Source organism: Heterodontus francisci, chromosome 10, assembly GCF_036365525.1.
Source record: "Heterodontus francisci isolate sHetFra1 chromosome 10, sHetFra1.hap1, whole genome shotgun sequence".
NCBI classification, from domain to species: domain Eukaryota; kingdom Metazoa; phylum Chordata; class Chondrichthyes; order Heterodontiformes; family Heterodontidae; genus Heterodontus; species Heterodontus francisci.
In genome coordinates this window covers 63,408,584-63,552,762 of record NC_090380.1, presented here as the reverse complement: position 1 = coordinate 63,552,762, position 144,179 = coordinate 63,408,584, and the positions used below count along the sequence as shown (strand labels likewise).

Here is a 144,179-nt window from a genome sequence, read left to right as displayed (position 1 = left end):
CTCCACGAAGGATAGGTGGTACGGCGCCGCCCAACTGCATGGTGCGTTCCGCGGCAATGTGACCAGGCCCATCCTTCGCAACACCGGGGACAGATAGAACCTCAGCACGTAGTGACACTTGGAGTTTGCGTACTGGGGATCTACACATAGCTTGATGCAGCCGCACACGAAGGTGGTCATCAGGATGAGGGCCACGTTGGGTACATTTTTCCCGCCCTTGTCCAGAGATTTGAACATCGTGTCCCTCCGGACCCGGTCCATTTTAGATCCCCAGACGAAGCGGAAAATGGCTCGGGTGACTGCCACGGCGCAGGAGTGGGGTATGGGCCAGACCTGCGCCACGTAGAGCAACAACGTGAGCGCCTCGCACCTGATGACCAGGTTCTTACCCACAATGGAGAGAGATCGCTGCCCCCATATGCCCAACTTTTGTCGTACCTTGGCTACTCGCTCCTCCCATGTTTTGGTGCACGCCCCGGCACTTCCGAACCATATCCCCAGCACCTTCAGGTAATCTGACCTGACGGTGAAGGGGACAAAGGATCGGTCAGCCCAGTTCCCAAAGAACATGGCCTCGCTCTTGCCGTGGTTAACTTTGGCTCCCGAGGCCAGTTCGAACTGGTCGCAGATGCTCATCAGTCTGCGCACGGACAGCGGATCCGAGCAGAAGACGGCGACGTCATCCATGTACAGGGAGGTTTTGACCTGAGTGCCTCCGCTGCCTGGGATTGTCACCCCTCTTATGCTCGCATCCTTCCTAATAGACTCAGCAAAGGGTTCAATACAGCAAACAAACAAGACCGGGGAAAGAGGACAGCCCTGTCTGACTCCAGATTTGATCGGGAAACTTTCAGATTCCCACCCGTTGATTGAGACTGCGCTACTGATGTTTGTGTAGAGCAGTTGGATCCAATTGCAGATTCCCTCCCCAAACCCCATTTTGGAAAGCACGTCCATCATGTAGGTGTGCGATATCCTGTCAAAAGCCTTCTCCTGGTCCAGGCTGATGAGGCAGGTGTCCACCCTCCTGTCCCGTACGTAGGCGATCGTATCCCTGAGTAGCGCGAGGCTATCAGAGATCTTCCTGCCGGGTACAGTACAGGTCTGATCGGGGTGAATCACCAGCTCCAGAGCAGACTTGACTCGACTGGCTATGACTTTGGACAGAATCTTGTAAATCAACATTAAGCAGTGAGATGGGCCGCCAATTTCTGATTTCTACCCTCTCCCCCTTCTGCTTGTAAATGAGGGTGATGATGCCTTTTCTCATGGATTCTGACATGCTACCGGCCAGGAGCATACTCTCGTATACTTCCAGCAGGTCCGGGCCGACCCAGTCCCACAGGGCCGAGTACAACTCGACCGGTAAGCCGTCGCTCCCGGGAGTTTTACTCGCCTCGAAAGACTCGACGGCCTTTGTCAGCTCGTCCAGAGTTAGCGGCTTGTCCAGTCCCTCCCTCCTGCTGTCATCTAAGACCTCTGTGATAGATGACAGGAAGGACTGGGAGGCTCTGCTGTCTGTGGGCTTCGCGTCATACAGCCCAGCATAAAAGGATTTGCTGATCCTTAGTATGTCGGACTGCGAAGACGTTACCGAGCCATCTTCTTCCTTCAGGCTGCTGATAACAGAGCTCTCTCTGTGTACCTTTTGGAAGAAGTAACGCGAGCACGTCTCATCCTGCTCGATGGAGCGGACTCTGGACCGGAAGATGATCTTGGAGGCCTCCTTGGCAAAGAGCGAGGCCTGCTGGCTCTTCACCTCTTGGAGGTCCTCCTTGACCTCGACCCCCATTGACTGCAACCGGAGTAGATTTTGCATAATTTTCTGGAGTCGGGACAGTTCCCTCTGTCTCTCTCTCGCCTTCTGAACACCTTTGTGGATGAAGAACCTCTTGATGTTCTCCTTAATCGCTTCCCACCAGTGAACTGGAGACTCAAAGAGGGGTTTCACGGTCCTCCAACCATTGTAATCCCTTTTGAGTTCCTCAACGTTCTCTGGGGTCAGCAGTGTCGCATTGAGCTTCCACGTCCCTCTGCCAACCACAGAGTTGAGAGATGGCTCTTCAGTTGATTCTTGGTTGCTAGAAGGACCTCAAGGTGCTGCAACCCAAGTTGGGACTACTGTTAGTGACAGCACTGCAAGGAAAAGGTAGCAATAGATATACTTCAATTTTGGCTGAGGGAGCTGAAGAACTACAAGCAAACTTCAAAAAGTGTGAATCTTCTCACCTCATTTCAAGTATAATAGTGCCAGAGCTCCAGGGGCCGATTTTTCATTGCCGTCCATTACTTTTGAGGTGTCTAGTAGTTAAAAATGACAGGGAAGTAACAGTTCCCTAATGCGCCTGTAAGTTGGTACTCAGCATGCCCACTGTAAACAGGTATGAGACTGCTTACATATGTGAATCAGGACCTTTTGCATGTACAAATGGGTAGAGTGTGAATCTTAAACAAGGGATTGCCAGAGATTGCTCCAAATAAAAATGTCCTGACATATTTTTAATGAAGCCTAAACCAGGCAATGGTTGGGCCACTTGCTGAAAGGTCTTGGACGGGTACAGCTTGGCTGACCTCATGCTCATTTTGGGCGCATGTTTAAAAATCAGGACATCAGATTAAAGAAATTTTGAATTAGTGGTAGTGTCACTGTGCTTTTTACTATTACTGAATATATTCTTATTCTTGGTCATACAGTAACAAACTACATCAGCCATGTAAATAAATATTACAAATGTGAATGACAAAGCCATGTATGTTAATAGAACATTAACACACTTCAATCCCATCTACTTTAATCAAATCAATTTCCTCAGGACCAGCCAATGTTAAAACAATTATTTATCCATTACTGATGTTGTAGATGCCCATTACATTTTGGAGATTTGTTCAATGCAATCAACTACTGACAAGGACAGTTAAATGAAGTCATTAATTGTACCTGTCTCCATACTGTTGAGATGCAAATATACATTCTACCAAATTCAATTTTAAAAGCTGCCATCTTGTAAACATTATGCCTGCAGTGACTGCTTTTGTGTAAGCAGAAACTCAAAATTTAATTGTATTACTACAAACTATTGGATAATGTACATTTGCAGCTAGATCACTTATTGTAGTTGTCACAAAGCAACATTTCAAACTTTGAATTCCAAGTACGATTTACTGTTAACATTCTGAGTGTCTACAATATAATACACACCATATGGTTAAGAACTGGAGGTGGGTCTATGAATTTTATCACAGCACTGAATTTGTTTAGTAGCTTGATGTGATGCAGGTTTGGTTATCATCACACCTGAGAAAAAAAACTCTGCATTGGTGTTGTGCACAGGGTTACATCAGCCGGTCACAGCAATAGGATTGGAACATTATTTCTCAAACATCAGCATCAATGATATCCAATGAAAAAATATTGAGCCTTAGTCCACACATTAGCACAGCTTGCTGGTGATCAATATGTCATTATGCCACAATTCTAGGGTATCATTTGAGTGAATGCAAGCTGCTTCCTGGTCAGAAAACATTGAAGAACAGTTTACAAAACTGTGCACATGATCTTAAATATTTCACCAGCACACCAAATGACGCTTTAACTTGCAGTCATTTTATGTGATCATTTCAGCCCACCTATTTTGATATTTGCATAGAAACTGCCATTTTTGCTCTTATTCAAACTGTGGCACATAATGTTGCATGAAACTGATTAATAGTGGTAGAATATGCTGAATGACAGCTAGTATCTATTAGTGATATGTTAATTGGACCATTATAATTTATCTCCTGCCTGTTGATACATTATATAATATTGTCGGGAAACCCTATATGCCAAATGGGAAATATTAATTTAAATCAGTTGGAAACTTACCTTAGACTTTTAACTAGCAACCAAGATGGCCACTGCCATTAACATCTGAAATACCAGGAGATTGGACTGGAGACACAACGTCTAACAAGCCGCCCAGCCAGGACAATGGCTTTCTCTAAGGTGACTGAATTACCTAGAATGGCTTCATTAGCATGACCGTCAAGGCCATCCCCACCCATTGACTTTGAAAGAGCCAATCTCCTCCAAATGTGAATGAACATCCTGGGGCACATAGAACCTTGAACTTCATTAGGAGATTCCAGAAAAACCTCATTAGAAACAAAGGGGATTGAGAAGAACCATGTGACCACCTGTTCATCTCTGAAGAAACAAGTTTTGTTGCACAGACAAGCAGACAGGCAGTAACTGAGTGGACAGAAGCTGAGAAGGCGGCTGCTGCTCCCCTGCCTCTCTCTCCCAAGAAAACATCATCAAGTGAAAACCGTCTGCGACTGGGGGATCCTCCAAGCCTGCAGTCTGCTACAGCCACGACCAGGGGAAGAGAGCCAATGACAAATTCTGCCAAGAATACAGCTTCAGCAGAGGACTACTGGATTTCCAGACTGTATTTAAGTTCCATTTATTCTGGACTTCAATCCAACCACCAAATGGCAGCTTGAAGGGAGGAGGAGGGTAGTGGCAAGGCTACTAGTTTGAACTGTATTGGAGGATGAATAAAGGTAGGAAAGGGAGAAAAGCTCCAGATTAAATGGGGGTGGTTTTGCTGATTTTTCAAGTCATATCATACTCATGTTGCAGGCAGGTGTGGACCCAATTGAAAAGGTAATCTATTTTGTGTGTGCGATTCTCGTATGAATGTGAGGCATATTTTTAAGTTGGGTTAGAGTGTTAAGTATAATAAACTTACCTCTTTCTTGTTTAAACTCAAGAAAACCTGTTTGATTGGTTCTTTCAAGATCACAGTAATGGTGAAAGATAAAACACTCACGAAGGTGGTTAGTACAACCATTGTTTAAAAGGAATAAACCCTGTTGCGGTCAAATAAGAAGGGGCAAGAGGGGAGTCCCACGTGTGCCAACTTGTCATTGGGCCATCACTTCTTCTTTTCAATTAGGTCCACACCCGCCTGCAACATGAGTATCATATGACTTGAAAAAAAATCAGCAAAGCCACCCCCATTTAATCTGGAGCTTTACTCCCTCTGCTACCTTTATTCATCCTCCAATTCAGTTCAAACTAGTAGCCTTGCCACTCCCCTCCTCCTCCCTTCAAGCTGCTATTCTCTTCTTTCCTCCTTCCCCCATGCCTCCCACCCCCATTAATACAGACATTCTCCCTTCCTTCCTTGTCAATTCTGGCGCTCTCTTCCCAGTTGATGGCCATATGCTCCTTCCTCGACCCTACAAAATACTGCTCAAGCCTTTTACCCATAAAACAGATCACGGGCATGTATGCACCAGGATAAAAAGGAGCTTGATTTACTGCATAAAACACCAGCAGCCAATTCATGAATGCCAGTATTCCAGAATGCAAAACACTAATTGGATATATAAAGAGAGTTCCCTATCTTGAACTTTGCCTCCTTGCTTCCAATGCTATCTGGCCTTTCTTTCTCCCATGTGCCAGGCTTTTCTATTTGCATCTCTTTATCCTTTTAAGATCACTCCCTTCCCCTCAGGTCTCTTTATTATGCACAGAAATACTAAACACATGGTAGCTTTCTTTTAATATATATAATAAACATTAGTTCCTGGTTTGCATGGGAACATGACATGAAATATGGGCAATTTCTGTCCTACCTCAGAAAATATAAGAGCTTTGTCCCAGAAGCAATGTTTTGCATGGGATCAGAAAGGGGTTTTGCTGTGCTATTAGAAAATTACTTTGCAAACTACCTTGGAAGCAGTATCTTAAAATTAATTTTATACAATTGTCCAAGGGTCTCTTTGAATCAAATCCCTGTTAGTAGAGTTTCATAAATACAAATATTTATCATATAAATGCTTTTCCTTTAAAAAATGTGCACATTTTTTATACTATTAGGACATAAACTTAGAAGCAAAAATGCCTGATGTTTTCTACAGCGAATTCCTCGTCACACCCTTGAACACATTATGAAGAAAACCCCTTCCAAACATATGCTGCCCATTGCTCATGAAATCATATGTTCATGTCTGCCAAGGTCACACTAAATTAGCCTGAAAGCACACCACAACTGCCCTGAAGGAGCAACATGGGAAATAACACTGTTTAAAACAAAAGCTGCTGGCTCTAACTCTGCAGAACGTACATGCAACTAAAAAACATTGTAGGGGGAAATTATGGACAGGACAGGAAAAAGTAGATAACATGCACAGTGCTTGTAAATTATATATCAATTAGGTTTTTAATGTTGGCCAGGGGCTGCAAGAAATACTGAGTCTGTTACAAACTGTTGCATAGCTCATGAACTGAAGTAACCCGAGCTCAGACATTGGCCTGTGCTGGTAAAAACCAGTTTGAACTAATTAATTTGTGTGAAAGACAAGGGAGAGATCACAGGAATAGAGCCTTATTTGGACACGGTGGGATACCGGGGTCTTTGGGCCTGGGTCAATAAGGAGAAGATACGAACGAGGTGAGCAGGCCTCAACCAACTGGAAAGAGACAGCACAGTTTTGAAGAGATAAGAAAGAGAATAAGTATGGAGAATCTCAGGCATAGAGCCAGCGAGAAACTCCGGAGACCAACCATAGCGGAAGTGGAAGACCCTGCGTGAGCAACGCGGCAACAACATAAAAGAGAGAGAGAACGGAACGCAGGGCCAGCGTCAGCTCTCCCCTTTTTCAGGTATTATCCTTTGTTTTCTGTGACTAGGTCAGGGAAAGGTCAGAGGAACCCAGTGGGTGTGCTTATCGATTCTAGTTAGCTTTGTTATTAACTGTATAACCCAGTTTGAGTTGCATGCTTTTGTCTAACTAAGTGTATAAGCCTTATTCTTACATTGCACAACAATGTGAATAAAGTAAATTGATAGTTAAAGAAAGGACTGAGTTTCCTCCTCTTTGTACTAAGCCATTAACTGCAGCCGGTGGATTAGGTGGAGGGTAGCTCTCCTGTAACCCTGATATCCCAAACACCCAGCCTGAGCCTGAATTAAGAGGACTTAGTCCAACGTGATGGCCAGGATCAAGTGGGTGAAGGGAAAAAAGGGGCCAAGGGGGAGTTGACTCCGCACCACGGTTTATATTAATTGTATTCAGGTAATGGGCATTAACTGGGGATTTACCTGTGCATGTCTATATACGAGCAGGCTGAAACGGTGGTTGTTGGGTTGGAGGTATAAGATAGGTAATGTGCGTCTCTGTAAATAAAAGCTTGTAAGTGTACAGAGACTGAACTCCAATTCTATTCTTCACCACCTGGGATGTCTGAATTGCAACAATGGGCATCAATTTTCTTTCTTGCAATCATTTTTAAATGTTATTTTCTTTTTCTTCTCCCCTCACACCCTAAATATTGTGACTATTGTTGGGTATGGTTCCATGGTCACTAACAGTTCTCCACTACCTCACTAAAGCAACCATTCCCTAAAGGTTGGATACTATTTCCTCTACAGAACTTCCTCCCATTATAAGTACGTCTAATACTTGTCCACACAACTTTGAATTAAACCATTTCCATTTATCCTTATGCTGTATGCAAATGATTCAAATTGCTTATTCAAAAGGCACAGTTAACTGCTCATAATTTGAGTAACTATCATTTGAGATTGATGATGTTTTCATAAGCATCAACTTGGCTTAGTTGATAGCACTCTCACCAATGGTTCAAGGCCCACTCCAAGAAATGAGCACATAATCTATGCAGACACTTTACTGCAGTACTGATTGAGTGCAATGTTGTTGGAGTTCCAGTCCTTCAAATGAGATGTTAAACTGAAACACTGGGTTGGATTTTTTGGGAGGAGGCAAGGCTGGGCTGGGCCAAAAAGGCGTGGGTGGGGGTGGGGGAGTGGTGGAGAAACTCCACCTCAGCGCCTTTTCCAGCCCCTGGAGCGATCTTCCAGTATTTTCAAGCCTAAATGTGCTGTGCTGGGATCCCTGTTCCTTTAAAAGATGGGGAACCAGCCTCGAAGAGCTGTCGGTCAAAGGGCAAACTGCTCAGCAGAATTGGCAGCGTCACTGGGAGCAGTGGCCACTGCTGGTACTGCAAATGCTTGGACCCAGGCCCAGTGCTGGAACCCTGAACCTCATAAGTAAGGCGGGGTTGCCGGGGCCAGCCCGGAAGGCCCCGGGAGAGGGGGGGGGCGGGGGGGGGGGGGGGTATGGGAAGGTGGATGTGAAGTCCTGGGGAAGGGGGCTCCATGGAGTTGTAGGTTTTACTGGCAGGGGTCCTGCATTGGCCACAGATTGCCCACGGAGAACGGACCCCACCCCAAGCCTGCAGGGTGTTGCTTCATTTTAAAAGGCGCCCTCCCCGCATGGTGAAGGCACCCCCTGCCACTGGTTAGATCACAGCAGCAGTGAGAAGAGACCCTTAAGTGGCCATCAATAGGCCACTTAAGGGCCTCAAATGGCCTCTGGGTGGGAAGGCTGTCGCCAGCCTAACCCATCCCCAGCAAAATCTCTTGGCAACGGACCCTCTGCCCCCTGTCATGATTCTATAGCAACCCCCCCCCCCCCACCACCCCCACCTCCACCTCGGGGGGACCCATAAAATCCAGCTCACTGTTTGCCCCAGGGGCATGGATAGGATACCTGGAACTATTTGATGAACAAAGAGGAGGAATTTGGTGGAGTGGGCAAACAGGCATGATATCAGCAATGCTCTGATGACAATGCCCAATGTGTCAGTCAGGGATTTGGAGCCTCAATAACATGTTGACGAGTTGCAGGCACCAAATGGACTTCTGTGGAAAAATTATCAGTCCATACATTCCATATATCTGGCCAGAAGCAGGCCAGATGATTTTTGTGGGATCTGAAAAAGCATTCCTGCTCCACCTAGCCTTGTATAGAAATCTTTCAAAAACACGAAAAACTTGCATTCTGGAGGAGGCCTCCAGTGCTCCCTATAATGACTGCTAGTTAGGCCTTCAAACTAGAGAAATGGGACTGGTATTCACTGTGCATGCTTTGTCCATTTCCCCAGGAGAGCTGCAATTGGGGTCCTACAACAAATACATAACCCTTATTTTTTTACATCTCTAAATAGCCTCCTGCCTATTTTCATTATATATTTAAAGTGTTATGACAGTACTTCCATTTTCTGTTAATTTTTTTTGAAGACTTGGGTTTTAAAACTGTAAAGGATTCCATAGATCCTGGACTTTGACCTTTTTTCTTTAAAAAAAAAGGACTTGATTTGTAAAACAACCTTCACTGGAAGTCACCTGACTTCAGATAAGTACCCAGCGGGGGCTTTTTGACCTGGGGAGGATGTTTACAGAGAAGTGACAGGTCAAGATTTATAGGGGTCAGGAGGCTTGATTCTTGATATATTGTTTTTGGGTTCACTTTGGACTGCGAGTTGGGGTGTGCACAATGTTTTGAAAGTTTATCAATCTGCCAAGGACAGAACCCCAGCTCAACCTTTTCCATCTCTTTGAAAAACTTGTCAACTTTTCCAGAGGCCTACCAGAAACCCCTGTTGCCACATTTCTCCTGGAAAGCCTGCCAAACTGATCTTCAACGTCGCCTGAAAAGAACTGTTCTAGAAAGATCCCAGTGACTGCCATCTATGCGTATTTGGGGATGCAGTAAAAGGGGTAACTGACATCTTTCCATATCTTTTCTTTTCCCTTCAAGAATTAAGTATTTTTGTAACAAAGCTCTAAAGAGAAAATCTCTTTTTGTGTGTCTCTAAGGTAAAAAAGGAACTTTCATATTTCAATCTATGTGTTAATGCTTTGCTTCATTACTGGATAAGCCTTTTTTGGTAATAAACTGATAATTTTGTTTATTAAAGAAACTTGGTTGGTGTATGTTATTCTGGAATAAAGAGGATTGTTGTGCCTAACACGCACTCTACTCAAAGAATCCGCGGAAGCTGATTGGTGAAAGGTATATCAATATTTTATTCACACACTAAATCATCAAGTAAAGCTCTCACTACTTGCACAGTATGCTACCCGTCAAGACACGAGGTGATTAGTCATGGACTTGCGGCTGCTCTTCTGTTCTGAGCCCCTGGCTCAGGGTATCTTCGAGTGTTCTCATACCTTCCTCAGTTTCTGTCAGGGGTTAATTCTTGTTTCTAAGACCCGCCCCTCTTACTCACTCATAGGGGTCTGGTATAATGACATAATGATAATTCCTTATTTGGCTCAGTGAGAACCTGTTCAAAATTTCAGTTTCCCATTGTCTATTATGAGTTTAATCATATCTGGTGCCCATGATGACTCCTGGTTTCTGGGATCCTCCTCAATACCTTTTCTATAATCATATCTACAATTCCTCAGCTATCTGTGTGCTGTGCCCCTTTGTACTCTTCCCGCTTCAACACACTGTTCATTGTTGTGTTACTGGCCCCTTTGTTTTAATTAAGTTCTTATGTGTTTTTGCTATGTGTTTTTATTGGGTCTACAAGGATATGATTGATTGCATCGGTAACTGGGTAAAAATTTAAATAGACGTTGTGACCTGGGGAGAAGTGAAACTAGAAAAGACAGTGCACTCCTCCCACCTCGGTCATAACAAAAGGCATGCCTGAAAGTTGATTCAGGAGGTAGGCAACTGGATGCACAAGGTCCCCATCAGATTCTCAGGTGAGAAACTGGAGGTTGTACAATACTGGTCAAAATATCTGTTGGCATTTAGAGTTCATTGAAAATGCTTATAAGGTAGAACATGTGTTTCCTGTAAAGAATCACTGTTTTATTGTAAAGCAGAGCATTTTATTGTATAGATTATACTGTATTCACACATGTACCTAATCTAGTTTAGAATTTAATTTAAGCATTACAACATCTTTAAGCCGTGTCCTGCAGTTGCCTGTGAGGGATGTTGGATTCTGGATCCGATCAAGTCACTAACTTTCCTCTAAATTCTTGCACTTTATAAAAAAAAGGAACTTTTTAAGCAATTATTGTATTTCTCAGCACAATGAATAATCAATGACATTCTTTAACAAACCTAACTTCAATCATATTACCAGGTCGTTAGTAGCTCTTTAACAGTCATCATTTTTAATTGCAAACATCGCCAAAGGCTAATATCATTAACATAGAACTTATGAATGGCTACATTTATATCAATTAATATAGCTAGTTACTGGTTGCACTGGACATTACAACAATCTCAGTTCCATCCAAGCCAATGGGAAATCTTATGTTCTATTGGCCATTTGAAAACTGTTATGCTTTGGAAAACAAATACAAACTCAATGCTGGAATTCATACAAAACAGAAAATGCCAGAGATGGAGCCAGACAGCTTCTGTGAGAAGAACAGACAAGTTAGCATTTTGATATAACCCTTCAGTGTATTTTTTTTTAGAAAAAACATCCATCTGCCTGTGCCCACCCATCCCCTTTGCTTCTACTGAAATGCTCGTTTATCTTTCAGTTTATAGTTCTGAATATTTTTTCTTTTCCTCTACAGATGCTGAATGACTTGCTGTGCATTTTCATTTCAAAATCTATTGGGGATCAGTCTTAATCTTATATTTCAAAGAGGAACCTTGTTGGATGAAAATTGGTTGCAAAATTTCCTAAAACCCAATGTTGTACAAGCCACCTAATGTACATATAATTGCAGCACTATTTCTGGTTTGATCTTCATTGTAACAAATCTGTAATCAGGAGAGGAGTGTGAAAAATATTAGATGAAATTAACATAATGATGGAGGAAATATTAAGGAGTTTAAACATCTTTGAAAGTGGATAAATCCCCAAGCCCGGATGAAATATATCCTAGGCGGTTAAGGAAAGCAAGAGAAGAAATGGCAGAGGTTCTGAGCATCATTTTCCAATGCACTCTAGCTACAGACGTGGTGCCAGAGGACTGGAGGACAGCTAACGTTGTACCATTGTTTAAAAAAAAAGGGAGAAAGGGGATAAACCAAGTAATTACAGAACAGTCAGCCTAACCTCAGTGGTGGGAAAATTATTGGAATAAAAAATACTGAGGGACAACGGGATAAATCTTCATTTAGAAAGACACAAATTAATCAAAGACAGTCAGCACGGATTTGTTAAGGGACGGTCGTGTCAGACTAACATGATTGAATTTTTTGAGGAGGTAACAAGGAGGGTCAATGAGGGTAGTGCATTTAATGTAGTCCATATGGATTTTAGCAAGGATTTTGATAAGGTCCCACATGATAGATCGGTCACAAAACTAAAAGCTCATGCAATCCAAGGCAAAGTGGCAAATTGGATCCAAAATTGACTCAGATGGGTGTTTTTATGACCAGAAGGGTGTTTCCAGTGGGGTTCTGCAGGGTTCAATACTAGGTCCCTTGCTTTTTGTGGTATATATCAATGATTTGGACTTGAATGTGGAGGGTATGATTAAGAAGTTTGGTAATGATACAAAAATTGGCCATGTGGTTGACAATGAAGAAGAAAGCTGTAGACTGCAGAAAGATATTAATGGACTAGTCAGGCGGGCAGAAGAGTGGCAAATGGAGTTCAACCCGGGGCAGAAGTGTGAGGTAATGCACTTGGGGAAGGCTAACAAGGCCAGGAAATACACAATAAATGGCAAGATACTGAGAAGTGTAGAGGAACAGAGGGACCTTGGAATGCATGTCCACAGACCCCTGAAGGTGGTTGGACAGGTAGATAAAGGTGGTCAAGAAGGCATACGGGATTCTTGCCTTTATTAGCCGAGGCATAGAATACAAGTGCAGGGAGGCTATGCTGGGACTGTATAAAACACTAGTTTGGTAACAGCTGGAATACTGCATGCAGTTCTGATTACTGCACTATAGGAAAGATGTGATTGACCTAGAGAGGGTACAGAGATATACAAAGATGTTGTCTAGACTGGAGAATTCCAGTTATGAAGAAAGATTGGATAGGCTAGGATTGTTTACTTTGGAACAGAGGAAGCCGAGAGGAGTCTTAATTGCAGTTTATAAAATTGAGGCATCTAGATAGAGTGGATAGGAAGGGCCTATTCCCCTTAGTTGAGGAGTCCATAACCAGAGGGCATAGATTTAGACTAAGTGGTAGATGGTTTAGAGGGGAATTTCTTTCATCCACGAGTGGTGGGGACCTGGAACTCACTGCCTGAAAAGGGTGGTAGAGGCAGAAACCCTCAACATTTAAAATGTACTTGGATATGCACTTGAAGTGTCATAACCTACAAGGATATGGACTAACAGCCATAAAGTGGGATTAGGCTGAATGGCTCCTTGTCAGCTGGTGGGAACATGATGGGCCAAATGGCCTCCTCTGTGCTGTAAATTTCTATGATTTTATGTAACACTGTAGAGAGCAGAGTTAATCTGTACTTTTACCACATGGCCACCTGCATAAGGAAAGACACACCCATGACATAACTGAAATTCTTCTCTCAGCTACCTAGAAACATCACAGCCTGCATAGTTGCATCTCTGCTGTTAGCACTTGCTGACAGAAAATCAAACACATCAGTGACGATTTGAGAGTACTGGCAATACAGGAACCTTGGCACAAAGATTCTCAATTTGATGGTTCTACAGTCAAGCAGTTTGGGAGGAGCACATAGCTAATTTATAAACATCTGACTTTAAATGCACAGAAATAAACAGCAGCTTGTGCCAGTTCACTTCAGAAAAAAGTTCAATGTGCTTTTTACAACCTTAGAATGCTGCAAAGCACCTCACAACCAACTAAGTACTTTTTGAAGTGCAGTCACTGTTGTAATTTAGGCAAATTTGCACAGAGCAGGGCAACACAAACTGTAATGAGATAATGGCCAGACAATCTGTTTTAATGATATGGGTTGAGGGATAAATATTGGGCAGGACACATGGGAAAATTCCTCTGCTTCTCTTTAAATAGTGCCATGGGATTGGAGAGGAGAAAACAATTCTGGGCCAACAAAATTTCACCAGCAAAAACAGTGAGGCATCTACTAATACACAACTGCAACAGGTTGCAAAAGGAATTGTATTACTATTTTAAAATTTGTCATTTCATCTTCCCCAGTGGCAAAAGTATAATTATTGTTCTGTGCCATTAACATTTAACTTCAACATTAACAGTGTAATGATATTTAAAATAAATTGTATAACTTTATAGAAACTTTGCAAACTGGCATAAATCAAATTTAATTTAAAAAAAACAGATCCAGCAAAATTGCACAAATGAATACTCTATAGTCGTATTCATTCAAAATACACTCTAGCAAGTGCGGGCTGATGAATGAAAGTCCAAGTAGTATACAACACTATGGAATGTATTGAACACACTAACAAATGTCAGGGGTGGGGCTACCTCAGTGAAAGGGAGGCCCGGGGGTAGGGTGAGGGGCACTCCTGCCCCCCGCCCCTAGAAGAAAACCTAAAATAAAACATTTTCTCAGTCTTATCCAGTCCAGGATCTGGCTCCCTATCTATTTTTCAGATTTGCATGATGGGGGAATCCAACATACCACAGCACCCTTGCTCAGGCCGAAATTGCAGATCAGGTCCTGATGACATTACTGGACCTAATCTTCATATTTAAAATATGACCCTGCTTTCTTCCTGCAGGTGTCCTGCTCAAAAGAGGTGGTTAATGTTAGGATACAGTAGGATAGCAGTGGGATTGGAAGAGGTAAGTGACCTGTTATTTTACATGCTCCCTCCCCACCCCAACTTCCTGCCAGATAGTTAAAATCATGGACTAGAAGTCAGCTTCACCCATGTGATTTGTAAGTGAACTGCAAGTGAAATAATGCAACAAGTGCCAATTAGCTGTCCCCTTTAAATTAGACCAACTGTTCAGAGCTTATTTACTCAGCAAGATGTCTTAATTATATCAAAGAGATAGCAAACACCCAAGAGATTGATTATAAACAGTAGCATAATCAAAATAATGACACAAGAACCAAGGTAGTGAAAAGTTGACTGTAGCACGTAACTACTTCATATATTACAATCTTCTGTAGTAGATTTTATTCTGTTAGTGATGTTCTATTTTGGCATCAGGTGGCAGGACCGTATCTCCAACACAGAAGTCCTCGAGGCGGCCAACATCCCCAGCTTATACACACTACGCTTGAGATGGCTTGGCCATGTGAGCCGCATGGAAGATGGCAGGATCCCCAAAGACACGTTGTACAGCGAGCTCGCCACTGGTATCAGACCCACCGGCCGTCCATGTCTCCGCTTTAAAGACGTCTGCAAACGCGACTAGAAGTCCTATGACATTGATCACAAGTCGTGGGAGTCAGTTGCCAGCGTTCGCCAGAGCTGGCGGGCAGCCATAAAGGTGGGGCTAAAGTGTGGCGAGTCGAAGAGACTTAGCTGTTGGCAGGAAAAAAGACAAAAGCGCAAGGGGAGAGCCAACTGTGTAACAGCCCCGACAAACAAATTTTTCTGCAGCACCTGTGGAAGAGCCTGTCACTCTAGAATTGGCCTTTATAGCCACTCCAGGCACTGCTCCACACACCACTGACCACCTCAAGGCACTTACCCATTGTCTCTCGAGATAAGGAGGCCAAAGAAGATTTTTGACAATAATGCCTACAAATGCAAATGCTACCAGTCAATTTACTTGATAAAATACATGAGTCACAAGAAAAATATCAATGGTAAATTATATATACAAAAAAGAGAAATCATCTGTTGGTGACTGCGGGAAAGTAAATTCTATGTACCTTATTCAATTAATCCACCAACTTCAACTTTGACAGTGATGATGTACTTAAGCTAACACAGACCCAATGAAACAAAATGCAAGTATTTAATATGTTGTGGTTTGCATTTATTAATTAGTGCACCTACACTAAAAAAGTTTAGCCATTTAAAATAGAGCTTAAACTGACAAGCATTGCGTCAAAATGAGCCATGGCTTGGTTGTGATGCCACCATGGTGAGCCATCCTGTCCACATTCATTATTAAGAGAAACATGGCACCTAGGATTTGAGTGAACAGGTCAAGCAACTTTATATCCTTAACCAATTTGATTGAAAGATTGTGAAAACAGCAAGGACTGAGAAGGAAATATAAATTAGACTGGACGAATTCAATGCCAAATCAGGTACGGGGAGGAGAAAAAAAAAAGGGGAGAAAAAAAGGGATCTTCAACAAATAAAACCTGGAGAAAATGAAACTTCACACTTGTAATAGTTAATTTTCAGTGCCAAAGAGGTAGTATGGCAGTAATTAATTCTTATCCCATCATTCAAAAAGGGTGCTTAGACTGAAGTGGACAAGATGTAATATTTGGCAAATTTAGTTAATAGCTACCGTACAAGTACAGCAACTTCACACAGTTCAATCAGTTGCAAATTGTGAGCGAGACAGTGAGATGCCATTTTCATGAAACTAATGGTGGAGCGATGCATCTCAAAAGGCGACTTTTGGATTTTCATGTTTAGCCGTGCATCTACCCTTGTCTGAAGATGCTGTAGCATTTGCACATAAGCAATAGCCTCACTGTTACTTTGAGCAGCAAATTATGGGCCAGTGAATGAAACATTAATCTCTGAAATATTCTGCCATGGCTCAGAAGCACCTTTCCCTCAGAATCAGTTGGTAATGAGTTCAAACCCCAGTCCAGAGCACAGTAATTCACTGACTGGTTGAGGAACAATGCCAATCAGAAATTTTGGTCATTTATCTCACTTCTGGTTGTGTGACCTCACTGTATGCAAATTAGCTGACATTTATTTACATTACAACAGCGACACTTCAAAAGCAAAATGTTGGCTGTTAAGTACTTTGTGAAATTCTGAAAGAGGTGAAACATGCTATATAATTGGAATTTATTTGTTTCTGTTTACCAAGATAATTACTTCTAACTCAGTGTTCTTATGTGGCTTCATTTTACCTGATACAGATTAGGTTAAGTTGTGATAGTCCACATGATTGCTATTACACAGGAGACACTGGGCTAAATTTTAGTCACGCACAGTGGTCCTTGGCGGCGCACTTCCAACTTGGCCTTCCAACACAGAAAAGGCTGCCGAGGAGACCCCGCTATACTTCGCGCGGGGGCTCAGCAGCCGCCCCTGATGTGTAGGGGCAGCCTCAGTGTCCCTGGCAATGGCAGGTGGCGGCACCGCGCAGGCACCATTTTTAAAGGGCTTTCTTCTTCTTTGGCCTCCTTGTCTCGAGAGACAATGGGTAAGTGCCTAGAGGTGGTCAGTGGTTTGTGAAGCAGTGCCTGGAGTGGCTATAAAGGCCAATTCTAGATTGACAGACTCTTCCACAGGTGCTGCAGCTAAAATTGGTTGCTGAGGCGGTTACACAGTTGGCTCTCCCCTTGCGCTTGTCTTTTTTCCTGCCAACTGCTAGGTCTCTTCGACTCGCCACTCTTTAGCCCCGCCTTTATGGCTGCCCACCAGCTCTGGCAATCACTGGCAACTGACTCCCACGACTTGTGATCAATGTCACAGGACTTCATGTCGCATTTGCAGACATCTTTAAAGTGGAGACATGGACGGCCGGTGGGTCTGATACCAGTGACGAGCTCGTTGTACAATGCGTCCTTGGGGATCCTGCCATCTTCCATGCGGCTCTCATGGTCAAGACATCTCAAGCACCGCTGGCTCAGTAGGGTGTATATGCTGCAGATGTTGGCTGCCTTGAGGACTTCTGCATTGGAGATACGGTCCTGCCACCTGATGCCAAGGATTCTGCGGAGGCAGCGAAGATGGAATGAATTGAGACGTCACTCTTGGCTGACATACGTTGTCCAGGCCTCGATGCCGTAGAGCAAGGTACCGAGGACAGGCTTGATACACTTGGACTTTTGTGTTCCGAGCCCTTAGAATTACTGTTAATTTTTAAAAGTCCAGCAGTATTAAATTTTTATTAAAATGTAAGAAAGATGTGGATAGCCCTTCCCCAATGTCCCCCTCCAACCATGGTCATTTCAATGCCCGAAATGACCAACATATGCCTTTTTCCCTACCTGCACTTTACCCCCTAAACTTCTAACATTTGGCCTACAACCCACCATCCCCACATCCAATAAAAACTGATTTCCCCGCTCCTTCCCCACTCCGCCATGAAATTTTTATTACTTCCCCCTCCCCACCAGGTTCTGGCCTCGGAGCTCTGTGCAGAGTTCTGAAGGCATGCGAAGGCCAAACGGAGGCCATAAAATTGGCGTGGGATGGCGGCTAAGTTAATTTGAATATAATTAATGTCAATTTAAATATGCAGATAAAAGGGTCTGCTGCCAAGCAGCAGTGGGGGGGGGGAACCGCACCCAGCTCCCCCCACCACTAGCAATACGCGGCAGGCCCTTCTCGATGTCACGGGTCGAGGCGGGCCTCTCCCTGCAATCTGTTACCGGCCCCTGCACTGTGATGTCGAGGGGCCGGTAAAATTCAGCCCACTATCTCTGGTTTCAAAGAAGGCAGGAAAGAACATGACCTTTTAATATGGAACAAATTCCCTCAAGTAACATTATATTAAAAATTTTAAAGGAAAGTTGATTTTTTGTCACTGTCAGTAAACACTGGGATTTGTGTCATATTGATGAAGCAACAGCTTAGTTGGCAGGTTGGTGGATTAATCCAGCACCAGATACATAAACCCAAGATTGTAATTATTATGAAGGTAAAGGCATTAAAATTTAATCTAACAAGATAAAAGCATACAGCATGCTAATAAAATTGACTGGAGATATCAAGATTGAGAATTATATCACTGGGTTTGCATTTGCAAAGATAAAGTTGATATGATCACATCGTTGTTGTGAAATGCCCAGGAGCAGTTTTTACATAGGTCAACACTAAATGGGTGAACCTGTCTCTTTTCTTTCAGACTGATGTGCTGTCTGTCTCATAGGAACAGGAGTAGACCTGAGCCTGCTGTTCTGCCATTCAATCAGATCATGGCTGATCTGTACCTCAACTCTATTTACCTGCCTTCGATCCATATCCCTTGATACCTTTCACCCAACAAAAAAAAAATCTACCAATCTTGAAACTGTTAATTGATCTAGCATCCACAACCTTTTGAGATATAGTTCCAATTTCACCTACCCTTTGTGTGAAAAAGTGCTTCCTAATTTAACTCCTGAATGATCCTGCTCAAATGTTAAGATTATTCATCCTTTTCTTCTCTCCCCAGTTTTTTTCGTTTTAAAAATAGACAAGTTGCCTCCCATTGGGCTATTTTCTCATTAAAACCAGCATGAGCATGTGGACCGTAGGGGGTTGTTCAGCAATCCTGCAACCCCAGTAAGGAATGTGCACTCATGGTAATTGCAGGAGAGAAATTGGACAATATTAGCACCTTGATTCTCCAATCCACACACTCTGCAAGTGTGGCTCCCTAATGTGAGCATGGGATTGCCTTTGCATTAGATTTTAGGTGATTTAATGATATAAATTAAACTAGCACTGAAGATGAAGCTGTTTGTGTCAGGAAAACAACAACTGCTGCAGCTGGACCATAACATACTCAATCTGAGAAATCCATAGGGAACAACAGCAGTGAAGCTTCACGCTCCATTTATGCTCCATGTAAAATTCTCTCAAGAACCTAAAACTCTCCCCTTTGTATGTAGAAGCCCAAATGCAGAGTTAGCCACCATCTGCTAAGAACATTTTGACTTGCTCATTGGCAAACCAGTAAACATTGTTCCTTCATTACATTCTCAGTAACTACTAGAATCAGTGCCTGGAGACTTTTGTACCTGCTACAACCACATCCTGTTAATTGTTACAACATTTATCCTTTTCTAAAAAGAGCTTTGTGCAGTGATCAGATCTATAGCACATTTTTGGAGTTAGGTCCATGTAAGATTTCTTCTGCTACATGTACATGACAATCCAGTGCAGCACTGACGAGAGCTGCACTGTCGGAGGCGCTGTCTTTTGGATGAGCTGTTGAACCAAGACCCTGTCTGCAGTCAAGTGGATATAAAAGATCCCATGGTACTCTTTCGTAGAAAAGTAGGGGAGTGATCGTCTGTATCCCGGCCAATATCTATCCCTCAATCAACAAAAACAGATTATCTGGTCATTATTGCACTGCTGTTTGTGGGAGTTTGCTGTGTGCAAATTGCCTGCTGTGTTTCCTACATTACAATAGCAAATGCACTTCAAAGAGTACTTCATTGGCCGTGAAGTACTTTGGGACATCCAGTGGTCCTGAAAACCGCTATATAAATGCAAATCTTTTTCTTTTTGTTGTTGCACATAATGGAGGCGTTTAGATTTTTTAAAAAACTGCAAGTGCTGCAAATCTGAAATAAAATGCTGAAAAGACTTTGTTGATCCATCAACACTTGGAAAGAGAAAAGACCATGGGTTTGCTCCAAGGTTCTACACCCAAAAAGCATTAACCTGACTTTTCTTTTTACAGATGTTAGTGAACTTACTGTATATTTACACCTTTTTTCTGTCTTTATTCCCTACATATGTTAGTTTAACCATTTAGCCTTAAACCTCAATTCACTGCGAATAGCATTTTTAATGAAAACAACATTGAAGCAGAATAACAGCTGAATCATCCATGCGGCTTATATAGACAGATCGAGAAAATCCCGAACAGCAATATGAAAAACTATAGCAGGAAACTCACTAAGCACCAGCAGCTAGAGCGGCATAAACTCACCACTGATAAAGCATCAATATTCCCCCATCGTAGGCAACAGTAAGGTTTCTGGTTAAAGTTCCTTTAGCGACTTTTGAATTTTGTTTTGTGATTTATTATTTAGCGGTATTAGTTGGTATCAAGCAACTAAGTAAACAAATAATCACGTCCAAATAGCCTTAAAAGGACTCAACTGAAACGGACAATGTCGAAATGTCACAGGATGCTGGAGCATCTCCTCTGTCCTCCAGTAGACGGACTCACTAACTGCCCAGGAAACGCTACTGCGATGTGTACAAAATTCAGGCAACATCCTTACCCTAACTCAGGTTTTCTTTCCAACAGCTCGGATCACAGACCGTTCTTACAAAATAAATAAAAAATGTTTACCGTAAGAGTATATAATAGATCTAGATCCGTACCCGTTTTACTATGGTCCAAAATCCATCTATTCCGAATTTCTCAGCCTTGAGTTCAACGTACAAGATTTACCACGTAACCCTGACACTACTGTCACTATCAATGCTGACCGTCCGTGATAGCAGGAAAACATCATGGTGCCTCCGCTTTCTCTCACTTAGTTCCACACCCTGAATGAACTGGGTATGATCCAATATATATGTTGTGCAAGAACTACTTGCACTACCATATATGTGTATCAATTCGTGTTCAGTTTCCATATCGATAGATGTCTTACCTTATGAACAGTATATGTGGCGAGGCACCACCACTGGATCTAGCTTTTTATTTGTGAGCTGCTTTGCAGCTCTGGATGCTGATTGAGGTTAAATTGAAGCAGCTGCCGATTGCTTTTATTCCTCTTCCGTGTTCCTGCTTTCCCACTAGTCTGAATACTAACCTCCCGACTGCTGGAGATCGCTGCCTTAAAAGGGGCGGGTCTTCAGAATCGTGGAGAAGCTGGGACTTGCGGGAAACTAGCAATCCTATTGGCATCGGCGAAATGTTCAAAACTTTAGTTTTTGTTTCGAGAAAGGTGTTTTTTTTTTAAATTTGATCAAATATTGAACCGTTTCATGCGAATAGAATAATTGACACAAGCATACCAGTTACAAATCACACAAAATTGCCTGAACTAAAATCAAAGATTATCCTTTTCCCCAGAATCTAGTTTCCGTAAAGATTTTAAATTACACTGATCATTTACATTGTTGTAATAATCTCAAATTGTATCTGTAAATCAGCTTCAATTTCTAGTAATCATTCACTGGTTAGCAATTTAAATACTGTTCTAGGATATGACCGAAGTTTTACAGGTTGCAGCGTCTAGAAGGGAGCAGTGCACAGCGATGCGTCGGCTTTCAAAATTACCAATAATCAGTTCTTCAATAGAAAACACTTTGATGCGAAACTCGCGACCATTTTTGTCTTCAAAGTGCAATCATCACAGCCTTCAGTTTAACTGGCAAAGTTTTTCTTTCTGCTTTCTGGACACGACGCACTATTGCAATTCATATTTAAAAATTCATAGAGGTACAATGAAAAAGAATGGAAGGGCGAAGGGCTTGGTCGGAGCTGAGTTTTAATGAGTGTCTAAAATAAGGCAATGGAGGTGGAGAGGCTGAGGAGTTTGGGGATTGAATTCCAGAATGTTATGAGCACTGGACTTTGTAAAAGGATTGTAGCTTAAAAATGGTGATTTTTAAAAGGTCAATTTGGAGTCCAGAAGGTCAGGTGACCTCCCCTCCACTCCGCAAAAGGTTATATAAGGACACAGAATGTCTTCTGAAAACCAGAGACTACAGCATTAACACCTAAAGAACAATGAGTTTCGCCCACCCAGACCTTTTGGTCAGGAGTTATTGAGAAATTGCAAATGAACCAGGCAGGTGTTAACATCTGGGAACACAGTGGTGCAGTGGTTAACACCGCAGCCTCACAGCTCCAGGGACCCGGGTTCGATTCTGGGTATTGCCTGTGTGGAGTTTGCAAGTTCTCCCTGTGTCTGCGTGGGTTTCCACCGGGTGCTCCGGTTTCCTCCCACAGCCAAAGACTTGCAGGTTGATAGGTAAATTGGCCGTTGTAAATTGCCCCTAGTGTAGGTAGGTGGTAGGGAATATGGGTTACTGTAGGGTTAGTATAAATGGGTGGTTGTTGGTTGGCACAGACTCGGTGGGCCGAAGGGCCTGTTTCAGTGCTGTCATAGAGCACTGAAACAGGCCCTTCGGCCCACCGAGTCTGTGCCGACCATCAACCACCCTTTTATACTAATCCTACATTAATCCCATATTCCCTACCACATCTCCACCTTCCCTCAATTCTCCTACCTACACCAGTGGCAATTTACAATGGACAACTTACCTATCAACCCGCAAGTCTTTGGCTGTAGGAGGAAACCGGAGCACCTGGCGAAAACCCACACAGTCACAGGGAGAACTTTGCAAACTCCGCACAGGCATTACCCAGAACTGAACCCGGGTCGCTGGAGCTGTGAGGCGGTGGTGCTAACCACTGAGACACCGTGCCGCCCAAAAAATCTGGACATAGTGTCCAGTTTGCTGTCGTCACTGCCGGATCGTCCAGCTGCATCAATGATGCAGTTGAAATTACCGCCTAGAATGACCGGCCTGGACGTCGTCAGCAGCAGTGAGAGCTGCTGGAAGATGGTCAGCCACTCGCTGCAATGAACCGGGGCGTACACGTTGATCAACCGGAGCGGAGTATTGTTGTACATTACATCTGCTACGAGGAGGTGACCGCCCACCCCCTCCTTAACTTCGGAGATGGTGAAGTTACCTCCCCGCAGCAGAATACCCAGGCCGGAGGAACGGGAATCATTACCCCCTGACCAGATCGACGGCCTGTAGGACCACCATCGGAACCATTGCTTGTAGGTGCTGAGGCGTGGTATTCCACACGCCTGCAGAAACAGTAGCTCGGCTTTGACCTTGGCGAGGTAGTCCAAAGTTGAAACACATCACATAGTGGATTTAATGCTACGCACGTTAATTGCTTCCCACACCTAGTCCCAGTCCTTCGGTATGTTCCTGAAAGGAACACTTTAGTGTGAAGGATTTTCCTCCCCCCTTATATTCAGTGTATGTGAAGGATTTTCCTCCCCCTAATATTCAGTGTGTGTGAAGGATTTTCCTTTTCATTTAAAATTTAAATTTTTTTTCATTTTAGTCATTTTCCCCTGAAGTAAGTGAATGCACAGTAGTTGGGAGCAGAAAGTTGTAAAAAGGACATTGATAGAATAAGTGAGTGGGCAAACTGTGGCAGATAGAACTTAATGTGGGGAAATGTGAGGTCATCCACCTAAGAAAGATAGATCAAAGTATTTTTCAAATGTTGGGAAGCTAAGAATTGTGGAGGAGCAGAGCGATTTAGGGGTCCAAGTACCGAAATCACAAAAAGCTAGTACAAAAAAAATTTAAAAGGTTAGTGGAATGTTATCTCAAGAGGACGAGAATACAAAGGGGTGGAAGTTATGTTACTGTTATATGAAGCTCATGTTAGACCCCATTTAGATCAATGAGTTCAGTTCGGAGAACCACACCTCAGAAAGGATATATTGGTCTTGTGGCAACACAGCGCAGATTCACCGGAACCATACTGGGGTTAAAAGAGTTAATTTATAAGGCCATGTTGTATAAACAAGACTTGTATTCCCTTAAGTATAGAAGAGTAAGGGGTGATCTAATCGAAGTGTTTAAGATGATTAAAGCATTTAATAGGGTAGACAGAGGAAAACTATTTCTTCTGGTGGCAGAGTCCAGACCAAGGGGCATAACCATGAAATTAGAGCTAGGTTGTTCAGGGGTGATGTCAATAAGCACTCCTTCACACAAAGAGTAGTGAAAATCTGGAACTCTCTCCCAATAGCTGTTGAGGTTAGATCAATTTAAAAATTTCAAAACTGAGATTGATAGATTTTTGTTAGGCAAGGGTATTTACAGAATGAAGACACAAAGATGGAATTAATATACAAATCAGCTATAATCTAATTGAATGGTGGCTCAATATCGAGGCGCTGAATGGCCTACTCCTGTTCCTATTTATATCTTGGGGTACAAAGTCAATGTTGGGTTCAAAAATATAACTTGCCAAGGGAAGGGATGAAAGGAACATGGAAAGATCACTAGACCCATTCCTTTTCACATAGATGTTCCAGTAACCAATCCAAAAGTAGCATTGGCAGTAGTTGAAATCAAACAATTGCCCTGTTCAATTAATGACAAAGGCAGTAAGAAAATGATAGCTTATCAGAGGGGGAGGTCATCAAAATAAATTAAAAATAAGCAACATCATATTTATCATCTCAATAAATGTTTTGGAGCCAGGGGTCACAAGCACAGTGGCTAAATTTGCAGATGATACAAAACTAATGAAAGTGGTAGACCACAAAGCTGAACAGGACTGGTTATAGGAGGATTTGAATATACTTGGGAATTGAGCAGACAAATGACAGATGAAATTCAACGTAGAGAAATGCTAAGTACTTCACATAGGGACAAAAATTCAGGAAGTGATTACTTAAATGGAAAAATCATAAAAATATGGAAAATGGAAGAGGCCTGGTGGTCCTGATTGACAATTGAATCTATCACACTAATGCTTTGTGGCGATAAGGCAAATCAAATATTATGATTCATTAAAAGGTCAATTTTGTGCTTCAATAGTGAGCTGAACCTGCCACTTTATAAATTACTGGCGTGGCCGTACTTGGAACGTTGTGTTCTGTTTTGATTGCCACAGTACAAATATGATGTTGCAACAATTAAGAGGATGCTGAAAAGAGCAACCAGAATGACTGAGACGATGGAAGGACTGGAATATGAGGGCCAATTACATAGGCTGGGCATGTTCTCAATGGAGAAGAGAGGTGGCGTCATTGTTTTTAAAATTCTAAAGGAAATAGGTAATGTAGATCATGACCAGCTGTTCCAACTTGCCCAGAACAGTGGATCTAGGGACACAGCCTGTGTTTGAAAACTAATCTGCAGAAACATTATTTCAGTGAGCAAGTGGTGAATCTATGCAACAGGCTACCTAGGGAAGCAGGAAATACTGATTCATTCAAATGAAAATTAGATAGAAATCTATCAGAAAATAGTATTTTAGGATACAATGTATGAGTGATCTTAGACATGAAATATGACAAGTGTAGTACATTTGAGAGAAACAAGTGACTTGGAACCTATGGCTTGCAAAGTTTTCACCAGCGGCAGGTCTTCTTTGTCAGATGTCTGAGTCTGTTGTAGACTAATTGAGATTGATTTTGACTTTGTGTACAAAGGATTATCGTGAATTAGCAGTCCAATTTTATTTCTATTGAAGTCAATGGGCTATTGATTCACTTTCATCCTTTTTAACACTATTGAACAGTCAATCGACATCACTGATACAGACTGGCTGCCATGACCAGTCATCAACTCCATTCAAACATGTGACTAGCAGGATGGTAGAAAGTGAACAAAAAGGACTTGATTTTTTTTTTCGTCTAGAAAGTCCCATGTGACTGTCCCTCATCTGGAATAAAAGGTTATGTTACTGCATTGCATCCATCAATATAATTTAAAATTTTAACTATGTACCAACTGTAGATTTTTTTAAAGTGCTATGAGAGGAGATGATGGTACAATGCAATGATATTACAGCTTCCTATATCATAGACTGGAACAATGCAACTTCACATGTGTGATTCCTAAATGGCAACTTCCTCATTTTTCCCATGTCAACATTGAAGTGTGAGCATTGTACTTTTCAAACGAAGAAGGAAAAAAATAGCTGCAGAGAGGTATACTGATGCGTTTTTTTTCTGCAAAATTTGTGAAAGAAAGCCTGCAGCATATTGTCTGCAGCTGAGCTTTCTGAAGAGAATGAGAATTTGCAAATAAATGTCGCAGTCAAGTGGTTAATAGGTGCTTCCATGATTGTGGTTGGCCTTGGAAATATAGGCAGCAGTTTCCTGTTGGAGGACAGTATATTAATTTCTGGTAAATTTGGATGTAATGAAAAACATTTTTGGAGTGTTTTAGGGTTTTGCTCAAAGTAATTATATTTGTCGCCCTCTGGTGGTTTTGGTGGAAATTATAGTTGCGTAACATTCATCATCTGCTCAGTGGACATCACAGTGGATGTGGTGTGTGAAAGCAACACAACTTTAACATGATGGTGATGTAAGATACCCGATTCATATAATCGTAGGATTAGGATTTGGTTTAATCTCATGACTAATTTCGCTTTCTTCTCACTATGCACGACTAGAACCTCCTAAAGGTCTTCAACTTTTCTTTCCAATTTGTAGAGGGACAAGAGGGAAAGCGGGTAATATCGTTTATTTCTCTGTATGACTATTGCTTAAGACATCAAGTGTGTCAAGGCTCGATCAAACTCGATAAAGAATATGTGAAACCAAGAAATTGGAGTCAAGTTCAAGAACCATACAGTAGGGATGAGTTTCTGCATCAAACTTATACCTACTTGCAATTGTTTTCAAATTTTTTCAGATCTCAGCAGCTTGGATTATCCATGATGGCTCAGTGAGTTCATTCAGTGAGATGTTGAGCTGTATGGGAAGGAAGCTCTGGGGGTTAGTCCTGATTACTAATGGAGATGTGCTACATCTGTCCTCAGCATCTCTAGGTCAGGGAGGGTAAAATCAGCCAGGATTCCAGGTCCCGATTGTAATCTAGCTATACATGTTGGAAATGTGAATGTGTAGAGTGCAGGTAAGGGTCACCCTGTCAAGGTTCGCAAATGAGTAGAGGCCATTTGGGTGAGGGACCAGGGAGTGATCAGTGCCCCTGGAACTGTACTTCAGAAGGAGCTCATGGCTTTAGAAGAGAGGAAATTAATGGAGAAACATTTAAAAAACTTCCAACTATTAACAGCAGGATCAATGTAACCTGGTGGTAGTGCCGTTGTCTTTCAGTCAGAAGGTTGTGCAACAAGTTCCAATCATAGCCATGAATACATAATTTAGGCTCTCACTTCATTGCAGTACTGAGGGAGTGCTACATTATTGGTGATACCATCTTTTAGACAATGTATTAAACTGAGACTTCATCTGCTTGTTCAAGTGGATACAAAAGATCAAATTGCATTATTTAAAGAAAAGCAAAGAAGTTATCCTGATGTCCTGGCACCGCTGCCTCCCCCCCACCACACCAGCCCCCAGTCAATGCCACCAAAATAAATTAACTGATTTTTTTATCCTTTCGCTGATTGTGGGAATTTGCTGTGTTTGCCTACCGAACAGCAGTAAAGTTCATTAGGGCGTCCTGAGGATGTGAAAGGTACTACATCAATGCAGATCATTTTCTTTTCCTCCTTCTTTCCTGAAGCCTGCTGAAAAGTGATTGGCTGTTGAGAAGCCTGATTCACCATAGTACTTTGTCTCTTCCTCTTACAAAAGAGGTTCCAATCCTTACGTTCAGTTCTAGGGCTGCTGGTAATACTCTATTGCTTCATGCAATTAATCAATTCTTAATGTGTTAGGCATATCAGGATCCTATTCATCGGAACAACACAGTGGAGCCTAATTCTGTCCTTATTTGAAGTTTACCTAAGCTGAGTTCCAGCATGGGTCACTGAATAGCAACCAGAAGCAGGAACCTTACTATTTTCCCCTTCTGACTTGTGGAAGCTGACGGCGATAACATCCCTACTAGCACCTTAAATCAGATCAAATAATTGTACAGCCCAGGGTAGACAGATGGACAGAAACTTTTCTGCTGATGTGAGAGTCCAGGAGAAGGAGACATAACCCGAAAATCAGGGCCAGGCCATTCAGGAGAGAAGTAGGCAAACATTTCTTCTCGCAAAGGGTGGCAGAAATGCGGAACTCTCCCCATAAAATTCAATAGATGCTCACTCAATTAATAATTTTAAATCTGAGATCGATAGATTTTTGTTTAGCAAGGGTATAAAAGGATATAAAGCCAAGTCAGATGAATGGAATTCCTTTCAAAATTCTAAAAACATCAATCAAATTATCCCTTTACCTTCTATATTTCAAGGAATATATGCTTAATTTATGTAATCTCTTTTCATAATCTAACCCTCCGGAGCCTGAGTATCATTCAGAAGAATCTACGCTGCTCTTCTTTCAAGGCCACGATATCCTTTCTAAGGTGCGGTGTCAAAACTATGCACAGTACTCGAGATTTGGTCTAACCTGTGCTTTCATAGCTGTAGTAAAACTTCCTTCCCTTTATATTCTAGCCCTCTGACACTCCATTAGCCTTTTTGATTTTTTTTTTACACCTGACTACTACATTTCAATGATCAGTGTACATGCACTGTTGGTAGCTTTCCCCCATTTAAATAATACATGGATCTATTCTTTTTTGATCCCAAATGGATGATCTCAGACCTACCTGCATTGAAATCCGTCTTCCCACTCGCTTAATCTACCAACGTCATTTTGGAATTTAATGCTCCTATCTACACTAACTACTATACCATCAATCTTTGTGTCATCGGCAAACTTGTTATATGGCTCTCTATTGTGTTATCTAATTCATGAATAAATATAGTGAATAGTTGAGGGCCCAGCACAGATCCTTGTGGGACACCACTATAATAGCAGCAACAACTTCTATTTATATGGCTCCTTTAATGCAGTAAAACATCCCAAGATGCTTCAAAGGAGCATTAGCAAACAAAATTTGACACTGAGCCAGATAAGGAGTATTAGGGCAGATGACCAAAAACTTGGTCAAAATGATAGGGTTTTAAAGGAGAAAAGAGAGGCCGAGGAGCAGAGGTTAAGGGAGGAAATTCTAGAGCTCAGGGCCTTGGCAGCTGAAGGCATGGCACCAATGGTGGAGCGATTAAACTCAGGGATGCTCAAAAGGCCAGAATTGGAGCAGCAAAGGTATCTAGGAGAGGAGTAGGGCTGGGGGAGATTACAGAGATAGGGAGGGGCTGGGCCATGGAGGGATTTGAAAACAAGGTTGAGAATTTTAAAATTGAGATGTTGCTTAAACAGGAGCCAATGTAGGTCAGTATGCACAGGGGTGATGAATGAACGGGACTTGGTGCAGCAGAGTTAGGACACGAGCAGCAGAGTTTTGGATGACCTCAAGTTTATAGAGGGTGGAAAGTGGGGGGCTGGCCAGGAATGTCTTGGAAGGGTCAAGTTTAGAGGTAACAAAAGCATGAATGAAAATTTCAGCAGCGAATCAGCTGAGGCAGAATTGGAGTCGCGAGATGTTATGGAAGTGGAAATAGGCGGTCTTAGCGATGACGCAGATATAGGAACTCATCTCAGGGTCAGATATGACACTAAGGTTACGAACAGTCTGGTTCAGTCTGAGTTGCTACGGAGAGGGACTGAATTTGCAGTTAGGGAACAGAATTTATGGCAAGGATTGAAGACAATGGCTTTGGTCTTCCTAATACTATAATTATTATAAAAATATTTGAGTAAAAGCTGTCCATATTTAGTGATGAATCACATATTTTGCACAAATGTTTGTTGTGAACATTTAATCAGATTGAAATACTCCCATAAATGTGGCATGCAGTGGTGCCATCTGCCGATCTAGCTTCCTTTCGGAATAGTCTTTGCACACACGCACATAGGAGGACCAAGAAATTGATAAAGAGAAAACAGAATATGAAAGTAAACTAGCAAGAAACATAAAAATGGACTGTAAAAGCTTCTATAGGTACGTAAAAAGGAAAAGGTTAACAAAGACAAATGTGAGCCTATTGCAGGCAAAGACAGGGGAATTTATAATGGAGAATGGGAAATGGCAGAGAAACTAAACAAATACTTTATGCCTATCTTTATGGAAGAAGATACAAACAAAACCTTCCAGAAATACTAGAGAATCAAGGGACTGGCAAGAATGAGGAACTGAAAGAAATTGGTATTCGTAAAAAAATAATACTGGAGAAATTAATGGGACTGAAAGTTGATAAATCCCCTGGACCTGATGATCTACATCCCAGAGTGTTGAAAGAGGTGGCTGTAGAGATAGTGGATGAGTGGTGGTCATCTTCCAAAATTCTATAGATTCTAGAATGGTTCCTGCAGGTAGGAAGGTAGCAAATGTAATTCCACTATTTAAGAAAGGAGGGAGAGAGAAAATGAAGAACTTCAGACCTGTTTGCCTGACATCAGTATTAGGGAAAATGCTAAAATCTATTATAAAGGGTGCGAAAACTGGGTACTTAGAAAATCGTGGTAGGATTGGGCAGATTCAAAATGGATTTATGAAAGGGAAATCATATTTAACAAACCTGTTGGAGTTTTTTGAGGATGTAACTAGCAGAATAGATAAGGGGGAACCAATGGATGTGGTGTATTTGGATTTTCAGATGGCTTTTGATAAGGTCCTACACAGGAGGTTAGTGAACAAAATTAGAGCACATGGGATTGGGGGTAATATACTGGTAAGGATTGAGAATTAGTTAACAGACAGAAAACAAACAGCAGGAATAAATGGGTCATTCTCAGGTTAGCAGGCTGGTACCGCAAGGATCAGTGCTTGGGCCCCAGCTATTCACAATCTATATAAATGATTTGGATGTGGGGACCCAATGTAATATTTTCAGGTTTGCTGATGACACAAAACTAGGTGGGAAAGTGAATTGTGAGGAGGATGCAAGAAGGCTTCAAAAGGATTTAGACAGGCTAAGTGAGTGGGCAAGAACATGGTAGATGAAATATAATGTGGAAAAATGTGATGTTATCCACTTTGGTAGGAAAAAACAGAAATGCAGAGTATTTCTTAAATGGTAAGAGATTGGGAAGTGTTGATGTTCAAAGGGACCTAGATGTCTTTGTTCATAAGTCACTGAAAGTTAACATGCAGGTGCAGCAAGCAATTAGGAAGACAAATAGTATATTGGCCTTTATTGCAAAAGCATTGAGTACACGAGTAAATAAGTCTTGCTGCAATTGTATAGAGCCTTGGTTAGACCACACCTAGAGTATTGTGTACAGTTTTGGTCACCTTACCTAGGGAAGGATATACTTGCCATAGAGCGAGTGCAATGAAGGTTCACCAGACTGATTCCTGGGATGGCAGGCTTGTCCTATGAGGAGATTGGGCCTTTATTCTTTTGAGTTTAGAAGAATGAGAGCCGATCTCATTGAAGCATACAAATTCTTATGGGGCTCAACAGGGTAGATAAAGGAAGGATGTTTCCCCTGGATGGGGGATCTAGAACAGGGGACACAGTCTCAGAATAAGAGGTAGACCATTTAGGACTGAGATGAAGAGGAATTTCCTCACTTAGATGGTGGTGAATTTTTGGAATTTTCTACCTGAGGGCTATGGAGACTCAGTCATTGAGTATGTTCAAGACAGAGATCAATAGATTTCTAGATATTAAAGATATCAAGGGACACGGGATAGTGCAGGAAAATGGCGTTGAGGTAGAAGATCAGTCATGGTCTAGTTGAATGGCAGAGCAGGCATGAGGGGCCGAATGGCCTACTCCTGCTCCTATTTCCTGTGTTGCCTATGTTGTATATGTTCACCTTAGTATACTGGAGTGGGGAGACACAGAGCACCTCCCACCCATCTCTTTGTTTATCCTCCTTTTCTGCTTCTGAACACATCAGATAGAATATTTCCAACTGGAAAACCTACTGATGCCAGTAGTGGTCCTGAGTGGAAAAAATGAGAACAATTGGTACATAGGCTTATGAGAACCATATTGTCAGCAGAAGGAAAAAAGAAAATCATTGAGAAATTATTAAAATATACCTACCTTAACATTTCTGTGTCTTTTAAATGAACATCTCTGTATTCACCACAGTTTCGAAACCCTGGATACTACATTCACATGGATTAATGGATATTGGAAAATGGTATACAGGTGATCTTTGGCCATAGTTTAATATTTTAATGAAGCTACTGCCTGTGGAACACGTTTGAGGGGCAGAATGGCCTTCCTCTGTTCCTAGTTTCAGATGGGTGCTTCCTGTGCTATGTTTTTTGAAGGCACAATGTGTAAGGATTTCTTTCAAAGGAACTTGATAAGTCCCTGAATGAAGGGGACATTTTCAACTCTGGAGAGTAAGTTGCTAGTTAGCTGGTATTATGAGGAGCTCTGGGCTACCACAGTCTCCTGGAAATTATCTGAGGGAGTCAGAGATGAATTCCTTATAGTATCTGCCAGAAATGGGCATGTGATATAAAATTCATACTGCTGGATTTCTGCCCAGTTGAATAATGAGACCTCATAAATTTAAATTTACATTGCATCTGATGGGAAAATCCAGGCTAGTTTATTATTATAGCCTGTGCTACAATTTTACAAATGTATGAGTTATTAACATCTTTAGGTTTTTTACTGAACACCATAGTCAAATATGAGCTCAATATGCTATTAAAATGCCAGTAATGCAATGAATTCCCATTGAAACTAAGGAAAGAAATCCAGACAGTTTACATGGGAAAAAAAGCTAAAAAATACAAACAATCCTTAAACTTTCACCATGGTACAACATACACACAATATTGTTGTTTTGCAATCTGTAGGAAATGACACAGTTTTACATTTTTAAATACAGCCACTGAACAATAAGATGTTCGGATCATCAGGTCCAGAATACGCTCTAGAAATATGTACTATTTGAGCTGAAGGATGATACCTGGATATTCTCTGGAGGCCTGAATCTGTCAGGAAGATGAATATAAGCAAACAGTGCCACATCTAATCATTTTTGTGAGAACACAGGATATATAGCATGTAGTACAAAACTTTAGCCCAACATCATGTAATGATAAGTTCTGAGACAATTTTGATTGACCTGGGAAAATTTGTTTGAAATTCTTTGTGCAGAATGTTTTGTAAGAAATAAATATTTCTGTTTCCATTTCAATTGCATTTGTAGTTTGAAGACCAGCTTATTTTGGGTCATCAGAAAGAAAGTGGTACATAATTGCTGTGGAAATGAACTTAATTGAAATTGTGCATAAAACAGTCAGTTAATTATATGGATTAAGGCACTGTACCACGCCCAAACCATAAAGTATAATTATCAGGTTCCCCAGCAATATATACATTGTGAAAGAAATGGGCCAATTGGTATTTCCTCATTCCGCATGTTTTCGTTTGTAACAATATTTGAATATTGATTTTAACAGTGGATCAAAAGAAATATATTTTAGTTGGAGTGGAGCTATTCCTATGTTGAAGTCAATTTCAGTAGTTACATGTGAACATCTAAAAGGCTGGGGTTGGATTATTAGGCCCATAACCACACTGGTGCAACCAAGTACACAATTGACTCAACCTCTAAACGTGCAATCACCAGGTAGAGGCAAAAAACAGGGAAAGCAATTCAGTCAATTCAGAAAAAAACTCTGACTCCCCAAAACAATACACAGAAGACTGTGGACCCCAGAGCAGCAGGAGAAATTTCAATGTTGAGTTTTTCCTCAAAACAGAAACTGACCATCAGAAAAAGCCCAGCTGGTGCATCAAGCCTGCCCCACACACTATGATGCTTGCAGCACTATGACCAGACACCCCAAGCAGCAATGTAAACTCCCGGGAGAGGCAAAAAACTGAGACCCCGCCCAGGGACAATAAGAGGAAAAAAAGTGTGGAAAATTCTTTTCTGACCCCCTCAGGTGATCAAAACCAATCCAAGCGATCACATGGACCAAGTGTTACCTATAAAGACAATTAACTTCTGTATGATGTGATCTCTTCTCCAGTCCAACTCCCTCGAGGCACGCAGAGCACCACCACACACCACAATGGCAATATGTTCCAGAGGCTTGGTGTTCTCTGGAAAAAGAACCACCTCATATCCAGTCTATGCCTACTCTTGCATAGGTTAAACTCATGGCCCTTGGCCCTCCCCAGTTTGTTAAACTGGAATAATCTCTCAAAAGGTGTGTCACCCAGCCCTTTAGGTATTTCACAGAGTTCTATCGAAATCTACACCTCTAAACTAAATAGGCCAAAGTCCTTGAGCCTATCTAGGTAGCCGAGAATTTTTAAGCTGGAAATCCATTTAATCGTCTCCTCTGGATCCTTACCAAGGACATACCATCACGCAGCATACGAGGGAGACTAAATATGGGTGTGTCTTACCAGTGACAAAATAGCACTTAGCTTCAGCTACTTCACAATACAAGATTATCTCCAGGATTTTTTGATTTATTTCAGAGGGTGTTGTGGGCGGTCCTCCCGGCCGCCAGGGGCAGCGATGAGCGATCCTCCCGGCCGCCAGGGACAACAGTGAATGGTCCTCCCGGCCGCCAGGGACAACAGTGAGCGGTCCTCCCGGCCGTCAGAGGGTGTGGTGGGCGGTCGTACCAGTCCTTGCGTCAGCTGTCTGTCCTGTGGATCCACGTCAGGTGCAAGTGAGAGCTGAGAAGCGGTGGGTTGGGGAAGTGAACAGTGCGGAGGATGGAGGAGTACCAGGCCAGTGAGGAGGTGAGAGAGAGTGATGTGTGAGTGGGACAAGGTGTGCGGAGTTCGGCTCGGACTGTTAGCCGGCTGGTGACACCTTAGTGCGGCTGGTGTGCTCCGAGCTCCGCCTGAAGCCTAGAGCGGACGCAGCAGGGCGGCGGCTGAGAGACGATCATCACCATCGGGAGAGACTCAGCCGCTCCTCAGTTTCCCCCATGTTTCAGTCATCTTCATGACATCCCCACCCTCAAACACCCTTCTCCCGCCATAACGTCCCCCACGCCCCCCCCCCCCAACCCGTTTCCCCGCCCCGCCCCGTCCCGGTCTCTCTTCCCACCCCCCGGTCCCCCCTCTTCCCCCCGCGCCCCCACCGTCCCGGTCCCCCTCTCTTCCCCCACCCCCCCCCCCACAACCGTCCCGGTCCCCCTCCACCACCCGGTCCCCCCTCTCCTCTCCTCTCCGCCCCCCCTCTCCTCTCCCCCCTCTCCTGTCTTCCCCCCCGCCCCTCCCTCTCTCCCCCTCCCTCTCTCCCCCTCCCTCTCTCCCCCTCCCCCGGTCCCCCTGTTCTTTCTTCTCCGCCCCCCCCATCCCATCCCATCCCCCCCTCCCCTCCCAGAGCATCCCTTCCTCCTCTTACTTCCCATACATGCATCCTGTATTTCTGAAGCACACTAATTGCATCATATGTAATCTTTTTTCGGTAATTTGGGTTGTTAGCAATGTCTAACTTGTCTGCTGCCATATGTATTGCTAAATTGTGTTGTTTGTTTGCAGGTTGCCTTCAACGCAGATGAAACCAGCAATATTGTCAAAGAGGTATGTATGGGAAGGTTGTATTTACATGTGTCTGCATTAAAATAGGAAATAGTGAAGAGGAGGCGTTTGGGACCAGGAAACTGGAAATTGTCAAAATGACATAGGGCGTCTGAAGAGTCACAGATGTAGGTGGGAAGAGACTGGACCAGCGGAGAAAAGATAGAGTCAAGATAGGAAGAAATGAGTTTAGTGGGGCAGGAGCAGGCTGACACAATGGGTCTGCCAGGACAGTCCTGTTTGTGGATTTTGGGAAGGAGGTAGAAGCGGACTGTCCGTGGTTGCGGGACTGTGAGGTGGGAAGATCCCCAGAGGAGATGAGGTCAGTGACAGTCCTTTGGACAGTGGTTTGATGTTCGGTGGTGGGGTCATGGTCCAGAGGGAGGTAGGAAGAAGTGTCCGTGAGTTGGCGTTGAGCTTCTGCAAGGTAGAGGTCGGTACGCCATACAACAACAGCACCACCCTTGTCTGTAGGTTTGATGACCATGTCGGGGTTAGACCTGAGAGAACGGAGTGCCTCAAGTTCAGAGGGGGACAGGTTAGAGTGAGTGAGGGGGGGGCAGAGAAATTCAGATGACCAATGTCTCGCCGACAGTTTTCAATGAAGAGATCAAGAGCGGGTAAGAGGCCAGGGGGAGGGGTCCAGGTAGAGGGAGAATGCTGGAGGCAGGTGAATGGGTCCGCTGGTTGGGGGGAGCACTCCTGGTCAAAGAAGTGAGCCGAGGCAGAGGCGACGGAAGATGAGCTCAACGTCATGTCGAGCACGAAATTCATTGAGGTAGGGACGTAAGGGGATAAAACTGAGACCTTTGCTGAGTACTGAACGTTCAGCATCAGAGAGGGGGAGGTCCGAGGGTATAGTGATTACACGGCAAGGGGTCAGATCAGAAGGGGTGGGGTCAGAGGGGAGTGAAGTGGAAGGAGGATCTGGAGGAGCTTTCGTCCCCATCAGCTGCTGGAGCTTGCGTTCCTTGACATCTGAAAGGAAGAAAAAAAGTTTTTTGTTCATGCGTCGGATGAGACGAACGATGAAATGAAACTGCGGAGTAGAACAGCTTTGAGATAAGGTGAGGCGGTGCTGCTGGAGAGAGAGGTCCAGTGTGTGCATGTGGCGGCGCATAGTACTGAGCGTGGATCTCAGGATGCGGCGAGAGTAACAGTCCGAGGAACGTTGTATTTCTCGGTGATACCTGTAGTCCTGGGTGGATTCAAAACATGATGGGTGAAACTGCAGTTGGAATCCACGTCGGAGCCGGAGACAGTCACTGAGGAAGGAGTTGTGGCTCTGAAAACGAGTTTTGGTAGACACTTTATCAAACACCAAGAGGGAAATAGAAAGCAATGAAGGTGAACAAGGTAAAAGAGACAAATCCCGTCGGAGAGAAGAGCAGAACTTCTTCAAGGTAGGTATTCCTGGAAGAGAAGTGGCAGTGAATTAAACACTAAAATAAAAACAAAATACTGCGGATGCTGGAAATCTGAAATAAAAACAAGAAATGCTGGAACCCCTCTGGCAGCACCTGTGGAAAGAGAAGCAGAGTTAACGTTTCAGGTCAGTGACCCTTCTTCGGAACTAGCAAATATGAGACTGATGTTTATCTACCCTGTGAAATTGAGAGCTCTTTGATTGTAAAAAAAAAAATGGTCATTTCCAGGAAAGCCTGTACTCAGATTAGCATTTTATCTTGTTGAATAACTTAGGTGTAACTAGTCCTTTAAAGGTTATTTCTCATCTCATTGTGCATCTGATGGATGAGCATTTTGGGTTCAGCACTACTGAATCCAGTGTCCACATTTAACAAACAGAGTTCCCAACCTCCGAAGAAGCAAACTTGCCTTTCGGGAACCTGAACATTCTATTGCCATTTGTACCACTACAAACTAAACCATGCCAGTACAACAAGATGAAATGGGCTTTAAGTTAGTAAAAGGCAAGTTTAGCACTTGGTCAGTAAGTTTTTCATTATTATCTGTGGAGAACATGTGGAATGGATTTCTGTGTACGTTAGTGAAGATAAAATCTCTGGAATCATTATATGGAACTGTTGGATGCATTAATAGGGGTTGGGGTGGGGGGTGTGAATTTTTTTAAAATTCATTCATGTGATGTAGGCGTTGCTGGCTAGGCCAGCATTTATTGCCCATCCCTAATTGCCTTTGAGAAGGTGGTGGTGAGCTGTCCTCTTGAGCTGCTGCAGTCCTTGGGGTGTAGGTACACCCACAGTGCTGTTAAGAAGGGAGTTCTAGGATTTTACCCCAGCAACAGTGAAGGAAAAGCGATTATCGTTCCAAGTCAGGATGGTGTGCGACTTGGAGGGGAAAATTGCAGGTGGCTGTGTTCACATGCATCTGCTGCTCTTGTCCTAATTGGTAGAGGTCGCAGGTTTGGAAGGTGCTGTCGAAGGAGTCTTGGGGAGTTGCTGCAGTGCATCTTGTATATGGTACACACTGCTGCCAGTGTGCACCGGTGGTGGATAAAATGTCACTCGTGTGCTGCTTTGTCCTGGATGGTGTTGAGCTTCTTGAGTGTTGTTGGAGCTGCACTCATCCAGGAGAGTGGAGAGTATTCCACCACACTCCTTACTTATGCCTTGGACACGGTGGACAGGCTTTGGGGAGTCAGGAGGTGAGTTACTCCCACAAAATTCCCAGCCTCTGACCTGCTGTTGTAGCTACAGTATTTTTGAGGCTAGTCCAGTTCAATTTCTTCTCAGTGGTAACCCCAGGACGTTGATAGTGGGGGATTCAGTGATGGTAATGCCATTGAACATCAAGGGGAGATGGTTAGATTCTGTCTTGTTTGAGGTGATCATTGCCTGGCCCTTGTGTGGCACGAATGTTATTGCCACTTATCAGCCCAAGCCTGACTCTTGTCCAGGTCTTGCCGCATCTGGAAACCGGCTGCATCAGTATCTGAGGAGTCGCAAATGGTGCTGAAAATTGTGCAATCATCAGCGAACATCCCCATTTCTGACTTTATGATGGAGGGGAGATCATTGATGAAGATGGTTGGGCCTAGGACACTACCCTGAGGAACTCCTGCAGTTGTTTCCTGGGACTGAGATGATTCACCTCCAACAACCGCAACCATTTTCCTTTGTGCTCAGTATGACTCCAACCAGTGGAGAATTTTCCCTTTGATTCCCATTGATTCCAGTTTTGCTAGGGCTCTTTAATCCCAAACTCAGTCTAATGCTTCCTTGATGTCAAGGGCAGTGACTCCTGGCTCACCTCTGGAGTTCAGCTCTTTTGTCCATGTTTGGACCAAGGCTGTAATGAGGTCTGGAGCTGAGTGGCCCTGACGGAACCCAAACTGAATGTCAGTAAGCAGGTTATTGCTGAGCAAGTGCTGCTTGATAGCACTGTTGACAACGCCTTCCACCACTTTTGCTGGACAAATGAGGTATGTCTTCCTGAATGACTTCCCTCGCTGTATATATTTTGTAAGACTATAAAGTTGGATTATTCTGCCATTGTTTTCCATCCTTCTTGAAATGTAATTGTCTTTATCCCAGTAGAAAATCATCCTATTGTGTTTAATTTGTTAAAAATGACTTGACATTTGCAACTGTACATAAAGCATATTGGCAGAAATCTGTTTACTTTTAGCTATAAATATGCAGTTAATTTCAGTGATTTATTTTCAGTGCATTGACAATATTATCGGAGGGATTGATTATAATCACAGCAAGATCAATCAGTGGACTGCTGCTGTAGTTGAACAATCCCTGATGCATTTGGTCAAAATTGGAAAACCATTTAAATATATTGGTGAGTATTCTGTGAGAATGAAAAAGACTACGTCATGGAGGCATACATTGTTATTAAGCTGGTAAGATGTTGACTTTATCCTCTACTTCAAGATGATTTAATACAGATAGAGAGAGTACAGAATAAAGATGCCTGAGTACTGACTCTTTAACCCTGGAGAGATGCGCACCATAATTTTCTTTCTTGCCAATGTTCCTAGTTTGACTTTCACAATTTTTTTTAATGTATGTTTGGGGCAGAAAGCAACTATAGGAACAATTTGCAGTGTGAGCCTTAAATAACATATTCTTTAACACACAAGTAGATGTTATTCGGGCTGCTTATATTGTGTTGGTGTGAAATCAGTGTTAATTTATCTTTGTGCTTTAGAAATATGTTTAATTTTTAGAAAAGTGGAATTTCCAGCTGATATAAATAAAAGGAAGGCTGATGTATTTGTCTGACATTGAAGCTGCTTAATATAGTTTTTTTTTAAAAGGATTGCTTCAAAAAAATTTCATAAAATTGAGAGCTTTTCCTCGTCTCTAATGGTTCAAATAAACTACAGTTTTATTTTTCAGTCCTCTAATGCATGTAAAATATAGAAAGATGATTTTGTGAATTACTTTTTTGGAGTTTCACTTTGATGTGAGACCTGGGCATTGAGTTCAGTGCTTAGCTTTGTCTGGACTACAAATAATGGCTTAGGTTTTCTGATCCTTATGCTGACCGTCACGCATTCATTGGTCACTGTCTGCATTGCAATTGGAAATGTCTTATAAGTGTAAACCACTCTTCCAACAGTTACTTGTACATCATTGTATGTTTTCATATGTTGGAGTTGCTTCGAAGGAAATGGGTACAGGAACCACCCATGTGCATCTACAAGGCACAAGTCAGGAGTGTGTGATGGAATATTCTCTACTTGGCTGAGTGCAGCTCAAACAACACTCAAGAAGCTTGATACCATTCAGGAAAAAGCAGTCCGCTTGTTCAGCACCCCAACCATCACTCTCTCCACCACCAACGCACAGTGGCAGCAGTGTGCACCATATACAAAATGCACTGCAGCAACTTGCCAAGCCTCCTTCGACAGCAGCTTCCAAACCCGCGAGCTCTACCACCTAGAAAGACAAGGGCAGCAGATGCATGAGAATACCACCATCTGAAATTTCTCCTCCAAGCCACACACCATCCTGACTTGGACCTATATTGCCATTCCTTCACTGTCATTGGGTCAACAACCTGGAACTCCCTTTTCAACAGCTCTGTGGTGTACCTAAACCAAATGGACTACAGTGGTTCAAGAAGGTGGCTCACCATCACCTTCTCAGGAAACTAGGGATGAGCAACAAATGCTGGCCTTGCCAGCGATGCTCACATTCCATGAAAGAATAATAAAAAAAAACAACAGTTCCTACAATGGTCCTCTCACACTGAGTAACTGTGGGAGGATTCAGAAATACAGTTACTAATTTAAAAAATAAATTAAAAATCTTGATTATAGGAATACCTTGACATTGAGGAAAGCTTAGAAAGATAATGTTTGAGGCTTCCCTGAAATATTCCTTTAATAGAATGTTGTTGAATATAAGACATACTTTCTATGCCCCTGTTGCCAGAGATTAATTTCAAATGCTTATACAATAACAATTTGATCACTAATTTTTTTAAGTGCATCTGAGCAAAATTGGATACAGTAGTGTCGTGATTAAGTTACTGACTAATAATCCGGAGACTGTTAGTTGAAATCCCCACATGGCAGTTTGAAAACTTGAATTCAGTTTAACAAAACTGGAAATAAAAAGCTGGTATCAGTTAAAGTGACCATGAAGCTATTGGATTATCATAGCAACATAGGAGCAGGCCATTCAGCCCATTGAGCCTGCTCTGCCGTTCAATACAATCATGGCTGATCCTCCACTTCAATGCCTTTTTTCCACACTATCCCCATATCCCTTTGTCATTGGTATTTAGAAATCTGTCAATCTCAGCTTTAAACATGCTGAATGACTAAGCTCCCGCAGCCCTCTGAGGTAGAGAATGCCAAAGATTCACAACCCTCTGTCAAGAAATTTCTCCTCATCTTGGTCCTAAGTGGCTTCCCCCTTATTTTGAAGTTGTCCCCTGGTTCTAGACTCCCCAACCAGGGGAAACATCTTAGCTGCAACTACCCTGATTATCCCTTTAAGTATTTTGTAGGTTTCAATGAGATCACCTCTCATTCTTCGAAACTAGAGAATACAGGCCCAGTTTTCCCAATCTCTCTTCATAGGACAGTCTTGCCATCCTGGGAACAAGTCTGGTGAACCTTCGTTGCACTCCCTCAATGGCAATAATCTCCTTCCTAAGGTAAGGGGAGCAAAACTGCACACAGTACTCCAGGTGCAGTCTAACTAAGGCTCTATACAATCGAAGCAAGATTTTACTACTCATGTACTCAAATCATCTTGTGATAAAGGCCAACATACCATTAGCCTTCCTAATTGCTTGCTGCACCTGCATGTTAGCTTTCAGTGACTTATTGACGAGGACACCCAGGCTCCATGGTATATCTACACTTTCTAATCTCTTACCATTTAAGAAATACTCTACACATCTGTTCCTCCTACCAAAGTGGATAACCTCACATTTTTCCACATTATATTCCATCTGACATGTTCTTGCCCACTCACTAAGTCTGTCCAAATCCCCTTGAAGCCCCTTTGCATCTTCCTCACAACACACATTCCCATTAAAACATGTTAGCATTAAAACCTAACTCTTTCACTCATGTCCTTTAGGGAAGGAAACCTGCTGTCCTTGCCCAGTTTGACCTGTGTGTGATTCCAGTCTTACACCAACAAGGTTGACTCCTAACTACCTGATGGTGACCTAGCAAGCCACTTAGTTGTACCAAACCAATACCAGTGGTTCAGGAAGCAAGTCCACAACCACCACATCAGGGCAATCAGGGATGGGAAATAAATACTGATCTTGTTAGCATGCCTACATCTGGCAAGTGAACGAAGAAAAAATGTTTTCAAAAAAACTGCCTTATAAGAAAAAAACTTAAGCAAATGTTCTCAACTTTGCATGTTTCTCACTCTACAAAATGTTCCTTGCAGCAGAATTATGCCACTGAAATTACAATGTATTGATAATTCTAGTGACCTGTGCAGTAATGCAGAAAAGTGGAGCTGGTCTCCACACAGCGAGTTCATGTTACTGGGACAGCAGCACTGATGGTAAGTCTTTCTGTCTTAACATTTTAATGTCTGTCACAAAAATGCCTAAAGCTAGAGATGCAAGGAAACTTGGTGCCTTAATCAGAGTTAACACATGCATTTCATAGAAATGTTTATCATTTCCATCAGGTAATGGATCACTTCTAATTTGAATATTAAGTTATAATATTGTGCAAGACTAATAGTCAAAGACATTTAATTGAGGTCACTTGATGGAAACTGGTGGTTGTCAGACCAACCTAGTGGCATTTTACCCAGATGTGAAACTCAGTTCTTCTGTTTTTTTGCAGAGGTGAAAATATACTAAAGTTTTGCTGTGACTGAACAACAATCATCATATTTAAGCAGATATATGCGATTTATCAGTCACATTAACCAGTAGATCAGCTCATTGGATGTGTTAAGGGAACTCTGTTCCAAGCAGATTATGTCTAAGAAATGAACAACCTGCTTAACCTTATCCTTATTTGGCAACTGTATTTCGAAAGCATGAGATTAGTATGTATCTTTTCCATGCATCAGTTCAAAAAATGAAGTGGTATAATTGGCTTGTATTGCTTAATGGAAAATAAAGACTTAAGGTTTCACATTAGAGACAATCTGTGGCACAATAAGTTGTAATATCTTGTAAATCTGCAAAAATCTGTATAGATTAATACATTCTTTTTGTTTTGCAGGAAGCTGTACTGTGAGATGGGAAAATAGGACCATGTATTGTGTCGTCAGTGTGTTTGCTGTCAGCATTATGCTGTGATGTACAGGAATTCTTGTGTGCATAATCAATCCTAAGCACCAACTCTTAAAATGTGGACTCTTTATTTGTGATTTAGGACTAGCATACATTGTTTGTGGATAAGGCATAATAACATACATTTGAGCATGAGTTACAAAGCTGTAATCTATTTCTTAAAAGGTAATATTTTGATTAATTCATGCTGTTCCTAATATCACCAGGACTGGCTTCTGCTTCCTCTTGCACTGCATCCAAACTGTGGAGATCAGTATCCATGGTGAAGATTTTATAAACAAAAACATCACCAATTTTCATCATTTTTTTGCATTCCGAAGATTGGATTGAATAGTAGAATTAAATTAGTGTATTCTAATAGAGAACTGACCAGGTCAGTTTAAATAACTTCGCTTGTTTAATCAACTGACTATATCCCTGCTATTATATATGTATGTTTTACTGAATCAGACAATCTATTTCCTACATTATATTAAAACCACAGTGAAATGGGATAGTAATGCAGAATTCACATTTCCTTATTTTATCCAGGATTTAGAAGCTTATTTTCCAAATCATGTATTACTGGCTTGAAAGAAAGTTTCCAGCAAAAGAACTTGATTTGATAAAATCCATTTCTTTTTTGAAGTTGGAGAGATTATTATACTTATAAATTACTGATATTTAGTTTGATGCTTGGCAATACAATATTTGCAGTGAAATAGAATCAAAGTTCTGAATGTTTTGAGCATGTTGACAATATGAAACTTGGTGGCTAGAATTCATTAGGTATCTAAAAATATGCTGTTGTTGTTAAATGCAGTGATTGAATCATATCTAAATGCAGATTGAATTACCTGTATATGAATTGGTCTGTAACAACTGCTGCTTGGTGTGAAAGTTGCACCTTTGATGCTTTAACTACTTTCTTATAGTAATTGGCTAACTTGGCTTTTGAGAGCACTGCACTGAAGTGTTGACTTGAAAGCAGCATATTATTTCTGAATTAAGTCAGAAAAGCTTCACAGTACCCTGTATATAAAAACATTTCTTAAAGCTATTTGGAGTTGTGCTGCTTTATGTAATCCATGATGACGTATGTTCAAGGAAACCATTTCCGGGCTGATACATTATGAAATAGATTCAGGGTTTTCACTTAAGAAAGATGAAAGATAACATAATCAAAACATAGCTTTTAAGTTTAGTAATTTCCTGCACTAAGTGGTAAATTACATTGTCCTTTAACACAGAGAGATGAAGCCTTTTTAAAGGAAGCTATTGTATTCAAACTATAATTCTGTTAAAATTGAATACGGAAATTCTTTTACTTTTTTAAAAAATCTGAAGGGGGTTGTCTTTACTCAACATCTGCAAGAGTGGTATTTGATAAAATTATATTAAATATAGTAAAAGAGGAGAAGCAAAAATTTGTATTTTGTTGCAACCAATTTTGTAAATATATGAATTGTTTGAAAGGAGATGTGTATATTTAAGAAATTATGCTCAAAAGATTAACCCAGACACTATTGTATTTTAGTGCTGTTTTCACTTTGATGCTTGTCGACAGAACTTTGGTGAGGAATTCTGTCAGGGAAAACGGACTAAATGAGGCTGATGGTCAGTTATTGTACTTATGTTTATTTGGATTTGTTAAAACTGATCGAAGTTTATTAGCTGCACACAGTCACATACAAATACAGAAAAGGTAGTTTTCACAGTAGCCTAATAGAAAGAAAGGGAAGACTTGCATTTATATAGCTGGCTTCAGGATGTCCCAAAGCCCTTTACAGCCAATTAAGTACTTTTTGAAATGTAGGAAATGCAGCAGTCAACTTGCTCACAGCAGGTCCCACAAGCAGCAGTTTGATAATGACCAGCTAATCTCTCTTTGTTTAGTGACGTTGACTGAGGATAAATATTGGCCTGGACACTGGGGACAACTCATCTGCTCTTCAAAATAATGCCATGGGATCTTTTATGATTATCTTAGAGGAAGATAGGGCCTCGCTTTAATGTCTCATCCAAAAGATAGCAACTGAAACAGTGTAACAGTCCCTCAGTACTGAAGTGTCAGCCTAGATTTTTGTGCTCAAGTCTCTAGAATGGGACTTGAACCCACAAACTACTGACTCAGAAATGAGAATGCTACCAACTGAGCCATAGCTAACTAGGATTTACTCTGTGTGGTTATTTTTGATTGGAGCTCAACCACTGTTGTAGGCTAAAAGCTAGAAATTATTTTAAACCAGTTACTTAATTAAAATAGCAGAAATAGGAATTGTGAAAAAACAGTAATTATGGTCCTTAAACCTGATAAGTAAAGTGATCCATTGTGGAATTAATAAAATTGCCCATCTTTACTTTTGCCACTTTTATTATTTCCATGATTCCATAAACTCTTGCTTCTTAGTTGCACAGTCTTATTTATTTGGGGACTCTTTTAACCCACCAGAAGCCTTTAGAACCTCTTGCCCTCAATCAGTGGTAGAAACCTGTGGTCAGTAGCAGAGCCTGGCACTCTTCTGCACTTAGAATGTGAATATGAAAGCCTTAAGTAACACAATGATGAAATGCTTTTAGGACAATAATAAAGTGTAAAGGAAGTTCAAGTATATTATGTTGTAATTAAGTACTGACTTTTCTCATGAAGCATAGCAAGGTCTAGAAAATTGCTTTTAAATGCTATTCAGTAATATATTCTTGATTATCCATAGATACTCATACCTGTGGTTACCTCTGAACCACACTGATATCAGTTGATTTTTTTCTTGTACACAGTTTTCTGATTAAACCATAAAGTACTGTATAAACTTAAGATTTGTATCCATGTATTCTCATTTATTTAGTTTTGTGTACATGAGATAATTGAACATGTGTTCCTCTTTCAGCTGCACAAATTAGCTCAAACTTCAGCGCTCATTGATAGTTTTAGTTTTTAGTTTTAGAGATACAGCACTGAAACAGGCCCTTCAGCCCACCGAGTCTGTGCCGACCATCAACCACCCATTTATACTAATCCTACACTAATCCCATATTCCTACCACATCCCCACCTGTCCCTATATTTCCCTACCACCTACCTATACTAGGGGCAATTTATAATGGCCAATTTACCTACCAACCTGCAAGTCTTTGGCATGTGGGAGGAAACCGGAGCACCCGGAGGAAACCCACGCAGACACAGGGAGAACTTGCAAACTCCACACGGGCAGTACCCAGAATTGAACCCGGGTTGCTGGAGCTGTGAGGCTGCGGTGCTAACCACTGCGCCACTGTGCCGCCCGATCTGTAGCTGTAGTTTGGCAAGTTGTGTGCTTTTAATGCACTCAGATGTTTACCTTAACTCATGGGAATCCCTAAACCCTGTTTCAAAAATTTAGTGTACACTTAATACAGGTTATTTTATTCATTCCTCGTGCTCCATGTAATCAAATTCCACTGATATCCTTTCCTTTAGAGCAATAGGATACTAATGTGGGCTTCAAAGATTTTTGGCTTTACCCCCTTCACATGGTGTACCTTGATGCCCTTTGCTGTACCAAGTTTTAGACAAAGTAAGAACTTGTACTCTTCCATGAGTATGACCACTAGTCTGAGTAGTAATCTTTTTTGTTAGCAGTCCAATTTAAGTTCACACTACAAAACCAATTTTAATTTGTCAATGAAGAGGATCTTTGTTCTGAACTACAATTACAGACAATTGGTTTGCCTGATTTTCATATTTTACTTAGATGTTTATTTTCCCAAATACTGGCAGTGTGGCCAGATTGACTTTTCAGTAATTTTTGGCACATTTCCTCATATACTTTTGATGACATAAGTTACCATATTGTCATCAAGGTGTAACAAAAGAAATACTGGAGATCGTGGAGTGTACTTGCAATAATGTGCTAATTCCCATGGGGTAGTGGGGGTGGGGGGGGGGGGGGGGGGAAAGAGGATGGCACCTACTGTTCAGTTAACAATATAAAAGCAAATACCATACATAAGTGCTGTGCCATTGAAAAGCATGATACAGCTGCCCAATGTCACAAAACAATGCTGTATTTCTCAAAGTATAACAAGTCAATGATGACCAACCTGAAGCCCATCTTTGATGTCAAGCAGTGATCATTTTTGCATTACAGTGGTGTGAGGTGGAAGATGGTTAGGGAAAGGCTTTCAACTGTAAGTTGTAGTTTGAATGTGTCTTGTGCTGAAGTGGGGGACATGCAGAGATGTAAGGAAAGTTTTTCTGTCATAAGCAAGTGGTGCGTGTGAAACTGGTTAATAGGCAACATTCTGTGTCTGTAATCTTGCATCATCAAACTGGTACATAGAACTGTTGGGTAGTCTGCATTACCAGCTTCCTTACACTATAGTAACTTTCTCTATGTGTGCCTGGGTCCTACAGGTTCTGTTCAGTGTTCACCCTGCCTGCCACTTCCTTTTCCTGAGCTTAGTGAGCCACTGTCTTTTGGGAATTGTGCCCTCCATGCTAATAAGATATTTTCAGACTTTGAGTTTGTGACTTGGTTAGATAGTTTAACTATTAAAACTTTTAATGTTTTTCCTCCTTCTGTGCTTTGTAAAGTTGTATATGTTTCAAACATTTTATTAGTTCTTTAAATAGTTTATTTTAAATTAATTGCGTAAACATTACTTAGTATGTAAGTTTTGAGAAAAGAATGTCACTTGAGAAAAGATACTCCCACCAGGGGGCAGTTGTTTACAGATAATCTTAGTATTTTGATATTTTCGGTATTGGTATCCTTCCAATTCATCATAAAATTAAAATTACATTTAATAGAGCTGTCCATTGGGTTTCTTGGAAACAAGCACTTGATCAGGAAAAAAAAGGAGGGAACATAGGAATAGAGGTAACTCAGTGCTCCTGCAACCTGAGATCACAATGAAAACAGTGACAGGACATTGTGCATTGTGAGCATGAATGCTGCAATGGAAGGGCTTGCACGATTTTCCGAGGGACTACACATTTCAGCTGGAACCTTATATCACAGACCCTCCAGATCAGGATTCTTAAACACTAAAGTGTGCAGTACAATTTTAGTTTCCACAAGTATTGGTATTGCAAGGCTGAAATAAATTGTGCTATCTACAGTTGCATAGACTGACAATTTTTAAATGGTAAATTAGTTCTTTGCAATATCTGAAAATGAAAAGCTCATGCCATATGTTTGCATGGTATGCGTAGCCTGTTTATTGTTAGTCATAGTTATACAGCACAGAAACAGGCCCATTGTGTCCATGCCGGCCATCAAGCATCTATCTATCTATTCTAATCCCATTTTCCAGCACTTGGCCCGTAGCCTTGTATGCTATGGTATTTCAAGTGCTCATCTAAATACTTCTTAAATGTGAGGATTCCTGCCTCTACCACCCCTTCAGGCAGTGTGTTCCAGGTGTGCTAGTCTGTTCTAATGTACTCTTCAATTCCTAGATAAATATTTGAATCAAAAGAAGATGCTCTCTGGAGAGAGCAGCAAGGTGAAATACGGTTTGGATTGCTGTAGCATAAGTTGACTGCCTTAACATAATCTTACAAAAATATTTCATCAAATCAAAATTTAGTAATTCTTGGGGGTTAAAATTTATCCCCATGGTTTTTATACCTTCTATTATACAGCCATTGCTCGTAATCTATATATTGCTCTGTTGGCTCTATTCTGGACTTATTCGACATTTTGTTAACTTGCTATTCCCCATTTACTAGCAGGGTATACATTTTCTAATCTTGCTACATAATCAGGCCTACGTAGAGTTTTCCCTGTGTTCATTCATGTCTGTGTTTTGGCTGCTGCTCCAAACCCGAGCTCGCCATTTCTATTTCCACTTTTTATCCCTCCTAGACTCTTTTCTCCTGTCATCATACTTCCTTTCATTTCTCCCCTCTTGGGTATTCTGCCATCCCAAATTCCCTCTAGCATGCCTCGACCTTCCTATTCTCCTGCCAGCATTCTAGGCTTGCCTCCCTCTTAGATACGTCTACAGCTTCCCTCTGTGCCTCTCGGTATCCTCTGAAGAGTTCATTGAGGCACTTGTTGCTGCCTCCTTACGAAAAGCAACCCCAACTATACAATCCTACTCTCAACATCCTTCCTTCCCAGCATGCCTACTGAAGGCTAGTCTTTCCTACCTCTTTCCTATCCCACTCACCCCTCCCACTGCTGATCTTGTGGACTCTGCCAGTGAATCAGCTATCAAACCACCCCTCCCCCCCCCCCCCCCCCCCCCACCCACTGCATCTCTCTTCAGAATGTCTGCTCACTTGTGAACAGGGCTCGCCATCCATGAGCTTATGGTAGATTATTACATTTGACATGACCTTGACGGAAACCTGGCTGGGGGCTGATGACACCTTCCCCTTAAATGAAGCCTCCCTGCCTGGCTATACTTTCCACCGCTTGCCCCACCTGGTGGAGGTGTGGCTCATCAGCAAATTACACCTTGCCTTGTTCTACCCCTCTTGGCTCCTTCAAAATCTTCATTCTCTACTGCCCATCCTAGTACCACAACAAATTTCTCACTCAGATGTCTTCATTGCTTTCCTCCTTCAGCCTCAGCACCAAGCAACATCTCGACCTTGATGATTTTCAACCTCCATCTCAACTCCTCATGCTCACTGACCTCTTCTATCCTCCCCTAATCTGTCCCTCCATATAATCTATATTCATAGCCACCCTCTTAACCTTGCTATCTCATGGGACCTCGCTACCTCATCACACAAATCACAGATGAGGCCATCTCTGATCACTTCCTCATCATTCTCCACCCACATCCTCTTTCTCCCTCCCAACCATACTATCTTTCCAGCCCCTAGAAAAACTCTCCCAATTAACTTTGAATTGCACTTTCAAAATTCCAACTGTCTACCTTTGGTCCTCAATTCACCACTACATTTCTGCAGTTACCAGTCTGTTCGATCACACCATCACCTCCACCTTTGCCCTCAATACAATTAAACTGATTACCTTCCCACCCTCGACGTTCCCCCAGTACGGCCCTCATCTCTGCTACCTTAAGTTCAAGGGATGCAGGCTTTAACGTAAGTGGCTGATAACTGACTTAGCCATTCATCTGGCTGGACCACACAAAGCCCTCTAGTCCTTCTGTCATCTGCCAAAATTGCTCACTATTCCAGGATTATCTTGGAATGTAACGATGAGTTCTAATCATTCTTTTTAAACCATCTTAAAACCCTCTCCCAACCACCTCCACCCTCACCTTCAACAACAAGTCCAGACGCTTGTGGACTTCTTTTTCACTAAGATTGAACTCATCCATTCAGCTTCCTCTGCTGCTTTACTCCCTCTAGGCCAAACAACTTTTAAGATTCTCTTTGTTTTAGCCCTCAACTTGCATATTTCTCTAGTTTCTGCCCTACCTCCCCTCATGCCTTCTCCGAGCTCACCTTATCCATTAGACCCACCTTCTCCCTTGATCCTATTCCCACCAATTTCTGATACACCCCCCCCCCCCCCGCCCACCCCCTCTCCCCAACCTCCCTTCCTGGTCCCCATGTTAACTTATATTTTTAAGAGTCCCTCCTTTAGGTACTACCCCCTCCCCTTCAAATCTGCCATCATTGCCTTTCTCAAAGAAAAACAACCCTCAAACCCCTCCATCCTTGCAAGATACCACACTATTTCCAGCATCCCTTTCCTCTCAAGTTCTTGAACATGCTGCTGCCTTCCAAATCCATGTCATCTTTCCTGGAACTCCCAAGATTGGAGAGATTCAATCAGGTTTCTGCCCCTGCCACACTACAAATCTTACCAAAGTCACAAATGACATTGTGTGTGACTGTCACAAAGGTAAGCTATTCCTCCTCATCATTTTTGACCTGTATGCAGCCTTTGACATGGTTGACCACACCATCCAACACCTCTCCACTGTTGTCCATATGTGTGTGACTACCCTCGGCTGGTTCCATTTTTATATATCCAGTCACAGCCAGAGAATCACCATCAATAGCGTCTATTGCTCCCTCAAGGGTGTCCTCCAGAGATCTATCCTTGGTCTATTTCTCATCTATAGGCTGCCTCTTGCGACATCAGCCGAGAACATTGTCAGTTTTCACATATATACTAACAACACCCAACCCCACCTGACGACACCTCTCGACCCCCCCCCCCCCCCCCCCCCACCCCACTTTCTCTAAATTATCTGACTGCTTGTCCAACAACCAGTACTGGATGAGCAGAAATTTCCTGTAACTAAATATTGGGAAGACCAAAGCCAATAACTTCAGTCCTCGCCACAAACTCTATTCCCTAGCCACCAACTCCATCCCTTTACCTGGCAATGTCTGAGGCTGAACCAGACTATTAGCAACCTTAGTGTCATATTGGACCCCCAAGATAAGTTGACCACATATGTACAACATCATTAAGACCACCAACTTCCACCTCCAACACATTGCCTAACTCTATCTCTGCCTCAGCTCACTTGCTGCTAAAACCCTCATACATGCCTCTGTTACCTCTTGACTTGACTATTCCAGTGCAGTCTTAGCTGGATTCCCTACTTCCACCCTCCATAAACTTAAGGTGATCCAAAATTCTGCTACCTGTATCCTAATGCGCACTAAGACCCACTTACCCATTACTCCTGTGCTTGCTGACCTACATTGGCTCTGGTTGAGCAATGCCTCAAATTTAAAATTTCCCCCATCCTTGTTTTTCAAATCCTTCCATGCCTTCATCTCTTCCTATTCTTGTAACCTCCTCCAGCCCTACAACTGTCTGATACACTTCTCCAATTGTGGACTTATGCCGAACTCCAATTTTAATTATTCCACCATTGGTGGTCAATACTCCTTCAGTATTTGTGTTTTAAAAGGCAAATTTCTTTCCATTCATTTTTAATGGAATCTATTTCTGTTAAGTGTTTGCAACAAAAATAATTAAAGGGTAAATTTACATCTTCACTGCATGGGCAGAAATCAAAGGAAATTTATAACAGGGCAATTCACTTTGCTACATTGCCATCTCTGAGGTGAAACTGGAAATTTGCCCCAAATTTTAATTGGTATATTTGCATTGTAACACTTTGTTTTCTTACTGGGATATATAAACGGAAGAAAATACACATTTGTTTGTCTGGAGTGTACCATACAATGCTTTTTCAGTTAACATACATTATCAATACTATATATTGTTGCCTTTTTATACTTAATTGTATATCACTGCTCCCTAACAGCGCACACCATTTCTGTTTAAATTTAATGTAATTTGATAGCAAAAAAACAATGAATTATGTTAATAGTGGAGCATGCTTTTAAAACTGATGATGTTTACTGCATGATTACGATAAAACTAACAAAGTCTTGCTCAAAATTACAGCCTTAGATTCATTCAAAGGCACACACTAATAATTTGAGGCAATTACACCCACAGAGGGGTTTCATTAAGTTCACGGGTGATGAATTCTAATTTAATGCTACTGAGTAATAGCAAATGGCTATTATATGATTTTTTTTCAATGAGAATAATACGTTTTGGTACAGTAAATTTCCATTTTTTAAAAAATGTCACCACTCAGTGATGTTTCTATGCCTTGCGATCTCTTCCCATTCCACATCGGCTGATAACTGACTAAAGGTACGATGTGTTGCCATCTGATGCCATTTTTGAATGTGGCCCCAATGATGCACATGCACATTAAAAAAAAATGATGGACAAGTCCATCTAGTCTGTCCCGTGCATAGGAATAATTGGTCGCGCAATTTGCACATGATATACCTGGAGCTGCTTTTTGCAGAAAGCATTGTAAAAGTTAGGCTGAAAACAGAAAATGCTGGAAATACTCAGCAGATTTGACAACATCTGTGGAGAGGGAGGAACTGTGTTAACGTCTCAGGTCAATAATCTTTCATCAAAGAAAAGGCCATCAACCCAAAACGTTAATTTTGTTTCTCTCTCTATACTTGTTGCCAGACCTGCTGGGTATTTCCAGCATTTTCTGTTTTTATTTCAGATTTCCAGCATCTGCAGTATTTTATTTTTGTAAAAGTTGGGTTACTTGATTAATTCTTAATCCAAGTCCTCTTGTTACTTCATTTCAGTTAATGCAAAAGAAAAATGCTGGAAATGCACAACAAATGGTAATAAAAAAGTAGCTGATCAGGGAAAAATAGCTTAACATTTGCTTAGCGTGTGAAGTCCTTTCATGAGGCTGGCCAAAATAAAGAGGGAGTAAGAAGGAGGGGACAGTTGTTGAAATATGCCAATTATGTTAGAAAAGTGGGAAGTGTGGTCACAAATAACAAAGAAAAAAGGAAACGCCTAAATGAACAGGATAACAGATAAAGACATAACGAAGTTGATTTTTTTTGTGTGGGACTAATTATAAAGCAGAATTTAACCCTATCATGTAAACATGAAGTTTCTATGTTCATCTATTTATGTGGTCTGCTATAGATTGTAAATGGTTTACTTTGCTGAAATAACGAAGTGATTTCTCTGTTGGATTCGACCAAACGTTAATGGATAAAGTAATTGTGCAGATGGTTACATTCGTATGAACAGCTGAAGTCTTGTTTCAAGATTTAACTGAAAGTGGTTAAGTATGTGGCAACATCTGTAGCATCTAAAAAGGAAACTGGCTTTACCCAAATTCAAAAACAAAGTTTCATTTCCTACAATGAGTTCTGTTTTAATGGTTAATTGAAGCAAAAATTGTATTTGTCAACCCCCTCACCAGCAAAAATGAGTCAAATCTTACTGATAGTTATTTCATACAACTTTTTTGTCCTTGGTTTCTTCACTCTTATCATTGTGGGTGGGGAAAAGAACAGGGGACGAAATTGCTCTGTGCCAGTAGCACGAAATCGACTGATGGCGAATCGGCAGCCTGTTTTACAGCACGCCCGCTTTCCTTTTCCATTAAATTCGAATTCACGTCCCCACCCATATTTTTTTACATTCAGGATAAAGGCCCAGCAATTCACAAATACAGAGGAGAAATTGAGCTGTTGGAGTGGGATTGATTAATCATGGGGCGGTTACATTTTCACCACATTTTTATTTAGTTTCTGGGTGCCATATGACGTGTTGAACTCTTCGGAAACGATTGATTAATTCCAAGTGCCCTGGTGATACACTTTTAAGTATAAAGAAATATTGAAATAAGAATAAAAAGCTTTCATGTTGCATAGAAAATGATATTTTCATAATGTCCGTGGAATCATGAGCGATTTTTGTGCCCTATCACCCAATTTTCATCCAATGATGGGATGATAGTGGGAACAAAATAATGTGATTGGTTGAAATGCCAACTTTCACTTGGTTCCACCCATTCCAATTTTTAAGTGGGCGTCGATGACCCTTGATTTTCATTACTTAACAGATTTTTGCCTGTTCCTACTCCACCCTTAAATATGGGCGGTAGAAGTCAAGAGGCAGATATTTTGAGCATGCATTAGAGATCTTCAGATGCAGTGAAAGCTGAATGCCAGTTTGGCACTTTTTTGCAGTTCCTTGTGGGTTTTTAAGATAGTTTTTCACAGTTAATATCCTTGCTGCTTGTGAGTGCTGCAAAAATTTTCAAAGCTGCTGCTAAAAACTGGTGCTTTGTGTCACTGCCAATGCTTCCATCCCTTTCCTTTAAGATACAGCCACCAGATTTCCCACTCCAAGTCAATACTTATAGGAGCTCATTTCATGCTGGCACCTTGCCACATTAATGTAAATGAGGCCAGGCCATAGGAATTGCAGGTGCCCTCTGCTGACTCCTTTGGATGACAATAGCCCAAGTACCAATTATTTATGCTTGAACCCAGTGATAAATGAGAGAAATTAAATTAACACTATGGCTTAGTAAACCCTACAAGAGGAAGATCCTTAGGGGTTGATTTGTGGGAAATTTAGATAAAACACTTCCAAATGTTTGCAAAGAATGAGAGTTTACTTTGTGCTTCCCAGGAGTATTTGAGGAAAGATGAATGAAGGGAGAATGAGTCATGTTCAGCAGTGTGTTTTATTGTGACATAATAACTAAGTTGGAGAGGTGGTGGTGTAGTGGTATTGTTACTGGACTAGTGACCCAGGGTATAGCTCTGGGGACGTGGGTTCAAATCCCACCATGTCAGAAGGTGGAATTTGAATTCCATTAATTCAATTCAATTGAATTCAATTAATAAATCTGGAATTAAAAGCTAGTCCAATGATGGCCATGAAACAATTGTCGTAAAAACCCATCTGGTTCACTTATGTCCTTTAGGAAAGGAAATCTGCTTTCATTACCTGGTCTAGCCCACAACAATGTGGTTGACTCTTAAATGCCTTCTGAAATGGCTGAGCAAGCCACTCAGTTGTATCAAACCGTTACAAAGTCAATAAGGAATGAAACCGGATGGACCACCCAGCGTCGACCTAGGCACCGGAAATAACAATGGCAAACCCAGCCCTGTTGACACTGCAAACTCTTCCTAACTAACAATTGGGCGGCACAGTGGCGCAGTGGTTAGCACCGCAGCCGCACAGCTCCAGCGACCCGGGTTCAATTCTGGGTACTGCCTGTGTGGAGTTTGCAAGTTCTCCCTGTGTCTGCGTGGGTTTTCTCCGGGTGCTCCGGTTTCCTCCCACAGCCAAAAGAATTGCAGGTTAGTAGGTAAATTGGCCATTATAAATTGTCCCTAGTATAGGTAGGTGGTAGAGAAATATAGGGACAGGTGGGGATGTGGTAGGAATATGGGATTAGTGTAGGATTAGTATAAATGGGTGGTTGATGGTCGGCACAGACTCGGTGGGCCGAAGGGCCTGTTTCAGTGCTGTATCTCTAAAACTAAAAAAAAAAACATCTGGGGGCTTGTGCCAAAGTTGGGAGAGCTGTCCCACAGACTAGTCAAGCAATAGCCTGATGTAGTCATACTTATGGAATCATACCTGACAGACAATGTCCTAGACACCACCATCACCATCCCTGGATATGTCCTGTCCCACTGGCAGGACAGACCCAACAGAGGTGGCGGCACAGGGGTATACAAGCAGGAGGGAGTTGCCCTGGGAGTCCTCAACATCGTCTCCGAACCCCATGAAGTCTCATTGCATCAGGTCAAACAAGGGCAAGGAAATCACCTGCCGATTACCACCTATCACCCTCTCTCTGATGAGTCAGTACTCCTCCATGTAGAACACCACTTCGAGGAAGCACTGAGGGTAGCAAGGGCACAGACTGTACTCTGGGTGGGGGCTTCAATGTCCATCACCAAGAGTGGCTCAGTAGCACCACTACTGACTGGGCTGACCGACTGAGTCCTAAAGGACATAGTTACTAGACTGGAACTGCGGCAGGTGGTGAGGGAAAAACATACTTGACCTCATCCCAAGCCGCCTGCCGCAGATGCATCTGTCCATGATCGTATTGGTAGGAGTGACCACCACACAGTCCTTGTGGAGACCAAGTCCCGTCTTCACATTGAAAATACCCTTCTTCGTGTTGTGTGGCACTACCACCGTGCTAAATGGGATAGATTTCAAACAGATCTAGCAATGCAAAACTGGCACCTATGAGGCGCTGTGGACCATCAGTAGCATCAGAATTGTGTTCAACTACAATGTGTAACCTCATGGTCCAGCATATCCCCCATTCTACCATTACCATCAAGCCTAGAGATCAACCCTGGTTCAATGAAGAGTGCAGGCGGGCATGCTAGGAGCAGCACCAGGCAGGCATACCTCAAAATGAGGTATCAACCTGCTGAGATTGCAACTCAGAAGTACTTGCATGCCAAACAGCAGAAGCAGCATGAGATAGACAGAGTTAAGTGGTCCCACAACCAACAGATCAGATCTAAGCTCTGCAGTCCTGCCACATCCAGTCGTGAATGGTGGAGGGCCAATTAAACAACTGACAGGAGGAGGTGGCTCCATAAATATCCCCACCCTCAATGATGGAGGAGTCCAGCACATCAGTGCAAAAGATAAGGCAACAATCTTCAGCCAGAAGTGCTGAGTGGATGATCCATCTCGGCCTCCTCCAAAAGTCCCCAGCATCACAGATGCCAGTCTTCAGCCAATCTGATTCACTCTGTGATATCAAGAAACGACTGAAGGCATTGGATACTGCAAAGGCTATGGGCCCTAACAACATTCCGGCATTAGTACTGAAGGCATATACTCCAGAACGAGCCGTGCCTCTAGCCAAGCTGTTCCAGTACAGCTGCAACACTGGCATCTACCCAGCAATGTGGAAAATTGCCCAGGTATGTCCTGTACACAAAAAGCAGGACAAGTCCAACCCAGCCAATTATCATCCCATCAGCCTACTCTCAATCATCAGTAAAGTGATAGAAGGTGTCATAGACAGTGCTATCAAGTGGCATTTGCTTAGCAATAACCTGCTCAGTGATGCTCAGTTTGGGTTCCCCCTGGGCCACTCAACTCCTGACCTCATTACGGCCTTGGTTCAAACATGGACAAAAGAGCTGAACTCCAGAGGTGAGGTGAGAGTGACTGCCCTTGACAACAAGGCAGCATTTGACTGAGTGTGGCATCAAGGAGCACCAGCAAAATTGGAGTCAATGGGAATCAGGGAGAAAACTCTCTGCTGGTTGGAGTCATACCTAGCGCAAAGGAAGATGGTTGTGGTTGTTGGAGGTCAATCATCTCAGCTCCAGGACATCACTGCAGATGTTCCTCATGTTAGTGTCCTAGGCTCAACCATCTTCAGCTGCTTCATCAATGCCCTTCCTTCAATCATAAGGTCAGAAGTGGGGATGTTTACTGATGATTACACAATGTTCAGCACCATTCGTGACTCCTCAGATACTGAAGCAGTCCGTGTAGAAATGCAGCAAGACCTGGACAATATCCAGGCTTGGGCTGATAAGTGGCAAGTAACATTCATGCCACACAAGTGCCAGGCAATGACCATCTCTAACAAGAGAGAATCTAACCAACCTGGGGGTTACCATTGACCAGAAACTGAACTGCAGTAACCATATAAATACCGTGGCTACAAGAGCAGGTCAGGGGCTAGGAATCCTGAGGCGAGTAACTCATCTCCTGACTCCCCAAAGCTTGTCCACCTTCGACAAGGCACAAGTCAGGAGTTTGATGGAATACTCTCCACTTGCCTGGATGGGTGCAGCTCCAAAAACACTCAAGAAGCTCGACACATCCAGGACAAAGCAGCTCGCTTTATTGGCACCCCATTCACAAATGCTCACTCCCTCCACCACCGACGCACAGTGGCAGCAGTATGTACCATCTACAAGGTGCACTGCAACAACGCACCAAAGCTCCTTCGAGAGCACCTTCCAAACCCACGACCTCTACCACCTAGAAGGACAAGGGCAATAGATGCATGGGAACACCACCACCTACAAGTTCCCCTCCAAGTCACACACCATCCTGACTTGGAACTGTATCGCCATTCTTTCACTGTCGCAGGGACAAAATCCTGGAACTCACTTCTAAAAGCACTGTGGTTGTACCTGCCATACATGGACTGCAGTGGTTCAAGAAGGCAGCTCCCCATCACCTTCTCAAGGGCAATTAGGGATGGGCAATAAATGCTGGCCTGGCCAGCGATGCCCACATCTCATGAATGAATTAAAAAAAACTTTACATACTTAGCATTAGACTATTACAAATTATTTATTGAGCAAAACAACACGATGTTTTGCAATAACATAATTTCCTATAGTATATACTTAATTCACTTAAGAATATTTTAAGAACTGAGTAATATAGATTGTTAAATCTTCATTTTTACTACCCATTACATCTGATAAAACAATCTTCTCTTTTTTTTCTAAAGTAGGTTCAGACCAGAAATGCATATTTCATCACTCTTTTTATTTACATCTAGAGAAAGAAATGCATAAAGAAATGAATCTGAAATCCTTCAAGAGCTAAATGCTTCTATGAAAATATTCAGAGACAAAGTCTGTTTATGGTCCTAGGCCCTTTGAACATTGGGCAGTTTCTTTTTTGTCTACCTGTGGATGCTATTGACCTGCTTTGGCATTGCCCCAGTCTTCTGACCTGAAAGCTAGCATTTATTGGCATTTCTATTTTGCTACACACTGCATCTCCATTTCATCTGCTCTGATGACTCACTTTCCAAACCAAAGCTTATGAAATATCCTTCTTTTTCCTCTGCTGCGATTTCCACTTGATTGTTGACATGGCCTTTAATCATGTCTACTCAATTTTCCAGGCCCGTGCTATCACTCCTTTTCCCATCTCTTGCACACTTAGTACCACTTAGTCTTACTTTCAACTTCACCAGCTCTCACATTCACCAAATCAACAGCCATTATTTCCATATTTACATGATCCCACCAACATGCATGTTTCTCCCGCTCTTCTCTACTTTCCACAGGTACTGTTGCCTTTGTGGTATCCTTGTTCAGCCTTCCGCCACCTCACCTTTCAGCTGCTCTTCCCTGGCACGTTTCTGTGCAACCGTAACAGATGGGTGTTACCCCTTGCCATACCATTGTACAAGGCCTTATGGACTTCTTCATAATGAAACAACAATTTACATGAACCTGGTATAATGTTTTTGCTTCTCACGGTGCAGTCTCTTGCATATTGAAATGACAAATTTACTGAATACATTCTAGTGATTCACCATGTTAGCTGACCCTCCCATTCCCATTCCCTTTGCCTTTAGCTTCCTGCATTCTTCAAACTTAATTGAAGCTTCAGGAACAATATTTCATCTTAGTCCAGAGTAAACTATGATCATTATCTTCAGGCCTTAGCTATATATCCCAGTTTTATTTTATCAGATGATGCTAGGGATGTGCAGTGGGCCTGTCAGCCTCTAAAGGCAGGTTTACAATTCAGGTGTAGACAATACTGCATAACACAGTGCTTAGCCCATGCTTCTGAGACAGTGGTATTGATCCTTTTTTTCAAAGGACTGGCAGAACCATTATGTGTTTCCATTTTGAACCTCCTACTTTTTGTGAAGGGGCTTTTCACCATTGTAGTTATTTATATTGTTTTGTTAAAATGTCTTTTCATTGTCTTATTACATTTTTTTGTAACATAGAGCAGGTTCCTGTTTTTTTAATAAGGTCTTTGAAAATCATTCATCCCCATTAACTTCCTCTGTGTGATTGAAATGTCTGTTAGCTTTTCCCTTTCTTCCTCTTTTTTTCTTCTACTTAGGAAAGTGGCTCAATTATTTTACAGATTTCAGTTCTGTTGAACTGTTTACACGCAAAAAATTAATCTGTCTTTTACACTGTTTTCTCCTGGGGATTGGATCGTAATGATTTGTTCCAGAAAGCACCTGTTTTGTATTTCTAAAAAGAATGTAAAATCAATAGAAAAGGTAGACTCACAAGGATGTTAGCAGCAGTGAAGAGAGACTTGAGATATTAGGGCTTTTATCAGCAGAAGCCTAAAAGGAGACCTGATAGATGGCCTTGAAGACAATGAAGAGTTAGGATGAGGTAAATAATAGATTGTTGTGCCAGTAGTGAGAGGGCGCACATTTATGAGCACACAAATTGAATGAAGAAGTTGGGAAAAATATATGCAAAGAGTTGTTACAATAAAATGAACGTTCATTAATGCAATGGGGAAGAAATTGATATGCTTTCTGTGTGTTTTTTGGATGTAAAAGCAGTTTAAACCTGTTTAGCAGTGAGCAGCCTGCATCCAATGTGTGCAGAGGCTGGTCCCATTACTAAATTTCTGTTGACCTTTTTTTAGGCATTCCAGGTGAATGCCTAAAGCAGGTGATAGTTCCTTTGAATTAGTAAATTAAGGCCTAACACCTGTTAAAGAGGGCTGCTTTTCAACATCCAGCCGACCCTGCTCAGGATTCTTCAGCGACCCCAGCAGCTAGCAGTGATAGGTAACTGTAAACAATTTTCTATCTGACTTTACAGGAGTTGCGAACATCCACCCCTTGTAGCCTGCTCCAAACTCTCTTCCTGTGACATACCTGAGAGCTGGTGCCACCAAGCCAGGCAATGTAGGTAAGTTGCCTGTAAAGGTATGATCAGCGCCAGCAGCTTTCATGCTGATAATGCTAAGAACCAATTTCCATTGCTCCTCAATGCTCTTGGTTTGGACGTAAGCTGGTCGCATGGTGCTGAGTCTGAAATCAGGCCCAGAATAATTTCTAGGCTGATGGCTTTCACATGCTGAAGATATTTCAAAGTGCTTTGCAGTCAAATATTTGCAGTCAATTTCCATTCGACGTTTGGTCATTCCTACATAGGCAAATATGTCAGCCAGCTATATTTTAGTGCTGTTGATTGATGGATAAATATCAGCTAGAAGAACTGTTCTGCTCTTCTTCAAATAGTGCCATGCACTTACACAGGCAAACAGGGTATGGGTTTATAACCTCATCCAAATGCAATACTTGTGGCAATGCAGCACTCCCTTGGTACTCCACTGAAGTCCCAGCCTACATGATGTGCTCAAGACCAGGGGCTTGAATCCATGATATTCTGCCAACCTGCTGCCACTCTCCCAAATCATTGCTGAAACAAAGTTAGTATATTCTTTCAATTATATGGTTGCTTGAAATAGGATGCATATTGAAGGGTATGTGGATTGAGCAGAAGAATGGGATTAGACGAGTGGCTGATATGGAGTAAAACCTTTTTGCGGACTTGATGGCCCAAATGGCCTGTTTCTCTGCTAATCTATGATTCTTCAGCAATAAGATTACTTTTCTGGGCTGTGAAAAGTCTTGATATTGTTAACCAACTTACTGCTTTTCTGTCAGTAATTTTCGTATTTTTGTCTCCACTATATGCAAAGTGTCTCACTGTAGCTGCTCTTATCTTACATGCTTATTTTAATGGTTCCTGACACACTGGTGTTATGCAGTCAGCTGTAGCCTGAAAATAAACTTGCTGTGATTTTCTAAGGTCAGCAGAAAGGGAAACTTGGGACAAAAACTTGAATAAAGTAAACACTGGGGCATTTATGGAACCCAGTTATGCAGTCAAACTCTGTCAGGTCAACCCTCCAGAAATTATACCTTCTGGGTTTGTTTTGCAGGGGTGAGGAGGGAGTTAGTTTTTTCCACATCACCTAAATATGTTGGAGCCATGAGTTTAAAGGAGCAACATTTCTCAGTTATGTGCAGTTGAGCCTGTTCTTCGAAACTAATACTGAAACTAAAGTCAGTCATGTTGCCTTACAGGAAAGTTGAAAAATATGTTGAAATGCATATTATTGCGAATTGCAGCAAAATATAGTGCAATATGAAATATTGCATATATGAGATATAATGCAATATGAAAATTTGATGTTTAAGGAAGCCTTTCAATCAGATGATACATCTCTGTGCAATGCATGAAACATCAGTCATTGGTGACTATTGTTTTAGTATAGTATCTAACATTTTTACCTTTAACAATTTGTAAAATCCATTAACAATTGTTATTAAAAAGAGGAAGAAGCACTTTTGCAACTCGGTCAAGCCTGTCTATTTCTGTTGGATGTTACTGAAAAGTAAAAGCCAATTGTATTGCCTTACAGGAAAGTTGACAATTATGTTGAAATGCGTATTATTGTGAATCACAGCTTAACACAGCTTTCTAATGCATTATGAAAAATTGATATCGTGTAAGGAAGCCTTTGAATCAGTTGATACTTTTCACTTGGTATATTGTATGAAGTATCAGCCCACTGGTGAATGTACTGTTTTTGTATATTAGGTTTTTAAAAAATCAGTGAATAGAATGGTATAGTATCTAACATTTTCCTGTTAACAATTTGCAAAATCTACACTTTTTCTTTTTAAATGAGGAAGAAGCAATTGTGCAATTCTGTCAAGCCTATCTGTCTTTTGGGTGTTTCTGAGAATATCACCCATATGTGACTCAACCCTGTTTCTCAATAGAATCATAGAAAGTTTAAGGCACAGAAAGAGGCCACTTGGCCCATCATGTCTGTGTCGGCTGAAAAACGATCCACCTATTCTAATCCCACCTTCCAGCATTTGGTCCATAGCCCTGTAGATTATGGCACTAGAGGTGCATGTCCAGACTCCTTTTGAATGAGTTAAGTTCCAGACCCCCACCATCTTCTGGGTGAAAAGGTTTTTCCTCATCTGCCCTTTAATCTTTCTACCAATCGCTTTAAATCTATGCCCCCTCGTCACTGACCTCTACTAAGGTGAATAGACCCTTCACCTCCACTCTATCCAGGCCCCTCAAAATTTTGTACATTTCAATCAGATCTCCCCTCAGCCTTCTCTGTTCCAAGGAGAACAACCCCAGCCTATCCAATCTTTCCTCAGAGTTGCATTTTTCTAGTCCTGGCAACATCCTCGTAAATATCCTCTGTACCCTCTCTAGTGCAATTACATCCTTTCTGTAAAGAGATGACCAAAATTGCACACAGTACTCAAGTTGTGGCCTAGCCAATAAGTTATACAGTTTCAGCATAACCTCCCTGCTCTTATATTCTATACCTCAGCTAATAAAGGAAAGGATTCCACAGGCCTTCTTAACCACTTTATCGACCTGTCTTGCTACCTTCAGGGATCTGTGGACATTCACTCCAAGATCCCTCACTTCCTCTACACTTCTCAGTATTTTCCCATTAATCGTGTATTCCTTTGCTTTGTTTGACCTCCCCAAATGCATCACCTCACACTTCTCCAGGTTGAATTCCATTTGCCACTTTTTTGCCCACCTGATCAGACCATCAATATACCACAAAAAGCAGGGGACCCAATACTGAGCCATGCAGAATGCCACTGGAAACAGCCTCCAGTCGCTAAAACGCCCGTCAACAATTACCCTTTGTTTCCTACCACTAAGCCAATTTTGTATCCCCCTTGCTGCATTTCCCTGGATCCCATGGGATTTATTTTTTTAACCAGTCTGCCATGTGGGACCTTGTCAAAAGCTTTGCTAAAATCCATGTAGACGACACCAACTGCACTACCCTCATCTATCTTCCTTGTTACTTCTTTAAAAAATTTGATCAAGTTGGTCAAACAAGATTTTCCCTTAACAAATCTATGCTGACTATCCTTGATTAACCTATGCCTTTCTAAGTGACAATTTATCCTGTCTCTCAGAATAGATTCCAATAATTTGCCCACTACTGAGGTTAGACTGACTAGCCTGTAATTATTCAGTCTATCGTTCGCTACCTTTTTAAACAGAGGTACAACGTTAGCAGTTCTCCAATCCTCCGGCACCACACCTGTTTCCAGTGAGGACTGGAAAATGATGGTTAGACCTTCTGCTATTTCCTCCCTTACTTCTTTGAAATGTACAACAGCCTGGGGTACATTCCATCTGGCCCTGGTGACTATCCACTTTCAAGGATGCTAATCCCATTAATATTTCCTCTCTTCCTATGTTTATTTTTTTTATTTATTTTTTTTTAAGAGATACAGCACTGAAACAGGCCCTTCGGCCCACCGAGTCTGTGCCGACCATCAACCACCCATTTATACTAATCCTACACTAATCCCATATTCCTATCATATCCCCACCTGTCTCTATATATTTCCCAACCACCTACCTATACTAGGGGCAATTTATAATGGCCAATTAACCTATCAACCTGCAAGTCTTTGGCATGTGGGAGGAAACCGGAGCACCCGGAGGAAACCCACGCAGACACAGGGAGAACTTGCAAACTCCGCACAGGCAGTACCCAGAATTGAACCCGGGTTCCTGGAGCTGTGAGGCTGCGGTGCTAACCACTGCGCCACTGTGCCGCCCAGTACATCCAGTACTTCACACTCCTCCTCCTTAACTACAATATCTGCATTGTTCCCCTCTTTTTTGAAGACAGATGCAAAGTATTCATTAAGAACCATACCAACATCTTCTGCCCCTACACATAGGTTACCTTTTTGGTCTTTATGGGCTCCTTGACATCCATGGGGCTCTAGATTTGGCCGTCTCACCCTTTTTCTTTGTGGGAACATGTTTATTCTGAACCCCTTGAATCTCCCCTTTGAATGCCTCCCACTGTTCTCACAGTGATTTACCTTCAAGTAGTTGCTTCCAGTCCAATTTCGCTAAATCACTCCTCAGTTTAGTAAAATATAGTAAAAGTAGCTGTGCACAAGGAACGACACAACTGATTCACTGTCATGCCTGTCAGTGTACCTTATACTAAAAGTGCACACAGGCTGGTTGGACCAAGTAGGAAATTTATTTTATTAAATCCCTTAATGGGACTGAGGTGTGGGAACTTTATTCTGCTATTAACCTATGTCCTATCTGGCCTGTGTGCGATAGAAATTTAATTTATGTTCTATCATGATTTTCCATCTATTTAAAATCTAATGTAACAAAGATCAGGCCACATCCTGTCAGTTTAGAATCCAAGACATCAGGTATCTGCATTCAGCTATACTTGATATGATATTGGATGAGATTTTAACTCCCCCAAAACCCATTCACTCACACAGAATTAAAATCGGGACCTATATAGTTATGTGGGATTAAGGATATTTTCTCATGTTAATGAGAACATCTTTGAAACATCAGAAGAGCATTGGAAACATATGCAAATTTAGTTGCAGTGATTACCTTAATTTACTTGAACTAATTAAGCAACCTACATACTTGTGTGACTTGTACATTTCCAATGATCTGCAATCTTTGGGCTGCACTGTAATGCACTCTAAAAACCCTCTATCACGACAAGTCTCTGTTAATTTTCTATTCAGTTGGGCTTGTGGATTTAATTGTTTAATGATTCATTTGTATTGGCAGACAGTTTTCTGAAACAGTTCCCTTGTGCTGGCTCCTGTTTTCACTACTGCAGACACAGCCTTGTTTATTTAATGTGTTTATTTTTCTTACCCACTTTCTCCTCTCCTGAAGCTATTGGCTCCTTGCTGGAGTTCAGTTTCTTGGTGATAGGCACCCTCTAGTATCTTACTCAAGAAGCTTAGGTAATTAGTGCTGGCAAGCTATTTGGTGAAGAGTTATGTGGATAGCACGTTTCTGGATGTGGTCACCCCAAATCTTAAGAGAGTGCAGGCAGAGAGGGAATGATGGGTGATGACCAGACAGTCAAGAAGGAACAGGTAAGTAGCAGAGAAGTCCCCTCAGTGCATCTTGTCTGCAACCAGTATTTAATGCCAGAGGCAAATTCTCAGCACTATGGGTGGCTCAGCTATACAGGGGAAGATTGGGAAAGCAATTGTGATTTGGGGTGTCTACATTTAGGGGAACAGACAGGTGTTTCTGTGGCCACAGACATGAATCCAGGATGGTATGTTGTCCAAAATAAAAGCAAAATACCATGGCCACTGGAAGTCTGAAATAAAAACAGTGCATAAATACTCAACAGGTCTTGCAGCATCTGTGGAGAGACAAACAGAGTTAATGTTTCCCTGGTGCTAGGGTCAAGACGTCACTGAGCAGCTGCAAAGCACTCTGATGGGGGAGGGTGAAAAACCAGACGTAGCTGTCCATATCTCTACCAACGATATAGGTAGAAAGAGGGATGAGGTCCTGCAGGCAGATTTTAGGGAACTAGTAAAGACACTAGCAAGTAGGACCTCAAAAGCCTCTGGATTGCTCCTGGTGACACGTGCTAGTGAGTATAGAAATAAGAGGATACAGCAGATGAATTTGTGGCTGGAAAGATGGTGCAGGAGGGAGGGCTTTAGATTCCTGGAACATTGGGACCAGCTTTGGGGGTGGTGAGACCTGTACAGGCCGGATGGGTTGTACCTAAACAGGACCAGAACCAATGTCCTCCTGGAGTTGTGTGCTAGTGCTGTGGGGAGGGTTTAAACTAACTTGACAGGAGGATGGGCGCTAAGACATAGCATTAGAAAAGAGAAAGTTGCATGAAGGATTGGGAAAGACAGATAACACTAGAGTAAGAAATGGTAAGGTATTAGATGCGGTCAGACTAAGACAGAATACATAAAGTCTAAATTAGGTTTTCAGTGCATGTATGTAAATGCACAAAGTGTGGTTAATAAGATTGGTGAGTTGCAGGGGCAGATAGTCACATGGGAATATGATTTTGTGGTGATAATGGAGACCTGGCTCAATAAAGGGCAACATTAGTTAAGGAGAATATTACAGTGCTAAAGAGAGAGGATATTCTGGAGGGGTCAAGGACAGAATCTATTAGGTTAGAGTTAAGAAACATTTGAGGTACCATTACACTCTTGGGTGAAACTGTAATGAAACAATGACCTGCATTTAAAGAGGAGATGGTTTGGGTACAGTTGAGGTACATTCCCACAAAGAGGAAAGATAGGACAAACAAATCCAGAGCTCCCTGGATGCTGAAAGAGGTAGAAAGTAAGATGAAGCAGAGGAAGGGGCCATCTGACAGATGTCAGGTTGATAATACAAATGAGAACCAGGCTAAATATAGAAAGTTCAGAGGGGAAGTGAAAAAAAAGAGACAGAGAGTATGAGAAAAGACTGGCATCTCACATAATAGGGAATCCAAAAGTCCGCTACAGGTATATAAATAGTACAACAGTATTAAGTGGAGGGGTGGGTCTGATTAGGAATCAAGAAGAAGATATATTCATGAAGACAAAGGGCATGGCTGAGGTACGAAATGAGTACTGTGCATCTGTCTTTAACAAAGAAGAAGATGCTGCCCAAGTCATAGTGAAAGAGGAGGTAGTTGAGATACTAGATGGGCTAACAATTGATAAAGAGGAGGTTTTAGAAAGGCTGGCTGTACATAAAGTTGATAAGTCACCAGGACCGGATGAGATACATCCGCGGATACTGAGGGAAGTAATGGGTGGAAATTGCAGAGGCACTGGCCATAATCTTCCAATCCTCCTTAGATATGGGGATTGTGCTGGAGAACTGGAAAATTGCAAATGTTACACCATTGTTCAAAAAAGTGTTTAAGGATAAAGCCAGCAACTACAGACTAGTCAGTTTAATATCGGTGGTGGGAAAGATTTTAGAAACAATAATTCAGGACAAAACTAACAGTCATTTGGACAAATGTGGATTAGTTAAGGAAAGCCAGCACAGATATTTTATGCACAAATCGTGTTTAACTAACTTGCTTGAGTTTTTTGATGAGGTAACAGAGAGGGGTAATGCAGTTGATGTGGTGACCATGGACTTCCAAAAGGCATTTGATAAAGTACCACTTAACAGGTCTGTTGGCAAAGTTAGAGAAGGGAAGGCTGAAAGGAGATTTGGTAGAGGTGTTCAAAAAATAACGGGTCTAAATAGAGTAGATAGGGAGAAACTGTTCCCATTGGCAGAAGGGCTGAGAACCAGAGGACACCAATTTAAGGCAAATTATTGGCAAAAGAAGCAATGCAGAAAAAGTTTTTTATGCAGTGAATGGTTAGGATCTAGAATGCAATGCCTGAGAATGTGGTGGAGGCAGATTCAATTGGGGCTTTCAAAAAGGAATTCAATAAGCACCTGAAGAAAATAAATCAAAGGGCTACTGGGAATGGGTGGAGGAGTGGGACTAGCAGAGTTGCTCTTGCAGGCCGCCGGCATGGACACAATGGGCTGAATGGCCTCCTTCTATGTTGTAAGCATTCTATGATTGAGTATTTCTGAAAAAAGAGACATGCGAGCAAAGCTTTTCATCTTGCACTTATCAGGACAGTTGCAAGAATGCCAAATTTCAAAGAGAGCAATATTTTATACTGCATGAGAAAAGGGCGCTGATTGGTTGGCAAGTTGGCTCTGATTGGTCGAGGCATTGTCATGGAGAATGTACCAGGCAACTATTGTCCCCATGCTTTTGTTTAAATTAGAAAAGGCACAAAGCCTGGACATGATCCATTTGCCTGCAGAAGACAGGTCACTGTGTATGAATATATGTCGCTTCTAGCAAGCGTAAGTGAGCCACATTGCGAGCCTGACTAATAAACTTAAATTGATTGTTAGGAATTACACTAACCCTTGGGATTGTTCAGCAAGCACTGTCCAATTGCCCAATCACATCTAACATTAAACATTGTGTGCTGCATTTTGCAAGTACGAGCTGGTTGAGTACGGTCAGTACTCTGCCTATTGCGAACAGCCAAAGGGACGTGCTGTTTGATATGATCCGCCAGTCATTGGGACATATGGCTTATGTACCTGGCATTGCGCCAGCACTGAAATTCATATACCACATTACTCATTTGTGTGGTAGGCAGAATATCTCTTTGGCTTGACGGCAGCATCCTGTTAGTGGAAAATATCACTTGTGTTGCTACTGCATAGTAGCAGTGTGAAATGGCTAGTTTTACCTTTTGCACAAATTTTTGAGATACCTTACCCTTCCAGGATAATTTGAGGTAGATTGGGCATTTTTCAGGTCTGAAAATGGCAGTCTTAGGCCGATTTTTAAGTATGCATAATACACAACGAGCAATGATCTGATCGGGGTAGCCATTATCCTGCAGGATAGCTTTGATGCACCCTATTTCAGCAACAAGCTTGCATAGTGAACAAATGGCTTGGCCCTATTTGAGATTGCCAATAAGGCCAATCTTATAGCGTGTGGAACTGTAGGAATCCCAATGCGTATATTGACTAGTGAAGTTAGGCACGTGTTGTAGACAGTAGTAGAGAACCCATTAGCGGATTTCTCAACTAGCGCGTCGAGGAAAGGGAACTCATAAGACTGCTCCATTTCAAAGGTGAATTGGAGCATGGGATGGAGCGCATTAAGGTGTGTAAGGAAATTCTTACAATTGATTCTAGTCAAACTGCTCTGCAAAGAAAAGATACACATCCGAATCTGAACAGCTTGGGAATCATTGTATGCTCCTCTAAAGCAGTTGATCATCTCAGTTGAAACCTATCCCGATAGCCTTCAATTCTGTTCTGAAACAAATACTTATCTCTCTCTTTTTGAAGGACTGATGTTGCTGGAAGCTGTCCCACATATCTAATACTCTGTGAGCTTGAAATTCCACTGAGTAGTGTTACCTTGTGATCTCATGGTTATGTAATTATGGTTGTGGAAAGCCACCCTGTGTCTAGAGGGATCATATCATACACCCTCATCGTAGCAACCAATTATTTGTAAAATAATCCCAGGGTTTTATCCCTCCGCTACTGTTTCTGTAAGTTTATTGAATATTTTGATCACTTATTGTGTGAAAGATTTCCTTATATATATTGTAAAAGCACTTTCTGTAGTATGAGCCTGTGTCTCCTAGTTTTACTCTTGCAGTAGGGTTAAAATAATGTTCCTGGTTAACTTTTTCTAGAGTCTTAACAATCATATTATCAATGGATTAAAGACGTTAGAAATAGAGCCAATAGGAATTAACCAGTGCACTAAAAATAGTAAAATAAGAGCAAAATACTGTGAATGTTGGAACTCTGAAATAAGAACAGAAAGTGCCAGAAAACTCAGCAGGTCTGGCAGCATCTGTGGAGAGAGAAACAGAGTTAACCTTTCAGGTCTGTGACCTTACATTTCTAACCTTTGCCAATTCTGCTGAAACAGTCTTTGAGCAAGTGAAAGGGGGAGGGGGAAGAAGAACAAAAGGAAGGTCAGTGATAGGGCAGAGGGCAGGAGAGATTAAATGGCAATGATGTCATGGAACAAAAGGCAAATGGAGTGCTAAATAGTAGTAAAATAAAAGCAAAATACTGTGGATGCTGGAAATCTGAAATAAAAACAGGAAGTTCTAGAAATACTCAGCAGGTCTGGCAGCATCTGTGAAGAGGGAAACAGAGTTAACATCATGAACACGCTCTCTGTACTAATGCTTTGGCTTTCATCACACTATTAGCACACTCTCTTTGTCTTTGCCCCATGACCTCCTTGTCAATTAATCTCTTCGGCCCTCTGTCCTATTACACACACAAGAATGCAAGAAATAGGAACAGAAATAGACCAAATGGCCCGTCAAGCCTGCTCCGCCATTCAATACAATCATGGCTGATCTTCGGCTTCAATTCCACTTTCCTGTCCACTCCCCATATCCCTTGATTCCCTGTGAGACCGAAAATCTATCTATCCCAGCCTTAAATGTATTCAATGATGGAGCATCCACAATCCTCTGGGATAGAGAATTCCAAATATTCACAACCCTTTAAGTGTAGTAATTTCTCCTCATCTCAGTCCTGAGTGATTGGCCCCTTATCCTGAGACTGTGTGCCCACATTTTAGATTTCCTGACCAGTGGAAACAATCTCTCAGCTTCTACCCTATGTTATGATCCTGTTATTTTTTTTTTCTGAAATCTGCACTGTGTCTTTCAGTCAGCAAAGGATCAGTACTGCTTTAAGAAGAAGGCTACTGACTGTCTTACTGTTGAAGAACCTTTTTTTCCCCATCGGATGACTGCGAGGATTTCAAGCAACCTTGGACAGTTCCACATTGGAAGATTCCACTTCGGCAGGAGCGTAAATCTGCAAGGACTGTTGCTTTTTTAAAAATGCTGTTTATATTTTAGTAGTGTTTAAGAATTTGGTTTTCTCTAATAAACAGTTAATTTGTTGATCTAAAGATACCTAATTTGGTTTGCCTCATTCGGGGGTTAATAGATGGTTCAATTCAGCTGTGGTTTTCTTTAATTTGGAAAGTTTAAAGTGATATGTTAGGTGATCTGTAGAGGGATGGGACTGAATTGACAGTGCATTTCTTCCACCACAATCAGAATCATATATTTTGATCTGGGGCTACCCTATCAAGCCCTTTCAGAATCTTGTATGTCTCAATTAGATTGCCTCTCATCCTTCTAAACTCCAGAGAATATAGGCCTCATTAACTCAGCCTCTCATCATAGGGCAGCCCCCTCATCCCAGGGACCAATTTAGTAAATCTTCACTGCATTGCCTCCAGTGCAAGTATATCCTTTCTTAAATGTGGAGACCAAAACCACACACAGTATTTCAGGTGCAGTCTCACCATTTTAGTAATACTTCTACTGGACCTTCCCTTTTTGTTCTCTTTCCCTCCACCCCTCCTTTCACTTGCTCAAAGATTGTTACATTTCTAACCTTTGCCAGTTCTGATGAAAGGTCACAGACTTGAAACGTTAACTCTGTTTCTGTCTCCACAGATCCTATCAGACCTGTTAAGTATTTCTGGCACTTTCTGTTCTCACTAAAAATAGTGCTGAGCAAAATTTTAGTATGAATAGGGGAAGTTTGATTTGAGGCACGTACATTTTAAATGTGCCTCCTAGTTCTATACTTGCAATCCAAAGTTACTTCTGCATTATCTACAAAACTCAATCTTTTTAAAGAACCTTTCACTCACCCAATCTTCTTTTCTCAAATAAGTGTTTTTCTCATCTTCCTAGACTCTTCTTATAACTTTAGCTTATGGCTACGCTCTGGTATCATCTGTACTGCTCCTCTTTTAATCCTCTCAAATACATTGATATTATTTTGAAGCCAGTATTCTTAAACCTATATACAATGGTCTGGATTTTGCACTTATGTTGACTGCAAAACAGTTAACGTTCACTGTCATTACTCTGTATAACTGAGAGCAACTTCTGGCATGTGTTGTTAAAACTGCAAATCCAGAAGCTGTTGTCAGTAATTCCCTGCTCTTCCACAGGGTGCGCTGTTGCTGTTCTCACCAATGAAAATCAATAATAAATGAGTGAATTGACGTGAACTTCCATTTTTTATGGTAATATTCTCACTGTAAAATCCCTTGAAAAAGTTGAGCCTTGTTGAAGGAAGTGTAACTGGGGGTTTAATGGTATAGTAAGCCATGATTACTGCTGAACCACCTCTCTGGCCCTGAAAAACTTTTTTTTCCTATTTGTTGAATGTCACATTTCTCCATTCTATGATAAACATACATAGATTTTTAAAATTATTTTTGAAGTTTGTTTGATATTTCAACATCTACTCTAATCCCATGTGATTGTTCCAATCTGTACTTTGCTTTTTGTAAAAAGATAAAAAGTCGACAATGAAACTTACTTGTTGGTGATTTTCTGTCCAAGAATTCTTCAGTGTAATTGGCTGCTTGATGACATCACTTTTGCTGGACACCAGAGATCCCTATAGCTGGTGCCAGAATGAAATTAACATTGGGAAAGGTAAAATCCACGCCACAATGCTCGCTGGATCTTTGTGGCCAACTTTCTTCGAGGCCGGAAGCAGGCACTGTCACTTCATCACTGACTACAAAATCTGGGCCAATAGTTCAAGCAAAAACAAAGTATTGGCAACACTCAGCCGGTCAGGGGGCATCTGTGGAGGGATGACCAAGCTAAAGTTTCAGATCTGCATATTTCATCAGAGCTGGTAGATAGTACAGGTGAAGTGGTATTTAAAATGGAATAGAACAAGAGGAGGGGAAAAATACAGGAAAATAAATAGAATGGCCTGTAAAGTGCTTAAGTGGAAAACAGGAGATGAGTAAAATGGCAAAAGTTATATTAGCATATGACAATAAGAAGAATGATAAGAAAAATCAAAGAAATGGAGGTGGGTGAAGGAGTGACTGTGGAAGCATGGGAAATGGTCAGACTTGGTGGAGGTGACTCTTAGGCTGAGGAAAAAGGAAGACATTTTGGAAGTCTTGGTGTTGGAGGTGGTATTATTAGAGCAGAGACTGAGAATTTGGGAGAAAGGAATTGGGTTTTTGCAGTCGGTGGGGTGGAAAGAAGCATAATCCAGATAATTATGAGAGCCAGTGGGTTTGCAATAAGTGTCTGCTGGAACCCCATCCCCAGTGATGAAGAGAGAGAAGTCCAGCAAGGGAAGAGTCAAAAATGGAGTATGTAAAGATCAGGATGGAATGGAAATTCAAAGCAGAATTAAATACATTTTCTAGATCAGATAAGGAGTAGGAAGTAGCAGTAACACAATCAATGTAATGGAAGAAGAGGACAGGGAGGGGGCCTGACATAATAATGTTCAACATATCCTACACATAGATAAGCATAGTTAGAGTTCATAAGGGTTCACACAGTGACATTTTATTTTTTTATTTTATTTTATTTAGAGATACAGCACTGAAACAGGCCCTTCGGCCCACATCTGGAGGAAGTACTGAAATTTATGGGCTGAATTTTGTCGTCGCGGTGGGGATCCTGTGGATGGCCCGAAAGTGGATGGGGGGAGGGGCGCAACCCCACTTTGGTGGCCTGCGGGATCCAGGGCCGCATGTTGTCAGTGGCAGCCTATTAAGGATGCCTGCCCCCAGGAACTGCTATTGGAGGGCTGGCAACTCAGCAGCACCACCAGGAGCAGTGGCCACTACTCAGACTCTACCACCAATGGACAGTGTCCTCACAACCAGGTAAGTGGGGTCTGGGAGGTGGTGAGGGCAGGCAGCATCCTTGCCATGGAAGTGGCCATTGCTGCCAGGGGGCCCCTCTGTTGGCCAAAGAGTGCCTGAAGAGGAGGGCCCACCCCGCCCGAGCCCACTAGGAGGCCGCCAGGGTTTACCTGGTGGTTTCCCATGTGGCGGAGGACCCACCACACGCACCCCCCACCCACCGAGCCATTGGCTAAATGCCAGTGGTGATGGGAAGAGGCCCTTAAGTGGCCACTTAAGTGAATTAATTAGCCTCTGTGCTGGAGGGCTGTCCACCACCTTCCCCACCACTGGCAAGGTGGCATGGCAGCAGGAAGACGATGATCCCTACACAATTGCCTTGCCAATTTACGGGCCCCCTACCCACCTCCCAGCCCATACCCAGAGGGCTGGTAAAATTCTGACACAGTATCTGTGTCAGAAATCATAGACAATCATTTTCCCTTTTAGTCTTGGCCATCAAAATCAAAAAATACATTTGACAATCTTGGAATGTTTTTATTTAGGTATTTCTTAAATCCTGTTCATTGAGACTACATAGAGAAACATCCTGTTATATTCAATAAAATAGATGCTCATTCTAAAATCTGAGACTTTTATTACTCAAAGGATTAAATAGTATACACAACTTACTCTGATTTTTTGAGAACTAGACATTTGCAGCTTTGTTGTGCTATACAAAATCAACATCCAACGTCAACAGATAGTAAGCATCTATTTTGCAGGCAGTTAATAAAAATTACGCAGTTTGCCTATATGTCAAAAGCTTTGTGCAGCCTTCTGTTAGACTGTTTAGTTTAAATTTGAACTATTGCCTTCAACCGTTTTGATTCCTGATTACCACAGATAGGACAAAAAGCAGATTATATTTGGTGCTCCATTAGCTTGAATTGGTCCTTTGAACCTTTCCTTTTCCAATGTGTCAAAGATCCACAATCTTCTACAGACATTGAAAACCCAAAAATAACCATAATGTATTGCAATCTATAAACTAAAATCACACTGAAAATTCAGTTCTCTGATGCAAATATTTCACAAGCAGGGCAGTTGAAGGTACTGGGCAAAAGATAAAAACAGAAAATGCTGCAAATGCTCAGCAGGTCTGGCAGCATCTGTGGGGAGAGAAACACAGTTAATGGGCTGGATTGGAGGCGAGTGGGGGGGAGGGGCACACAGAGTATTGTGACGGGTGGCGAGGGTCTGTGGGGCAGTTGTCCTGCGATCCTCCTGAGGGTGGGATAGGCCGATGACGGCCTCCCACCCAGAGGGCAATTGAGACCCTTAAGTGGCCAGTTAGGGGCCTCTTCCTGCTGTTGCTGGGTTCTTACCAGAGGCGGGGCAATTTGTGGCCCATGGAGGACCCCCGCCCAGAATTAGTTCACCACCTGGGACCCCCCCTCCCCCTGGACTGCAAGACCAACCCTCAGCACCCTATCGCCAGGGCCTTCTGGACTGGTGCCGGTGACCCCGCTTTACCTACCTCTTATCCAGGGCTCCACTGCTGGGCCTGGGTCCGAGGCCTCTACAGTACTGGCAGAGGCCACCGCTCCAGGTGGTGCTGCCGAGCTGCCGGCCCTCTGATTGTCCGGCAACTTATGGAGGTGGGATCGCCTTCTTTAAAGTGACAGGAATACTGCAGTCTTGAAACTAACATTTAAAAACACAGAGGATTGCTCCGGGTGTCCACGAAAAGGCAGAGGTGGGGTTTCCCCCGCCTTTTCGGCCCAGTGTCGTAGCTCCCCCTCCTGCACAAAAACTAGACTAAGGTTTCAGGTCTCTGACCTTTCATCATATGTTCTGTGTTTCCAGCATTTTCTGTTTTTACTTTGGATTTCCAGCGTCCATAGTATTGTGCTTTTATGCTGGGCATGAGTTTGGACTCGCTGGGATGAGCGGGCCAGTATTTAGTTTGTAATCTGTTTTCAAATACAGTAATACAAACAATGAGGGACTATGCTTTTAGGGACAGACTGGTACCTAGGGACCAACAATAAGCAACAGGAATCCTGGATATGAGCCAGAAAATAATGAAAAATTAATGATAATAATAACTAATAAGTGTGATGATTATGTCATGCATTTTTCTGAGTGTGTTTTATCGCAAAAAGGGACAAACAGTTGTGGAATCAGAAGAAAAAGTGATAGCGATAGAATTCAGAAGTTTTCCTTGTTGAATATAAAATGCACTCCTCTTGGATCAGCAGATGAATGAGCGATACTCAACTTATTTAAGGTTTTAGCCAGAGCCTGTGGCCCACAGAGGAAGACTCCCACATTAGTGCTGTAAAATAAAAGATACTTTTTTCAATAATGACATCTTACTTTTAGAGAATATGCCCTTTTCCACATAGATCACTATTTCTGTTTATTACTCAACTGGGAGGGTAATGTTCAAGACTCTCATAAGGGCATCATCAATGTGGCCAACAAACAAGTAGTTCCGCAGAGCACTGGCTGGTCCTGTACTGCATTGGAAATGTAGTAGCCATTTTGTGCTGTCAGTGTTCCACAAACAGCCATGAGATGAACGACCATTGGTATTGATTGGGGGTAGAATTTTGGACAGAACGCTGGGGGGAGCTTATCACTTCTGTTCAAATCTTGAACATCCAATATAGACAGATAAGACTTCATTTAAAACATTTCATCTCAAAAATAGCATCTATACCAATTCAATAGTCTCTCGTACTGTATCAGAATGTCAACTAAAATTATAAGTTTGACCTTTAGTTTGGGGTTGGAACCCACGATATTCTGATCTCGAGCCAAGTTGACAGACAACAGTCAAATGGTTATTTGGTAAGCTTCTTAGACTAGTAATCCTAGGCAAGGATTGAAGTAATTTCTTCTTCACGAATAGAACTTTCTTGTTCTTGATCCCATTTGTTACCATCAAGAAGCAGTTGTCTAATTGGCAACTTTTCTGTGCTCACTAACGTCAGTTGGATTCAGATTCACAACTGTTTTTCATTTGTTTATGGACGGTCTACATTAAAAAGTTTCATTCTGGACACCAACTAAAGAAAATTGTGTAATTAAAGAGTTCCGTTGGGAATACTGGAGTGTGTAATTTATTTAGAAGCTCACCAGGGTCACAGCAGTCTCTTTGGGCAGATGCATGCAGCTAGAAATTGAATTGTGCAGCCCTTATATCAAGGGCATCTGGCATCCAGACATCCGTAGCATGTCATATTGGTTAGAATGCCCTGTAGTCTTCAGAGCATGGGTCTGAAGCTGCTGTTCGGGCCATCTCCTCAAGTTTTCCATGAGTTAGACACAAGCTTTATTTAAAAAAAAACCTTTCCCAGGAAAGTTAGCAGAGAGTTAACTGTGTGTGATGGGACAGGCTTCATGATCCTGATGGGGGTTCATTCATACCTTTTTGTGTATTTAATAGTCTTGATCTGACTATGAAGGATGACCACCACTGCTTAAAACACTGAATACTCAATTGTGCAGCTTGGGAGAATGCTAAGTAAATTGAGAAAATCAAGGTCAAGAGTTAACAATTAACACCTGTTTCAGGCCCATTTGTAAAACTTGTTTGTGACAGATTGCAGTATTTGGTGTCATTGTTTTCTTTTTCTTTTGCAGTCTACAGGCAACTTTTTAGCATAAATGGGGCTCTTTCAATATTAGCAACATCCAAATGACACAACACTGAATACACAGCTCTGCATGAATGGAATCTGAAATAATGACATTAATTCTCTGACAATGCTGTTGATTATCAGTCTTATTTTTAATTTGCAAGCAAATGGAAATTGCATTTATTTTAGAGGAAAATTGTTGATAAGCTCTATTTGGCTTTATCTAGTGCATTTTGTCACTTTTCAGTTTGCATTCCCAATGGGGTAAAATGAAAGTTATGTCTGTTCTCCCTCACTAGCAACTATATCACAGGGCAATAAGTTATTCAGAGGTTGATGTCCAATCAGTGAAGAGGAGTACTGAAATGCTTTAAGTTGAGAGTATGATAATATAAGGTCATGTATTAAGAAAGGGTAGAAACCATAGCACTAATAAAAGTATAACTATGTCATTAATACAATTCTCAGAACATTTTTTTCTTTTAGCATTGTCAAAGAAGTTTTGTGTTGGAAAAACAAAACTAAAATATGCAAGCACTTCAGGTTCAGTTGCTGTTTTCACTAGGCCTACCTTGGATGTTTGGTTGCAATGTTTTTGAACTCATTCTCCCAGTTTGGTCTCCCATATAAAGTCTTTTGTTTGAGTCCTGTGATGACATCTGTTTGGGCTTCATGGTGCATGGCAAAGTGAGTAGCCTAAATAGGATTTAATATCTGCATTAGTCGCCATCACTGAATGGAAGAGCAACTGCATGTTCCAACAATATACAAATGGCTAGGACAATTCACTAAGACATTACAGTAAAAGAAAATGGATAGAGATAATCTTCTTCTCTTTGGCCTCCTTATCTCGAGAGACAATGGGTAAGCGCCTAGAGGTGGTCAGTGGTGTGTGGAGCAGTGCCTGGAGTGGCTATAAAGGCCAATTCTAGAGTGACAGGCTCTTCCACAGGTGCTGCAGAAAAATTTGTTTGTTGGAGCTGTTACACAGTTGGCTCTCCCCTTGTGCCTCTGTCCTTTTTCCTGCCAACTGCTAAGTCTCTTCGACTCGCCACACTTTAGCCCCGCCTTTATGGCTGCCCGCCAGCTCTGGCGAACGCTGGCAACTGACTCCCACGACTTGTGATCAATGTCACAGGACTTCATGTCGCGTTTGCAGACGTCTTTAAAGCGGAGACATGGACGGCCGGTGGGTCTGATACCAGTGGCAAGCTCGCTGTACAATGTGTCTTTGGGGATCCTGCCATCTTTCATGCGGCTCACATGGCCAAGCCATCTCAAGCGCCACTGACTCAGTAGTGTGTATAAGCTGGGGATGTTGGCCGTCTTGAGGACTTCTGTGTTGGAGATACGGTCCTGCCACCTGATGCCAAGTATTCCCCGGAGGCAGTGAAGATGGAATGAATTGAGACGTCGCTCTTGGCTGACATACGTTGTCCAGGCCTCGCTGCCATAGAGCAAGGTACTGAGGACACAGGCTTGATACACTCGGACTTTTGTGTTGCGTGTCAGTGCGCCATTTTCCCACACTCTCTTGGCCAGTCTGGACATAGCAGTGGAAGCCTTTCCCATGCGCTTGTTGATTTCTGCATCTAGAGACAGGTTACTGGTGATAGTTGAGCCTAGGTAGGTGAACTCTTGAACCACTTCATAATAGAGATAATAGGGTAAATGAAACCATTGGTAATGTAACCAAATGCGTGCTTAAAAGTTAATATCAATTCCTCTTTATTTGATTAAAATTGCAGAGAAAAAATTTGTATGCTCTCTGCACCAACAATTCCGATCCTATTGTCGAATAGAAATGGATAATAATTGTAGGCACATGAACAACATTGCAGGAAATAGTTACCACCTGAAAACAGTTTCTGGTCAAGAGCCATGCCTGAAATAGGTAGCCAATCTTTTCTCTTTCAAATGCTGATTCACCTGTAGTGTATTTTCAACACTTCCAAAATTATACAATAAAATCTTAATTCTTAATATCTATGTGTTTCTCACAGTAAGCCAGTGGATACGAAATTTTAAAAGGGAAGAAGCACTATATCTCTAATTTACTATATAACCTGGCATGTCCCTTTTAGGCAGCAAAATCTAAGAGTTGCATAAAGACTTATACTGACACCAATTAAAGTTTAAAATCAAGAGAAATCTGCAGAAAATGACTGGCTTTCTTTTTCTCATATCACCAAACAGGTACAGAATATTTTGTGAGGGGTGGGCAAACAGCTAGAAGTCATGGTCGATGTTGAAACCAATGGCATTGGTAGGAAAAGTGTTGAGGTCTGATTGGCACCATTTCAGGAGCTAGGAAAAAGATTAAAGAACAGAACCTCAAAAGGTGGTGATACCTAGATTGCTCCCAGTTTCCATATGCCAGTGAGCACAGAAAAGGGGAGATAGTGTAGGTGAATGAGTGGCTCGAAAAGTGGTGCAGGAGCAAAGGGCTTCAGATTCCTCAGGCATTGGGACCAGTTCTGGGGCAGGAAGAACCAATACAAGCCAAACAGGTGCATCTCAACAGCTCTGGGACCAATGTCCTCAAGCGGAAATTAACTAGTGCTTTCGGAGAAAGTTTAAATTAATTTGGCAGTAGAAGGGGAACAAGGACTTTTAAAAAAAAAATTATTTGTTCATGGAATGTGGGTGCCACTGGCTGGGCCAGCAATTATTGCCCATTCCTAATTGCCCATGAGAAGGCAGTGGTGAGCTGCTTTTTTGAACCACTGCTGTCCTTGGGGTGTAGGTACACTCTCAGTGCTGTTAGGAAGGGAGTTCTAGGATTTTGACCCAGTGACAATGAAGGAACAGTGATATAGTTCCAAGTCAGGATGGTGTGTGGCTTGGAGGGGAACTTGCAGGTGGGTGGTGTTCCCATGCCTCTGCTGCTCTTGTCCTCCTAGGTGGTAGACATCGTGGGTTTGGAAGGTGCTGTCTAAGGAGCCTTGGTGAGTTGCTGCCGTGCACTTTGTAGATGGTACACACTGCTGCCACTGTGCGTCGGTGGTAAAGGGAGTGAATGTTGAAGATGGTGGATGGGTGCCAATCAAGCGGACTGCTTTGTTCTGGATGGTGTTGACCTTCTTGAGTGTTGTTGGAGCTGCACCCATCCAGGCAAGTAGAGAGTATTCAATCACTCTCCTGACTTGTGCCTTGTAGATGGTGGACAGGCATTGGGGAGTCAGGAAGTGAGTTACTCACCACAGAATTCCCAGCCTGTGACCTGCTTTTGTAGCCACAGTATTTATTTAGCTGGTGCAGTTCAGTTTCTGGTCAATGGTAACCCAGGATGTTGATATTGGGAGATTCAGTGATGGTAATGCCATTGAATATCAAGGGGAGATGGTTCGATTCTCTCTCGTTGGAGATGGTCATTGCCTGGCACAAACGTTACTTGCCACTTATCAGCCAAAGCCTGGATTTTAGTTTAGTTTAGAGATACAGCACTGAAACAGGCCCTTCGGCCCACCGAGTCTGTGCCGACCATCAACCACCCATTTATTCTAATCCTACACTAATCCCATATCCCTACTACATCCCCACCTGTCCCTATATTTCCCTACCACCTACCTATACTAGGGGCAATTTAAAATGGCCAATTAACCTATCAACCTGCAGGTCTTTGGCATGTGGAAGGAAACCGGAGCACCCGGAGAAAACCCACGCAGACACAGGGAGAACTTGCAAACTCCACACAGGCAGTACCCAGAATTGAACCCGGGTCGCTGGAGCTGTGAGGCTGCGGTGCTAACCACTGCGCCACTGTGCTGCCCAGGTCCAGGTCTTGCTGCATTTGGACACGGGCTACTTCAGTATCTGAGGAGTCACGAATGGTGTTAAACATTGTGCAAACATCAGCGAACATCCCCACTCTGGCCTTATGATGGACGGAGGGTCATTGATGAAGCAATTGAAGATGAAAGGGCCCAGGACATTACCCTGAGGAACTCCTGTTGTGATGTCCTGAAGCTGAGGTGATTGATCTCCAACAACCACAATCATCTTCCTTTTGCTCGGTATGACTCCGACCAGTGGGGAGTTTTCCCCCGATTCCATTTTTGCTAGGGCTCCTTGATGCCAAACATTTCCTTGATGTTAAGGGCAGTCACTGTCACCTCACCTCTGGAGTTCAGCTCTTTTGTCCATATTTGGACCACGGCTGTGATGAGGTCAGGAGCTTTGTGGCCCTGGTGGAACTCAAACTGAGCAGGTTATTGCTTGTCTGGTATATAGTGTTACGACCGACTTCACTTTCAACAGAATCAATCTGATTTTAGAGTTTTTGAGGGATGAAAGATTGTCACAGTCTAACTTCCCTTTCTTCAATTTAAATTACCAGAGATCTCTGTTTTGGGCTTGACCTTTTTAGAATTTTGAGAGATAATAATTAAACAGACTAAAATCCTATTCCTTCAGTTTAAATGGTCGAGAGCTCTTTTTCCAGGCTGTAACACCACAGCTGTGTCTGTGTTCTGTTAGAACAAACTGTCTTCCTAACAGCCAGTTCAAAACTGAATTGTAAGAGATGTATCGCATCAGGCTCACTCCCAGTGGCTATATCTATGGTAACGAGATTGCATCCTTTGAATCGCAGTTTCCAAATGGCTGTTTCTAAGGCAACGAAAATGCACCTTCCTATAACTCCTAAGACTTGCCGGCTCTTAAAGCAATACTGATCCCTTGCAAGCCTTAAAGGCAAACCGCATATTCTGAAAAAAAACTACAGGACCATGACAATAGTCATACTCACAGAATCATACCTTGCAGTCAATTGCTTGACTAGTCTGTGGAACAGCTCTCCCAATTTTGGCACAACCCCCCAGATGTTTGTAAGGAGGACTTTGTAGGGTCAACATGCCATTTGTTATTTCCAGTACCTAGTTGATGCCAGGTGATCTGTCCAGTTTCATTCCCTAGGCTTAGGAGTGGTTTGATACAACTGATTGGCTTGCTAGGCCATTTAGGAGTCAGCCATATTGCTGTGGGTCTGGAGTCACATAAGCCAGATCAGGTAAGGATTTCCTCCCCTGAAGGATATTAGTGAACCAGATGGGTTTTTACAACAATTGACAATGGCTTTATAGTCACCAGCTAGCTTTTTATTCCAGATTTATTAATTGAATTCAAATTTCACCATCTGCTGTGGTGGGATTTGAACCCATGTTGTTAGGGCATTAGGTTTACTAATACAGTGACATTGCCACAATGCTACCACCTCCCCTTGAGGGTGGCAGCACAGAGGAGAGACAAAGTGCATGGAAATCTAGGAAGGCTAAACAGCAATAGAATAAGGAAAGAGCAGGAATTTGAAGAAAAAGCAAAGCAGACTAGCATGGTGTTGGAATGCATGTGTGTTAATTCGAGGCATTTTGCAAATAAGATTGATAAACTGTAGGCACAAGTTAAGAACGTAAGAAATAGCAATAGGTCATAAGGCATCTTGAGTCTGTTGTGCCGTTCAATACGATCATGGCTGATCTAAAGCCTCAACTCCACTTTCCTGTCTGCTTTCCATATCACTTGATTCCTTGAGAGGCTAAAAATCTATCTATCCCAGCCTTGAATATATTCAATAATGGAGCATCCACAATCCTGTGGGGTAGACAATTCCAAAGATTCACAACCCTATGAGTGAAGAAATTTCTCCTAATTTCAGTCCTTTTTTTTATTCGTTTGGAACTCCCTTCCTAACAGCACTGTTGGTGCACCCCAAAGACTGCAGTGGAACTAAGCTACCTGGCTACAATATATTCAGGAGTGATAGGAAAGGAAAAAGATGGAGCAGTATTGATCAAGGATAATATTACAGTTCTACAGAGGTAAGATATACTAGAGTGTTCAAAGACTGAATCTATTTCTTTAGAGTTAAGGAACAGAAATTGAAAAAGGAATTAATAAGACAAAGAGAGAGTATGAGAAAAAAATCCGCTAACATAAAAGGGAATCCAAAAATCCTTTATCAACATATAAAAAGTAAGAGGATAGTTAAAGGAAAGGTAGAGCTAATTAGGGACAAAGAAGGAACTTTTCTTGTGGTGGCTGAGGGCATGACTGAGGTACTGAATGAATACTTTGCATCTGTCTTCACAAAAGAAAAAGATGAAGTTATTGTTGCAGTAGAGGAGGGTTGCAGGGGGTGGGTGGGTGGGAGTAGAGATATTGGATAGAATAAAAATAGAAAAGAGGTGAAAAATAGATTGGAATCACTTAATGTTAACAAGTCACCCGATCCAGATGCATCCTAGTTTTCTGAGGGAAGTTAAGGTGTAGAGAGAAAAAGCTCTGACTCCCAATCTTCCAATCCTCCTTAGATATGGGGGGGTGGTGCCGGAGTACTGGAGGATTGAAAATGTTGCACGCCTGTTCAAAAATGGGGACAGGGATAAACCTGATATCTATAGGCCAATCAGCCTAATGTCAGTGGTGGGAAAACAAGAGCCCATTGTCAAGGCCAAATTAATTCTCACTTGGAGAAGCATGGGTTATCCAGGGACAGCCAGCACAGATTTGTTAAAAGCAAATCATGCCTGACTAAACTGATTGAGTTCTGTGATAGAGTAACAGAGGGGGTTAATGGAGGTAGTGAAGTAGATGTTGAATATATGGACTTTAAAAGGCATTTGATAAAGTACCAAATAACAGATTTATTTGTAATATAGATGCACATGGTATTAAATGGATGGTGGTAACTTATGTTTATACTTGGCTAAGGGATAGAGCAAGAAATGTTTTTCTGACTGGAGAGAAGTATGCAGTGAAAACCCCCAGGTATCAGTATTAGGACCATTTCTTTTCTTGTTAAATATAAATGACTTGGGTTTAGGAAGAACAATTTCAAAGTTTATGTGTGATATAAAACTTAGCAACATAGTAAGTAGTGAGGAGGATAGTAACAGACTTTACAGGACGTGGACAGCTGGTGAAATGCAAAGACACATGGCAGATGCAATTTAATGTGGATATGTCTGAAGTGATGCACTTTGGGAGGAACAACATGGATAGGCAGTATAATCTAAATAGTACTACCTTGAGGGGGGGGGTGCAAGAGCAGAGGGAGCTGGGGGGGTGCATGTTCACAAAACTTTGAATGTGGCAGGGCAAGTTGACAAGGTGGTTAAGAAAGCATATGGGATACTTGACATTGTAAATAGGTATATGGAATACAAAAACAAGGAAGTTACACTAAAGATTTACAGATTATTGTTTAGACCTCAGATGAAGTATTATGTACAATTTTGGGCATTACTTTTAGAAAGGATGTCAAGGCTGTAGTATAAGGATGTCAAGGGTCAACACAGAAGACAGTGAGAGAGACCCCTCCCACTGTAAGAGTGATGATGCATCAGCCATGTGAGATAGGTTAGAGAAGAAGAAGGAGGAGCAGCACAGACGATGCTAGCTTAGGTGGATTAAGGTGTGTGTATATAGTATAATGCAAATAATAAACAGTTCTGAGTTAACCTTTACCTGAGCCTGAGACTTTCTCCAGATCATCCCTGAAACTCTACTGAAGACATTACTAATAACAATACAACACACAACAAAGGCCTTCGATCGGGTACAGAGGAGATTTACCATGATGATACCAAGCTTGAGGGAATTCCATAGGAATTTCCAAAAGGCAATTGGACTTGAAGAGGACTAGTTGGAAGAGTTATGGGGGATAAAACTGGGGTGGGGTAATTAAATTTGACGGCTTTTTCAAAGAACCAGCACAGATGTGACTGGTCGAATGGCCCCCTTCTGTGCTGTAGGATTCTATAATTCATAAGATTTTACAGTGTGATGTGACTCATATTTGCCATGTGGCAAAGGTTTCTCAATCTCATGTACATATATATATGTTGAAATCTGGTAAATTTTAAACCACATATACCAAGCCAATGAAGGTGGCTGACTGGTTACTGGAAACTTTCAATTCTGTATTATTGGGGGAAGTTTGAAATTGCTAGATAAATAGAACTTTTCTTAGTGAAGGTCAGAACTAAATTTACCCACCTCGACAGAATGCATCAATTTGTTACATTTATTCATACAGTTTCAGACAAGTAAAAATACTAATGTTACAGCTGATGCTGACATGGAAAGTAAGCTGGAACGCACTAAGTGAACAGTTAGCTAAACCCCACTTTCTCTTTTCTATATTCTTACTGACCATAACCTTTGTAATAATGCATTAGTCCCCAAAATATGTACAAGGCATAAACAAATACACTGACTGACACGTGCTACATTAATCTTAATCATCTCTAATATAGGATTGAGCAAAATCCCATGTGGATCCAAAAGGCTGGCAAATATTATGATTTTGTTTTTTTCACAGGAATGTTATGAAGCCAAAGTAAACATTAGTCACATTCTACAGCTCTGTGTTGCAGCCTCTTCATACACTAACGCACGCACCAGATTACTTCCAGCAGTAAAAAAAAATCACTGAATAACTGACAGACATGTGTAAGTTAATATGGTGAATTATACAGATGTTTAATTAGTGATGCTATGTTAGGGGCAAACTATTTTTGATATATTAGATATATGACGAGTTATGCCTGGATGGGGATCGTTAGCAGGAATCCTAGCTGTACTTTCCTTTGCATAGCTCTGGAATGCTCAGGCCAGTTGTACTGTATCCACTGTTGCTATGACCAATATGGGCTAATACAGTGCAGATTGAGGATCAGATCTAGGATCATCCCCTCTATGCAGCTAGCACCATGAAGCCCAATGAACCATTTAGGGTCTGTGTTGGTAGGATATGCATTATAGCCAGATTGGCCATTACGAGTCATAGAAAGATGAACAAGAATCAAGATCTGACTTTTTTTTTCTCGGATAAGGCTTGCTGGATCAGTTTGGTAATAATAATAAATGATTACCTGGTTTTCATCCCATCCGGTGAGATAAATGTTGTAGCTCAGGAAATCAGAATTGCCTCTTTCAAGCATTTGTGACTCGAGTGACTGGAGGAGGTCAGCAAACCATTCAAAAGCACTGGTTTCTCGGCATAGCCAATAGAAGTAGATCTAAGAAGGAAATCAAGATCTTAAATGGTTCTCTGTGTCTGTTGTGTAATTAATCTTTCCTTTCTTGTATGTCACAATTTATCAATTTAATTTTTCTCCAACTCTTTTTTTCCATCTCAGGCATCTCTTCATCCATCCTACAGTTCATCTTTAGTTTTTACCTTACCCTTCTACTTGTCACCAGAGCACTAAACGTCATTTGCAAGTTATTGGAGATGACCAATGACGTAGATTGCTACATCACAGAACTGTCAAATGCTTAAAAAACTGGAATGCTCTGGTGTATTCTTGCACCAAACTGTCACCTGTGGGCAGAATGCCTGCCCCTCATACCCCCACCCTTATCTCCCCAGAATGTATATGTGTTTCTTATTAGTGTAGCATAAGCCCAGATTGATCTGGAGAAACATAAAGTCTTCACGTATTCTGGGTTTAACTGAACTGAAAATTTCCTGTTACTACTTTGCACTTATTTTATGGTGCTTTTATTTACCAAGACCTGAATATTATTTACAAGAAGATGATGTCGGGCAAACCCCCCGCCCCACCTACCAAGACTGAAGCACATATTATTTTGCCACATGAACATTAAAACTTAAAATTGCAAACCCTGACTGGAAGGACATTTGCATAGTACTAGCAGTGTTGGAACAACAGGGACCCAGTCGTTGCTTCCCAATACACAGAAGAAGTGGTAAGGCCAGTTTTAGTCACATGACTAACTGGCTGTTGCAGAGAATTTGAACTTCCAAAAAAGGATTTGAACTAAGACAAATTGTGTGCTCATGGAGTGAAGATCTCTCCTGGAACTGAAGCAAGAATTACAGCCTCTCCTGTCTGCCTGCTTCCATCTCCTTCCCAAGGAACTGAATCTTGTGAAAACATATGAAACTCGAAGAGAAAAAAGTTTCCTACGTGAACAAGGTTTTAAGAAGACTACTGGGCCCCATCGAAATGCAAGACCATATCTTCAATCAAGGATTACAGCGAGCTCGAGAAACAGTAACAAGATATTGCCTCAAACTGTTCTACTTATCTTTTCTTCTACTCTTTTCTGTCCCTATCTGCATGTTTATATCGTGTGTCCATGCTAGAGTGGGTGCGTCAAACATCTGTAGGTGTGAACCGTATTAGAGTTTAAGTTTAAAGTTTAATAAATGTCATCTTTCTTCCTTAAACCAAAGAAAGCCTGTTTGTGCTCATTTCTTTGCCTTATAATTGGAAAGTTGTGAACAAGGATTCACAAAGGGGGAGCTCAAAACACAGTATGTTTAAAATTAAACCCTGTTACAATAGAACCAGGTGAAAATAGTAACAGATCCCTAGACACATTTTGCACCTGATCGTAATAATGAATAAATAAAATGAGTATTTCTGGTAGCCATGCAGCTATTGATTAACAAGTATAAAATGATCTATTCATATGAGAATTGCCAAATGACACCTGACAAGCTACAGAAGAGCTTTCTGTATAAGGTAAGGGAGAAAATGTATTTAATTTTGGGATGTATAATTGTGGTGATAAAAAAATGATCACAGAATTTTTTCTGAGTTAAGCATCTGATTTAAAAGCATCAGCAGAGACAGTGGGAACAGCCTCAAGGACAGGTGATATGACAATAATGGATTTTTCATTTACTAATACTGGTCTTGCAACGTTAACTTGGAATATGAATAAGTGATACGAGAATCTAATTAAAATTTAGTCTAAAGAAACTAATGAAGAGACAAAGATTGACAGCACTGGTAATATATTAAATATATTCTGGAGTGAGGGAACTGAAGTAAGTGGAAATATAAGTCTAATGAGACTCCATGGTACCCGAGAGATGGATTTTTCTACACATCATCACTGAATACAGTTAGCTGTTCTGGTGATCTCTGGACATTGTGAAAGAAATTAGCCTAATCTCTAACTTGGTAGTCACTTGCATATAGTTGATTTGTAAATACTTTGAAGGTGATTGATTTACAACATTTTCTATCTGCTTCACTTTCCCTGACAAAATTCAAAATATGTGTTTTCACAAGTTAAGCTAACTAATTTTGGGGGAAATAAGCTAACGATTATTGACTCTGCTAGATCATAATCTATTTTTCTTAGAGATAAAAGCCACTTGATTAAAATAACTCACCTAATCCAATATTTTATCACCAAATTTCCATTTTGTGAATATATTTTCCATGTATCATAGCTCAAATTATTAGATAATTCAATCGTTTTAGACTTTGAATTATCAGTAGACTGCATATGTTTTCTTTGAATTAAAAGACCTTCACTTGTGATTTTCTTAGCTGAATATATCAGGTAATTTTTGGTTGCAAATTAAAATGAGTGGGGCTGATTTTGAATGCCCTCTCCTGGTGGTAATGGCCTCAATGTGGAGTCAGTAGCCTTACCACCACAAGAACACCAGTGATATAGCCATATCCATTTTAAAAGAGGCCTTGCATCCTACAGTATCGAGGTCCTATGGAATAAATGGGTTTTTGGTTGCCAGTTTTAGGTAGGACTTGGTCAGACTGTGTGCAGTCCCATTGGCAATGGAAGAGAAGGTGCCCTTTAAAAGTCAGCGTTCGATTATTTTTGTGGCCCCAGAGGAGCAGGAGCTGCCCCGTAAATTTTCCCACTCTCCACAATCGCGACTACTCCCAAACCGCCCCCACCCCCCGCAACATACTTTGTTAACGGGAGCTACAGTCTGACTTTCAGGCTTCATTTTGGCCTGCCTGTTTGGTACCCAGAAGCTCACTTAAAAGTAAAAATAGACAGACCATTTTCGATCTGTCCCAATCTGGTAAGCCAGTTCGAAATACTCTACTTGCTCAATTTCTGGCCATCCAGGGTTGGATTTGTTAGGGCTGATTTTCCTCCTTGATCTCTACGTGGCGGAAGGCACCCTGTTGTGATCTTAACCTGCTTATACTAATGGATTAGATGATTCCCCCGATACAGAGACCTAGGGTTAGAGGTCTCTACCCCACCTTTTACTCTGCTTTACACTTGGGGAATAAAAGTTTGCCAGGTGCTTAGCAGAGGAACATCGTCTCCTTAATGGCAGCAGTTAATATTCATTCATCTGTGCTATCTTTATTCCAATTAGGCTGTCAGGTCATAGGTTGGCTACTGAGCGACAAGGCCTATCCATTTCATATATGGCTGAGCACTCTTGTCAGGAACTCGGGCATAACTGCAGAGTTGGACAACAGCAACAGCCCACTGCTACTGGAAACATGATCAACAAAACAAATGATGTGCTTAAGCTACGCTTCTGGTGCTTGGACCATTCAGCAGGCGCTTTGCAGAACAGCCCTGAGTGTATTTGACTTGTGGTCATTTGCTGCTTGATAACTTTCTGTTAATGAAGTACCAGCCCTTACCACCATCTGGGAAACAAGACATGCAAGAAAAGGAGGATGAAGTGGAGGAAAGGCAGGAGTAGTATCGATCACCGGTACCCCTAGATTCCTGAGCCTTTCAGAGACGTTAACCATTACTCCTATTACCACTAACACTATACACTATCAGTCCCACAATCCTTACAAAACTGTCCTTCCTACCACCATCGATTATCTTCCTTCTGTCTAACCCAGTGGTTCTCATAGTGTGGTCCACAAGGGTTCTCCAGGTGGTCCACGGGCTGATCCAAAATGCAAGTCACTGACGTGCAATGCCATGGCTAAGGCCATATGAAAGAATCAGTCAGAATCCCCATTCCCAGCACTCATGTGATGTCACACAACCAGATCAGCTCATGCATGCGTGGTATGAGTTGGCATAAGCGCAAGCAACAACAATGTGGTTTTATAAGAAAGATTTACGTAACTGTTAGACATACAATTGTCCAATCATATTTTCATCAGTTGTGGGGCTGAACCTGGAGCCTGACATGACACTGAAGCTCTCCAGCTTGGAACCAGACATCACCTCATTGATGTCTCATCAGAAGCAGCACATTCATTCCATTGATTCTGATTTGTTTTTGTGGTGGCAATGAAAGAGGCTGGGGTAGGGCTGTTAGGTGGTCCATGGGGCCTTTTGCCCCAATGTTTCGTGGACAAAAGAGTTTGAGAACCACTGGTCTAGCCCTATGGGTCTTGTCCTGATTTCACTATGAATATGAATACCTACGCCAACTCCAGAAAAAGGAAATGTAATCCAACAACTCAATTCCATCTGTATCTAATATTTAACAAGAATAATTATGAATCAACTTTGTGCAAGTCCTTAGTTTCTGTCTCCTGTGCTTGTTTGCCTATCTTAGTGCTCCTATTGTTTCCTCAGTTGCTACAGGAGGTGAAAAGCTGCTGAGCTTCTATCCAGAACACTTCAGGTAGCTGTGGTGGGCAACCATGAGCAGCTTGGGCCTTAAGACCCTGGCTGTAGACTGCAGCATCCCAGGCCGGTGCACTCTGGCCCAGCTGGCTGCATGGCATGAATAAAGACATTGGCAGAATGGGTGACAGGGAGTGGACATACTGTCATCCTGAGAAAGGATATTCACCCACCTCCTGTCCGTCCGTATTCTGGGCTGATCAAATTTTTAGGCCCTATGATCCTGGAGGAGCATAAGTTTCTTGCTGTATTCTTTTGTATCAGTTGTTGTATTTCACACGGTCATAAGACACATTTTTATTTTATTTTAATTTACAAACCTTTGAATGTAAGCCAAATATCAGTTAAATTCAGCTAATCAATTCTTACAAGCAATGTAAATCTCCCACAGTAAATGTGCTCATTGTGTAATTACCTTCTTCAGTTTCAGATTTGGATCAGAGTGAGTGTACTTGTACCAGACCGATTTGAGGATGGATGCAAAGGGAGTAACTCCAATCCCTGCTCCAACAAGGACAGCTGTTTCATAGAGAAAGACATCCTCACTGGCTGTGCCAAAAGGGCCATCAACTGCAATACTGAAACAAAAAAGTCACATTAAAAAGTGACACTGCTGGCAATTGTAATCTCTTTGATACAGAAGTATCTCAACTGTCAGCATGGCCTCCCAAAGAAACAAGAACATGAGTTGGTGCCAAGAAGGTCTTGATGGATTACCGTCTCTGCTAAAGCAGTGGAAATAGGGATTTCAGAAAAATGCATTGGTACATGTATCCTACAGCATAATTTCAGGATTACTGGGTAGGGGAATTAGTATTACTGTATTTGTGAGGACTTCAGAGATCTACAGTGTGAATTTTAATTCCTGGTTGGAAAGCTGGTGGGGGTGGGGTGGGGTAGGGGTGGGGGTGGGGGTGTGGCGGGGCGTTGCTGCCAAACCTCCCGCCTGGGAGTCTTTGTGGGAGGGTTGGTCAGTTTTAAGAACCTGACCTCATTTAACATCCTGCTGACCTGTACCAACAGGTGTAAAGAGCAGGAGACGATTGAACAACCCAGTGACCACCCGCCAGCACTCAGGTAAGTCACAGGGATGGGTGGAGGGGAGGGGGCCAGGGTTCAGCAAGTTTGTATTTTTTTTTAACTTACCTTTTGGGGTCTCTGCTGGGTGTCAGAGGTGTATCTCTGGTCGAGTTGACTGCATGGCCACTCATACCAGTAGGCCATTATAATTGCTTCAGGGCCCAGGTGAAAATTATGATCCAGATTAGCATATATTAATGAGACGTTGGTCTGATTCAGGTGAATGCCTCAACCGCCCAGTATTAAAATCGCCATGGGACGATATCAGAGTAGGGAAAAAGAGCCAGTGGGTTTTAAATCCCCCTGCCTGGTTTCCAATGACCGGAGTGAATTAAAATACCTCCTTGAGAGTCAGTCTGAATTAAGTATAACCTAGCACTAGAAGAACTAGACTCCAAAGTAATGATTCTGTGATCCAGTGTTCCCAGAAGGTTACAATCCTCATGGAGAGGGCAACCTGGGGGAAATTACAGACATTTGGCTTGTGATTTCCAGAGACCCACTCCCTGTTAGTATTTCTTCCTACTGGGAGTGGCAGTTTGGAGAAATCAATTCTCAAATATTTAATGGAATGTGTAAGTAATTTAAATTTCTAAAATATCACATTGGCTAGTAGAGATAATGTTAAAAGGATACTTCTATTTGTTAGTTCCCTTACCTGGGGAGTTTCCATGCTTCTCGGAATTCCTTTTGGTCTCCGCCACACACTTTGAACAAACTGTCTGTCCAGTCTCCTACTATTCTGATATGAATGCTGAAATGGTCTTCCTCTGGGGAGGAGGTCAATGTGAAAGGGTGCCACTCTAGCCTTGAAACCTTTGAGCATTTGACAAAAACGTACTGGCCAACCTCCATCTTAAAGCCTCGCTTCTTCATCTGCAGTTCCAGCACTTTAGAGGGATGGGTAACAACCTGTGGGTAGAGATATACTGCAACAACTGTTTGAGCAAAAGACAATGAATTATACAACTCAACACAATAACAAGTAATTCCTGGTCAATTTTTATTCCCTTACATAAAATCCTCATGTAATACAAATTCACCAGCAAAGGATTTGCTTTGCCTTTCTTAGGACCATCCAATCAGCTGCCTCTGCCACGTCCCTCTCTTTCACTAGCCCACCTGGCTAAGCTTCCTCTAAGGCTCCCCCCCCCCCCCCCTCCTTTCTTACTCGTATCTTTCTCTAGTTTCTCTCCTATCTCCCGTCCTGCCCTCTCCGAGCTCATCTTGTCCATGAAACCCACCCCTGCTACCTTGATCCTATTCCCACTAAACTGCTGACCACCCAACCTCCCCATCTGGTCCCCATGTTAGCCAAAATTGTAAATAGTTCTCTCTTTACAGGTGTTATCCCTGTCTCCTTTAAATCTGTTGTCATCACCCCTCTCCTCAAAAAAACAATCCTTGACCCCACTGCCCTTGTGAACTACTGCCCCATCTCCAACCTCCCTTTCCTCTCCAAAGTCCTTGAATGTGTTATTGCCTCCCAAATCCATTCCCATCTTTTCCAGAACTCCATGTTTGAATTCCTCCAATCAGCCCCTGCTACAATACTGAAACCCAGCTCTTATCAAAGTCATAAATGCCTCCTATGTGACTGTGACAAAGGTAAACTTTCCCACCTCATCCTTCTCGACAGCCTTTGACACAGTTAACTACACCATCCTCCTCCAACGCCCCTCCATAGTCTATCAGCTGGGTGGGACCGCTTTTACCTGGTTCCATTCAGACCAGGATTGGAGCAGTGTGAAGCTGTCCAGGATCGGAGCAGTGTGAGGCAGACTAGGAGCAATATAAAGCAGAGAGGGAACAGTGTGAAGCAAATCAGAATCAGAGCAGCATGAAACAGCTCAGGAGCAGTGTGAAGCAGACCGGGAGCAGAGCAGTGTGAAGCAGACCGGGAGCAGAACAGTGTGAAGCAGACCAGGAGCACAGCGATGCAGATTGGGAGCAGTGGGAAACTGACTGGGAGCAGAGTGATGCAGATTGGGAGGAGTGCGAAGCAGGTCAAGAGCAGAGCTATGCAGATCAGGAGCAGTGCGATGCAGGTCGGGAGCAGAGTGAAGCAGGTCGGGAGCTATGCGAGGCAGACTGGGAGCAGAGTGACGCAGGTCGGGATCACTGTGATGCAGGTCGGAAGCAGAGTGATGCAGGTTGGGGAGCAGTGCGAAGCTGGTCGGGAGCAGGGCGATGCAGATCGGGAGCAGGGCGATGCAGATCGGGAGCAGGGTGATGCAGGTCAGGAGCAGGGCGATGCAGGTCAGGAGCAGGGCGATGCAGGTCAGGAGCAGTGTGAAGCAGGTCGGGAGCAGGGCGATGCAGGTCAGGAACAGTGTGAAGCAGGTCAGGAGCAGTGTGAAGCAGGTCGGGAGCAGAGCGATGCAGGTCGGGAGCAGTGCAAAGCAGGTCGGGAGCAGAGCGATGCAGATCGGGAGCAGGGCGATGCAGGTCAGGAGCAGTGTGAAGCAGGTCGGGAGCAGTGTGATGCAGGTCGGGAGCAGGGCGATGCAGATCGGGAACAGGGCGATGCAGATCGGGAGCAGGGCGATGCAGGTCAGGAGCAGTGTGAAGCAGGTCAGGAGCAGTGCAAAGCTGGTCGGGAGCAGTGCGATGCAGATCGGGAGCAGGGGGATGCAGATCGGGAGCAGGGCGATGCAGATCGGGAGCAGGGCGATGCAGGTCAGGAGCAGTGTGAAGCAGGTCAGGAGCAGTGTGAAGCAGGTCGGGAGCAGAGCGATGCAGATCGGTAGCAGTGTGAAGCAGGTTGGGAGCAGGGCGATGCAGGTCGGGAGCAGAGCGATGCAGATCGGGAGCAGAGCGATGCAGATCGGGAGCAGTGCAAAGCAGGTTGGGAGCAGAGCGATGCAGATCGGGAGCAGAGCGATGCAGATCGGGAGCAGTGTGAAGCAGGTCGGGAGCAGGGCGATGCAGGTCGGGAGCAGTGTGAATCAGGTCGGGAGCAGGGCGATGCAGATCGTGAGCAGAGCGATGCAGGTCGGGAGCAGTGTGAAGCAGATCGGGAGCAGGGCGATGCAGGTCGGGAGCAGTGTGAAGCAGATCGGGAGCAGGGCGATGCAGGTCGGGAGCAGAGCGATGCAGATCGGGAGCAGTGTGAAGCAGGTCGGGAGCAGGGCGATGCAGGTCGGGAGCAGGGCGATGCAGGTCGGGAGCAGTGTGAAGCAGGTCGGGAGAAGGGCGATGCAGATCGTGAGCAGAGCGATGCAGGTCGGGAGCAGTGTGAAGCAGATCGGGAGCAGGGCGATGCAGGTCGGGAGCAGAGCGATGCAGATCGGGAGCAGTGTGAAGCAGGTCGGGAGCAGGGCGATGCAGATCATGAGCAGAGCGATGCAGGTCGGGAGCAGTGTGAAGCAGGTCGGGAGCAGGGCGATGCAGATCGGGAGCAGTGTGAAGCAGGTCGGGAGCAGGGCGATGCAGATCATGAGCAGAGCGATGCAGGTCGGGAGCAGTGTGAAGCAGATCGGGAGCAGGGCGATGCAGGTCGGGAGCAGTGTGAAGCAGATCGGGAGCAGGGCGATGCAGGTCGGGAGCAGAGCGATGCAGATCGGGAGCAGTGTGAAGCAGGTCGGGAGCAGGGCGATGCAGGTCGGGAGCAGTGTGAAGCAGATCGGGAGCAGGGCGATGCAGGTCGGGAGCAGGGCGATGCAGATCGGGAGCAGTGTGAAGCAGTTCGGGAGCAGGGCGATGCAGGTCGGGAGCAGTGTGAAGCAGATCGGGAGCAGGGCGATGCAGGTCGGGAGCAGGGCGATGCAGATCGGGAGCAGTGTGAAGCAGGTCGGGAGCAGGGCGATGCAGATCGGGAGCAGTGTGAAGCAGGTCGGGAGCAGGGCGATGCAGGTCGGGAGCAGTGTGAATCAGGTCGGGAGCAGGGCGATGCAGATCGTGAGCAGAGCGATGCAGGTCGGGAGCAGTGTGAAGCAGATCGGGAGCAGGGCGATGCAGGTCGGGAGCAGTGTGAAGCAGATCGGGAGCAGGGCGATGCAGGTCGGGAGCAGAGCGATGCAGATCGGGAGCAGTGTGAAGCAGGTCGGGAGCAGGGCGATGCAGGTCGGGAGCAGGGCGATGCAGGTCGGGAGCAGTGTGAAGCAGGTCGGGAGAAGGGCGATGCAGATCGTGAGCAGAGCGATGCAGGTCGGGAGCAGTGTGAAGCAGATCGGGAGCAGGGCGATGCAGGTCGGGAGCAGAGCGATGCAGATCGGGAGCAGTGTGAAGCAGGTCGGGAGCAGGGCGATGCAGATCATGAGCAGAGCGATGCAGGTCGGGAGCAGTGTGAAGCAGGTCGGGAGCAGGGCGATGCAGATCGGGAGCAGTGTGAAGCAGGTCGGGAGCAGGGCGATGCAGATCATGAGCAGAGCGATGCAGGTCGGGAGCAGTGTGAAGCAGATCGGGAGCAGGGCGATGCAGGTCGGGAGCAGTGTGAAGCAGATCGGGAGCAGGGCGATGCAGGTCGGGAGCAGAGCGATGCAGATCGGGAGCAGTGTGAAGCAGGTCGGGAGCAGGGCGATGCAGGTCGGGAGCAGTGTGAAGCAGATCGGGAGCAGGGCGATGCAGGTCGGGAGCAGGGCGATGCAGATCGGGAGCAGTGTGAAGCAGTTCGGGAGCAGGGCGATGCAGGTCGGGAGCAGTGTGAAGCAGATCGGGAGCAGGGCGATGCAGGTCGGGAGCAGGGCGATGCAGATCGGGAGCAGTGTGAAGCAGGTCGGGAGCAGGGCGATGCAGATCGGGAGCAGGGCGATGCAGATCATGAGCAGAGCGATGCAGGCCGGGAGCAGAGCAATGCAGATCGGGAGCAGTGTGAAGCAGGTCGGGAGCAGTGTGAAGCAGGTCGGGAGCACATGAGGCTGTGATCTGTGAGTCTGAACCGAACAGGAGAAGAGAAAAAAGAAAAGTAATAGCTAAGTGACATCATTGGACAAGGAATTGTTTGGGTGAGTACACTGATAAGCTTTTAATTTAATCGAAATTAGTCTGCTTTTCCCTTGGCACTTTCTGTAGGGAAGGACCAAAATTCTACTTTGAGCCTTTGAAGAACATCAAGGCTTAGCCCATGTACTCAATGTGTGGTGGATTGCGGATATTAACACAGATTCTACAATTTTACGACACAGTGCACTGTGGCTGCAGTTCAGCACACAATTTTCCTGGTACATGTTTCTCACTTTCAGTATAGTTCTGCAGATTAAAAACAAGGGTGTTACTTCTAAGAATCTTCATATTTTTCAATCTCTTCACACACAAGCATTGGCCACAAGGTAGAAAGAGTTTGTGCTAATGCTGCATGCTATCTAAGAAACTTCAGTCAAACATAGACTTACCTTTGTAATGACAACTTTCTGGTGGGATCGCCAAAATCGCACCAGTCTCTCGCAGACGTACAAGATCATCGGACCGACCACCCATTTCCAAGTCTACAGGAGGATCAATTTGGTTAGGCAGAAAAATATGAATAGTTAAATGTGTTTACATTGTCTCAAATAAACATTATCATTGAAAAAGTGAACCAAAGACAGACGTACCATTGGTGGATTCCCTGAAAACTCAGGCACAGGACACTGTGCGATCTTCCCCCATTCCGCATACTTATCCTTGCAATAGGTGGCATTATGCTGTTTCAAGCTGATGCCTGTTTGACCACGAACAATTTGCCTGGTCATTTGAAGCAAAAAATACTTTCTTTGTAAGAACGTTTTAAAGAGGCTTTGCAATTGTTCTTTAAATTAAATGTCGGCATATGAAAGACCTGGCCCCCCTTTTTTAGAGCGCTTTGCTACAGATCTGCCTGGCACATGTCAGTTCAGAGTGAATAAGGGAATGAGCCAGTGTGTGCACTTTAGGGTTATCTACAAAATCCTGAAAGATCTGCAGCCATATTTCATACACTTAGCTCCTATTGTTTGATGAATGTTAGTATGGGCATTCCATATTCTTCAATTATGTTTTTTTTCTTTTTTAAATGTAACAAATATGCTACTGAAATTTATATCTTCAGGTCAGGTCTCAGCTTGGATTGTGTTCAGAAGGTATGGGTTGAAGTCCCACTTCAGGTGTTAGGTACATAATCTAACCTGACACTTAAAAGCTCCACTGATGGAGTGCTGCATTGAATGGAGCCAATTTTCTCCCTTAATAATAAGTACTTAGCTAAGTTTGGAGCAAATTGCTGGTTGCGTCTTTACAGATCCTCTGATTTGCAGCAGCCCCACAACCTTTGCCACCCAGTTTGTATGTATGATCTTCAGACTAGGTGTATGCCCAGCAGCAAATTGAAAAATGACATGACGAGGTAATGCCATTTGTCATTTGTCTGCCATTTAAATTCTCTCGCTTGATTCAGGCGAGCGCTTCCCACTCCCATTCGGTAGGACACATCTTGTGCAAGCCAGGTGGTGATACATGTTTGTACTTTTACATTATCTCCCTAACATTTGTGAAATATTAAGGCATTATTTTTATTTATTTTTATTTAGAGATACAGCACTGAAACAGGCCCTTCGGCCCACCGAGTCTGTGCCGATCAACAACCAACCATTTATACTAACCCTACAGTAATCCCATATTCCCTATCACCTACCTATACTAGGGGCAATTTACAACGGCCAATTTACCTATCACCTGCAAGTCTTTTGGATGTGGGAGGAAACCGGAGCACCCGGCGAAAACCCACGCAGACACAGGGAGAATTACAAACTCCGCACAGGCAGTACCCAGAATCGAACCCGGGTCCCTGGAGCTGTGAGGCTGCAGTGCCTCACTGCGCCACTGTACCGCCCAAATAGATCGAGGGAAATTTATCCTGCTGCTTTCCAAATGAGCTGTTAAACTGAAACCCATTCTGCCTATTCAGGTGGATGTTAAATATCCTGTGGCATCTTTTGAAAGGCTGGTTATTTCTCCTGTGCACTGACCAACATTTATCTGTCAACCAACACCAACAACACAGATTTATTAGTCATTCAACTATGATGTTTCAGGTGCCTTGCTGAGAACAAATTGAGAGGGCTGAATTTTACCAGGCCCCCAACATCGGGGCCTGGAAAATTCTACTGGGAGAGGCTTGCCACGGGCCTCGATGCCAGGAAGACCCTGCCCCATTTTATCAACGGCAGCGAGGCCTCGGGGCAGCTCCCCCACCACGTGGCAAAATAAACTTTAATTTAAATATGTTGTTAAAGTTTAATGAATGAATAATTACTTACCTTGCAGCGACGGTCATCCCACACCGATATTCCAGCCAGTGGGCGGAGGTCCTGCGCCTTCGGATCTCCGTTTGGAGATCCAAGGCGTAACACTGGTGGGGAGGGGGAGAGCAGTGAAATCTTCAGAGCGTGGGGGTGGTGGGGAGGGGAGCAGGGAAAACTCTTACCCTTGGCTGAGCGGATGGTGGGAAGAGGTTGAAGGGCAAAGGTGATAAAGTTCGAGGGGGGGAAGTTCAGGTTGGGAAGAAAAGTTTTATTTGGGGGGAGAGGGTCATTGGGGGTGATGGGGGAGGGGCTCCGATCTTTGAATACATTTTTTCATCTCACTGTACCATCTATTTATCATTAAAAATGATAATGACCTGTAACGGCTTCAAGCTCTTTAAAAATGGCATCAGTGCGGTGGCGCCGGATGCCATTGCCGGGGTCAGAAAGCCATCTGGGGCGGGCAGTCTGCCCCTCCATATTAATGAGCCACTGTGCAAAATATTGCGGTGTCTCTGTGGCGCACATCTCACTTATGTGTTGCGCTGTCTTGGAAGCTTGCCGCCACTATAACAGTGCTTGCACTAGAGCATGGCTACCCGACCGAACCCGACGGGACCCGATGACGTGATTGGTTCGGGTCAGGTCGCTCTTCTGAGTCCGGCATTTGCGCTTGGGTCGGGTTGGGCCGGGTTGGGCACAGTGACAACCAGGAGGTCAAGGCGGGAAACACTCCGCACTAGTCTTCAGTGAGCGATTCCATCCAAGGTAGAGCACAACCTCTTTAATATAATCAACTTTATTCCGGTGGTCGGGTCGGGTCGGGCGCAGGAAAAATGAAAGGACTCGGGCAGGGTCGGGCTTGGTTCGCATGTGGTTCTGTCGGGCTCAGGTCGGGTTTCATTTGCAGACCCGAGCAGGCCATTAGCTTGCACTTCAAAAGTAATTTGCGTGACAGATATTGAGATGTGATAAGGTGATATATAAATGAAAGCCTTTACTTCCTACAGTCTTGCAAACCACAGCATGTGCAGGGATAGTTTCTATCTATTCCCACCCACCTATTGCTACTCTGTTTATTTACTGCATCTCCCACCCATGCCCCCTCCACCAGCCTGATGATCTGTTTATCTCTCCTATATTGCTATTCCATCATTGAACCCGCCCTGATTCAATTTCCTTAAGTCTGGTTGAACATGTACCCGGAGCATGGTAGCCAAAAATTGGCGCTTCCTATGGGGTGAGTTGAATCAGCAACTTCAAACATTCCATGCCCCAGGTAGTGAAGAAATTTACTTTAATTTTAAGCATTATTGCAGTCAGGCTCTAATCTGACAACCACCATACTTGTCTAGAGTACAATAACAGGTGTGATAGTGACCCTACTACAGCCATCCCAGTGTTACAGTTGGGGGTTGGGTGTGGGTGGGATGGGGAGCAGTGCAGAAATGTACAGCTGCAGCTCCACAAGGCTGATGGTGGGAATGACTCAGCATTCTTTTTTTTTTAACTTATCGCATGGTAAATGGAGCTGTGTACATTGCTAATTAGCATTTACTAAAAGATGTGCTGCAGTTTCATTTTTGTCATCTGAAAAGCATTTACTGAAATAAATAAACATGGCACATCGGTTGGTGTTAAAGACATACAACTTCCATATACATTACTTACCCAACGCCATGGATCACAAGCCCAGCAAAAAAGATCACAAAAAGGTGGTGAGTGTACCAGAAGACTTCAAAATATGATCTCCTGATAATTTCTGTTGACGACGTTATCATTAGTATCAGAGCCAGAGTGATGGCAACCCCACTCAACCCAGCCCAGGTTGTGAATGCCACTTTAGTGGGATTCTAGAAAGGAAACACAATAAATGTATTAACATATTGGCCGATCATTGAAATGAAAGGGGAAATTAAATGTTTCAGAAAGTGTGAGCAATGAGCTACAAGTGCCGTTAGGGTTCCAAAATGGCACCCATGGCATGCATGCACATTTCTGATGCGAAGCATGCTGAATGCCATCTTGATAAGGTCATTACCGCACGCAGTGAATGCCTGCTGAAGTACGCAGAGCAGACAGATCCTGAAGTCAGTCAGCGTGCAACAGTGATTTGATGCCAACGCTATTATTTTGAAACTCTACACTCCAACCGACATTTATCCTGAAGCTCGCACATGCTGCTGAACATGTATTAAGTAGCAGGAACGCGCTATTTAAAGGGATCATCGAACACTTACAGGTTAGTTGTTGGTTGCTTTCTTCTGGCTGATGCTACAATTCTACATATTTTTGGTGCTTTCCATAGTTATTTCAAGTTTCAAAATTCTACAGGGAGTGGTGTGGCAGGTGCTGAAGTACTTTCTGTTGACTTAAAGGCTTCTGCATAAATCAGTTGCATCCAGATATGGGTACACTACTAGGCCTGCCTCTTGGAATGAAGCATGACTGGGAGAATGAGCAGTGACAATGCAGAGCAGGACAAGATTCTAGAAGAGGGAGGAAGAGGAGGGGCACAAGGACTCTCAGCAGAAGGCCATTTCCGCCCAGGGTATTCAGGGAGCAATTCTCCTACCTGAACATTAGCGACGGCCGATGTTTGAGACGACTGCGCTTCATTCAGGATGTCCTCACTGAAATCTACCAACTGCTGCAGCTACAACTCCAAACTTAGAGCAGGGTAAGGACAGCATTGATAGTGTCTGTGAAGGTGACTGTTGCCACAAACATTTATGCAGCTAGTTCCTTCCAGGCTTGTAAGGAAATTACTTTTACAAATAACTTTGTAATATCATTTATGCAAGAACTTAAATGTCAATGCTGAATTACAAAGCATGATGGTCATCTTCACTGAAATATGTCAAAAGGCCATGTTCAGAGATGTGGGTTTGGAACTGCATGTATCCTAAAATGGAAAGAGGAAGTCATGTTGCTGGGGGGGGTGGGGGCATGTTGTGGGGGCTATAGACCGTGACATACTTTACATTTGTGAAAAATAAGGACTGCTAAACTAATAGGACTAATTAATATTCTATGTACATTAATATATTGAAGTGTGTTTGAGCTAATATTTTCTGCATTATGAAATGGTTTTTCAAGGCTATGCTCTGTTTAAACCTTTGTGTAAGAACAATGGGAGAGATGGGTTGAAGACCTCAACACTCCTTTCAGGGGGCGAGATGAGAAACTGCAGAATTGGTTGGTATCAGCAAGAATGTGACCTTTAGGATCCTTGCTAAAACAGAAAGGAACAGGAAACATCTGTAAGGTGTGTAGATTGAACCATTAACTAACTAGGATCTAACAATGATGTCAACCTGGACCAGTTAGGATACTGGGAACAATTCATAACCTAATATGGTAAGATCCTAGCACCCCAAGAAGGATAAAAGAAAGGGGGTTACAGGACATTGTCGGCACACTTAGAGAGGGGTCTATAGAGCATTGTTGGCACAGTTAGAAGGAGAACATAGACCATGGTCAACAGAACACAACAAGAGAAGAAGAAGGAGAGAAGTCCTTGCCCAGCAAGCTCAGAAGCAAGAACCGGTGCTGAATGTTGCTGCATACCTATTGTTGTTGTTAAGTATTAGCTTTATATATCTTAGTTAAGCCTAATAAACTCTCCGACTTGATCACAGAGCTTGTGTCTAAATCTTGTAAATCTATCTTGGTCAAGAATCTCAAGGTGAAACGGGTTGGGTATCCTCTGGCTCACCTTTATTCAGTCAACATCTACCTGAAACTAACAGGCTAGAGCTGGAGGTATTAGTAACATCTTGCAGTTTGCCATCCACTGTTGCATAAGGGATGTCACTGAAGTTCTCCATTCAAAGAGAGATAAATTCATTTCATTCCCTATTGCCAGATATAAGCAGACAGAATGAGCACAAGGGTCTGCAAGGTTTGGAGGCTTCTCCATGGGGAAGTAAGAGGAGGAGGTGGAAGAGGAGGAAGAAGGGGAAAAGGAGGGGAAGAGGAAGGAAGGCTGCAACGTAGACAGCCCCTTTCTGCCCGGGCTCTACATGACAACTAATTCAAATCTGATACTGGCAAACTCAACCCCAATTCCCCATTCACCAACAGAGCCACACTGCTTGGCCATGAAATTTGATAATCCCTGAAAATGGGTGCAGGAATTGTGATGCACAATTATCCAGCACCGTTGCTTCCAATGCAGGCAGCATGCAAATCTCGTGTTGCCTGTTCATTTAAATGATTGTAGCGTGCAGCCAGCACTAAGCACACTGTTGAGTGGCTGCATGACTGAGCATTGGGTGCAAATCCTGAGAGGTTAGCATCACTTACAGTCAGCTTGCAAATCTTAAAGGGGACGTACATTTTGGCTGGAGCATGCACTAAAGTCATTGTAAAACTGATTTTGTCATGGGAAAGACATAAGAATGGCAGAACATAAGAAATAGGAGCAAGAGTAGACTAAACAGCCCCTCGAGCCTGCTCCGGCATTCAATATGATCATGGCTGTTCTTGTACTTCAACTCCACTTTCCTGCCTGCTCCCCGTATCTCTTGATTCCCTGAGAGACCAAAAATCTGTCTATCTCAGCCTTAAATATATTCAATGATGGAGAATCCACAATCCTGTGGGGTGGAGAGTTCCAAAGATTCACAACCCTTTGAGTGAAGAAATGTTTCCTCATCTCAGTCCTAAATGATCGGCGCCTTATCCTGAGACTGTGCCCCCTTGTTCTAGATTCCCCAGCCAGGGGAAATAACATCTCAGAATCTACCCTATCCAGCCCCTTCATAATCTTGAATGTTTCAATGAGATCACCTCTCATTCTTCTGAACTTCAGAGTATATGGACCCATTTTACTCAGCCTCTCATCATTGCACAACCCTCTCATCCCACAGACAAATCTAGTGAACCTTCGCTGTACTGCCTCCAATGCAAGTATATTCTTCCTTTAATATGGAGACCAAAATTGCACACAGTATTTCAGGTGTGGCACCACCAATGCCCCGTACAATTGTAGTAAGACTTCTTTATTCTTGTATTCCACTCCCCTTGCAGTAAAGGCCAACATGCCATTTGCTTTCCTAATTGCTTGCTGTATCGGTATGCTAACTTTTTGTGTTCCTTGTACGAGTACACTCAAGTCTCTCTGAACATCAACATTTACAAGTTTTGAGCCTTTAAAAAAATATTCTGCTTTTTTATTCTGAGGACCAAAGTGAATAACCTCACATTTCCCCACATTATACTCTATCTGCCACCTTGATGTCCACTCACTTAACCTGCCTACATCTATTCGCGGCCTCTTTGTGTCCTCCTCACAGCTTGCATTCCCACATAGCTTTGTATCGTCAGCAAACTTAGGGCTGGAATCTAAGTGCCTGCCGCCATTCCTGGGCAAATAAAAGGCGACCCGCATGTGCTGCTGAGCCGCCACGATCTGCCACGTGGCAACTCATTTAAATACCCGGGTCAGCCTGCACCCCCCCCCTCCCAATCATGTAAAGGGGCTGGGCTCTACAATGCCAGCAATGGCGTCAACTGCCTGCGTGCAGGCGCTGGTGCCATTTTTAAAAGGCAGCTAGCCCTGCCGGTTAATTTAAATATTTAACAAGATAACCCTTTCACAATGTACCGAATAAAATTCTAACGCCCCTTTCCTGCCCCCAATAATAATAAAATTAAATATCTGCCCTTCCCCCACCAAAAACACTTGCGTTACAAATATGACCTTCCCTCCCCCAGACTGTACAAAGTTCACAGTTCACCCATTCCCACCATCCCCTACACTGATGACGATAATTTGACCCCGTTCCCCCCCAGCACTAAAAATCTTACGTTGCCCCCCTTTCCCACTAGTGATGCGCCTACTTTCCCCAGATGGGGAAGTGAAGGCGTGGGAGTGCCGGCTGCTGCTCTGAAGATCATGGTGTGCCCATAAGATGGCAGGTAAGTGTATCTTAATGTATTCATTTTATGCATTAACATATTTAAATGCAGGTCCCGTTGCCCAGCCATGGAGCCTCGCCACCGCAGGAAGGATTGGGCCCGGCCCTCCCGGCATCTGACTCCGTGGGGGCCTCTGCTGGAACGATCTTCTTGCCCTCCCCGCCACAAAGCCTGATGTTGGGGACCCTGTAAAATCCAGCCCTTAGATACAGGGCTGTCTGTCTCTTCCTCAAAGTCATTAATATAGATTGTAAATAACTGAGGCCCTAGCACTTATCCTTGCGGCACTCCACTAGTCACAGCCTGCCAACTTGAAAATGCCCCATCTATCCCAACTCTCTGATTCCTGTCCGTTAACCAAACCTCTATTCATGCTAATATATCACCCCCAACTCCATGAGCTGTTACCCTGTGTATTAACCTTTTGTGTGGCACCTTATCAAATGTCTTTTGGAAATCCAAGTATACGACATCTACTGGTTTCCCTTTATCTACCCTACTAACTACGTCCTCAAAAAACTCTAATAAATTTGTCAAATACGATTTCCCTTTCGTAAAATCATGGTAGAGAGTGGGTTCCAAGACTTTCTAATACTGTACTGTAGGGCAGCACAGTGGCACAGTGGTTAACACTGCAGCCTCACAGCTCTAGCGACCCAGGTTCGATTCTGGGTACTGCCTGTGTGGAGTTTGCAAGTTCTCCTTGTGACTGCGTGGGTTGTCGCCGAGTGCTCCGGTTTCCTCCCACAGCCAAAGACTTGCAGGTTGATAGGTAAATTGGCCATTATAAATTGCCCCTAGTATAGGGAGGTGGTAGGGGAATTGAGGGAAGGTGGGGATGTGAGACGGTAATGGGATTAATGTAGGATTAGTATAAATGGGTGGTTGATGGTCAGCAAAGGGCGGCACAGTGGCGCAGTGGTTAGCACCGCAGCCTCACAGCTCCAGGGACCCGGGTTCGATTCCGGGTACTGCCTGTGTGGAGTTTGCAAGTTCTCCCTGTGTCTGCGTGGGTTTTCTCCGGGTGCTCCGGTTTCCTCCCACAAGCCAAAAAGACTTGCAGGTTGATAGGTAAATTGGCCATTATAAATTGTCACTAGTATAGGTAGGTGGTAGGGAAATATAGGGACAGGTGGGGATGTTTGGTAGGAATATGGGATTAGTGTAGGATTAGTATAAATGGGTGGTTGATGTTCGGCACAGACTCGGTGGGCCGAAGGGCCTGTTTCAGTGCTGTATCTCTAATCTAATCTAATCTAATCTAAAAGACTCGGTGGGCCGAAGGGCCTGTTTCAGTGCTGTATCTCTAAATAAATACAGGCCTTGTTGTAGGAGGTGAAGCAGAGGAGAGATGTTCTCTATCCACAGGGGGTCAAGAGTCCTGCCAGGAAACTTTGCAAAGACAGTAGGAGCAGATAGTCTTGGCAGTAAATGCCAGCAGTCTAGTCACGAGGACCTGGATGCAGAGCCACAGAAGTTCAATGACCTCACTCACCTGATTAAGGTCAGTGAATCTATCTTCAAATGCCATATCCTACCAACTACAACTAGCCTCACACATGGTTCAATACACCACGCCTTCATCACTCACCTATCACCAATACCTCTCAATCATGACACATACCTAACATTCATAGCTGGCACATTTCCCTCTCTCTTGCAGGACAAGAATTCAGGGAGTTAGGCAGTGGACTAAAAAGCAGGACCTCTCGGGTTGTAATCTCTGGATTACTCCCAGTGCCACGTGCTTGCGAATATAGAAATACGCGAATAGCACAGATGAATGCGTGGCTTAAGAGTTGCTGCAGGAGGGAGGGTTTTAGATTCCTGGACCACTGGGACCGTTTCTGGGGAAGGTGGGACCTGTACAAGCGGGACGGTCTACATCTGAACCAGAGGGGGACTAACATCCTTGCTGGTGGGTTTGCTAGCGCTTTTGGGAGGAGTTTAAACTAACTTGGCAGGGGGAGGGGACGCAGACTCCTAGCAGAATAGGGACACAGCTAAGCACAGGAAAGCAAACAAGTCAGAGGGAATACAGCGGAAGTAAGTTTCAAGGGAGTAAGACCAGGATGGAAGGCCTCTACTTTAATGCCACTAGTATTGCAGGTAAAACGGATGAGTTAAGGGCAAGGATTGACACGTGGAATTGTGATATAGTAGCCATCATAGAGACATGGTTGAGGGAGGGGCAGGATTGGCAGCTTAATATCCCGGGATATAGAATCTTCAGGCGAGACAGAGGAGGGGGTAAAAGAGGAGGGGGAATTGCAATATTAGTGAAGGAGTCAGTTACTGTAGTAAGGAGAGATGATATCTTGGGGGGGGGCATCAAATGAAGCTTTATGGGTAGAGTTCAGGAATAAAAAAGGGACAGCCACATTGCTAGGCATTTATTATAGACCCCCAGATAGTCAGAGGGAAATTGAGGAGCAAATATGTGCACAATTTGCAGAGGTGTATAAAATTAATAGGGTAATTATATTAGGTGATTTCAACTTTCCCAAAATTAATTGGGAAATTAATTGTGTTAAGGGCTTAGATGGAGTGGAGTTCTTAAAATGTATACAGGAGAACTTTTTAGCCCAATATGTAGAGGATCCAACAAGGGAGGGTGCAGTGCTGGACCTAATTCTGGGGAATGGAGCCGGACAGGTGGTTGATGTGTTGGTGGGGGAACATTTTGGTGATAGTGACCATAACATGGTATAATTTAAGCTTGTTATGGAGAAAGAAATAGACAAGTTGCAAAAAATGGTTTTGGATTGGGGGAGAGCGAATTTTAGTAAAATAAGGCAGGATCTGGCCAAGGTAGACTGGAAAGAATTACTTGTCGGGAAATCTATGGAAGAGCAGTGGGGGGCATTCAAAAAGGAAATGGGGAGGGTATATGTTCTCTCTAGGGTAATAGGTAGGAGCAACAAGCCCAGAGAACCATGGATGACCAGAAACATTCAGGGTATGATGAGAAGGAAAAGAGAGGCTTTTAGCAACTACAAGGAGAGCAAATCAATGGAAGCATTAGTGAATACAGAAAGTGTAGGATGGAGCTTAAGAAAGCAATTAAGAGAGCAAAGAGGGGATATGAGAAAGCTCTGGCTGGTAAAAGTAGGGAAAATCCCAAGATATTCTATAAGTATATCAATGAGAAGAGGATAACCAGGGAAAGAGTAGGACCCATTAGGGACCAAGGGGGAAATTTGTGGGTGGAGCAAGAGGACATTGGTAGGGTGTTGAATGAATACTTCACATCTGTCTTCACCCAAGAGAATGAGGATGTAGATATGGAACTTAGAGAGAGAGAGACTGTGAGGTTCTTGAGCAAATTGTCATAGGGAGTGACAAGGTTTTGGAAGGCTTAAAAGTGGACAAATCTCCAGGTCCGGACGATTTGTGTCCCAGGATGCTGTGGGAGGTGAGGGTGGAGATTGCAGGGGCTCTGACCCAAATTTTTAATTCCTCACTGGCCACAGGGGAGGTGCCAGAGGACTGGAGAACAGCTAATGTGGTCCCATTATTTAAGAAAGGTTGTAGAGATAAGCCAGGGAACTACAGACCAGTGAGTCTCACGTCAGTGGTAGGGAAACTATTGGAGAAAATTCTGAAGGAGAGAATTTATCTCCACTTGGAGAGGCAAAATTTGATTAGGAATAGTCAGCATGGCTTTGTCAGAGGGAGGTCATGCCTAACAAATTTGATTGAATATTTTGAGCATGTGACCAGGTGTGTAGATGAGGGTAGTGCAGTTAATGTAGTTTACATGGATTTCAGCAAAGCCTTTGACAAGGTCCCACATGGGAGACTTATCAAGAAAGCAAATGCACATAGGATACAAGGTAACTTGATAAGGTGGATTCAAAATAGGCTTAGCTGTAGGAGACAGAGAGTGATGACAGACGGCTGTTTTAGTCACTGGAAGCCAGTGTCCAGTGACGTACCACAGGGATCTGTGCTGGGTCCCCTATTGTTTGTCATTTCTATAAACGACATAGATGACTATGTGGGGGGTAGGATCAGTAAGTTCGTGGATGGCCGAGTGGTTAACAGTGAGGTGGAGTGTCTTAGGTTACAGGAAGATATAGACGGGATGGTCAAATGGGCAGAAAAGTGACAGATGGAATTTAACGCTGAAAAGTGTGAGGTGATACACTTTGGAAGGAGTAATGTGACATGGAAGTATTCGTTGAATGGCCTGACACTGGGAAGTTCCGAGGAACAAAGGGACCTTGGCGTGTTTGTCCATAGATCTCTGAAGGCAGAAGGGCAGGTTAATAGGGTGGTGAAAAAGGCATATGGGACACTTGCCTTGATCAATCGAGGCATAGATTACAAAAGCAGGGAGGTCATGTTGGAGTTGTATAGAACTTTGGTAAGGCCACAGCTGGAGTACTGTGTGAAATTCTGGTCACCACATTATAGGAAGGATGTGATTGCACTGGAGGGGGTGCAGAGGCGATTCACCAGGATGTTGCCTGGGATGGAACATTTAAGCTATGAAGAGAGGTTGGATAGGCTTGGGTTGTTTTCACTGGAGCAGAGAAGACTGAGGGGTGACCTGATCGAGGTGTACAAGATTATGAGGGGCATGGACAGGGTGAATAGGGAGCAGCTGTTCCCCTTAGTTGAAGGGTCAGTTACGAGGGGTCACAAGTTTAAGGTGAGGGGCGGGAGGTTTAAGGGGGATTTGAGGAAGAACTTTTTTACCCAGAGGGTGGTGACGGTCTGGAATGCCCTGCCTGGGAGAATGGTAGATGCAGGTTGCCTCACATCCTTTAAAAAGTACCTGGATGAGCACTTGGCACGTCATAACATTCAAGGCTATGGACCAAGTGCTGGCAAATGGGATTAGGTAGACAGGTCAGGTGTTTTAATGCATCGGTGCAAACTCGATGAGCTGAAGGGCCTCTTCTGCACTGTATTATTCTGTGATTCTGTGAAGATGGCACATCAGAGACAGCAACACCTACAAGTCCTCATCTTCAGGAGGAGACGCTGGTCCCCATCATAGGAGCAACCATAACTGAGGCTGGGGCTAGCAAAGGGGTTGAAACCATTGAAGATGATGGTATTCTCATGCCGAATTCTCCTTCTTACATCCCACAGACGCTTGGGAACACCACCACCAGCAAGTTCCCCTCCAAGCCACACACCATGCTGACTTGGAACTATATCGCCATTCCTTCAATGTTGCTGGGTCAAACGCCTGGAACTCCCTTCCTAACGGCACTGTGGGTGTACCTACCCCTCATGGACTGCAGCGGTTCAAGAAGGCAGCTCTCCACCACCTTCTCAAGGACAATTAGGGACGGGCAAAAAGTGCTGTCCTTGCCAGTGACACCCACATCCCGTGAATGAATGGAAGAAAACTTCCTTCTTATCCTACAATCTCTTTTTTTAAAAATTTGTTTATGGGGATTCTGATTTACAAGCTGCAGATGGTGTAAGCAGGCACCTCTTGCTTTCCCCCCACTCCTCACCACAACCCTTGTTCCATCTGGCCAAGTAGTGGTGGAACAGCAAGAGGTGGGAGAGCAGGAAGACAGTGATGAAGAAGTATCACAGGGTCACTCACCCTCACACTCGCAGTTATCAGCTCAGATAGCGACATTGCATGTAGTTTAGAGAATAGAATAGTGGCAGGATCTGGTGAGACATCAGGCACAAATGTGTTACAATCAGGGCAGGGGGCAGTAACAGTACAGGTGCCATCTCGTTGGAGGGGAAGATCGCACACAAGTTCTACTGCAGAGGACTCAGATGAGGACTTTGAAGATGGGACCATCAGAAAAAGGTTGATACATATTGAAACGCTTGGTACAATGGATGGCCTGCCAGAAAGCCTGTGGTCAACCTCAAGGAGCTTGGAGGAGTCCAGCACCAACATGACATAGGGTTTTGTGCAGACCTTGGAGTCCATCATTTCCAGTGTGCAAGTGGTGGCCAACTCCATTAGAGCAATTGTGGACCCAAGCTTGATGCAGCGTTTGATGTTCGATGTCTCCGCTTTCATTGCAGCACAAACTGAAGCCACTCAATGTCTGCAGGGTGCAGTGGAAACTAAGACTGAGGTCATGCAAGCTCAACTTACTGTCACACAAGCCAACACAAAGTAAACTTTCCAAACCTCATTTATAAATGAAATGAAGCCATATTAAATACAAACATAAACTCATAACCCTTGTGCATTCCCTTAGAGCTTGTCTGCTGTGTGCCTATGCCTGTTCTGGTGCTCTTACACAGTGCCCCTGTGGCTGTAGCATGGCTGGTGGAAGATTGCTGACTTACAGTGAGGAAGATTGCACATGGGCTTGGAGGACACCTTGAAGCAGCTCTGGGCTTAGAAGGACTGCACCATCTCGGCATAGGCAGCGCCAGTCTGGGCTGGCTGGTTGACAGGCAACAGCAAGGGAACTGACAGAGTGACAGTGTTGGGAGGACAAATGTTGTTATCTTGAGAGAGGACAGCAGGTTCATGCTCCATGGAGCCTCTGACACTCCACCAGGGCAGCGCCCCAGCAATCCGAGCAATGTGTTGGTGCACTGATTGCTGGACTGCTGTGACACCCTGCAAGCCCCTTTGAACACTGGTATCTACAGCCATGATGGCTGTAATCTGAATTTACGTGTAACAAGCTGGCCTTGCATGACTTCATTCTGGACTTCCACTCAGACGCTTGTGCTGCAATAGAGGCTGAGACATCAGACACTGCATCATAGTTGGATCTGCAAGTGTGTGTACAGAGTTGGCCACCAGTTCCGTGGTGGAAAGGATGGACGTCATGCTCTGCATAAAACCCTGGACCAAGTTGGTGTTGGACTCCTCCATGCTCCTTGACATTGAACACGGGCTTTCTGGAAAGCTTACCTACACACCAAGCATTTCTTTGTGTACGTCCATCAATCTTTTTCTATAACCTGGCCCATCAAAGTCCTCATCTGAGTCCTCATCTGAGTCCTCTGCAGAAAAACTTATGTATGACCTCATCCACCAATGAGCTGGTACCTCTGCTATTCCTGCCCCTCCTCTGGTTGCAACACATTTGTGCCTGATGTACCACCACATGCAGATCCCACCTCTAGGCTATCCTGTAAGATACAGGCAGAGTCAGTATCTGAACTGGTGGCTGCAAATCTGAAATCAAGTGACGGTGCTGTGTCTTCATCATCGCTGTCTTCTTGATGTTCCTCCACTGCCTGGTCAAGCTACAATTCTTGGGTATCTTAAAGGAAAAAGGCTCAACAGTAAGGGTGTGATGAGGGGAAGAGTAACCCGTGACATCTACCATCTAGAAGGGCAGGTACAGCAGGTTCATGGGACCACCATTGCCTCCACGTTCCCCTCCAAGTCATGTATCATCCTGACTTGGAAAAATATCGCCATTCCTTCATTGTTGCTGGGTCAAAATTCTGGAACTCACTACCCAACAACACTTACACCATACGGACTTAGGCGATTCAAGATTTGTTGTCAGCACCACCTTCTCAAGACGAATTAGGGGTAGGCAATAAATGCTGGCCTTGCCAGCCACAGTCACATCCTGTGACTAGATTAAAAAAAGTAAGTGATGCATGCTTACACTCTCTGCAGCTTTTATGTCAGAAGAGATTGTGGAATGGGGGGAAAGTGGGATGTGAGAAGGAGGATTAGGTATGAGGATACTGTCATCTTCCCAATGGATTCAGCCCCACTGCTGGCCACAGCCTCAGCAATGGCCCATGTGATAATGGCCAGCTCAGTTTCCACTATGGGAATTAGAGCATGTCAGCGCGCCAATCCCTTCTGTTTAGTTCCTCCTGCCCCCAGTTTTGCTCCACCTCGTCCTGCAAGAGTCAGGAAAGTGTGTCAGTGAGTGTGGCACAATATGTTTGGGTGATGTGGCTGTCATGTTTGAATAGCTGGCAGTGTATGCAAGCTGTGAGATGTGGGTGTGAGGCTTGCAACAGTGCTAAGTGTGTGAGGATGAGGTGAAACAAATGAATGTTAGGGATGAATCTTGATTGATTGAGACTGTTGATAGGTGATTGATGGGGTTGAGGCTAGTGGTGCAGTTGTTAGGATTTGGCATTTGAGAATGCATTCACTGATCTTGACTACTTGTGTGAGATCATTGAACCTCTTGCGACACTGCTTCCAGGTCCTTGGGGCTACACTCCTGGCATTGACCTCTGCAGCTATCTGCTCCCACTGCCTTCTCACCATGTGTCTGGAGGGCCTCCTGGCCCTGATGGATACAAGACGTCTATCTCTCTTCCTTTCCGTGACATCCGCGTAGTGTCAGAAATCCTGGGTGCCTGCTCTCTCACATGTTCAGCCATTCTCCTGGTTCCCAGGTCAGTTTCGGGTCACAAATGACTCCGAGCACTACTTCAGCCACAATAGATCTCCTCTTTAAAAGATGCAGGCTAGCTTTAAGTAGCACTAGGAAGTATCAATTTAGGACCCCCTGCTGATTGTGTGCAGCTAATCAACAGCACGGCTAGTACTGGATGCACACAGAAATCATGATAATGAGCAAGCAGCATGAAGACGCTGTGCTTCCTGTATTACATCAGGCAGGTGTGGTGTAATCACGCATTGCAATCCCTGTACCTGCTTTCAGGGGCTATCCAATTTAGCCGCCACAAATTCCTTAGGTTTAAATCCAACTCAGTCTGATGAGACAAAGGTCATTTGAGGTAGAAATTGGACCTCATTGTGCTCATTTTACAGCCATCTGACCCAGTATTGTGTCTGGCAATATTTCAGGTATGCCTGCTGACCACCTAAAACCAGTGTTGGACCCCTTATATATGTAAATGAGGAGCCGTACAGCTGGTTTAGGCACCCTCTGTTAAATTTAATATCACCAAAGCAAAGTTTCTAGTTAAAATACTTTGTTTAAATTATTAATCTGGAACCACACAGACCAGGAATGTTCATCCAATGCTACAGTATCGCGACTGACCCCCAGTGCTACTTAACTCTCCCTCATCTGAGGCCCCCTCTCCCCCAAGATTTACTTTTGGGCTGCTGCCAGGCAAGCAAGCTGACACCAATCCCCTTCAAATTGTCAAACTGCCTGTGGAGATGCAACAGGCACTGTCAGCTCACCGGATTAATATTAATAAGGCTCAATTTATGGGCTGGCCTTGGGCCTCTTGGTTAGGGCATGCATTGTAGCTGCATCACTGCCTTCAGGACCAAACTGGGTGCTGACAAATTTATACCTCTTTCCACCAACTGTAAGAGTCATAAACAAAGTGAATGCTGGCCAGTCTCACCAAGTGGACTTTGATACAACATGGCACCAAATTCTTAATCAGACTCAGCAATAGATGTTTCTCAGTTTGCATATAAGAGTTTGCACCCACAAGAGAACCTGTGGCAAGCTGTGCAGTGCACTCACATCTTCCCATTCGAAAGACAATTGCCTGGGGATGGTAAAAACAGTATGTGGGAAATTTGAAATTCTATCACTCTTTTGTATAATTTCTGCTGAAATGAGTTCATCACCTTTAGAGTTTAGCAATTATTACAGTGCTTGTAACAATGTCTGTAATTTGTCCACTATGTATAGTAAATTTTCTGCAATTTCATTAGAGATCAATAGAAAATTAAAGATTACCGTCCTAATGGATCGAATTGGATTCAGATAACTTCCATTGTTGTCCATTTTAGACAAAGCAGTGTTAAGTGGTCCACTTTCATCCAGCTGGCAGCTCATAAATCGCTCAAAGTTGAATAAATGTGCAATGATGTGAATGACTGTGAAAGAAGTGATGCACTGTCTGTTATAACCTTGTATAAATATTGCAGTATGTAGGTGATAATCAATGACAATGGGATTAATTTATTGTTCAAAGACATTGTGCACTACTTAAATAATAATGAGCAATCTATGGTCAATGGAGTCAGCTTAAACCATGGTTCTGAATCCATTATTAAACATTTTTATATCAAAATCTGATACATTCAGTGTGGAATATTCTGATTCCTTGTTGTCCAATGTACATGGCACTATTTTTTTAGATAGTACATTTCATTACAGCTATAAAATACCATCAAGTGTTACAAAGACTATTGCAGCTAAGTATCAGAGTGGTTTTTAATCTTAGTCTTAAACTTGTAATGTTTGACAAAAGCTTTATCCTCTTCAATTTCTCAATGACAGCACTTCTTTTAGATTGCTGCTTAATGGAATTGAAGAAATAGTGAGCAGAGAACAATGATAATGTCAAACAAAAGCGAAATACTCTGGATGCTGGAAATATGAAATAAAACCAGAAAATGCTGGAAACACTCAGCAGGTCAGGCAGTATCTGTGGAGAGGGAAACAGAATTAATGGCCCCATTATTTACAGGGAAGGGTGCAGGTGAGGCTGAAAGCAGCCGAAGAATCCAGCAAGGCCAGGGACACGGAGGTCCTGATGAACCTAATAGAAGGCCTTCATTAACATGTTTTAGCTTCGTTTCCTGCCTGGCAGCCGGCCAAATGAACAGCCTTACTGGTGGCCGGAAAGGAGCACCAGCTGCAGGTGGCCACAGTCTGGGACCTTTGGGGACGATCCCCAGAAATTGGGATGCCATAGAAGCCCGCAACCAAGGGCTGTGAATCGGGCGGGCTAGGAGGAATTCAGTAATTGGAAGGGCTGGAGGTGGAGGAAAATTGGCGATTGGGGCTGGGTGAGTCTGAAGGCACTCTTGAAGGGCCTGGCTACAAGGAATACTGAAAGAGGCATTTATCTTGTGGAGCCAGCAGCTGCCAACCTTTCACTGCCAAGTTTCTCGCCTTTTGGGAGCCCTGTGTGGTAATGGTCAATTTTAAACTGTGGGAGCCAATTTAAATATGTTAATATGCTGTAAAATGGCGATGGGTGTGTGCGCTGTGGGTTGGGTTCACATTCCCTGTACTTAACCCTTTAATGCTCCCCCCACCCATTCTCTTCTGCCCGTTGTGAGGGGCTTAATATTGAGGTCAATATTTCAGCTTGATGAGCTTTCACCAGAACTGAAGTCACAGCTTCTCCTCCTTTCAATGTTGTACTGATGTCTACTTGCCCACTTCTGTTTTGTAGCTGAGGGATTGAATTACTATCTTTATAATACGGTCAATTCTTCAGAGTAGCACATAGAGACATTTTCTGATTTCAGGATTAAATCTGAATACATTTTCAGGCACCTGCATTATTTACACAAGGCTTAGTTAATGTCCAGGGAAGAGAAGCCTTGAAGTCCTTTTAGTATTATACTTTGTTGTAAATCTTTTGATTAGTTCCTCCCAGAATTGTTTGATTGATTACATCCAAAGGTTTCTGATTATGAATATTCCGTTTTACTTTTAAGCACTTAAATGTTGCAGCTGATTTCATCTGATTTCTTGACTTGAATTCAGAAAGAAATAAAACCCAAAAATCAGAAGGCTTAAGAATGGAACACGCTACAATGGTGTAAGAAAGTTCTCTTTAATTTACCTGTATGCAGGGCAATCATGTAAGCCACCAGTTTATGAAAGGAGATATTTCTGTCCAGTTGTCTTCTGCAGCACTTTAAATTAAAACAGATGTTGCAAAACACATTTGACAGATGATTGTTTAGACTGATTGTACTGCTGATATCAGCATCATGTAGAACAGACCCAAATAAATAGCAGCAAAGTCGTGTCTCAGTTTTTTCCAAGGATCCCTGTTGAGTTTCCTGTAATGTTGTTGATAATTACATAGGAACATAGGAAGATAGGAACAGGAGTAGGCCATTCAGCCCCTTGAGCCTGTCCCGCCATTCAATGAGATCATGGCTGATCCGCGGCCTAACTCCAAATACCTGCCTTTGGCCCATATCCCTTAATATCTTTGCTTAACAAAAATCTATCTATCTCAGATTTAAAATTAACAACTGTTTTGGCTTCAACTGCTGTTTGTGGGAGTGAGTTCCAAACCTCTACCACTCTTTGCGTGAAGAAGTGCTTCCTAACATCTCTCCTGAATGGTCTGATCCTAATTTTTAGACTATGCCGCCTAGTTTTAGAATCTTCAAGCAGTGGAAATAGTTTATCTTTATCTAGCCTGTATTTTTCTATGAATATCTTGAAGACGTCAATCAGATCACCCCTTAACCTTCTAAATTCTAGTGAAAACTGGCCTAATTTGTGTAATCTCTCCTCGTAACCTAACCCCTGTAGTCCAGGTATCATTCTTGTAAACCTACGTTGCACTCCCTCCAAGGCCAATATATCCTTCCTAAGGTGTGGTGCCCAGAACTGCTCACAGTACTCCAAGTGGGGTCTAACCAGGTTGTGTCTCTGAATGTAATGGGGACGAGATTTGACAAATTATCAAGCAGTACCCATTTACAATCTATGCTGTGAAGCTTTAGTCACATCAATACCAGCATAAATCAAGCAGGGTGGCAGAGATCCTGTGCCTCTATTGTATTTTGTTCCAGTAGCCAAAACAATGGCTTGGATTTTGTGATTGGCAGCAAACAAATAGCACCAGCCTTTCATTACACTTACATGTGTCCACAGAGTTTCTATGGGTTTTTGCACTGGATCTTGTGTAACTGGAGAGCCATTTTACTGCAGTGTTCTTTACAGGGGATCTGAGACTTATCATGCCATTAAAAACATACTTACTCTTGAATAGGCAAGCCCTAACTTTCTCTGGTGAGTTTAGTGCATATCTATCATGTAAGTAAAGCAACTTCACGGCATTCCGTGTATTTCAATGCTGAATCTCTTGGCGAGATAGGGGTACAATGCAGCTTGTGGAAGAGCAGGGCAACTTGGACAGCAATATCCTGATTAATTGCATTTAACTGCACATATGTGTCACCAGAAGTTACTGTCTGATTTCCATTTTAATAACGAAGAGTGCTGTTAGCCTCATCATTATTTATATCACAAGATCCAGGCAAATGTATACACATTTTGCACTTGGTTTGTAATATGATGAGAAGACTGCAGGCTGATGCTAACCCACCCAGCCAGCACCAATACTATGAGCAGGAGTTAATAATGGCAGTCATGAGGAAACCCCTGCTTTTCTCCAGTGTTTCCACCTCCTGTAATTTTAATCCCAGATTAAGCAGTGATCTGCTGCATGCTGGAAGCAATTCTAGCAACAATTTTTGATTTTCAAAGGAAAATGGAATCCAACATGTCTCCTGTACCACTATTCTATTGACTAAAGGAGCCTGTTCCATTATCTCTACTCTTTCATCTTTTTATGTACATTTCTACTCTCATAAATAAAACATAAAATGTTTGGAAATGTCTTGCATAACCTTGCTTCCAGCTCTCCCAATGGTCTAGTGAGTAAATGGTAAGCAATTTAAAATATTATAGAACCAAACCATCTGATTCAGTCTACATTCGTGTTTCCACATAAATCACCTGGTCTAATCTTACTCTTCTACTCACTCCCAATACCCTTAAATATTCGTCTCTTTCAAGCAACTACCTAATTTCTTTTTAAAACAACTTCAGCTTATAACTTCAAATTTTAACCTCCCTTTTAATATTTTCTAACCCGCCCTTTAAAAGACTGGTCACTTGGGTGAGATATCGAGTGCACCTGGTATCCATGGAATCATTATTCAATATTAATGCCTTCATTGGATGAGAAAAAAGGAGATAAAATATTTCTGTCCTGAGGTACAACAGTTGGCTACTGAATTACACATAATTAATAGATCAAATATTAGAAACAGAAATATTCCATGTCAGCAGCACAGTGATACAACTTTCTGGTATTCTTATGTGTTGTGCCTTGACTGGTAATGCAGAATTTTACCTGTAATTTCTAGCTTTCAGCTGAGTGATAAATCAAACACTAAAACTGCAGAGCTTCTTTCAGGTTATTTCCACTGGCTGCATCAGAAATAACATTGGGAGGAGCCTGGAAAGCTCGTCACCTGCCCACTTTCTCAACTGAGACACGTGCAAGTGATTTACAGACAGAAATTCAAAATGGTGAAAAATGTACACATTTTTATACAATTGCACAGATTTTTTAATGCTTACCCCACATGATCCTCTCATGAATGACAACAGATTTCGGCACACAGGCAGAAGGATCAGCATGCAGTTAAAGTTCAAACATGCAGCAGGTGCTCTAGCCCATGCCAGAGCGGACTACATAAATACAAAGAAACAAACATGAGCAATCGTGGGTGTGCAGGAAAGAAAGTACCATTCAAAACAGTGTGTCTAAAGGTATACAAACTTACTCCAACAAGCTCTCGTGTGTAATAAAACTTCTCTCCATCCTCATACACCAGATAGAAATGCACGAAGAGAAAGGCATTTATTCCAAGCCACACCAGCTGCAAACAATGAGAAATTAATACAGTAAGAAATCATGTCATGTCGGGCTGAGAGCAAGATTATTTTCTAGCCTTTTGTGGCTTAACTTCAATTTCTCTACTTCCATTGCAGCCTTTCTCTCTCTATTTTGTTAATATTATGTTCATAGGTCCTCTGAACTCATTTTTCTCATTCCTCTGAAAGCTTCACATCCAGCATCTTACATCAACCATCCTGGTCCCTGCATCCTCACTGGTGCAGATTTTTATCCATACCAACTGGACTTAAAACATCGTCTTGGTGGTGCACAGAATAAAAATTTCAGCAGGGAGGATCGCACACCAATAGCAGATCCCGCCCAATTTTCCCTCTGTTTAAATTAATGGAGGAAAAATCATTTGTTACACTGTCATGAAATCCTCCTAACCCAATTTTCCTCACAGCACTTGGCCCAGTAACAATACGTGCCCAGGCGGTACAGAGAAAACTTTACCCCATTATGTTCATTACATTCTCTCCAAATCTAACTGATTGTTTCCCAGAGCCTTGTAACTGTGGGTTTTCTTCCCACCCCCCCTCCCCACCTGCAGTCTTCCCTGCTTCATGCAATCTTCAGGCTCGACCTCACCAAGCACTATTTTCCTGATTTACCTGGCCTTATCTCCTCTACTTTTTAGCTGTGGTGGTGTTGTTAGGTTTTACCCTAGGTTTCCTAATTTAAAAAAATTGTAGTATCTTAATCTGTTGGACTAAAAATTACTTTTTGTTTATGAGAAAGAAACAATTTTCATTGAAGGACTTGTCCAAATCAACACTAAGCAAAAGACCCATGGTGCTAAGCAATAACATAACAGTAACAAGATGTGGAGTGAATTTCTATCTACGATTTTAAAAAAATTAAAAGCCCTTGTCCCCTGTCACATGCAGGGTTAAATTGAATGATATTATACCCAGGCTTTGGCACTATGAGCAAGTTTTTTTTCTCAACTGCCCAGAATGTATAAAATAAAACACAAGGCATAATAACTATTCAAAAATGCCATAAAATATTAGACATCTGACTGGTCTTTAGCAAAATGATCCCTGGATCTAAATGTAAGCAATATTTCTTATCTCCAGCTCTGTAAGTCATGCTATGATTTTGGCATTCTAAGGGCAGATTTAGGAACATAGAAATGGAGGAACAGGAATAGATCATTCCGTCCCCTGAACCTCTTCTGCCATTCAACGAGATCATGGCCGATCTGTATCTTAACACCACCTACTGGTCTTGATTCCGTAATATCCTTGTCCAAAAAAAAAAATTCAATTTCAATTTTGAAATTTTCAATTAATCTAGGCTCAGCAGATTTTTGAGGGAGAGAGTTCTGGATTTCCACTACCCTTTGTGTGGAGAAATACTTCCTGACATCACTCCTGAATGGCCTAGCTCTAATTTTAAGGTTATGCCCCCTTGTTCTGGATTCCCCATGAGAGGAAATAGTTTCTCTTTATCTATCCCATCAACTAGTCTGATCATCTTAAACAGCTCAATTAGATCATCCCTTAATCTTTTATATGCAAGGTCATACAAGCCTTGTCAATGTAACTTGTCCTCATCCTTTTAGAACATATTCAGCACTATAGGCAGCTTTCATACACGAACACACATTTCCCATCAAACAAAACTTGACCTTATGTACAAAGTAGTGAGGAGAATGAGTCTACAGTTGAACAATACATCCCTTTAGCATTGTGGTATTCACTGGAAGTAGGATGGATACCACCATACTCTTCTCATCTCCCCAACTGATTGCGTACCCCACACTAACAAATCATATAGTTCAAGTTGAAAACTATGAATGAAGTTTACTTAGAAGTAAGATTAAATATAAGCAAGAACAAAACTAATGGGGTCACCTAAATTACAATAATTTTTCAGTAACTTTGGACTGTACATGCACAATGAGTAGCATTAAGTGGGATTTAACTCTGATATAGTACTCTATCAGTCATAGCATGTACAATAGAACAGCAAGACAAGAAATAACATTGAAGAATCTGGATTGCTAGCCTGGATTATATGCTGCCCTTCACTTATAACCTCAAGAAAGTGTATCAATAAGAAAGGTATCTTCAAACCTTCAAACCTAAGGTTTAGGTTAGCTATGGAAAAGGACAAGGAGCAATCTGGGGAAAAAAATACTTTAATTGGAGGAGGGCCAATTTCAGAGGGATGAGAACACGTCTGGCCCAGGTCAAGGTTTAGCAGGGAAAACTATAACTAAACAATGGGCTGTCTTTAAAGAGGAGGTGGTTCGGGTACAGTCAAGGTACATTCCCACAAGGGGGAAAGGTAGGACACCAAAGGCAGAACTCCCTGGATGATGAAAGAAAGAGAGAGTCAGATGAAGCAGTAAAAGGGGGAATATAACAGATGTCAGGTTGATACTACGTGAGAATTAGGCTGAATATAGAAAGGTCAGAAGGTAAGTGAAAAAGGAAATTAGAGAGACAAAGGGCTGGATTTTCGGGCCCCCCCCCCACACCCTGAGGGTGAGAACAGAGGCAGTTGGGGTGGTGGGGGGGGGAACCCGAAAATACTGGTGCCGGGCAGCATGTCAGTTTCAGAACACCATTACCAGCATCGGTAATTTTCACCAGGGCAGAGAGAGAGTGGACCAGAAATCCAACTCTCCTCTCTATTGAACTCAACTGAACTAGTTAAAAAGCTTGTTAAGATCTTGTTGGAGGGGGAACGTGGAAGCTCACAGAGTCACAGAATTGTTAAAGCACAGAAAGAGGCCATTTGGCCCATCGTGTCAGTACCGGCTCTCCGAGTGAGCAATTTACTTAGTGCCATTCCCCTGTCTTCTCCCCGTAACTCTGTACATTCTTCCTTTTTAAATTTAAAGGGGACCATGGGTTTCAGAAGCTGTCAGTTTCTGATCAGCAAAAGGGAGGTGGATACAGAGTGGGGAGCCATGGCTGCCACAGGGCATCATCCCAGCCCCATCAGATGGTCAGCAGGGCAAAGGAGGACTCGGAATTTGGTAAGGCAGTGCCCTTGGCGTGGGTACTCAGCACTTGAGCAATGAATGGGGTCGTCAACTGCTGGCAAAGTGGTGGCACAGGAACAGGGGATAAGGCTGCCAAGGACAATTGTGCAGCCACCTACCCAAAAGGGATTATGGGCCCAGTGGCAATGATGGGCAACACCCTTCACAGGCAAGGTTGAGTCTGGGTAGCAGGAGGGCATAGGAAAGGAAAGAGGGGCAGGAAGGCAACAAAGGCCTTTTCCTTACCACAGGATCTGGTGCTAAAGATGGAGATACCTGGAGATGAATGAGACCCAGTGCCGCAGGAGACTGCGACTGCCCAGGCAGATGGTCACAGACATCTGTGACCTCATCGCTGAAGACCTCGCTCCTTGCAGCACTGGTCTCCATGCCCTGCCAGTGGCCGTCAAAGTCACTGTGGCCTTGAGCATTTTCGCCTCCAGCTTCTTCTAAGGACTAACTGCGGATCTTAGTGGGGGATCTTGCAAATGGCAGCACACCACTGCATCTCGCTTGCCACTCGTGCCTTCTTTGCCAGAGCTGGACAGTACATTCAGTTCACAACAGACATGGCCTCCCAGTGACAGAGGGCATTGGGTTTTTCCATCACTGCTGGATTTCCCCATGTGCAGGGCATCATTGACTACACTCATGTGATCATCAAGTCACCCAACAACTGCCCATTCAAATTCATCAAAAAGAAGGAATTCCACTCCCTCAACATTCCGCTAGTCTGTGACCACAACAAGAGCTTCCTCCAATAAAAACTGAAAGTACTGGAAGTACTCAGCAGGTCAGGCAGCATCTGTGCAGAGAGAAACAGAGTTAACATTTCAGGTCTGTGACCTTTCATCAGAACTGGCAAAGTTTAGAAATGTAATAGGCTTTGAGCAAGTGAAAAGGGGGAGGGGGAAAGAAGAGCAAAAGGGTAGGTTTGTCTCCTAACATTCATTACAAGCTCACTGACTTCCACAGCTACTTCAACTACACTTCCTCACACCCTACCTTCCTGTAAGGACTCCATTACATTCTCCCAGTTTCTCCATCTCCAATGTTCTGATGATGCAACCTTCCACAACAGTGCTTCTGATATGTCTCCCTTTTTCCTCAGCTGAGGATTCCCGTCAACTGTGGTTGACAGGGCCCTAAACCATGCCCTCACCCCTTCCCCTCCTTCCCAGAAATGCGACAGGGTTCCCCTTGTCCTCACTTTCAACCCACCAGCCTCCACATCCAAAAGATCATCTTCTGCCATTTCCGCCATGTCCAGCGTGATGCCACCACCAAACACATCTTACCCTTCCCTCCCCTGTCAGTATTCTGAAGGGACTGTTTCCTCCACGACATCTTGGTCCACTCCTCCATCACCCTGACACCTCGTCCCCTTCCCACGGCACCTTCCCAGGCAATCGCAGGAGGTGTAACACCTGTCCTTTTACCTTCTCTCTCCTCACCATCCAAGGGCCCAAACACTCCTTTCAGGTGAAGTAGTGATTTCCTTGTACATCTTTCAATTTAGTATGCAGTATTCACTGCTCACAATGCAGTCTCCTCTACATTGAGGAGAACAAATGCAGATTGGGTGACTGCTTTGTGGAACTTCTCCGCTCAGTCCGCAAGCTGAACCCTGAGCTTCCGGTTGCTGGCCATTTCAATACTTCCCCCTGCTCTCATGCTCATATCTCTGTCCTGGGATTGCTGCAGTGTTCTAGTCAGCATCAATGCAAGCTCGAGGACCAGCATCTCATTTATTGATTAGGCACGCTACAGCCTGCCGGACTGAACATTGTGTTCAATAATTTCAGAGCATGACGGGCCCCCCATTTTACTTTTATTTTTAGTTATTTTTTCTTTTTTCTTTTTTGTGTTTATTTTGTTTTAGTTTGTTCAGTTTGTTTCTACTGTGCCTACCCACTTTGTTTTTTTTCATGTTTGTGCATGTGGCTGTTCAGTTTTTAGTCCATTAACACCCTATCTGTACTAATGCTTTGTCTTTCAGCACGCCATTAACATAGTGTTTGCCTTTGCTCCATGACCTTCTGGTCAGTTATTCTGTTACCTAGTCCTATCAACACCTCTTTTGTTATCTCTTGCCCCACCCCCGCTTTACTTGTTTAAAATCTTTCACATTTCTTATATCTGCCAGTTCTGAAGAAGGGTCACTGACCTGAAATGTTAACTCTGCTTCTCTCTCCACAGATGCTGCCAGACCTGCTGAGTATTTCCAGCATTTCTTGTTTTATTTCAGATTTCCAGCATCTGCAGTATTTTGCTTTTATTTAAGTTGAAGTGTGAACTGGGCCCCAACGAATTGCAAGACTTACCGGCAGCCAAAGACTCCACATTGAACTTAAATGACTGTAACTACCAGATATTGCCTCAAACTTTTCCCCTTTATTCCTTCTACTTTTTCTGTCTCTATCTGCGTGTGTGTTTATTGCGCATGCATGCGAGTGTGGTCACGTCGCACATTTGTAGTTGTTAACCGGATTAGAGTTTAAGATTAATAAACTTCTACCCTTCTTGTTTAAAACTAAGGAAACTTGTTTGATTTCTTTGCCTTACAATTGGAACAGTGAACAAGGGGGAGCTAAAAACACGGTGTTTTAAAATTAAACCCTGTTACGGTTAAACCATGCAAAGGCTGAGACGAAACCCCCTAGACCCCTTATCACCTGCTGTAACAGAAATTTGGGGGCTAGCATTCGAGATTTTACGCACAGACAAAAGAAAAATTGGAAGTGGGAAGCCAAAATGTTCCCAATCAAAAAAGAGAAAAGACATCACTACAGGTTTTCTTGTGGTTGTGTGTGCTAGGATACTAACATGTCTACAACTAAAGCTAGTAGCTCCCCAAGCCAGGGTGAAGTAACTTGGGATAAGTTAAAAGCACTGTCTATGGAGGAGTTGAGGAGTGTGGCTGTGCAATGTGGGATCACTTTCTGTGCCAAGGCTAGGAAGACTGAACTCCTAAGACTAGTGGTCAATCATTTTTCCCTTGAATCTGAAGAGGCAGAAACAGGGTTAGAAGTAGACTCTGACAGGGTACTACTAGCAAAAATACAATTGGAATAGAAGAAACTTGAATGAGAAGATAGGGAAAGAGAAAGAGAGAGAGAGAGAGAGGAGAGAGAAAGAGAAAGAACCTTCCAGAAAGAATGCGAAGAAAGAGAACTGAGATGACTTGAGTTAACTAGGGGGTGACAGAGTAACCCCAATGTAAGCATGGACAATATGGAGGAGCATAATTCAGGGCTGGGTACAGAATTGTTAAAACTTTCCCAACTGATCCCAAAATTCAATCAGGGAGACGTGGAAGCATTTTTGTGTCTTTTGAAAAACTGGCAAGGCAGTTAAAATGGCCAGCTGAGGCTTGGACTCTGCTGTTACAGAGTAAATTAGTAGGAAAAGCCCATGAGGTTTATTCCATGTTGTCAAATGAGAGTTCATCAGATTATGAACTGACAAAAAATGCTATCCTTGAGGCATATGAGCCTATCGCGATAAGTTTAGAACCCTCAAGATGCAAGCTGATCAAACTTACCTGGGGTTTGAGAGAAATAAGCAGCTGGCTTTTGACCAGTAGCTGAGGGCTCTTAAAGTACAGCAAAGCTATGAAAATCTCAGAGAAGTAATTTTGTTAGAGGAATTTAAAAACTCTCTCCCGCTCTCCATAAAGACACATTTGGAGGAACAAAAGGCTCATAAAGCCCAGCAGGCAGCAGTCCTGGCCAATGAGTTTGCTTTAATTTATAAGTCAGTTTTCCAGGGGAAAGCCTTTCCTAATCACCCCCACAAATCCAAAAAGGACAGAAGGTGGGAAGATGATAGAAGCCCAAGCTGTCCTGGGAGAGGAAGAAAAGGATGAGACACAGGGGCCTTCCTCCAGTCAAAAAGGAAGGTGCTATAAGTAGCAGTGAGACCTGGAGACCTTTATGCTTCCATTCTAATAAAGCAGGGCATTTAAGAGCTGGAAGCTAAAGGGAAAACCTGTAGGGTTAATCAGGGCACACTCGCTCAGTGACGGAGAAGGGACCCTGATGGAAAGTATAGCAGAACAAACTGTGGCTTTAACTGCAGTAAGAGTGAGACCCAGGAAGTCTACTGCTGCAAGTGCAGGAACATTTAATAGGTTTCTTGAAGGTTATCAGGGTTTTGTGTCTGAAGAGAGAGTAACCCCATACCCCTCAAGTGGAGTAAACAAGCCCAAAGTAATCCTCAGGACACAGGGGTCACCAGATACCTTTTACTGGGAAAAGGCCTGACCTTTTTCCCAGAGAGTGCAGTAAACTCTAGAATGGTGGTGAATGTTATTGGAGGGCAGTGTATGCCTGTACCTGTACACCAGGTGCACCTGGAGTGCGACCTAGTTTCAGGACTGGTGACCGTAGGGATTGTCTCTAGTTTGCCTGTGGATGGGCTGACCTGCTCTGAGGTAATGATCTGGCGGGGGTGAAGGTGGTAGCCCCCTCAGTAGTGAAAGAGAGACCACAGGAGGTCAGAGAGACAGGGCAGTGGCAGGTGACGGTCCCCTGCAGTTTCCCTGAATGTGTAATGAATCAGGCCATGATCAAACTAGCTCCCCCAGAGGAACCTGCATTCACACTGCAGGCAGATGACCATGAGGTCTGTCTGTCCAAGACTTTCTTTGAAAAGTTAGAAGATCCAGGGAATGAATTAAACGGATCTTCCCAAGCTGAGGTTCAGTGAGCTGACCCAGTATTGAAAGAGTTAGCACATGCTGCCCAGTCTGATATTGAAGAAGAGAGAGTCCCTGATTGCTACTATTTAAAAAATGAGGTATTGATGAGGAAATGGAGTTCTCCTCACAACCCTGAGAGCAAGGAGTGGACAGTGGTTCACCAGTTAGTGGTCCAGCAGAGGTACTGGACAGAAATAGTAAGAATGGCCCATGAGATTGCAGTGGCTGTACATGTTGGTATACGAGAAACCAAAGCCCGCATAAGACAGCAGTTTGACTGGCCAAAACTCCACAAAGATGTGGTGGAGTACTGAAGGAGTTGCCACATGTGCCAGGTTGAGGAGACACCCCAACCTACAGTAAAATCTGCACCCCAAATCCTGTATCGGTGTTTGAAGGACCTTCCAGCAGAGGGCTGGTGAACTGTAAGGGATCCCTACTGAGAACAAAAGGGGACAGGCAGGCACCAGGCTGGCAACAGGTTAGAAAGGAACAGGAAAAAGGGACCAAGAGGGCGGGTGAAAGGAAATCCAGGAAGAATCCCAGATGAAAACCCTTACTGTCTGGTCAACCAACCCCGAAATGTTTGAAAATGTACACCCCACATCCTCCTATGTAAATGGAGACATTAGAAGTACCCCACCAGAGTTGCTAGCAGCATTTACAGGCACTGCAGAGACAAAGAAAGTCCTCAAGAGGGCAGAGAAACTGTGAGGTTGATGCCTCACGTAGTCGAAGTCAAGCAGGGGAGTGCAGCAGAATCTGGACAAATACCTGCAAGCAGGAGTGTCCCAGAGGAAAAGGGAAGATTAGCAAAGAATCCACCCCCTCAGTCAGGAAAAAAGGGAACCAGCCATTCCCTAAGGTGAAAAGCCCTTGCATGACTCATCAAAGCACTGAAAGAGAGTTCAGGGTGAAACCACCCACTGTCGCCGCCCCTGAGCAGAACTCCAACCTAGGGCTGATTAAATCTAACATTCAAGTGGATTCACAGAAGGGGGTGCAATAAACAAGATGTTTCTAAAATTAAACCCTGTTATGGTTAAACCATGAAGACTGAGAAGGAACCCCTACACCCCTTTTCGTAAGAGAAGGTTAAGAGGAGATTTGATAGAGGTGTTCAAAATCATGAGGGGACTAGACAGAAGCTGTTCTCATTGGTGGAAGAGTCAAGAACCAGTGGACATCGATATATGGTGAATGGCAAAAGAAACAATAATGACATGAGGAAAAATGTTTTACACAGCAAGTGATTTGATCTGGAATGCACTGCCTGAGAGTGTAGTGGAGGCACATTCAATCATGGCTTTCAAAATGGAATTAGACAAGCATCTGAAGTCAAAGATTTGTAGGGCTTCGTGGAATGGGTAGGTGAATGGGACTAGCTGAGTTGTTCTTGCAGAGATCTGGCATGGACATGGCAGGCCGAATGGCCTCCTTCCGTGCTTTAACCATTCTATGATACTTTTCTAACCTGTCAACAGAATAGATTTCAAAGACACAAAGATGTCAGATGGCAGCATTCTACGTTAATGAGTAGCACATAGCATCTTATGTTATCATGATATATCAATACTGACATAATGGGAGTAATTTTAGCACTAAAAACATGTGAGTTTGGGTCAGGTGGGATGTTAAAATGTAAAAATCTAAAACCTGAACCCAACCAACTTTGGACCCGCTCATCTCCGGTTTTAATGGAAGTGGAATGAGGTGGGCATCCAACTGCTCAGGGGCATCTAGGAGGCAGGTCACTCACTTAAATATTTTAATGACCCTCCAAGGGTCCTTACGGTCTTCAACCCATGGAGAAGGAAAGCACCTATTGCAGCCTGTGTCTTCTGGAGCATTTCTTGCTGGACAACGAGCCAAGACTGTTAATCAAGCTGGCTTCCGAGCGAGGAACCAATTAAAAAAAATCTAGTTGATGAAGTTAAAACTCCATGAAGTTCCAACCTGGACTCCTCCTGCCAGCTTGGGAAATTCTGCTCCAGTAAATTTCAGGACCAATGAGTCACTTCCATAAAAAACATAGCTTCCATTATCTGATTTATCACCAGGTCAAACAATATGATTTTCTTTCTCACAGAACAAAATGCCTGCATTTTCAGCTGGTGGTTGCAAGAGAAAAGGCAACTTTCATCTTGACATAGACATTTCTGAAAAATCATTTTTCATTCTATATATATAAATAAAGAAGAAACATATTGGTGGAATTTTAATACAGAGGAGCACAAGGGATTGGGACAGCTACAGGGAAAAGATAAGCGCTTTTATAGCACTGCTTGTGGGCCGGGGGAGCAGGAGCATTTCCTTCCGGCTCCCCACATCAGACATCCCGCCCATAAAAAGACCACCGCGTTTTGGGATCTGACATCACCCCACCAGGATTGGACCCCCTTTCCCCTGGGTCTACGATTAGAAGATCAACCTCTCACCCTGGTATGGACCCTCTCAAGATTGGACAACCTCATGATCAGACCTCACCTTCCCCCTGGCCTGCCCCAGGGTCATGGATTGGACCTACCCGGTCCTGCAGCCTGCACTAGAATCCTCCACACCTGACTGGAAGCCAAGCCTGTCAATCAAGCGGATGTCTGAGCGTGGAGTCTGTCAGGGCCAAAAGACATATGCTGTGGAGTTTAAATTCCACAAGATGCAAGGAGGCACAAACCTCCAGGTTTCCTGTCTGAAACTCCAGTTAATATCCACACCATAACTGCATAATTTTGAACCAAACTGGAACTCAGGTCTGTCACAAAGCGTTGGATTAAACAGATGGCAGACAGACAAACCCTAACACAACCGATTTATGTAGAAACATGAAAAAAAACACACACACTTCTAAAATGTTCATTGAAACTGTGCCAAAAGAAAGTTATAAATCACGGGTGAATCTTTTGAGGCCTTGCATCATGGGCTGGGCCTTGAATGTGTTCACAACTGATTGGAAAATTACAGCAGGTTCTTGGAAAATTTTGCCCCTTTTTTCCATTCCTGGCAGGCTTCCAACAATAGATGGATGCATCTAAAATACCCTTTCAACAGGGCATGCATTAGACCGCCTGTTCACATGAAAAACACAGAAGTTACAACATAAATAGCAATGGCAGTATAAGGCAGACAAGCAGACAACATATGGAGAGAAACTGTATTTTTATTTGTGAGCTACTATGGCCAGCAACCAGGATCACCCTCATTCAACCTGTTATACAACATATTACGGCTAGGATCAAATATTAAAAGTGACCACTGCAGACGATAATTAGCCAGTGATAAAATGAACTGCAGCCACCAAAAGTTGTAATTTTTCATTGGTTAACTTCTGCTTTAGAAAATCGGACATCCCTCAGGCATATATACACCACAGTGCACAGTGGTGCAGTGGTTAGCACCACAGCCTCACAGCTCCAGTGACCTGGGTTCAGTTCTGGGTACTGCCTGTGTGGAGTTTGCAAGTTCTCCCTGTGACTGTGTGGGTTTCTGCCCAGTGCTCTGGTTTCCTCCTGCAGCCAAAGACTTGCAGGTTGATAGGTAAATTGACCATTGTAAATTGACCCGGATTCAGTGTTCTGTGGGACCTGGAGCCACATTTTACGAAGGGCTAGCAAATAATTGGATGCCGTTGGGCTGTTGTCCCTATTAAGGACAGCTGCCTGTCCCCAGGAGCTGCCAGCTAATCGGAGGGCTGCATATCAGCAGCCTCAACAGCGCCACTGTAAGCAGTGGCCACTACTGGGGATGCACCTGGAAGAAGAGGACACCATGGAAGAATGGCACCCTCCCAATCATGTGATTGGGGTCTGGCGGCTGCCAGTTGGGCAGCCCTGGGGAGGGGTGTGTATGGTTGTGAGGGCAGGCAGCACGGTTGCTGCAGGGGAGGCCATTGCTGCCAGTGGGGCCTTCCGTGGACCAAAGAGTGCCAAATAGGAGGGTTCCCCCCTCCCCCCACAACTTAGCCCACTGGGAGGCTACCAGGATTAACCTGGAATTTTTCCCACATGGTGGAGGGCTGATCCACTGCTGGTAAAATGCCAGCAGTGGTGGGAAGAGGCCCTTAGTTGGCCACTTAAGCAGCTCAATTGGTCTCTGGGTGGGAGGGTTGTCAGCCACCTTCTCCACCACCTGCCTTCCCTCACCATTTTACAGGCTCCCCCACTTCCCAGCCCAGCCCTAGAGGGCTGATAAAATTCAGCCCATAAAAAGGCCAGTGGTGGGGGTGGTTATGGGCTGCTGGGTGCAGTGGCAAGGAACAGAACACAGCCCCACCACTAAGTGGAAAAGATTATCAGCATTTTGCAACAAGGCTTGAAGTAGCAAATCAATTTTTATTCAAAAATTTAAAATAAAGACCTATCTTGATATTACCAGCCTGTCACTTATGACTGATAGTAACTGAACAGCAGCACAGGAATCAATAGCCCTAGCTTTTTATGGGGACAGGTGACCCCTTATTTGCACCAGGAACTAGTAGAGAAAGGAAGGATGCAAAGCCCTCTGGCATCCATTGTCATGCCATTTATATTTCACTGCCCTCTTCAGACACAGTCAGGTACAAATACCAGAAAAACCACTGAGGAAGTTTGGGTGCAAATCAGAAGAAGAATTGAGAGCAAAGGATTAGCGCACATTTTTCTTCTGTATTACACCCATTTTATCGATGCTTTTTGGGAGCATGAAAGAGGGAAATCACCCTTTATATCTCAAATGTAGCACATACTGGTGTAAAATTATTACACTTCATCACAAACTGTTATGTAAAAGTTAATTTCAGAAATCTTGACCAGAATAAAAATAATAAAAAAACTCTTTCACTTTCTAAGTTATACCAATCGGGATGAAATGTATTTTCCATACCTCTTGTGCTATTAATAAAGCCAACATTAATTGCTACAGGATAACATTTTGTACATTTCATTTTAATATACTCAAAATCTGTGCTCTTCACTTTGTCTAAGAGAATGAAGCACTCCAGACTCCTCTGTAATATAATAGAGGTGCTAATCAAAAATTAGGAGTAGTTTTTAAAATGATAGCTCTCATCTCTAAAAAAAAAATCATTCCACAATGTGGGCATTGCTGGCAAGGCTGTTATCTATTGCCCTGAGAAGGTGAATCTGCTTACCTTCTTGAACCACTGCAGTACAATTCTTTATATTCTTTACAGTGGTTTTCAAACAACTGGGTGCCTTGCTAGACCACTTCAGAGGGCTGTTAAGAGTCAACCACATTGGTTTGGGTTTGGAGTCACAATTAGACCAGACTGTTTAAGGACAGCTTCCATAAAGGATATCAGTGAACCAGTTGTGTTTTTACGACAATCTGGTAGCCTCAAGATAATTTTTAAAAGTTTTATTTTCAGATTTTTAAAAAAACTGAATTCAAATTCTGAAACTACCATGGTGGGATTGAACTCATCTTCTATGTATTTATTAGTCCAGGCCTCTGGATTACTAGTCCAGTAACATAACCACTATACTACTGTATTAAATATAACAATCGCTTAATTTAAAAAAAAGTTTGAATGTTATAGTCAGATATTAACAATAAACACTTGAACTCACCAACACACCAGCACATGCAGAGTTTTTATGGTTCCCCCGCTAACATGATGTGAAACATTACCTTCACTAAAATATACTCTCTGTTTATTCATGTCATAACAGATTTACTGCTCTGTTTGCTATTTGACCAGTTTTACCTAAGACACATTGCGTTTCATGTCAAAGCAACAGCAACTAAGGCAAATACTTGAATCTAAATACTTAATATCCATGCATTTAACTAAACCAGCATCGAAAAGGAAATTGTGTTTCTAAATGAGAATAATTCTATGAATAATTTTATTAGAGCTTCGCCATGTGATCAATCAAAGTGTTTTGATTTATAATGTCATTTCTAAAGAACAAACAATTGAAAACAGTTCCCTAAAAGAGCTGCAAAATAAACGAGATATAAATTTAACCTAAAAGTGGGAGCCTTAAAAAATTGAATCTGCACAGTCTTCATTTTCATATTTATATTTTAATCAAAAATAAGTTGTTTACAATGCCAATAAAAGGTTTAAATAGCCAAACAACTAATGCAACAAGAAGAATAAAGCAAAATGTGAAAAAAGGAACATTACTCATTGCTTTTTACATTTGGAGTACTTACAATCACAAAGATGGAAACTCCCTCATTCACCAGCCAGTTTCCCATGCTTGAACAACTAAGAGTTCACTAGCTCACAAATGTAAATTTAACTAGGCATATAAGGAAGTGAGAATTTTGAGAGTTGCACAACATCCTTCTTCTCTACTGGGCAAGAAATTAAATGAATAAAACTAATTACATAGCTTAACATAGGCTACTATGACAAAAATGAATCATTGTTGCCTATGATGGATCATTTATTAGATTGTTTCTTGTTCATTGCAGCACAGACAGGCTTAAAATTGGTTACTACTGGATATTTCTGTAAGCAGGAAGAGAGAGTGTAACCACCTCCCTTTGACATTCAACAGCATTACCATCGCTGAATTTCCCCCACTATCAACATCCTGCGAATCACCATTGACCAGAAACTTAATTGGACCAGCCATATAAATACTCTGGCTACAAGACCAGGTCAGAGGCTAGGACTTCTGCGGTGAGTAACTCATCTCCTAACTCCCAGAACCTGTCCACCAGCTAAAAGGCACAGGTTAGGCATATGATGAAATACTCACCACTTGCCTGTGTGAGTGTAGTTCCAACAACACTCAAGAAACTCAACACCATCCAGGACAAAGCAACCCACTTGATTAGCATCCCATCCACTACCTTAAACATTCACTCCCTCCACCACCAGCGTACAATGGCAGCAATATGTGCCATCTATAAGACGTACTGCAGCAACTTGCCAAGGTTCCTTCGACAGCACCTTCCAAGCCTGAGACCTCTATCACCTGCAAGTTCCCCTCCAAGTCACACACCATCCTGATTTGGACCTATATCACCTTTCCTTCACTGTCGCTGGGTCAAAATCCTGAAACTCCCTTCCTAACAGTACTGTTGATGTACTTACACCACATGGACAGCAGCGGTTCAAGAAGGCAGTTCACCACCACCTTCTCAAGGGCAATTAGGAATGTGCAATAAATGCTGGCCTCGTCAGCAACATCCATATTCCATGAACTTACACATTGCAGACTGGTTGATGAGAGTGAATTAATTGTTGCCACTGTCCTTGAATGGGGACCCGTTTCACAGATCATTCAAGGTGCGTGGACCCTATCACCAACCTAACTTTCCTCTCCAAAGTCCTTGATCATGCTGTTGCCTCCTAAAACATGCCCATTTTTCCTGGAACTTCCTATATGAAACCCTCCACTGAAGTTTCCGTCCAGCCAGATTACTGAAACACCTCTTAACAAATTCACAAATGACATCCTATGTAGCTTGACAAAGGTAAACTATCCTTCCTCATGCTTCTTGACCTGTCTTCAACCGTTGACATGGTTGATCACACCATCCTCCTCCAATGCCTCTCTACCATCATCAAGCTGAACTCATCTGCCTCTTATTAACTATCCAATAGCAGCCAGAGAATCACCTGTAATGGCTGTTTCAATTCCTACAATATTACCTCTGGCATCCCCCAAGGATTTATCCTTGGCTCCCTCTTCTATTTCTCATCTACATGTTGCCCCTTGATGACATCAACTGGGATCTTGTGGAGGCGGCGGGTCTCCCGGCGCCAGGCCGAAAAGGTGGGGAGGAGCCCCAGCTCGGACTTTTCGTGCCCCTCCCCACCCCGGCGCAACCTTCCATTGTTCTAGAGGCGAAGTTTCCGGAGTCAGAAGCTCTGTCCCTTTAAAGATGGGAATTGCACCTCCAAGAGCTGCCAGCTAATCTGAGGGCTGGCAGCTGAGCAGTTCCAGCAGCACCACTGGGAGCAGTGACCACTGTTGGTCTGCAGCGGCCTTGGACCCAGGCCCAGCGCTAAAACACTGGGCCTCAGGTAAGTGAAGCAGGGTATCTGGGTCCAGTCTGGAAGGCCCCGATAAGGCGGGGGTGGTGGCATGAAGTCGAGGGGGAGGGGGGCCTATGGAGGTGGAGGTTTTTCTGGCAGGGATCCTCCGTGGGCCACAGATTGACCACGGAGGAGGGAACCCCCCAGCAAGCAGGAAGGGCACCTTATTTTATAAGGATTCATCCCTGCGTGGCAGAGGTGCCCCCCAGTGGTGGTGGGAAGAGGCTCTTAAGTAGACATTAATAGGCCACTTAAGGGTCTCAATTGGCCTCTGGTGAGAAGGCCGTCGTTGGCCTATACCACTTCTGGCAAAATTGCTTGGCGACAGGGCGACGATGGTCCCTCCGCCCCTTGCAACCTGTTGTAATTCTATGGGCCTCCCCACCCCGCCTCAGGGGGGCCCATAAAATGCAGCCCATCATCCAAAAATCCAGTGTCAGTTTCCATATTTAGGCTAATGACACCAAACTCTACCTCTTCACCAAATCTCTTGTCCACTACACTGTCTCTGAATTTGAATCCCATGAATGGCTGGCATCTAATTTATTTGAGAGAAATGCAGTTATAAATTCTTTTTGTTCTGAGATACCTTCTGTTACATGTACAAGAAGTCGATGATGAAAAATTACAGACAAAAACTGAAGTGTTATAAAAATTGACTTTGACTTTTAAAAAATTGAACTTTCTTTTAGAAAGAGAACAATGTGCTCTAAAATGGCCACGGAAGTTAAAGGAGTTGACTTTTGTATTATTCAAACTGTCTGACAGGGACAAAGGAAAATCAGTGGTGTCAATTGCACCCATCCTACACCCATCTTAAAATATCTCAGAATTGAATGGGCTCTTCTGTAACAAAAAAGGTGTGGTGGAGACATCATATCTGAATTATTCTCATCTTGAACCCATCAAGTGACCCTTTTGAATTGAATGGGTTCTTCTGAACCAAAGAGGGTGCGGTAGCCACATCCTGGGCCTTTGTGTGATCACCATGGGGGAGAGTCCAAAGCATCTCCTACCAGGAGGCAAGATGTAACACATTTGTACATTAAAAGGCAGCCTAGAGAAAGAGAGAGAATGAGAGATACCTGGAAAGCAAACCAGAAGGTACCAGCCCTGCTGTAAAATTGTACGTATACACTTTATACAGCAGTGCATTAGAAGTGATCCACTGTCCTTCAACTGAAATTTCAACCGAGATAAATCTACAAACACCTCAGACCTGCAACCAATGAGAACTTAACTTCCAAGAGCATTCAACAGGTTTACTGTGATCCCCCGAAACCTACCCCTCACATATAATCGCTTACACCTTTTTTCTCTCTATCCGTCTCTTCGTGTGTGTGTGTGTGTGTGTGTGTGTGTGTGTGCGCGCGCGAGTGTATGTGTGAGTGGATGCGATTGCGACAAAAATTTCGGTTAAGGCATATTGATCAATAAATAATTGATTTTCTGTTTTAAACCTACAAGAAAACCTGTCGCTATCTGTTTATTTGACAAATAAAACACCAAGGAGTTAAATCCTAATAACAAAACACACTTGCTGCTGTTGGCTGGGAGTTCAAGAGTGGGAACCACCCAAATCTCACCAGGTGGCTGTAACACTTCAAAGAAATCTGGATATATATCTTAGTTGTATTGCAATCAAGCAGCAATCTGCAACCAGCAATGACAACAGTTTTCAGAAGTCTTCAGGGTAACAGATAGCCACAAAACAAGTAACCGACCATTTTCCAGGATCAATCGTTGGTATAATAGGAGAAGCGACTCCATTGTTTTTGACATTTTGACAAGTTTGCACTGACTACTAATTGTGTACTTATTTAATTTTTAATAACCACTCCATAGTAATTTAAAGCCTAAGTCATGGTCTGACAGAATGTATGTATGCTCTGCTATCTACCAAAGTTAAGATGCTGATGTGACAGCATGTGCTATCCAGTGCACTGGAATACAGCAAGGAGGGCTTTTTGTTCAAATCTTAGGGCTGTTTATGGGAGATGTCAATGATATTGAACCTAGTGCAAACACCCAATCACATGACAGTATGGTTCAACTTATATTTATAAGATAATTTTCTGATAAGCATTATAATTCGGTACAGGCATTAGGAAATAAGGTGCAAGTTTTAATTCTGTGATATATCCTTATTTATCATTTTTTTAACTGAATTTTCTAAAGGAGCAAAGTAGATACATAAACATCTTGTCATATGGTACTTACAAAGGAACACATTGGTACATGGGGCAGTCAGCGCTTCATAGAATCATAGAATGATGCAGCACAGAAGGAGACCATTTAGCCCATCATGCTAGGGTCTAAACATTGTTTTATAAAGGTTTAGCATAACCTTCTTGCTTTTGTACTTAATGCCTCTATTTATAAAGCCAAGGATCTCATATATCTTTCTAACAGCCTTCTCAACTTGTCCTGCTGTCCTATCATCTTCAAAGACTTGTGTACATAAACCCTCAGATCGCTCTGTTCCTACATTCCCTTTAACATCTGCACTAATAACTCCTTATGAGGCCCAATATCATGTTTGTTTGATAATACTCCTGTGAAGTGCCTGAGGCATTTTACTATGTTAAAGGTGCTATATAAATCCAAACTATTGTTAAAATTGTACCATTTAGTTTATCTTGCCTTTCCTCATAGCTCCTTCTAAAATAAATTGCTTCACACTTCTCTGCATTAAATTTCATCTGCCATGTGTCTGCCTAATTTTTCTATGTCCTCATGGAGTCTATTATTATCCTTCTCACTGTTTACTACATTGCTGAGTGTTGTGTCACTTGCAACTTTGAAATGATGCCATGTTTACTGATGTCCAGGTCATTAATATACATATCAAAAAGATCAGTGGTCCCAACACCAAACCCTGAAGGCACACAACACATCTCCCTCCTGTCCAAAAAACAATCGCTCACCAATGCTTTCTGCTTTCAGTCCCTTATCCAATTTCATAACCACATAGTCACTGCTGCTTTAATCATATAGGTTTCAATTCGTGAGCAGGCAATTGATAGTGCTCTGTTTGGTGGTGAGGATAATTTGATAGCAGTTTCTGGGGTTTGGCTGGGTCAGGGCATATTAGTCAACCAGGAAAGGTCCTCATGACTAACTTTTGGATTTAGTGCCCAAGCTGGGAGAACTGTCCCATAGGTTAGTTAAGCAACAGCAATGACTATACGCACAAAGCCATATCTATAAGCCAACATTCCAGACTCCTCTATTACTATTCTTGGGCACAGTATATGCAGATGGATGGGAGTGGCCCCAGGAGTGTTCAATGTTGACTCTGGACCCCATGAAATCTCATTTGTTACAGATCTGACAAGGTCAAGGAAACTTTCTGCTGATCAGCACATACCACCTGTCTCCCTCAACTAATGATTTGCTTCCTCCATGTTGAATATCAGTTGGAGGAAGCTTTGTGGCAAGCAAGGTAAATGAATGTACTCTGGATGGGGGAGTTCAATGTACACCATGAACAGTGGGTCAGTAGTTCCATGACTGAATGAGCTGGCCTAACAGTCATATGCCTGTGTTCAATGGTGGGGGTATGTGAGAGAAACAACATTAGTAAGTAGACTACTTGACTTCATCCTCACCAACATACATGTCACAAACATGTATGTCCACGATAGCTTTGGCAGAAGTGCTCAGTGAGTGTGTTGTGCATACTATTTTTGCAATGGTAGAGTACAAACATTACTTTGAATTTGATGAAATTGAAAATCTTTTCCATACAGGATGCATTGCATAAGTCAGTAGTTTAGTCCTCTCCACCAACTTCATTATTCCCCAGGTCCAGTATGACCTCCCAGCATAGAGGAGTTGGAGCGGAGCGGAGGTTTGGACAGTAGGGGTGAAAGGCGAGTTGGAGGTGACTAAAAGCAGTCATGTGCTGCGATCCTGAGGGACTTTATGTATATGTATGAATTCATGTCTTATTACTAGCACTGGTCTGCATTGCCACTAAACTGTGAGAAACGTTGGCTTACCTTGAATGCTGCAGATGTCGTGTCCTCTGCGTTCAGAATTATCAGGTTTCCGTGTGGCCTAATCAGCAGTTCTTAAAGGGACTGCTGTATACCACCACCAAAATATTATGCTACCAAAAAAGGTAAGTTTAAAAAAAATTGATCTGAATGTGGAGTAAGAAGGAGCAAAAGTGCTCCTCCCGGTTCTATGTTAAATAGAAAACACTGAGAACAGCTAGGCAACATTGTTTAAAATATGTTTGAAGTCTGCATTCTTTTCTTTTGTTTTCAGAGAAGTCTTAGCGCCCATCACACCTGTGCCACTTTGGGCACTGGCTATTATGCTATGAGTTCATAGTTCCCTTTGCCCTTTTTCTTTGGCCTGGAAAACTGAAAGGCCTGCTCTATTATAATGATTTCTTATAATATACATTGCTCCGAGTGGAGACTGGGAGTTCTGCATAAGTGTCATGGATCATGTGTGGAGCAGGTCACACATGTATCTTGGGAGCCAGCCTTGCATTTAATGCTCCTTCCTGTACAGTTGGAAAAACCTTGTTTCCATAAGACATGAGCACTTTTGAAAAACAATCATTACCATAGCATAATTTTTTACTGGTTCTTGAACATGAAGGGAACAGTTACCCTTTCTGTTGACAAATGGAAGCCATTTCCTACAGGTGCAGACTCACATCATCAATCAATGGCACCTTGTTCTCAGGGTATACCATATGATTGAAGCTCAGTGCTGGAGGGTATTGCTGGGCACAATCCTGGAACAAATGCTGAGATTGTAACCAATGAAACTTTGGGGCCATAATTCTTCTCCAGGCACAGCCTTCTTGCAGAGATCCAGGTAGTTAGAACATCAATGGTACTTACACTTCACCGAGGAGTAGCACACCTGAAGGCTATTTCAGGGGAACATTTTAAAATGTTTTTTAACTACTAATAGTAATGGCAGTAAAATTTTGTAAAATAGTCATAACTGTTGTCAGTCAACAAAATGCATTCAGCTGAAGCCCTCAGCTATGTCTTTGTTACCTCTAGCTTGACTATTCCAACACTGTCCTGGCTGGCCTCCCACATTCTATCCTCCATAAACCTAACGTCATCCAAAACTCTGCAGCCATGTCCTTTTCACCCATTACCCCTGTGCTCCCTGACCTACATTGGCTCCTAGTATGGCAACATTTTGATTTTAAAATTCTCATCCCTTTTCAAGTCCCTTTATGGCATTCCCCCTCCCTATCTCTGTAATCTCCTCCAGCCCCACAACCTTGTGAGATATCTGTGCTCATCTAATTCTGGCCTCTTGAACATCTCCAATTTTAAGCAATTAAATTCTGGAATTCCTTCCTAACCTCAGCTTCCTCCTTTAAGACACTCCTTAAAACTCTTATTTTGTGGCTTGGAATCAAATCTTGCGAATCTAACGTTCCTGTGAATTGCCATGAGATGTTTTATTATATTAAAGGTACTACATAAATATAAGTTGTTGTTATGAGCACAAGAGCAATTTATAGAGCATAGAAATAGGAAGCTAGTAATACTCGGTAGGTTTGTAATAGCAAAAATAAACTACCACTCATGCTTAAAGACTCAAGTGGATGAATGCACAATTTAGATTTGTTTCACCTTCTAGAGAAGTTATGGCACCAGTAAAAAGAGAACCGTTCTGGCCTTCAGATCTGTATTCATTGCATGTATGAACCATAAATTTCGATGTCAGCACAGTTATGGACAAAATTAGCTTGAAATCATAACCTAAACAATAACTTCCACCTACTCACATTGCAACAGCAGCCACTTTATGCTTGTAAGTAGAAATAACAGCAACAGGAAGCAAACTAAAATTAGAACAGTTTTACCTGAAGACAAGGCAATTTCTCTTGGGCATTTCTCTGGGCGGCACAGTGGCGCAGTGGTTGGCACCGCAGCCTCACAGCTCCAGCGATCCGGGTTCAATTCTGGGTACTGCCTGTGTGGAGTTTGCAAGTTCTCCCTGTGTCTGTGTGGGTTTCCTCCGGGTGCTCTGGTTTCCTCCCACATGCCAAAGACTTGCAGGTTGATAGGTAAATTGGCCAATATATATTGCCCCTAGTATAGGTAGGTGGTAGGGAAATATATAGGGACAGGTGGGGATGTGGTAGGAATATGGAATTAGTGTAGGATTAGTATAAATGGGTGGTTGATGGTCAGCACAGACTCGAAGGGCCTGTTTCAGTGCTGTATCTCTAAAAAAAATGTGTAATTACAGAAGACTGCTGTAACTGCAATATCCCTATTATTGCACAGCAGTCCTAATTACAGAAGCACAGCAAGAAATGGGACTAATATTAACATCTTAATAAACAGGATGAAATCCAATTAAAATTTTACAAAGATTTAGTAAATTAGCGTATTAGTGTGCCACCAGCTCATCCAGATTAATGTGATCAGCTATCAAATGGTTAGCACCATATATTTGTGTGAAAAGCAAACTATATGGAGGTATTTTGGACATTGTGCTATGGTATAAAATGCAGGACAGTTCATATTTCAAGTGGGCTGTCAGTTCACTATCATCCATTATACACTTCGCACAAAGTCAAAATTACTCCCATGACCTTACATTAATTAACAAATTAGAAGGGAAACATAAAGGAAAAAAATTCCTCTCTGCTATTCTTGCAGGGAGAAAGGAGAAGATGCTGAGAGGAGCTAAGAGGAAACTGGAAGAATGCACAGCTTCAGAGGCAAAATGTAATAGTAAAAACTTCTTCCAGCATGTAGTATATTGTTCATTTATTGTTCATTTGATATGTAGTCTATTGCTCATTTAAGACCACCATACATGTTTGGTACAGCACGTGCAGTGTGCCACTAGAAGGAGTTGATAATAAAGGTTCAGTTTACAGCAGCAATCCAGAAGGGAGCGCTATGTGTTTCCTACAGAGATTTACAATTGCAGACCTACAAAGGGAAATCTTACACAGCACAATAACAAGAGAACTGCCAGAAAACAGGTGAGAACTGAAAATGTTAAAAGATGCAAATTGACCTAAACGGGGCTAAGCAATCCCATTACCAATGGATCAGATCTAAGCTCTGCAGTCCTGCCACATCCTGCCATGAATGGTGGTGAACAATTAAACAACTAACTGACGGAGGTGGCTCCACAAATATCCCCATCCTCAATGATGGGGGAGCCCAGCACATCAGTGCGAAAGATAAGACAGAGCATTTGCAACAATCTTCAGCCAGAAGTGCCGAGTTGATGATCCATCTCGGCCTCCTCCTGAAGTCCCCAGCATCACAGATGCCAGACTTCAGCCAATTCGATTCACTCCGTGTGATATCAAGAAACGACTGAAGGCACTGGATACTGCAAAAGCTATGGGCCCTGACAATATTCCAGCAATAGTACTGAAGACCTGTGCTCCAGAACTTGCTGCGCCCCTAGCCAAGCTGTTCCAGTACAGCTATAACACTAGCATCTACCCTGCAATGTGGAAAATTGCCCAGGTATGATCTGTACACAAAAAGCAGCACAAGTCCCACCCGGCCAAATACCGCCCCATCAGTCTACTCTCAATCATCAGTAAAGTGATGGAAGGTGTCATCAACAGTGCCATCAAGTGGCACTTGCTTAGCAATAACCTGCTCAGTGACGCTCAGTTTGGGTTCCGCCAGGGCCACTCAGCTCCTGACCTCATTACAGCCTTAGTTCAAACATGGACAAAAGAGCTGAACTCAAGAGGTGAGGTGAGAGTGACTGCCCTTAACATCAAGGCAGCATTTGACCAAGTATGGCATCAAGGAGCCCCAGCAAAACTGAGGTCAATGGGAATCAGGGGGAAAACCCTCCACTGGCTGGAGTCATACCTAGCGCAAAGGAAGATGGTTGTGGTTGTTGGAGGTCAATCATCTGAGCTCCAGGACATCACTGCAGGAGTTCCTCAGGGTAGTGATCTAGGCCCAACCATCTTCAGTTGCTTCATCAATGACTTTCCTTCAATCATAAGGTCAGAAGTGAGGATGTTCACTGTTGATTGCATAATGTTCAGCACCATTTGTGACTCCTCAGATACTGAAGCAGTCCGTGTAGAAATGCAGCAAGACCTGGACAATATCCAGGCTTGGGCTGATAAGTGGCAAGTAACATTCATGCCACACAAGTGCCAGGCAATGACCATCTCCAACAAGAGAGAATCGAACCATCTCCCCTTGACATTCAATGGCATTACCATCGCTGAATCCCCCACTATCAACATCCTAGGGGCTACCATTGACCAGAAACTGAACTGGAGTAGCCATATAAATACTGTGGCTACAAGAGCAGGTCAGAGGCTAGGAATCCTGAGGCAAGTAACTCACCTCCTGACTCCCCAAAACCTGTCCATCATCTGCAAGGCACAAGTCAGGAGTGTGATGGAATACTCTCCACTTGTCTGGACGGGTGCAGCTCCAACAACACTCAAGAAGCTCGACACTATCCAGGACAAA

At 43.0% G+C, this 144,179-nt stretch overlaps 3 protein-coding genes across 10 annotated transcripts in view; 1 reads left to right on the top strand and 2 right to left on the bottom strand.

The window, feature by feature from the left end:
• The window catches only part of sytl5 (synaptotagmin-like 5), a 347,258-nt gene extending 325,913 nt beyond the window's left edge, over positions 1-21,345 (bottom strand). For 5 of the 8 annotated variants that reach the window (XM_068040626.1, XM_068040631.1, XM_068040625.1 and 2 more), the window contains exon 1: positions 21,198-21,345. The gene's annotated coding sequence lies outside the window, so the exon portion shown is untranslated. Of the gene's footprint in view, positions 1-20,890; positions 20,999-21,197 lie in introns of those variants that run through there. The other 3 variants (XM_068040629.1, XM_068040627.1, XM_068040628.1) reach the window with 3 other exon arrangements.
• Positions 21,346-34,746: 13,401 nt separating this feature from the next.
• dynlt3 (dynein light chain Tctex-type 3) lies at positions 34,747-46,187 on the top strand. Its single transcript, XM_068040624.1, has 5 exons — positions 34,747-34,879; positions 35,630-35,671; positions 39,316-39,439; positions 42,568-42,645; positions 43,323-46,187. The coding sequence occupies exons 1-5, from the start codon at positions 34,853-34,855 to the stop codon at positions 43,397-43,399; spliced, it is 348 nt and encodes a 115-aa protein (XP_067896725.1). The 5' UTR covers positions 34,747-34,852; the 3' UTR covers positions 43,400-46,187.
• Positions 46,188-75,014: 28,827 nt separating this feature from the next.
• Positions 75,015-133,977, bottom strand: LOC137374470 (cytochrome b-245 heavy chain-like). Its single transcript, XM_068040622.1, has 13 exons — positions 133,869-133,977; positions 119,897-119,992; positions 119,691-119,801; positions 117,142-117,214; positions 115,296-115,435; positions 101,437-101,618; positions 98,101-98,230; positions 97,900-97,992; positions 93,225-93,478; positions 91,902-92,064; positions 87,004-87,150; positions 78,699-78,823; positions 75,015-76,818 (listed from the first exon to the last, which is right to left on the bottom strand). Exons 1-13 carry the CDS (start codon positions 133,911-133,913, stop codon positions 76,692-76,694), a joined length of 1,686 nt encoding a protein of 561 aa, XP_067896723.1. The 5' UTR covers positions 133,914-133,977; the 3' UTR covers positions 75,015-76,691.
• Positions 133,978-144,179: the final 10,202 nt, after the last annotated feature.

Excerpts from the sequence above, each read along its gene's own strand:
- LOC137374470 (XM_068040622.1), bottom strand. The coding sequence starts at position 133,913 with ATGGGAAACTGGCTGGTGAATGAGGGAGTTTCCATCTTTGTGATT. Across the intron at positions 119,802-119,896 it reads ACACACGAGAGCTTGTTGGA|TCCGCTCTGGCATGGGCTAG; the intron begins GTAAGTTTGTAT and ends GTATTTATGTAG. Across the intron at positions 101,619-115,295 it reads CAATTCGATCCATTAGGACG|AATCCCACTAAAGTGGCATT; the intron begins GTAATCTTTAAT and ends TTTCCTTTCTAG.
- dynlt3 (XM_068040624.1), top strand. The coding sequence starts at position 34,853 with ATGGAGGAGTACCAGGCCAGTGAGGAG. Across the intron at positions 34,880-35,629 it reads AGTACCAGGCCAGTGAGGAG|GTTGCCTTCAACGCAGATGA; the intron begins GTGAGAGAGAGT and ends GTTTGTTTGCAG. Across the intron at positions 35,672-39,315 it reads CCAGCAATATTGTCAAAGAG|TGCATTGACAATATTATCGG; the intron begins GTATGTATGGGA and ends ATTTATTTTCAG.